The following is a 104,417-nucleotide window of genomic DNA, read 5'->3' as shown; positions in this document are numbered from 1 at the left end:
AAGACAACTATTTTTGTTAACCATCTAACAAAAAAAATGTTACTAATGTATTGAGTATACAAAAGGATTTATATAGGTATCTGGAACAACGGATGATGCTCTATAACCTATTCAAATTATCTGAAGAAGGTTCAGGATTCAAGAGTTAGGAGCCATCCCAAGTGTCATGACAAATAGTGTTTACACTATTACTATTACAGTGTGTAGTACTATTACAGAGTAGTGTTACATCTAAAATTTACAATGAGTGCCATTATAATTAGAAAAAAGTTTAAAGACACCTGTAGGGTATTTGGCATAATCCCAACACCTCTCTGGATGTGCCAACTTTGCATAGTGAGATTATGAATTTAAAAAAATGCTGCTCTGTTGAGCTTTGATGCTTCAGATAATGCTGATAAAGTTACCCATGGCCTGAGGTCAATATTTCCGTTTTAGCCAAATCTCAGGAATGGCATATATAGCTTGGTCATGCTAGCTCTTCTTGTCCTGGGAATACTTTTATTCCTGCCCATCATGTTAAAGCTTGTCTCTAACTATACCAACAGGCTAGCAGCCAAAGTACATGACTTGAAACTGATAATGGACCCCCCAGACAGAGTTATTAATTTAACAGGCTGGCAAGCCAAGGATGGTAAGATTCTGCACAGAGCCTTACCAACCTAACACAGAAGTGCATTGCTTATGATAATGCATATTCTACAACGGGTAAGGAAGGCTTTCTTGTCAGAATGGCCTAGAACAGTCTCAGTCTGGTTTATGCAATAAAAAGGGGGAGACGTGGAAAGCTTTGTGGGCTGCCTGGCAGGAATCTGTCATTGGCCAAGGACAAGGAAATGGGCTGTTTGGAAGGAATCTGACATAGGCCAAGGACAAGGAAATGGACTGCAGGCAAGAATCGGACATTGGGCTGGAACAACAAAGTAATTTCAGGCAGAAATCTAAATCTTAAGCTAGAACAAAGAAGTAGGCTTTAGGCATGAAAATGACTTTGGGCTAGGACAGGGAAGTAGGCTCAGATATTTTGATCATCCTGATAATCCCTTAGAAATAGTGATCACAGGAGTGATCACAGGACTCTGTTTATTGTCGTGCATGTTCTTTGATTATCTTCCTTGTTCCTAGACTATTTGCATCTATTGTATTGCTAGTTCCTCAACCTAGAACTGACCTTAATACTTGCATGTAATTTAAACAGTATAAAGGCAAAAAGGAGAAGGAGGGATGGGATAGGGGATCAATGGGTGGGGGAAATGGGGAAGGGGAATGGCATCTGAAATGTAAATAAATAAAATATTGAATAAAAAAAAAAGAAAAAAAGAAAATTTGAATTACCAGTCAGATTTTTTTTTTTTTGTCTCCATTGGATCTTAGTTAGCTCCTCAGATTCCTAGACTTCAGGATTTATTTCAGTTGGGATCTCATCAGGCCATACCTAACAGAGCCTTCTTTCAAAGTGAATCACCAGGAGTGGTGTAAAGGACTGATTCTCAACCTGTGGGTCATGACCCCTTTGACAAACTTCTGTGTCCAAAAATATTTACATTATGGTTCACACCATTAGCAAAATTACAGTTATGAAGTAGCAATGAAAATAACTTTATGGTTGGGGGTCACCACAAGTGAGGAACTGGATTAAAGGGTCACAGCACTAGGAAGGTTGAGAACCACTGTTCTTGAGGAACCTGCAGATGCTGCTGGTCTTCTGGGAAAAAATTAATTAGCAGTACTTTGTGGTATCTGGGAATTTGTATTATAGAGGAATTTGTGAGTCAACTAGCTTCCTGGGCAACTAGGGATTTTAGTTTTCTTCTTTTCTGGCCTTGTTTCACATCCACCCACCTCTTCATGATTGACTTTACAATAGGCTTGCTGAAGATCTTTAAGTTTTTAAAAATGATTATTTATTGTATGTGTGTAGGTATTTTATCTGCATGCCTGTCTGTGTATCAGTTGCTGCTAGGTGCTCAGGGAGGTCAGGAGAAGGTATCAGATTCCCTGAGATACAGGCAGTTGTGAGCCACCATGTAGGTGCTATGAATCCAACTTGGGAGGAACAGCCAGTGCTCTTAACCACTAAGCCATCTCTCTGGCCCTGCAATGAAGAACTTCTAAAGCCTTACTGCTGTTTCCTTAGATTCCCAAAGTCCTTTCTTCTTGGAAGACAATGGAGGTCTGACTCTTACTGAGCTCCTGGTTGTTACACACTGTCTACCAACAAAGAGGGCTCATGCCCACACTCTTCCCTACTTTGGAATTTCTTCCTAATGTCAGAGATGCTTTGTGAAACAGATCATTCTCACCATCATGACAGTTTCCAGGGCTTCAGGATCCATATTGGCAATTTCTGATACAACTCATAAAATTGTTTTAGGAATTTGCATGGGCTTCATTGGATTTTTATTGTACTGTCAGAAATATGTGTAGTCCTAGATTTGGGACCCCCATTCAAAAGCCATTGAGAATGCATCTCCAATATCTTTCCAGATGTTGCTGCCCAATTCGAATTGAATTTCAGTTGTCTTAGTGTCTGATGGCTGGAGAAACAGTGCTGGTACCCAGTTTCCTCCTCTGGCCTTACCCAGTACCAGCCTTGAGAAGAGGATAGGCAGGGCCTGAGTGCCTCCCCAGTTAGGTAAAACAGCAAAAATGGAGCTCAGAGATCAGTCTCTCTTGTGGGATCATCCAAGTCAGATGGCCCTGTGTCTTTCCACTTTATTTAATGTGTGTTTTATACAAGTGTTTGTTTATGTGTGTGTGCACATGTGAACCACAACATGCATATGGAGGTCAGAGGCCAACTGCTAGAGTCTTTTATCTCTCTACTCTGTGAAGATTCAACTTGGAGTCAGTGTGGAGATGTTGCACCTTGATACTAAGGTTGTAGTCTACCATGTCCAGACTGCTTTCCTGAGCTTGGTGAGGAATGGAGGACTCCGTTTTCTTGAAGTGGGGCAGGCTTCCTCTTCTCTGCCTGATCTGGGGAGCCCAACCCCCAATCTTCTACCTGAGGAATGCCGTATAGTCCTTGGCAAAATTACAGGTTCAACTTCTTCCTTTCTGATAAGAACCTGCTCAGCAAAGACCTGGGATTCTTGGAATGCCTCTCTGTGCAAATGAGGTATTCCCAGAACTTTTAAGCCTCACTCTAAGAACCTCTTATCACTATCCAAGGTTAATGAATATAGCCCTTGATTCACACCAAATAAGATGTATGTGCACAAGCTGTTTCACTGAATCATTGAATATCATAAAAGAGAGCTGTTTCATTGAATATAATCTTTAACACTAAAATCCTTGAGAAGGCCTCTGCCCGCCAGCGCTCTCAGCTGGTTCAGGCTCCTGCAGACCCCACCTTTTTTTTTTTTTTTTTTTTTTTTTTTTTCTTTTTCCAGCTCTGCAGTCCAACATGGTCTGAACACCCTGAGGGAGGAAGTAGAACTCAGAACCACAGAAATAATTCTCAAACAGCTAAAAATCTCCCAGGTACTACCCCACACTGCCAATCACACCACCACACTATAGTAATGTTTTCTGTTCTGTTCTCTCTCTGTGTTTCTCTCTCTGTGTTTCTCCCCCCCCCTCCCTCTGTGTGGGTGTGTGTACATACTGAGAGAAGAGGTCAGCCTCAGATGTTGTTCTTCAGGAGCCATTCACTTTGTTCTTAGAAACACATTCTGTAATTGTTTCTAAAGTCCCAAGGCTTGCCAATTAAGCCGGGCAGCCTCAGGGATGTGCCTCCTTAGTGTTGGGATTCACAAGTTCACCACCATGGCTGGCTTTATGCCACTGTTAGGGTTGCATTTAGGTCCTCATGCTCAGGCAGCAATTCGCTCAACTGAACTGGTTTCCCTGGCCCCCGTTTCTCTGAATTTTGAAAAACGATTTTAGTAAACCAGTATGCATTTCTGACCGAAAGAGGAAGTAATAAAATAAGAACTGGGGGACACTTCCTGTATATAAAAAATGAATTGTCAACCCAAGCTTCCCGTTAATGGTAAAGTATGAAACACCCCCATAAAAATCTAGCTGAGATTGTTAGACTACGCAGGGGTTTGTATTTTGTTCTTCAAAGACTAACATTTTGAAGCCTTATATCCAGCCTGCATTGTTGTTGGGTTGTGTTAAAACTTTCATGAAGAGCCTAATGGAAGAAACCCAGGTCACCAAGGGCTTGCACGCTCTTGAGGGAATATGAGGACCTCAGCTCGTTTTTCTTTCCTGACTGCTATGAAGTGAACATAATGACTGAAGTGTTTATAAAAAGATAAAGAGACAAATAGAGTATGTTTCTGTGGGTGTGTGGAGAGGTATGGGGAAGGGGATGTCTCAGTGGGCCCATGTAGAGGCATCTCTTCCCGTGAGGGATCAGTCACACACCGGTATAATATAGAATAGAGTTTATTGAGGGCATGGGGAGGGGAGCCAGGAGGGTAGTAGAGGCAGAGAGAGAGAGAGAGAGAGAGAGAGAGAGAGAGAGAGAGAGAGAGAGAGAGAGAATTAGAGGCCAGCCATGACCACGCGAAGAGAGAGGAAGGGGGGAGGGGACAGAGAGGCAAGAGAGTAAGAGAGAGAGAGAGGGTAAGAGAGTAAGAGATTAAGAGAGTGAGGAGGGGGCAAGCAGCCCCTTTTATAGTGGGTCAGGCCTACCTGGCAGTTGCCAGGTAACTGTGGAGGTGGAGTTTAGACCGAATACTAACAATGACACCTGTCCCCGGCCATGATGCCCTGCCTGTCACAGCCTAAAGTCTCTGAAAGTGAGCCTGAATGCAGCTTCCCTACTTTAAGTTGTCACAAGCATTGTGTCACAGTCATGCAAATCTAACTAGGACAGAAAATGAGGTGTAGATTGCTGTGCCTGTTCCTGAAGGAGGGGTGCAGAGCCTTTGGAACTGGTTTGTGGAAGGAAAGCAGCAGGGATAAATTTGGAAAAGCAGGCTTTCTTATAATGTCTGCCCACCACAGGCCAAAGACAAGAATTTTGCCAAATCTGGGCCAGCAAGATGGCTCAGGAGGCAAAGGCACTTGTTGCCTAGCCCGACATACCTGAACTTAATACCTGAAATCCACTTTTGGATGGAAAAACAAAATACAAACAAAATAAAACAAAAACTTATATGCACGTAGAAAATAAATGAATGTAAAAAAAAATAAAAAAGGAATTTTGCCAAATCTATTTTTTGGAGAACTTTGTGACACTTTGCTTTCTGAATGCTAGTATTGCACGTGTGTATTACCAGGTTCAATTCTTACCAAGCTGTTAATAGTTAAGGATCAGAAATATCTTTGTGTTACATATACTTAAAAAATATATCTTGTGTGTTTTCTTGCATGTATGTGTGCACTATGTTTGTGTCTGGTGTCTGCAGAGGACAGAAGATGGCACTGGATCTCCTTAACTGGGGGTATCGACAACTGTGAGCATCCATGTGGGTGTTGGGAACTGACTCCAGGTCCTCTGAAAGAACAGATGGTATCCTTAATCACAGAGCCATTTCTACAACACAGTGCTAGAGATGTAGAAAGGAGAGAGAGAGAAGAGAGAGAGAGAGAGAGAGAGAGAGAGAGAGAGAGAGAGAGAGAGAAGAGAGAGAGAGAGAGAGACGAGAGAGAGAGAGAGAGAGAGAGAGAGAGAGAGAGAGAGAGAGAGAGTCAGGTGGTGGCAGCACATGCCTTTAGTGCCAGCACTCAGGAGGCAGAGAGAGATGGATCTCTGAGTTCAGGATCAGCCTGGTCTATAGATTGAGTTCCAGGACAGCCAGGGATATACAGAGAAAGAGAAACCCCTGCCTTGAAAAATGCCCAAACCCAACCAAACAACATACACAAACAGACACACACACACACACACACACACACACACACACACACACACACAGAGCTATCACAAAAATACTTATTTTAGGACCTCTTTATGTGAGATTTTCATATTTTATGAAGTACTGTAATTTTGTGAACTTATACATAATGGTTGATGAGAAAATTATGCTTAAAAATGTACAATTATAAGTTAATCAGCAGCTGTGGCACTAATTAACTTTTTCCATACCAACTAAACTCTGTTTAATACTGGAGAATTGATAAACTTCCGGAATCAGTGGAGTTTGCTAATAACCTGATTCTAAAGTCAAGCATGTGATCCATGCCTATAACCCCAGGTGACCTCTGAGTTGGAGGGTAGCCTGGGCTACAGAGTAAGTTCAAGATTCAAGGTAAGCCTGGGCTATATAACAAAACCCTGCCTCAAAAAGGGGTGTCGGGGGTGGGGGAGTGTGTGTGTGTTAAAATGTACAATTATAAGTTAATGTGTGTGTAGGTGGGAGGCGACTCTAATGATTTCTTCAAATGTTAGAATTTGTCCTACTTTTATTCTACAACCCACAGTTCCATTATTCCATGAAAAATCACTTCAAAGAAAAAGCTGCTGTCTCTTTATATCATAGCCTCCTGAGGGAAATGGGATATACAATCAAATTACACATCTTTTTAAAGGCAGATGTACCCATCAGGTCACTCTTTGATGGCAGGTGAGCAGGCTGCACAAGAGAACCACTGTGCACACTGAGAAGCCGGATTGCTCAGATGGCCCCTTTTCTCAAGTGAGAAAGACAAAGATCAGAAAACCAAGTAAAAAGAAGAGAAATGTCTGCAAAACAGTTGATAAGAAGTTAGCTTTTTGTTACTTGAAGAGTTTTTATAACAGCATCCTCCATATAAAACAGCCAAACACCAGAGAGAACACTTCATATTAAATAACTGCAAAATCGGAAATAATGGAAAAGATGCCTTCCTCTTGAAAAAGGGAAAAAAAACCACTTTCAACCAGTAAAACAAAGATATAAAGCATGTTGGGAAATTAGAATGTTGTTGGTCTGTGACCCGATGAATCATGATAGAAAAGACCACAGCAGTACCTACTCAAACCAAAGCATGGACCTTACGTGTGACCTTTAGCTTGTCACTAGTTGTCCCAGAAAAGCCGATTTCTTAGACTTTATAGCCTTTTCCCCCATAGTGTGCTGCAACTTGTAATTATTTAACCTTTTTCAAGTTTGACCACAGTAGATCATAAGTTCTATGGTGTCAGTGGCTAAGGGCAATTACAGATTTATCCACTTATTTACAACATGCGAAACACTGCTTTCCTCTTTATCCAATAAATATTTATACAGAGAAAATCTATTTCAAGGCTGGTACTCACAGCTGATGAAAGGGAGTGACCACAACTTGCTTCCGAAAGCCTTCACAGTCCTTGCCCTTGCCCTTGCCCTTGCCTGGGCCACTAACCCGCTGTCTCTCCATCAGGGCTGCTCTTTATCCCCATGTCACGAGTCAACACATCTCTTTGGCTTGAGTTCATTTCTAATGACATTAAGTCATTATATCCAGTAATACTTAAATACAATGGAAACTATAATAACATGTCAAAATTAGGTTTACACTATACAGACAGAAACATTTCCAAGATGTACTGTTAACTGAAAAAAAAAAAGTGTCTACCATTCTATATAGTGAGGTATAGTTTCTAAAAATTGGAATATGCAGATGTACAAGCTCAGCTTCCACCAGTCTCCTTCAACCACCCTTGGGGAGACCTAAAGCAAGTTACAACAATGAAGGTGTCCTTTCATCTCAGCTCTTCCGTGCACCTCACTCTGAGGTCTTCCTTGGAAATGAGATTTCCATGCTCTGCAACCATCTCATCCCCTGTATCTCCACACGTGTTTTTATTTCTAGGTGGCTCTAATCTACCCTTCAGAAGACTTAAGCACCCTGGATCTTCTGCTTTTCTCTCTTGATTTATGGATAAACCCTATGTCCATTTCAAACAGGATTCATCCAATAAAGTCAAGGTTTTCTTTACAAACGTGTCATGAACACACACATTTTAAAATTCAAAACTGCAGCAAGTGTTTGTTGGTTGTCTATCTTCTCTGCCCAAGATATTTTCAGAGAACACACATGCTTATGTAACCTCCATACTGCCTCTACCTGCAGTGCCCCTGAGCCTACAAATAAGCCACTGTGGTGAGGAGCATGGTGTGCCCACTGGGTGCTGGCAGCTGAGGGCGGGTGCTTTTGAGAAACTGTAACTAGGAACCACTTTTCTCACTGTGGTGAAACAAATGGAAAACAGAAAATGGCATTGAAATGGTGAGAATAAGTAATTTTTCAGAGTGATCTTTGGGAGATGTTTATTATAGTCTGCTTGAAGTTGAGACAAGATTGGAAAAGATGGGCTTGGTGCTTCAGAAAATGGAAGGCTGCCAGAGAGCTATTCTCTCCTCTGTCAGGGGAGGTCACTATGGTTAATGAAGAACTTTCAGAAAATCCAGTGATTCTCAGACAATCTTGTTTTAAAAATTCTTCATTGATAAAGTGACATTTAATACTTCAATAGGACTCAGTAAAGAACCATGAAGAAATGCATAAAAATCTGGAAATGAATGACACCCTAAGTAAACTACTGTAAACCAACTTCAGTATGATTGTATTAAGTTACTGGTGGGTAAAACTTTCAGTAGCTTTCAGTAAATATAGGTGGTGAAGAAACTATTTTCAAGTACTGCTTCTGGGAGGGGATACCTCAACTTCATAATGATTGCAGATAAACACAGTACACATATATCTATTTTCAGACTAAACTAGGCTCTGATGATCAAAATGAACTAACCTCTTCAAGAAAGTGGTTATAAAAGTTCTATCAGTAATTTCAAGAATGGTACATATAACAGATTACCACGATACTGTTAGCATTGGATTTATATGATTGGTATTTGCATATATGCATCCCATTTAGGTCAAACCCATGACTGCCCCATTGGCGATAAGTAGGAACAGAGGACAGTGTGGCACAGGGTCAGATACAGAGCAATACTATCTCAATTTTACAATGTACAGCACCTGGTGCTACTTTCATCTTATGAAGAAACAGCATTGGGTCAAAGTGACAAATGCCCAATCCCTTCAAAAAGAAACAATTTTTTCAAGAGATTTGGCAGCTCTTTTGTTCAAGGGGCACTACTTTAGAGAAAATGAGCTGCAGAAAAGAATGATGGGGAAAAGGTCCAAGTTATATTAACTTGCTAGAAACAGTTTCCCAGACTTTTCAGTTATAAAATTCAATCTCTTTAACCAAGCTTGTTAACTACAGTCCAAACAACACTGCTCACTGAATCCAAATAGTTTCAACTTCTTATGTCCTTTTTGTCCTTCTGGGACAAAAGACTCCAAAAAGTAAAATCCCCCTGGAGGGTAGGTTGGGGGGGGGGTTTCCACCGTAGCAGATGGGGACTAAGCACTCTTCAGTTTAGTAGCACTGACTTTTATTTTGCAAAATACAAACTTGCATATGCACAAAAACCACGGAAGGATACAGAAGACACTTTTTTTTTTTTAAAGGGAGGTAAATCAGTAACTGAAGTGACAGTCACTTTTTTAGTTATTCTTCTGCAGTGTTTGTAAAAATTTCTAATGACATCTCAAGAAGTGCTTTCTACTAACACAGTAGGCACAATAGCACTGATAAATGGTCAAACCATTTACTGTTACTTTGGTCATATAAAGCTTTTGTTGTTAAACGTCCTGCAGTGAAAGAAACAGGTGGTCACTTGTCATCTTTCCCTTTTGTCTTTCTGTATACCATTTCTCGAAAGCTGGCTAGGATCTTATTCTCTCTCTTCCGCCTCTCTTCTTGGTTAAAGGATGCAAGAGCTCGTTTCTCATCAGCACTGTAAATCTGGTTCTCCTTACGCAGTCTTACAGCCTCCATTCGGCGATGTCTGCTACCACTCATGACATAACCTGAGCATTCAAAAGAGGCAATCTCTTCACTTGTCAACCCAATTTCGCCTCTTCGCGGGATACGCTTTCCAGCTTTTACATATTCAGCCATTGCTGCACCTTCACCTGGAAGCAGAGCGTGGCCATAATTCAAAGGTTTCTCATCTTGAGAGGTATGTATTACAGGTGCTTCCGGGCCTATTAAATCCATGCTATCTGCACTCATCGACTGTTCCATCCATGCATCTTCTGGCAATTCCTTTTCTGAAGCTTTGCAGCTTATGTCATTGTATTCTTTTTTAGTCCTCTTCTTCTTGAGTTGTTTTGCCCGATGTTTCTTTTTCTTCTCTTTCTTCTTGGTTTTAACTTTCTTTTTATCACTATCAGAGCTAGAATGAATGTCAGAGTCTGAATTGCTCTCATCATAATATTTTCTATGCTTCCTTTTAGAAGGCTTTTTCTTTCTTTTTTTCTTTGTTGAATGACTGGTCTTTGTCCTTTTTTCTTCATTGGTGAAATCTGAACTGCTGCTCTTCTGATTCTTCACCTCCTCTTCAGCTGGTGTATGTTCATCAGAATCTGGCTCCGGAATCTTGGGTGACAGTCCCCATACCTCTGGCGCTCCCAGCTCTCCAATCCTCTCTCTTTCCTTCAGCCTCCTTTGCCTATAGCTCTCCTCCTTTTCCTTCTCCTGGTCCTCAGCCCACGAACGGTCTCCCGCATAGTTGTGGTGGTAACGGTACCCACCACAGATGGGAGAGGACGAGGAGGCAAGCGTACGGATCCCCAGCGGTAGCGGTCGTTCTCCAGACCTGGGGCGGCTGATGGGATGCAGTGGCCGGATGCCCTCGGCACCCCGCGGAGCCTGGAGGCCCGCAGGCCCGCTGACCTGGGAGCCGAAACCGCCTCCCCGAGGGGATCGGCTAGTCTGCAACGCCGACGGTGGACTCTCCGAGGCACGTCGTCGTTTTTTCTGAGAACTCAGAGTGTCCTCATTAGGGCGAGATCGTGGCACAGGCGACATGGGCCGCATTCAATGAACCAACGGCGGTTAGTCCAGAAATCACAACAGAGAACACGCAGCTCCCGCCTACCCCCACCCCCACACCGCGCAGGCGCACTAGGAACTGGCCCCCGCTGCTGTTCCGTCAATTCCGGCGTGGCCCCGTGCAGCCCTAGTTCGTACCCAGGCTCTGAGCCTGTGACCTAAGCGGCCCGGAGGCTGCGTAAGAGCCCTCTTCAGCCTCTGGGTTATGGATAATATGGATACTCACTTCATTTTTCACGACTTACATTCCTTTCATTGAACCCCAGGGGAAACAAAAGGAATTATCATTATAATGAGTCCCTCTGCTGGTTGTGTGTGTGTGTGTGTGTGTGTGTGTGTGCGCGCGCGCGCGCGTGCATGCATGCATGCTTGCATGTATGTATTGTTGTGTTTTTTTATTTTTTTCGAGACAGGGTTTCTCTGTGTAGCCCTGGCAAGTCTGTCCTGGAACTCCCTCTCTCTGTAGACCTGGGCTGGCCCGGAGGAGCTCAGAGATCCAGAGGCCTCTGCCTCGGGAGTACTGGGATTAAAGCGTTGGCCACCACCTCAAGGCTATCTGCTTATTTTTAAATGGAGCATATGCAGCCCCAGCTGGCTTGGAACTTGCTAAGCAAGCAAAAGATGATTCCGAATTCCTAATCCTTTTGTCTTCACCACTCAAGTGCCAAGATTAAAGGTTTTCATAAGCAGAGCTGTGATGGCTAAGAAAACTTAACTCTGGACCAGGCGCCACTTTAAATAGCTGTTGATGTTTGCCCTAAAATTTCCATGAGTTCCTAGCAGCCTGCATCCTCCACAGAATGATGTTACTGCTATGAGATAAGAATGAAAGAATGGGGCCTCTGATATGAGATAATTTGCTTTTGTAAACCCTCTTATCTCTGTGGGAAAGCGGATGAGCAGTTTTCTCTATCCTTGTGTAAGGGAATAAGAGATAGTTAAGGGAGCAAAGCAATTTTCCCACACAGCTGTGGATTCCATAGAGGGGAAATAACTGTAATGTCCACCTTTATGCTTACCGTTATGTTCCTGGATTTGTTCATAAGACTGTGTCCATCTTGCTATTAGTTAAGAATAAATTCGTTGATTTTAATCTAAATTTGGGTTGAGTCTTTCAATCTTCCTCAGTGGCCCCGAACTCTGGAACACACCCATCTCTTCTCTTAGAGTTTTGTTAGCTCTTTTCTTAGATTCTTGGGTTTACCACCATGTGGCTCACCACTCTTTTTCATTCCTGCCTCCATCTTTTCTGCTTAGTGAAGGATTCCTATTACCTGTACTCCTCTGACTACCTGCCTCAATGGGACTTGTCAGCTGTCTGGTGCTGTGGCAGATCTACAATCCCATAACTAAGAAAACTCAAACAACCTTATGACATTCTGCATCAAAAAGTAGAAGAGTGTTGGGGATACTGGTTAGTATTGGTAGATGTCGGGAGCCGACTTTTAGCAGAAAGCGGCTAGAAAGCAGCTATCATCTTTGCAGCCATCTCGAGCCATATACCCTGACATGAGACTTCGTTTTCAACAGCCTACAACAGCTGAAGCACACTCTGATAAACATTTTGTTTACCCCACATATCTTGATTTGCTGTTTAGTGCCCACAGCTGCAAGGCGCACGTGCTATCCACGCTATCCACACCTGTAAGGCTTACGTCATATCCACACCTGCAAGGCACGTGGCAAAGTGTATAAATACCCTGGACTTCCCCACAATGAGAGAGACAATAAAAGAGAGACATGAAGTGCGACAATAAGGAGAGACAATAAGGGGTACAATAAGGAGACAATAAACGACACACCAGACCAGAGCAACAGAGCAGTCCGCGACATTTTGGCCCCAAAGCGTGGGGCAGAACGGTCTGCAACACAGTGGCCGCCAAGCTGGGCAGTATGGGCCGTGACAGGTAGAGTATTCGTACCCAAAGGCTCAGTTGCTGGCGACTTAGCAAACAATCCTGTTTCTCCCTATTGGAAGCAAAACCCAAATCACTTCTAGAACCAAAGTTTGAGTTTAAATTTCTGAGCTAAGTGAATTCCAGAGCCTTATTTTACTTAGGGTCACAGACTTCTGCTAACATAGACGCATTAGTTTACAAGGTTTCTCTTTCAGGACATTTCTTCAGAAATCAGTTGTAGTGGGAGGTATTAGAAAAGACGACTGCTTGTTCCCAGCTCTGGCGGCCTGTTCCCACACTAAGCTCTTCACATGTAGGCGGTCTCTGTGGCACTGGCCGTGGCTCCTGAGATGTTGGCATGGCTGCTGCCTCCACCACTCTTGGCCTCCATAGCTCTTGGCCTCGTCCCTATGCCGCCAACCCCGTCACCTACACGGCACTAGGCTAGCCCCATGCAATAACCGCCATCCTTGAGGTTAGATATCACAATAGCTAATAACCGGACAGATCAAAACTCTAAATGCTTGTAGTTAACCAATCAGATTTGTATATCAGCAATTTCTCAAATCTCAGGATGCCCACACAATAATTTCAAGGCCAATTGATAATGGTAAGATGCCAACACAGATTAGACAAATTAACCCAAATATCTTAACCTTTTCATATCATCTGTGTCAAAGGTTGGTTAAAGCCACACTCATTAACATCAGCTTCAATCTTCCCCTCTCCTCTCCTTCCCTGCGTTTCTCTCTCTTCCCAACTCCTAGCTCTGCTTCTCTTCTCCCTGTTCAATCACAGGCCTCCCACTGCAAATAGATTGGACAGGGAAATTTCTGCCACAGTCAGTCGCTTGCAATTACCTTCTGAAGGCACTTTACATCCATAATTTAAAACAGCAAACTTGAGTTCAAGGCCAGCCTGGTCTACAGAGTGAGTTCCAGGACAGCCAGGGCTACACAGAGAAACCCTGTCTCGAAAAACCAATAAATAAATAAATAAATAAATAAATAAATAAATAAAACAGCAAACTTTCATGTAAGATAATAGTTCCCCAATCTGAAAATGGAAGCAGGCTCTACAATGTAGCAGGCAAGGCTCATCTGAAAAACTCTAAAATAAGGTAAGTAAAACGTTAGAAATAATATTTTGCTGACACTGTGCCCGTGTCTTTAAAAGGGGGTTTATTTATTTATATGTATCTGTGTGAGTATATACCATTTGTATATACAGAAGAGGGTGTTGGAGACCCAATAACAGCAGTTACAGGGAGTTGTAACTGATATGGGTGCTGGGAGCCAAACCCAGGTTTTTCAGAAGATCAGCAAGTACTCTTAACTGCTGAGCCATTTCTTCAGCCGTCTAGTTTTGCTGTGTTGTTGTTGTTGTTGAGACAGAGTCTCAGGTAACCCAGATTGACTTCAGATTCACTAGGTAGCCAAGGCTGACCTTGAACTCCTTACCCTCCTACCTCTACCTTTCAAGTGTTTGGATTATAAGCGTGCCACCTCTGATACTAGGACTTCTAAACAATAAAATGAAATCTCAACAGGAATGGGACAGGGCATACTGTCCTAATAATGTCTTTTGTCTGAAAAAAATCTGAAATGTAAGTAAAATATTCAATAAAAAATAAAAGAAAAAAGTAAAGAGCTAACTTCAAAAAAAAAAAAAAAAAAAAGATGGGAGCAAATTGCTGGGCAAGGGTACAGATTGGACTTCTGCGTCCTAGGAAGAAAGAGACTTGAGAAAAGAGAAGGAGCTTTTTTTTGGCCAGGCTTTGAAAGGAGAAGCATGATATAACCATGTGCTGTGGAAGCTAGAACCAGAGGCCTCCACCACTAGCTGATATAGGCTAGCTGATAAGGTTAGGACAAGAGATTCTGTGTCCAACAACTGTATTATCTGGCAAGCTTTAAAAAATAAAGCTGTCTAAGTGTTTTCATCTGTAGAGCAAAAGTAGGTAGAGAAAGAGAGAAGCCAGGGTGGTAGTTGGTGGCTTGGCGAAGCTAGCCAGGAGCTACAAAAGAGAAGGCAAGAGGGAATCTATGGAGCTGAGACAGCAGCTCCTGGCTTTCCTGTGTGGGGGGATAATTGTGATCCGTCCTGGGCTAAGCTGAACTTTGCAAAGAGAACCGAGAGATGTCAGAGCCTGGACTGAGCTTCCGGGAAAGGCGGTAGTGTGATTTTTAAAATTACACGCAACCAATAAATTCTCATTGTAATAGATGATTTCCTCTAAGGGGTGGGTAAGAACACAGAATCTTCTTTAGAAATATTTTGTTTTTAAATTAATTACGTGTCTTTGTGTGTGTGTTTGTGTAGTTATGTGTAAATACTTCCATGCAGATGCCTGTGGAAGTCAGGGGCATTGGATTCCTTAAAGCTGGATTTATAGGTGGTTATGGCTGCCTGATGTGGGTACTGGTAATCTAAGTCAGGTCTCCAGGAGGAAGAGTACATCTCACTGAGCAGGCTCTCCCTAGCTCCAGAGACAGCACATTCAGAAGAGGATCTTTGATGAACAGACTCACAGACTCAAGCCTCAAGGATGCCTTTTTTCTTGGTTTCCTTGGTTTAGGAAGAGCAAGAGAGTAAAGAATAAGGAAGGACTGAGAAATATGGATCCTAATCATTCCTGGATATGTTGGCTTCTGAAAGTCTTGTCTTTGGAAGACTCCTATTTCAGTGTGCTGTGTGCATATGTATGTGTGTGTCTGTCTATCCGTGTTGTATGTTGTATGTATCTGGTATCTTAGTTTACTTCCTTGGCTGTGGTAAAAAAAAAAATCTTAAAAAATAGACACTTGGACCCAGAATCAGAAACTAAAGCAGAGACCATGGAGGGACACTGCTGACTGGCTTGTTCCTCATGGCTCACTTGGCTTGCATTTTTGTACAACCCAGGGCCACCACCTTAGGATGATACTAGCTGTAGTGGTACAGGCTTTCCCACATCGATCATTAATCAAGAATGTGCCTTCCCAAACTAGCATACAAGGAATCTGATGGAGGCACCTGCTCCACTTGCTTTCCTACTTTCATTGTTATCCTAAGCAGCATGTCTGGATGCCTATTTCTGTAGGGAACTATAGATACTGAGACCTTGGTTTACACTGATATCTCAACCCTCAATCTAGTACTACAGGATGCATTCTGAATATTTTCAATATTTACCACTGCTAATAGAGTAAAATGTTTTAATATCTTTAGTGTATTTACTTATTTGATTAATTAATCCTACTTAGAATTATTTTCCACACATCTTCACGGTATCCACAGTTGGGGTCAGTTCTTAAATGATATTACTGGTGTGGTAATTAATTTGTTTGATTAAGGTATAGGTGTGAGTCTGTGTGTGTGTGTGTTTGTAGTGTAGTGTCAGCACAGCTCACTCAGCAACATGCTTGCTGTGAAAGACGAGGACTTGAGTTTGATCTCCAGAACTGGTGTGAGCTGGGCTGTAGGAAAATCCCGGGACACCACTAAGGGGTGGAAAAATGCAGTCTGAGACATGGGTTACCTGGAGCTGGCTTGAGGGGGGGAGGGTCCCTTGGCCTGCAAAGAGGCTGGGGCCATAGATTTCCCAGACTCTTGGACACCCAGGCACCACTGGAAGTTGCAGAAGAGTTGCGAATGGAATCTGGGCCTGCAGGCTGGATCTACCCCAGAGCCAGGGGGAAAAAGGGAGAAACTCCAGCTGGTCCCATGGTGACTGTCCTTGGTGTGATGGCAGCAGACTTGGGTTTGGTGTCAGTTGTGGCTAGGAGTGCAGAGAGGCCTTTTACAGGAGATTAGACAATGGTTCAGTAGGCAAAGGCCATCTTCATGGCTCCCCACAGCATATCCCGATGAGAGACAGTTTGTGGTTCCAAATCATTTATTGCCATGGTGGAAAGTGGATGGGTAAAACCATACCCCAGTTCTCAGGGTGGGCCTGAGATTAAATACCTTTTGCAGGGAGGAATGCCTGGGAAGGAAAGCTTATTGGCTAAGCCCTCCAGGACTCTAGGCACCTCATTAGAATGGCGATCTTTGTCTTGAGTCTATGTGACCACAAGTCACATCCTTTTCCTCATCTGCATGTGGAGGGGCTTGGGGTGTTGCCCTTACGTGACTGATGACCACAAATCTATGGGGCCTTCAGCGAGTGACAGGGGCTCGGTGCCCAGGAGGGGGAAGCATCTCCTGTCCCTTCAGGGTCTCCAGAGCTGCCAGCCTTAGCTCATTCGAGGACCAGGGTATCTTTCACAGTATACTTCCCCACAGACTGGTGTAAAAATTCTTGTAGTCCCAATGTTGGAGAGGTGGAGATAGGCTAATCCTTGAGGCTCACTGGCCAGTCAGTCTAGCCTACTTTGGTGAGCTTCAGAGCAATGGGGTCTGAAATCCACAGTCAAGAACACACACTCAAGGGTGTGCATACACACCTACCTCCCAAATGAATAAATAACTCGTGGTACTAACCAGGACACCTTTGGATGTGTCTGTGCTAACATCTCCAGAGAGGACTGGCTGAGGAGAGAAGCAGCACAGTGATTGGGGGTGGTGGCCCTGTCACACAGACTAAAGAAAAAGAGAGGCAGATAGACACCACAGTTCCTCTTTCCCTGCTTTCTGATATGCTAGGATGTAGACAGGACCGAGTAACTTCATGTTGCTTCTGCTGCCATGTTCCTGCCATGATGGATGCTACCTTCAAACTGAGAGTCTAGATGTGTCTTTCTTAAGTTGCTTCTTGCCAGGTATTTATCATAGCTATGAGAAAGTAACTAATACCTCGTGTAGATTAGTGAATTGTGTGACACTGTGACAATATCCCTGATAGAAACAGCTTGGAAGGAAAGATTTATTTTGGCTCATGGTTTTAGGTGGATTTCAGTTCATTGTAGCAGGAAAGGAATGGTGGCTGGCAGAGGAGGCAGGCGCTCTATCTGAATTACTCACCAATGAAATAAGGTTTAGATTACTAGGAAGCAAAGAAAGAGAATACATGAAGGATACAGAGAAAGCCATAGACCCTAAGGGCAAAGCATCAAAGACCTACTTCCTCCAGTTAGGCTCTGCCTCTTCTTCTTCACCCTGGTTATATCATCCTATAATGAATCCATCAAGACAGTATTCAGTTTCTGGGGTTACAGCCTTTCTGACCACAGTATAGAGCGTGTATATTTTATTAATCTCTTAAGTTTTTCTGAACCCATTCAAATTGACAAGATTAAAAACTATCATAAGAGCTTAAACCAGAATGGGGCTTTACTCCGGGCTGAACTGCCATTTTCTTTCCCATCTCTTTCTAGCCCTACTTAGTAGTTTTTAGACTGAATTACTCACCAATGAAATAAGGTAGGATTTTGCTTAAGTTAAAAGGAAATTGCTATGGAAATGTTTTTTTTTTATGTAACTGCACAAAGAGCATTACAATGGATCCTCATGTGCCTCTCACCCAGCTTCAGCAATTACCATGTTTGCGTTGTTTTATTTGTTTCCTTCTTTTTTCCCTTAAGTTCGCTTTAGCAAATCTCAGACATTGTATGGGCTCATCCATCTGTACAAGAATTTCAATGTAAAGTTCTACTGAATAAGTTCAAAAACTGACAGGGAGACAGGAGAAGTGTCTCAGGAGTTAAGAGCATTTGCTGTTCTTATGGAGGACTTGTGTTTGTTAGTTTTTCTCTCTTTCTTTCTTTCTTTCTTTCTTTCTTTCTTTCTTTCTTTTTTTGACAACTTGACAAAACTAGAGTCATCTAAGAAGAGTAAAGCTCAGTTGAAAATATGCCCCCGTTAGATTGGCTTGTAGACGAGTCTGTGTGGTATTTTCTTGACTGATGATTGATGTGAAAGAACCCCCACTGTGGATGTCACCATCTCTGGACAGGCAGTTCTGGGACACATATGAAAGCCATCCAAATAAACTAGGAGAACAGCCAGTAAGCAACATTCCTCTAAGGATTCTGCTTCAGTTCCTGCCGTGACATCATAATGGTCTGTGACTGGATCTTGTAAGCCAAATAACCTCTATCCTTCCCAAGTTGCTTTTGGTCATGGTGTTTATCACAGTAATAGACACCCTAGTTATGACAGGACCCGAGTTCAAGTCACAACTGCCTGCAGCTCTGGGTCCAGGGGACCTGACATTCTTGTCTGGTTTCTGCAGCAGTAGCACACATATGGCATTTACACAAACACATTAATAAAAATAAATCTTATAGAAATGATAGTACCACTCTAACAATTAAGTTCCCAATAATTGCTTAGTATTACTGAGTTCTAGTTTTCCCCAATGTCTCAGGTGTATCTTTTTACAGTGTTATGGGAAGGTTACAAGAGTTGATCACTCAGACATAGTGTACATACAAAGTCTTTATTCCAGACAACTGGACCACACCCAAGTGTTGGGGTGCATCTAAGTGTGGCCCCCAGTATCCAGAACATGGGGTTTTTGAGTGCAGAGACTTCATCAAGGCATCTCCCTCAGTAGCTATAGTGGAGACTTCACAGAGCAAGCAGTTCAAAGCAAGCAAATTTTAAGAGAAATTAAGACAAGCAGTTAGCCAGCTGCAGAGAGATTCCACACAAACAGGCAGTTAAGATAAAGGCTTAGTTGGAGGACTTTCCTGCACAAATAAGCAATTTCAACAAAGCTTAGGTAACTTAACTAGGACATTCTGATCTTCAGTTCCTAGTATAGTTTTCCATGGGATACCACAAGATCAGATTCCAGTTAAACCTGGAAACAGCCTCAGCAAGAATATAAGATGGAGGAAGCTAGTACCACCTTACAGACCACAACAATTGTTTGGCTCTAGTCATGGTTGAAGTAAAGTTTGTCATGGTACCTGACAGATATGTCTATTGGGTTTCTTTTACTCGATGGCAATTCACCTTTCTCAGGTTTGGGAGTGCCTTCATCTAACCTCTGTCAGCCAGAGCTGTGGAGAAACAGGCAGAAATGAAGCTGGAATGAGTTGTCCCTGAGGCTGAGGACTAGAAAGTTTCTGGAGGTGCATAGAGGCAGCTTGGATGCTTGCAATGCATAAACTTTTTTGTGGAAGAGCTGGGAATCTCCAGTTATTTTGTTAGGTGCTGTAGTAGTGGCTATACTGGGTCTTTACTGCCTATAGAATCTTAAGAAGTGGTGAGAAGAAGGGTCTAGAGTCCGGGTCTGGAAGATTTTTCTTTCAAGTAGTTTGGCCTGGAGAGGGAGAAAGGGGAGCAGCAGGAAGAGAGCAGGACCAGGGACAGACAGGCTCCTGCAGACAAGTGAATGTCTTGCTTCTTTCATGGTTTCTAAGATGTATCAATTTTCTTACCTTTTCCTATCTGCATTTCCCATTCTGCAAAGTCTACTTGCCAAAAGAATTTTCGTGTCAGCATTGTGACAACTATGAAGGCAAGCTTTACATCAGAAAGAACCAAAGACCCCGGGTAACTTACTTCCTGTGCTTAAACATATACTCCTGTGTAGCTCAAGGTCTACTATCCTTTCCCCAGCAATAATGGGTTAATTTGGAAAGAACCACAGAGAAGAGCATCCTAGAGGGCACAGGAAGTGGCTTGGGTTACCACAATGCTTCCTGTGTTCCACCAGAGTCTGGACTTAGTTTATTTGCCCCGGAGCATCCCTTGAGAATATTTATTGTGGGTTTAGAGTGGAGTGCAGAAGAGAACTCCGGAAAGGCCAGGATTGTAGGTGACACCTCTCCAGCTGTGCCTTTGGGTGTCCCAGAACACGAGGGAAGGGAGGAGACAGATTCATTCTGAATTCCCGTCCTGCGAGAATCTTCTGCAGATCAAGCTTGCAGCTAAGCGTGAGCCTCCAGTTGGCACAGAATGGCTAGAGAACCCGGAGCGTGGGCAGCCCTAAACGCTCGATCTGCAGAAGAGGGGACTGGGCTTCTAGTGGTGAAAGTGGAACAGGAAGAGGCCTCCCCCTTAGCAGAGGAGGCCAGTTGGCTGGGCAGTCCTGGGCCTGACCGATCCCGCCAGCGCTTCCGTGCTTTCCGCTACCCAGAGGCAGCCGGGCCCCGCCAGGCGCTGAGCCGGCTCCGCGAGCTCTGCAGACAGTGGCTGCGGCCAGACATGCACAGCAAGGAGCAGATCCTGGAGCTGCTGGTGCTGGAGCAGTTCCTGACCATCCTGCCAGGGGAGCTGCAGGCCTGGGTGCGCGAGCAGCATCCCGACAGCGGGGAGGAAGTGGTGGCACTGCTGGAGTACTTGGACAGGCAGCTGGATGAGACACCTCCACAGGTAGAAGGAACAGGTTTAGACCCATGCCCTGTGCCTTTCAGAAACCTCAAGCAAGATCCAAGGGAGGCATTGCTCAGAACCCGCAAAGTCCCAGTCTGTGCTCGAACCCAAGGCAACCAGCAAATTGACTTGAGCCCCACAGAGTAGTTAATCGCATAAAGGAGAAGAAAAGGATTGTGGGAGAACTCAGACCCAGTGAAGCTGGGGTAGAATGTGTCGAGCAGAGTGAAGAAAGGTTATATATGTACTTCTTACTCGTGTGTTGAGTAAGACACTAGGATAGGTTTGAGCACAGTGGCAATAGGCACAAACGACTTTGTAGGTGTTTTCTTGGCTTGTCACATGTAACATCTTCAGTGGCTTGCTGGGAGTACTGTGGTGTTTATGGGGGCCCCCCCCCCCCCCCCCCCCCTTATAGTTCTCTCATTGACAGTGGAGAGGAATTCTAGGGTTTTGGTAGAGCCTAAAATCTAAGAGTTTTTTTTTTTTTTTTTTTTTTTTCTATCTAAATTCTTGTTTATGTTGTTTCAGAGTTTGGTACAAAGCAGAGTTGTTTTGACTTCCATCTTCTGACCTAAAACAAAGCAAAACAAAACCCTTTTTGAAATTTCATACATATCAACAATTCGTCTCCATCATATTCATCAACAACCCAGCTCCAATTTCTCCCGGCCACCACATGTCCCCTTCTCCCCTTCATACGCCCCGCCCCCTTTTAACCTATTAACCTATTAAGTTCCATGAGTGCCACTTGCTGAACCATTGACTAATCGTGTTGTCTCGATCTGTGCGGTAACGAGTGGCAGCGAGTTCGTGAGTCAGTAGCCATGTCTTTCCCAGAAGGCAGCTTTTTGCATTGCACATCTCTATCCCCCAGTTCTTATGGTTTCCTGCGCCGTCTTCCATGAGGCTCGCTGAGCCCTGGGAGCCAGGGGTTGGTGTAGATTTCTTATTTGAGGATGAACACCTGACAGTCACTTATTCTCAGCTCTTTGACCAGTTATGAATCTCTGAATTAACTGCCGTTTACTGCATAGAAAAACATCTCTGTCTATGGTTGAGGGCGACACGAACTGTCATCTGTAAACACATTTTGCCTGTTTTAGGGGATTTCTTTTTTGCAGTTCCCAATGTCCTTGTGTCAGAGGATACATGGCTAGAGCTTTCTAGCCAGTGACCAGGGCACCAAGGTTCCAGACTTGGAGTTTTTGTCCTGAGCTCTGTAACAGGAAACTCTGAGCATCGATTTACTATCAGTGTCTGCGAGGGAGCTAGACTTTAAGGCGGATACACTGTCATGTTCGCTGTTACTTGATTTCACATACTGCAGTTGGATTTGTTAGTTTTTAAAAATCCTGTTAGGTGGAAATTATTAAGCTTATGTTTTAGAGAATTGTTGACATTTTTATAGATTTTCCCATTAGCTTCATAATGATAGAGGGACAGAAAAAGGAAGCAAAGTCATGGTTAATCCCCAGGCTCCCCAGCTGATCTGCCCGAGCTCCCATTGTAGTATTATTTCTTATGAGCTACATGACAAGGACAAGCTGCTTAAACTGGGCCTCAGTTTCCAGTTACAAAATTCCAAACAGTTCCAAAGTTCACGGGGTTCTCTGAATTTCCATGGGTTAATATTTTCATGAAGCTCTTAGAATCAGTGCCTGATAATATAGAGTCCTCGGTCAAAGGGCGATGGGAATGTATGATTGACTAAATAAAAGTAAATGAATGGCTTTTAGGTCCCAACTGGGGAATGGAGTCAAGAACTTCTCTGCTGTAAGGTGGCATTGGTGACACCATCCCAGGACTCACAAAGTAGCCACTCCCAGGCAATGAAGTCTCTCTTCAAGCATGAATCTCAGGAATTTTTGGAGTGTTCACCCTTACAAGCCAGAGGTGAGCATATGTTTGTGAGTGAGTATGTTTCTATGTGTGTGTGAGAGAGGGGGTGAGGGGCGAGGGAGGAATGGAGAGAGGGAGGGAGGGAGGAAAGGAGGGAGGGAGGGAAGAAGAGAGAGATGCGGTTCAGGTCCTTGCACATGCTAAGAGAGCAATAGAACAGCAATAGAGCGGTGGCTAACACAGTATTTTTCTCTACAGTTCTCTACCGTCTTTCTAATTTTACACCAGACTCAGAATTTCTCTTCATTTCCTAGCAGCAGCAATCTTCATTTGGGGTTCACTTAAGAGGCCCTTTCTGTTCTCTGGCTACCTTAGAGGATTCTCTGTGTTCTCAGACCCCTTCTAACCCATCGCTTTGCTCAGGCCCTTTGTTGATTTTTTTGTTTGTTTGTTTTGGTTTTTTGTTTTATAATAATGTTAGTTTAGGTGTTTTGTTTATTTGTTTGTTTTGGGCAACGTTAGGGTCCCGCTGATGGCTTTATCCATGTTAGGCAAGCACACTGCCACCAAGCCACCACTAAACCCTTATTTTGCCGTCTTAAATTATAATAAAGTATACTCTCAGTGAAAGACATAAGGCTTCTGCCCTCAAAGACTTACAGGTGAAGAAGAACGATATAGCTTGTTAATTTGGGGTATTAATGTGACGATTATATAACCTGAATTTTCATATTGATTCAGTCTTTCATTTCTTGCTTGAAGTCATCAGTGTTTGGTATGGTAATAATTTTCTTTATTTTTTTCTCCTGATTTGTTTCTCACCCAAGACCCAGGTTTTATTTTATTAAAAAAATTAATTCAATGAGCCCTCACTTTGAGTTTGACGATGCAGAGCATATATCTTTGGAAGTTCGGAAACTTATTTTTTAACTTTTCATGTCCTGGACTGTTTATATATCATGCGAAAGTACTTACTCTCATACATGTAGTTGTTTTTACAATTTGTATATTCATATGACAGCCCTTACATTAATGCCTGCCATATTTATTACCTTTGACTGCTTTTGAGACAACGTCTCTCAGTATAGCCCAGGCTGGACATGAACTGAGATCTTCATTGTTTAGACTCTCAGGTGCTTGGATTACAGGCATGCACCACTGTGCCAGGTTAGAGGGTTAGAGGTATGTCTTAAGTCACTTTCCCCCACCCCCCCCCATTTAAAAGCTCCTTTAAACAGTTTGCATGTGCCTTTGCATGTACCTCAGTTTGAGAGTATGAGATGAGGTCCTAGTGGGATTATCTGTTTTAGGGGCTGCTGACCTTCTCACCTCGGTGGAAAGAGCAGATTCATCTCAGAAGACTCTCTGTAGAGATGAAAAGCAGGAGAGCTCTGGTATCCTAGGTTTTTTTTTTTTTTTTTTAGAAAAACCTGGCAACACTATCTGCTCCCGAAGTCTTTTCCTTTGTGTGTTAGAAGCTATTTGACTCATAGAAGCAGTTTTCTGTGTACCTGATTTCAGAATTACCATGTTGAAGTCCTGTTAGTGACCAGTTGTTTAACTCTTAAAACCCTCTGACCATCACTTTTTTTCCTACCTTGCCAGTGTTCTAGTCAGTTTAAATGAGATGAAGCAGATTCAATCTTTAGGAAGAGTCTTGTTCACATAAGTGCTCCCTTTCCCTTCTGTACCCTTGCAGGGAAGGGAGGCTGAGGGACACTTCAGGAAGCAGAATCTGGGAGTCTAGAAGTGAGCTTAGATGCTGACTATAGTCCCTGACCTTAGAGGCGAGTGACAAGTCAAAGAGGGTAGTGGGGCTTTTCAGAAGCCCCAGAATTCTTTGATGGCACCTCCAATGTAGAACCCCCTTGTCAGTGATTGCTGGGAACACCAGCTATGCCTGGAATAAGAAGAGCAGGGGCCAGTGTATAACACTGACTGGACATGAATTTCTGGGAGTCCTTACTTCCTTAGTTTCCTATAACATGTTTCAGAAATACTTTTACTTGCTGTTTGTGTTGCTTTTGTCCAACATGTCAGCCTTCCCATTCTTAGGAACCAAGCACCCATCACAGCGCCTCCTTTCTTTAGGCTTCTGCCTAAAGCCTCTCTAGAGAAAAGAGGCATACAGAAAATATTTTTATAGCCTACTATTCTAGAGAGTGAAAAGGACTTATAAAGTACAAAAAATTAAACTTCTCATGTTCTATTAAATGGTTTTAAGGAATTTTTGTGTTGACTAGTTGGCCACTGTGGATCATGGTCTTGGTCCTCACCTTTCCCCAACTTCTTGTTTTTCCATTTAATCCTGCTTCCCATCAGCTTTCTTTCCCCAGCAGCATCCCCATCCCTGTTGTTTTCCGTACTTATTCCCGCACTTAAGCCTGCATTTAAGTATTTGTCCTTGGGATACAGAGAGCTTTGTAACATTTGTCTCCTTGTAGGGTTTCTCAAAGCTTTCTCCCTTGCAAAACATAATTAACACTTGCTGACAATTGTGTTTCAGGTCTGGAAATGAAGCCTGAGACCAGGGACTTGCCTCCAACTGAGGAATACATGGAACAAAAGCCTGAGCAGACAGTGTGCTTCCTGGGTGAAGACACTGTCCAGATTCCTACAGGTGCAGAAGCCAGTGAGCAGGAAGGCAAGTTACAGACAGCACAGAAGAATGCCACGGGAAACAGGCGGTTCTATTGCCGTGAATGTGGGAAGAGCTTTGCTCAGAGTTCAGGCCTAAGTAAACACAAAAGAATCCACACTGGATTGAAACCCTATGAATGTGAAGATTGTGGGAAGACCTTTATTGGGAGCTCTGCCCTTGTCATTCATCAGAGAGTTCACACTGGTGAGAAGCCATATGAATGTGAAGATTGTGGCAAAGTCTTCAGTCACAGCTCAAACCTCATCAAGCACCAGAGAACCCACACTGGGGAAAAGCCCTACGAGTGTGATGACTGTGGAAAAACCTTCACTCAGAGCAGCAGCCTCCTTGAACATCACAAAATTCACACCAGTGAGAAGCCATTCCAGTGCAACTTGTGTGGCAAAGCCTTTAGGCGTAGCTCACATCTCCTGAGGCATCAGCGGATCCATGGTGATAGAACTGCCCCAAAGCCTCTTCATCGGAAGGCCTGGGAGGATCAGAGGAGGGTGGCAAGCCAGGGGGATGATGCTGAAGCTCCTGAGACTTATCAGTGCAGTGAGTGTGAGAGAAGTTTCACTCAGAGTAGAAGCCTTATTGAACATAAAAAAATCCACACCGGTGAGAAACCCTTCCAGTGTGATGCATGTGGGAAAGGCTTTACCCGAACTTCATACCTTGTTCAACATCAGAGAAGCCATGTGGGGAAAAGAATTGTCTCACAGTGATCTGTAGCACACCTGCTAGAGTTGGTGCATACTTTCCAGTGAGCTGAAGACACCTGGAGCCCTTACTAACTGCAGAAGAGAGGGTATTGCCAATACACACTGTCCAGTGTTAGATGTTAGAGTCTGGCTGAGGTGGATTGTCTTTTCTGTTTGAAAAGTAACTGGCGCCGGGCGGTGGTGGTGCACGCCTTTAATCACAGCACTTGGGAGGCAGAGGCAGGCGGATTTCTGAGTTCGAGGCCAGCCTGGTCTACAGAGTGAGTTCCAGGACAGCCGACAGCTAGGGCTACACAGAGAAACCCTGTCTCAAAAAGCCAAAAAAAAAAAAAAAAAAAAAAAAAAAAAAAAAAAAAAAAAAAAAAAAAAAAAAAAAAGAAAGAAAAGTAACTGGCACAAGACTTACTAACAGAGGACAGGGGCTGTTCTCTGCATGAGATAATGCTGAAGTGGTCCCACTCTTTGAATTTACAGGGACTTCAGAACAGGCACCCTCGGCTAGCAAATTTTTCTCCTGAGGGGATGATTCCAGATTTTGGAGTGTACTTTCTTGACTATTTGTTCATCAACCTGAATCTTTTATGTTTAGTCAGATTTCTGAGGTTTTAGCTCCCCTGTTGTGCCTTGTGTATAGGTGCTAATAAACATTTATTTACCACAGGGGCTGATGAAATGTCTTCAAAACTGAAAATCTGTGTCTAGATTTCTGAAGAAGTTCTAACTTGGACCATTTGTGTTTGCATCTAATTGGCTAAGGTTCTAGAGTCTGAGTCAGCCCTACAGTTTTTCATACTAAGTACACAATGTTACAGAGTTCAAGTAGGAGATTCCATATATATTTATGAGAATAGAGAGTATGGTAAAAATATCTCAAGCAACTTCTGAAGATGTAGGGAGACATTCCTGTCCCCCCCCCTCCAAAACAACCAAAACTAAAAAACAACTCCATTAGAGGTTTTTTTTTTTTTTTTTTTCTTTTTAACTGCAAAAGTTTTCAGTTAGGTAAATGAAAAGAAATAGTATTTTCACAAGACAAAATATCTAGATAGGATTTCTATTGTGAAAAACACTATGGCAAAAAGCAACCTGGGGTGGGTGGGTGTTTATTTAAATTTACAACTCATTTGTTACACTCCATCACTGAGGGAAGCCTGGGCAGGAGCACAAGGCAGGAACCTGGAGGCAAAACTGAAGGAGAGGTTATGGAGGAGTGCTGCTTACTGGCTTGCTTCTAATGGCTGGAGCAGCCTGCTTTATTTATAACACTCAGGACCACCAGCCTGGGGTGGTGCCACCCACAGTGACTTGGGCCCTCACACATCAGTCATCAATCAAGAAAATGGCCCATAGACTTTCCCTGCAGGTGAATCGGGTGGTTGCATTTTATAAGTTGAGGTTCCCTCTTCCCAGATAACTCTGTTTTGTGTTGAGTTGACATAAAACTGGCCAGCACAACAAATGATACAGATGATGTTAATTCTATAACGCTCAACGTGTTGGTTACTTTCCTCATGGCTGTGGCTACAAACCCAAGAAAAGCAGCTTAAGGAGGGAATGGTTTGTTTGGGTTCATGGTTTGAGACAACACATTATGTTGGAGTGCAAAGGACTAGCCTTGGCTTGGTCGGGGTCCTGAGGAAGGGGTGTTTGGGAGTGGTGAAAGAAACTACTCAAGTCAATTGGGGGAGGGCAGTACAAGCTGACAGCCTTGTGTTCTGCTAGAGATGGCTCCCCAGACAGCTCTGTAGATAGCTCTTGACTCTGCACTCTGTTGGAAACAGCTCTCTGCTAGAGACAGTGCTTTAGTGCTAGAAAAATTCTTGGATTTTCCCAACCAAAATCAGAAAAGCTACTAGAAAAAAAAAATTGGGGGTTTTCTGACCAAAATCAGAAATCCTATTAGAAAAAATTCTTAAAGAGCTGTGTTCTCTTTCCAAGCAGTTCTCTCTGGGTAGCTCTCTCCTGCAGACCAAAGCCCAGTCTTATTTACATATCAATTCAGTCATTTACTCCAGGATCCCTTTTGATCATCCCAAGAAATCAGAATGTTATGACCTTAGCCACTTGATTCTTTAAAAAGGGACTGCAAGTAAATTAAAAAACAAAAACAAAAACAAAAACAACAACAACAAAAAAAACCAAACCAACCAACCAACCAACCAACCAAACAAACAAAAAACCATGGCAAATGAGTTCAGAAATCTGCCTGCTTTTGTAAGCACAAACAATAAACTTAGCTGGGTGGGATCTTGACCTGCAAACACCACTCCCCAAATCTCTTTGTTTCTGACTAGTTGGCTCACAGTGAAGCTGGTCTGTGAAGCCCCTTATACAATTCATATTGCATTCTTATATTTTGTATAGTTGAGAAATTATGTATTTTTGAACTCATGGTTTCAGAGTACTTTCCCACAGCCTTAGGGATTGTTCTGGAGATATTCACCATTTTTGCTAAGGACATAGACACACTCTTGCCTCATGGAGTCATGCTGTCTCTGGTTATCATGTAGTCATTAACCTTGGCAGAGAGGACATTCCCTGATAATCTTGAAAGGGAGACTATTTCCCAAAGGAGGAACATAAAGTTAATGTATATATTATACAAGCAATACTCACGCCCAGTGAGAGACTAGATCTTTTGGGTTCAGATTCCATCTTAGAGAATGTGACCTAAGGTTGAACTCAAGTTAACTAACAGGCAGGCAACTAACACTAATTTCCAGGTTATTTTCCAACAAATCTGCACCTCCAGGTTACAAACCTGCCCCTGAAACTTCATTTTCTAACAACCAGCAATCAGGAGGAAAGCAGAAGTTAAGTTTATGGTTTGGCTCCTAGCACTAGCCAGTTATGTTAAAGGCCACAATGACTTCCCAATCAAATGTGTACCAGGCTAGAAACCCCCTTGTCTCTATAAATGCTTGCCTGAAACTAAGTTTAGGGCTGCCCCTCCCATTTTCCTGCATCAGAGATGGCCCAAGCTGGAGCTTGTAATAAAGAGACCCTAATGTAATCAGCTCCTTGGTGTTTTTTTGGGGTTCACAAATGCTTTCTGGCACAACACCAACAATTGTCAAGATTCATGGAGGACCAATGCCTCTGGCTCTACTCAAGGGTCGAGAAACTTTGTCAGGAATGTCCCTTGCCCAGGGCCATGCAGGATTTGGTAGTGGAGAAGGCATGCAGGCAGAAATGTGAGACAGCTGGTTGCACTGTGTGGTGTAGAAGCAAAGATCAATGTTGATGTTCTAGCTGGCTTCCACTTTTTCCCTTTCAATTCATTCCTGGACCTTTGACTGTGGGATATTTTTCTAGGTTCAAAGACAAGTTGAGACATGCTATAAAAGTTAAGCAGATTTAAAGTAAATTATGTGACAATAAAATAATTTTAAAAATATTTGCTTATTATAGCCCTAAAACTTCAACACTCAAATTCTTATGGACTACTTAGCTCATGTTCTTTTTGTCTTTATTTTGCGTGGCTATTATACAAATGTTTGTGAAGACCTTTGATAAATCATAAAACTTGGTGCAAGTGTAACTTAAATTAACAAAGAAGCCTGTGCTTCTTTTAGGCTTTTGAGCTTAAAGCTTCTCTGCAGAGGAGGGAAATACAGAAAAGTATTTTTAGAGCTTACTATTCTAGACACTGCAATGTGTAACTACAAAAAAAAAGGGCTCTTTTCATGTTTTACTAAATAATTTTAAGGAATTTTGTGTTGAGTAGTTGACCATTCTTTTTATTTTCTTCAACTAAAAGGAGATATAACCTATCTATTTTCTTTTCTTTTATTCCTTGTTTGGTTTTTTGTTGTTTATTTGTTATGTATTTAGTTGAGTCAGGCCCTGGCTAGCCTGAAACTCACTATATAGATCAGGCTGAACTCACATAGATCTCAGTACTTGGATCAAAGGCATGTGCCCCAATGCCTGTTGCAGTAAATATTTAAAAAATGGTCGCTGGTCAAACAGGACTATCTAAGCTGCGGCTATCTAAACTGCTGCGGCTCTGCCTAGCTCAGCCACCATGTTCCGTGGCCAGAGGCCACATGCACGCCACAGCTAGAAATGGTGTTTCAGCCAGAAACACCAGCCCTGCCACCCAGATGCCAGCATGGGAGATGGCTCTGCCAATCTTCCACGTTGTCTCTGCAAGGCTGGGCATTGCCCAGACCATCCCACCAACGACGAGGGCTCGGTAAAATGAGACTCTAATGCTTAGATTATCCAAAGGCTTATATATTTGGTAATGATCAATAACAAGATGCGCACTCAATCAGAGGTGTAACCAAATACCCAACCTAGATATACCAACTACCTTTGACTGCGGGAGACACATGAACATTTGCCTCCATGTTACCCCCCCCCCCCCTTTCTTGTCTCTCTTGTCTCTCTTGTCTTCGTTCCTCTCCTAGCTCCTCCTCTTCCTCTCCTTATTCCTCCCACCTTAGCTCCTCCTACAAATCCTGAATTAACTTACCCATTTTTCTGTCTACTATCCTGGTAAGAAATTAGTATGGTACCTGTTCTTTACTTGGGAAGAATAGTAAGACCTTTCAATAAGCCACCTAAATTTCTTTATTTATTTTCTCATTTAAAATTTTTTTTTCTGGTACTGGGCACTTAACCCAGGACCTTGACTATCTGAAGTGTTCTACCACTGAGCTATATTCTCCCAACTCTTTTTTGTTTCCTATTTTGAGAAAGAGTCTCACTAAATTGCCCAGCCAGGCCTTGAACTCACTCTACGGCCTAGGCTGGCCTTGAACTCACTTAATAGTGCAGATTGACCTTGAACTATTGAATCTCCTTCATTAACTTTCTACATAACTGGAATTGTAGATGGATACCACCAGGCCCAGCTAGAATTCTTCTTTATTTTGGCAAGGAATTTTTCTCTGTCTCTTCCTTTACTAGAAAAAAGAAATAGGAGTCATAATTTATCTTACAAGGTTGTGAACATGTGATTATACAAACAAAAAGAATTATGTGAATACTCTGAAATGCACACTGGTAGAGAAATAGAGATAAACACTGTTATCTCAAACCTCTATTACAAGTACGTTTGTCTATGGTAAAGATTGTGTTAATAGGTTTCTTCTAGCTTTGTGATGGTGTTGCAACACCAATGAAAGATGCTAGAGATTGAATTCAGCAAGTTTCTGTCTTCTTTCTCGATTAAGAATTGAACACCGAAAAGCTGAGAGCAGGGAGGCAGGAATGGGAGGATGGTGGGAGCCCACCCTCATAGTAATTGGAGAAGGAGGATAAGGTTAGGGGTTAGGCATCAGTGGAAGTGGAGGGCCTTGGTGCCTGAAAGTTTGTATTCCCCAGTGTTGGGGAATTCGAGAGCAGGGAGGCGGGAATGAGAGGATGATGGGAGCACACCCTCATAGAAACTCCCAGAATCATATGGATTAGACATGACAGAGGCAGGCCGCCAGAAGACTAGATTCCAGAATTCGAACAAACAATTATCTTGATAATAAAATTTGTTTTGAGAATTGTATATTGCAGAATACATAGCTTTGGTATATCTACTCATCAGGCAAGCTGAGCACACCTGCTCGAACCTCTGTTGTCTCGGAATTCCAGATGGATGCAGTAAAGACACATTGTCAGAGGCTTATCAATTTACTCTCCCCCCCCCCGCCCCTATTCTAATCTCTTTTTTAAAGGTTTATTTATTATATATACATTCTGGCTGCATGTACATCTGCATTACAGATGGTTGTGAGCCACCATGTGGTTGCTGGGAATTGAACTCAAGAGCTCTGGAAGAACAGCCAGTGCTCTTAACCTTTGAGCCATCTCTTCAGCCCCTCTTCTAATATCTCAAAGGTTCTGGGGATTCAACTCAGGACCTATACCATGGACCCAACTTCTGAGCGTTTTGTTTTGTTTTGTTTCATCCTGAGTCTGAGCCTCTGTGCTGGCCAGGTTGGTCAGCCTCCTCAGTTGCTCCTATGCTCACCCAGATTTCTGCTATCCATGCCCCAGGGATTTACATTTTTATTCATTTAGTTATTTTTCTTTTATTTATGTGCCAAATTTCCCTGCAAAAAGCCAAGATAAAAAACGTCTTCCATCTCTGAAGGAGTCTCCTTTGTTCTTATCATCTGTACTGAAAGGGGCAAATTTGTCAAAGCTTGCCAAGCACTGTTGTCAGAGGCTGTACATCTGATTCCTGGAGATGCTCAATGACAGAAAATGTGAAAATTCGTCTAGATTTTCCTACCAAAAAATAAATCTGCTCCTCTGACCAAAACAAAGCCTCAGAATCACAGAGCTAACGTGGCTGTGTCTAGCCTGTGGAAATCTGCTGGTATGCCAGCTGCAAGGTCAGCAGGAGGCAGAATATCTTGTCATGCTGCAGATGGAAATCCACATGGACCTCTTCTGCTGGTGACTGTGACATTGTGATCTCATCTCATAGGTGCCTGGCATTCCCAGAGCCCAACTATAGAATGACAATTGATGAAGCTAATTCCTGCTTTTAAGGTGGCTCTATTGTAGCAGACAAGAGGTTTCTCAGAATCTCTTAGAATGAACCCAACATTTACAAAAGACTTCTCTCTTTTCTCCTCTCCTCTCCCTCCTCTTTCCTCCCCTCCCCTCCTTTCCTCTTTTCCCTCCTCTTGTCTCCCCTCCTCTCTCCTCCTCTTCCCTCCCCTCCCCTCTTTCTCCCCTCATGATTATTCTGATTTACCCATCACCTGAATGACTTAGTAACTCAAATATTGTCAGGTTACTATTCTTTTCTAGTGTCTACCTTGCTCCCCCTGTTGCCTGAAGGAAATGGTTAGAGCAATTCCCCTCTTCAGAGTTGGATGTTGAAAGGTGGAAAAAACAGTTCTGAGGAAAAGAAGACTTTAGCACAGTGGGTCTCAAACTGTGGGTCACAACCCCTTCACAGTAGTTACATATCAGAGATCCTGCATATCAGATATTTACGTTATGATTCATATAAATAACAATCTTACAGTTATGAAGTAGCAATGAAAATATTTTTGTTTGGGGGTCACCACTACAGGAGCTGTATTAAATAGTAGGAAGGGTGAGAACCACTGACCTAGCAGCTGAATAGAAACCATGAATCAGGTCTTCAGAAGTGAGGAAAAGAAGACAAAACTTAAGCAATAGCATCACACCTTAGCAAAGTCAGCTGAAGCTAAAAGCCATCCTAGAATCCCTATTGCTGACCTTTCCAAGAGAGGATGGAGTGTCTGGGACAGGGCTCTGAGAACCACCAAACAGAGTGAAGATTTTGAATCTACCATCTTATTACCAGCATGTGCATTTGACTCTGGGTTTGCTTGACTTTGTTTATTTGATTGACATTACATAGCTCACAATAGCCTGCTGTGCACATGCACAGTAAGGTCTAGAATGGCACAAATTCAAGCAAAACGTCTTGCCTCGATATGGGGTTAACAAAACGAGCACGAGACTGGCTCTGATTCAGACATTTTTATTTTTCCTCACATAAGATGAGAGGTCTCCTCTCCACCCTCCGAATAGTCAACTTTACTGTGCTGCTTAGTTTTTTTTTGTCAACTTGAAATAACCTAAAGCCATCTGGGAAAAGTTAATCTCAACTGAGAAAATGCCTCCACCAGATTGCTGTAGGCAACTTTGTAGTTTGTTGTTGGTTTTTTTTTTTTTTTTTTTTTTTTGATTAATGACTGATGGGGCCCAGCCTACTGTGGGTGGTACCACGCTGGGCAGGCTGGCCTGCATTGTATAAGAAAGCAAATTTAGCAAGCCATGGGAAGTAAGCAAGAAAGCAGCACCCCTCCATGGCTTCTGTATCAGCTCTTGCCTTCAGGTTCCTGCTTTGATTTCCTTCCTGCCTTGACTTTCCTGGGTGATGGGCTACAGCTGCAAGATAAAGTAAATCCTTTCTTACCCAATTTATTTTTGGTCTTCATGTTTCATCACAGCAAACAAAGCAAACTAGAACACTTATCATTAAATCCTGACTATTTAACTAGCCCAGTTTATATAGGGATTACCCAGTATGTCTAGATATAAGTTGGACCACCACTTTAATAAGAATTCAGAATTCCTCATCACTTCCATTGTGGTGGTTGTTTTGTTTTTATTAAGGTGATCTGTAGCAATATTAGATATAAATCCCCTTATAAAGACAAGTATAGTCTTCTCTCTGTTCTGCCTTGTTAACTGAGAGTATACATATACTAAACTCCTAAGGAGAAAATGTGACAACATTTTATAAAGAAATAGACCAAAGATGCCGTGCACACCCTTGTAGATATTATGTATACACAGCATGGTATATCCAAAATTATAGGTAGAAATAATAAAATAAAAATGTGAGGAAACATATTATTGATTTTCTTTTTTGAGGATCAGCCAAGAGTAGCTCAAAGTAGAAACTGTGCAATGCTTTTATTCTTTGATTTTTCAGGAAGAAATCTTCAGTATCAGCAAAGACTGTTATATAGAATAAGTTTTTCTGTTTTCGATATTTCTAAGAGAAGCACACCTGTTTTTGTCAAAGACAAGGTTTGTGTACAATGGCAGCCTTAAAAGTTAGCAAAGAAAGCCTAGACCCAGTCCTTCTGTAACATTTTTAACTGATTTGGGACGGTTAACCTATGAGTTAAGGGACTATAGCAAATTCATGGCTTTGAGTTTATTGTTAGGAGGTTTCCCATATTTTATTTAGAAATAGCTGAGAGGAGTGAACAGACAACAGTCCAGGTGACCTTACATGGATAGTTGGTTTTCAAAACGTCAGAAGTCCATAGAATTGACGCTACAAATATTTCTATATTAATGTTCATTCTGATTAGAGACCTGTCTGCTCCTGACAGCTTCCTGTTGTGGATTCTAAGAAGAAATTGAGCATCCTTGGTGTTATGCCAGTTGTGTGGTGACAGCCACTAGGCAAGAATTGCCTCTTTCCATCTACAGACAAATTACTGTCCAGAAGAGGACACACATGCAGAATAGTCGACTGATTATATCTGCCTAGACAGAGTAATCAGCCCTTAATAATCCTGCATCACTAAGGTCTGTCAGATGACTCTGGACCAGAAGGCTGAAGATTTGATGCTCGAACGTTCAGTAGTATAGGGGCTTTTCGGGTGTTCAGTGGTCTCTATAAATTGGCTAAGTTTTAGAAGCTACGTTTAGTGTTTCCCATAACTTCAGTTAACTCAGTCATTCTGGATTTCTGACGGGGTTGAAGACCCATAGTCTCATAGCCAATCCTGGCTATTTACTTTGAGAGAAAAGATCTGAGTATATAGTTTTCAGCTGACATTCACTCTAAAGCCAAAAAAAAAAAAAAAAAAAAAAAAAAAAAAAAAAAAAAAAAAAAAAAAGCCAGGATCAAAAAGTAAGTGTTTTAGTTAGAAGAGATGACAGAGGTTCTGGTTAGTCAACAAAATGATGGACTAGGTATTAGGACTATCTTGTACCTCACTGGTACAATTAGGAATAAGTATGCTCTAACTGTATTTTGAGAGAAAAGTTTTACTTTAACAGGAAGAGTGATATGTAGGAGGAGCTAAGTGGGAAGGAGTATTGAGAGGAAGAGATGGAGTAAGGAGAGAAGATGAAGGAGAGGAGAAGCTAGGTGGTGAGAGACAGAAAGAGAGAGGGGGCATGGAGGCAGATGTTCACAGGTCTCCACCAGTCAAAGATAGTTTTTATATCTAGGTTGGGTATTGGGTTACGCTTCTGATTGAGCATTACCAAACTTATAAATCCTTTGATTAACATTTAAAAAAATTATATAAAATCAAAAAGGAAAGGGGGGGCATGGGACAGGGGTTTTCTAGGGAGGGGAAATGGGGAAAGGGGAAGGCATCTTAAATGTAAATAAAATATTAAATAAAAAAAGAATCCATCGTCAAATACTCTGTTAACATTGGAGAACATTACAGATACTGAAAATGTTGACAATTATAGATTCTAGGGGATCACAGTTACCAAAGACAGCTTAGGTTCTAAATTTAACATTGTTGGTATTGCAAAAACTGGGGGAGGATAATTCATCTAAATTCAATGGAATATTATAAACATCTTGTATAAACAGAAATGTCTATAGTTCCGTCACCTACTTCTAGACATTCTACCTTTCAGAAAGATGTCTGTGAATACCACAGCACAACATGAAGAACGCCAACATCCCTCAATGTCAACACTGAGGCTCAACAAGTAGAGACCTTCTCTATTGCGCGTAAATGTTGAGATGGTTTGAATTTGCTGAGTGACAAAAGCATAGCAAATTAAACTGGAGGTTTTAGGTTTTTGAGGAGTATTGTGCCTCCTCAGCTTGGCCTGTCCCTGTACAGGGGTACAATATGAAGGTGGACAGGGAGGAGTAGTGGATGCCTGGTCTAAATTTTGGGGAAAATAAAGTATCTGTAAATTATATTAAAAAAAAGAAAGAAAGAAAGAAAAAAAAAGTTAGCAAAGATCCAGGTATGATGACTTGTATTTCTTCCTAGATACTCAGGGTTAACAAAGATCCTCTAAGCCAGGAGTTCAAATCTAGCCTGTACAACATTGCGAGACCCTATGCAAAATATAACTGAGCACAAAATTATTGTAAAAGATAACTATCAAAAACTGTAGCAAGAATAAAATCAATCTTTTTATCTAATTGTACATGCAAACATAGTTTCTGTTCTTGTTTGTGTTTGAAACTGAGCCTCCCTGTTTCTTAGGTGGACCTGGAAATCACTACGTAGTCTCATACTGGCCTTGAACTTGTAGTAGTCTTCCTGGTCCTGGCTCCTTTGCATTAAAGATTTTTTTTTTTTTTTTGTCATCACACACATCTGTATAACTCCTTAGATGATGTTCCCAGCTCCTTCAGGTTATTATGCAATGCTTTTCTATGATCTTCAATTCATTTGAGTCTTTTCTTAGTGGGAAATGAAAATTCGGTGAAGCAGTCAGGCACAAATTAAGTAAGTCACCTGACAGAATTGAGTTCACAGCAGAGATAAAGAGAGAGTGTGGAAACTGAGAATGGAAAGTTGGAGGGAATTACTCAACTCAGTGATGAAAAATAAATTAATTGATCAAAAGAGAACACCCATTGTCTAAGATTCCCTCTACAATTGCCCCACAAACAAAAACAAAACACTCAAACACTTGACAGAATTGATAATTATAAACCAAAAGAAACATTTGATAGTCGATGAGGATGGGATTCGAACCCACGCGTGCAAAGCACAATGGATTAGCAGTCCATCGCCTTAACCACTCGGCCACCTCATCCTATGAAAAATGGCTCTTTATAATTTCTCCTCTCCCGAAGGATTCCCAGAAACACTTTAGTGTTAATATTTTAATAGCCTTTCTCAAGTTGAATCTCCAAAACTGTCTGAGTCAGATATCATAAAAGATTTCACAACCACAACAAAAAGAGAAGTGAGCTTATTTGGCACATATTTGATGGGATGGGATGAACCAGTTCTTGGCACACAGGACTGGACAGGCAAGGCAGCAGTCTTGCCAACTTGGCTTGACTCAGTCCTGAATATGTCTCAGGGCCAGGGACAACAGAGACCCTTCATGCACCTTGTTCCTCGATAGCTGCAGTTTGCATTTAAGGGAAAGAATGTCTGTTTTTCATAAAGAACATCTTCTAATTGCTGGTTTCCAGGTTCCCACCAACTTGGCTCTTTGATTCCTTTGCTTCTGTTTCTCTCCTACCCATAACGTCCACACCCCTTACATTTCCTACTTGGCATTGATCTGTGGTGGTGTAGTTGGTTTGAAAAGATGTGGTAAATTGCCAAGCTGGCCTGGCTTTGGTGAAGGCAGAGAAAGGTGATGTTGCATCTGTGGCAAGGCTGGTCTGACTGGAAATTCTCCTGTTAACTAAAGAATCCCACTGAAGTTTGACAGAGACCATTCTCTTTCTAGCTGCAGGGTAGAGAATATATTTGTCTTCATCATCTTGGTCATTGGTTACTTTGATGTCCAACTAAGCAGGAAAACAAAACAAGACACTAAAACACCCCCCCCCCCAATTGTTGAATTACTTAAACAATCTAAAGTTAATCCAGAATCTAACCGTGAGAATTAAGGTGATAATATATTTTCAACTAGTTAAATCTTCTCAGTTAATAAGGAAAGGTTTCTAAAGTTAAAAAAAAAAAAAAATTAAGCTGGGTGTGCTGGCTCATACTATAATCACAATACTTGGGTAGCTGAGGCAGGAGGATTGCCATGAGTGTGAGGCCAGCCTGAACTATGCGTGAAATCTTGTCTTAAAAAAGTTATAATTGTAATAAATGTTAAATGTGTTATTATCAGCAAAAGTGCTTAAAAATTATATAACACATAGTTACCATTGTGTAGGTCATTTGGTATTAGGGCTGTTGTTTTTTATCACCAAAACAAACAGAACAAATGCAAAATACTTATCTATTACTTACAGTTACATTTACTAAAAAAAGAAAACCTAGTAGAGAAGAAGATACTCTCCAAATACTCCATATTTATTCATGAGGAAGAACAAGTGGTAAATTAATGTATTTGAAGCTACTTGCCTAACTTAAGTGAAAGGCTATTTAAAAAGTTACTATGTCTTCTCTGGCCTTGGGCATGATGGGCTAGAGCTATTCCACTTAGCTACATTCCCGGACCTAAAAAAGCAACTGCATCTGCCTTTCTCTAGTCTCATTTAGATTTTGAAACCACTGCCCATGAAAACTTAGATAGTTATGGTTAACCGAGAATTGCATAACACCTATTAAAATTAAAAGTTTTAGGAACCAAGGATGTGGCTTAGTGGTAGAGCACTGGTCTCACATGAATAAGGGTCTGAGTTCAAATCCCATTACTGAAAAAAAGAAGAGTACAACATTTGTGTCTTTCTTTAATTTAAGACCAAGAATTCATCCCTGGGCACAGCATTATGACTTTTAAAGCCTGATCATTTAAAAACTATCTCGAAGCAGCATATGGTCATACCAGTACTCTCAGCCTTCTGGAGGCAGAGCTAGGTGGATCTGGATCAGACCAGGCCAGCCCATAATCAGGGGTACGTAGTGAGACCCTGTCTTAAAAACAACAGCAAACAAGCAAACAAATTTATTTTCCTGCACAAATATACCAGATTTTGTGGTCTGACCAGGGGAGAATAAATAATAAAGAAGACAAAAGATGAACAGATACATACATATACATTTCCTGAAAGTGGAGTTTGAAGTAGAAGATCACTATCATTATTTTTGAAAATTCCTCAACTCCAACATCAAATAACCAGAAAGAACTACAAAACTGAAACCTGATCGATGGGGTTGTGGAAGCAGGGAAAGCTGTCCTAGGAGAGCAGGATCAGCAGCCACCCTATACTTTGCCTAAACCTAGAATGTAAATATCTCTAAACCTATCGATACCAGCCTTGGTGCCAAGGTGGGTGCAGGAGCAGGGTCCTTCCGTCAGGCTGTCATAATCCCACATCTGAAGTTTAAGGCCCTATTTTCTACCTGCCCAGGATCACAGGAGCTGCAGCTTAACAAGATCAGCCTTTGGCTGCTCAGTCCTCATTCTTACTGAATCTCGAGTATCCAGCGAACACTGAAATATCGGGGACTAGAATTTGAAATGCACCCCGTTCTCAAGGGGACATAATCAAGTTAGAATGGTTTAAGGTTTGGTGAAACCCTTAAGGGTCGATGAAATCCACGGTTTTCCTAACTGTAGGAGAAACTGCTTGAAATATCTCACGCATTTTCGCCAGCGCTAGAGAGGTGGAGGCAGGAGGACTGTCTCCAAATTGGAATAGAACCTACTGACTCTAATACATAATGGGGTGGTTTTCTCAGGGTGTCACCTGGGGCTTGAGTTCTCAAACAGTGGGAAGTATGTGCAAGCTGTGTCCCTGTGTGTCTCCTGGGTCTCATCCAGGTCCATGCCCCTACAAGACAATTACCAGAGGCATTTCTTTCCAAGGTGGGTGCTTCAAGTGTGGAGGTAGATACTTGTCTGGTCTAATCTCATCAGGAAGCTAATGAACCACTGGGAATCTAGGCACGGGTGGCTGTGTGGTGCCATTCCCGGCTGCTCTAACGCATGATATATGCAGGCTTTTCTCTAGTTACTAGCTTATATGAGATCCCAGGAGAGTGCCCAGATAATCTCGGATTGTTCTTCAAGGTGAAGTTAAAGGAACTGAGAATTATGGTGAGAACCAAGTTTTTGGGTCTTCTGGAGGCCACAGATGTTTATTAAATTGCTTTTGTCTGTTTTCCATAACACAAATATGGATTAAGGTGAGGAATCTCAGCTATGGCCTGATAGAGCTCCACTGAGATTCTTATGCGTAATAAATGTTTTCCACATTTGGCTCATTAACTTTCACCTTTCACATCTGACCTCTCCTAGTTGATGCTCGGTATGGTATAACAGTTACATAAATAAATCTGTGAAAGTTATCCTAAAACCAATGCTGATCCCAATCTAACAAGCATTCCCCAAATCTGCTCCACTCTGCCTTTGCATACCTTGAGGAACACAAATTGTGAGGGGAAAGAAAGCAGACTCCTCCTGAGAAACTGTTTAGAACAAAGTTTTCAGTTTGTCTTGGCTCAGGAATCTCAGGCAAGTTAGGAGTTGGTCAGGAGGCCACAAGGAAGTACAGCTAATTACTCTGGAAAGCAGTGGTTATCAAAAGAAACAGAATCAACAGATAGGACTTCTTAGGTTTAGTGGGGATAGTCTTTCTTGAATCAACCATATTACAATTCAAACTTTAATGCATCATCAGTTAGAATGGTAACAACAAAACAAGAAGCTTGCACGTAATAACATTTAAACTATTTTTATTTTGTATATGGATATGCATATGTGCTGCTGTGTGCATGGAGGTCAAGGTAACTTGTAGGAGTCAGTTCTCTCCTCCTACCACATGGGTTCCAGAATCAGACCCAGGTCATCAGGTTTGGTAGCAAGCTCCTTTACTTGCTACTTATCTCCCTAGCCCAAAGCAATGCTTATCCTGTTTCCTCTTATTAAACTGACAATTATGGAGTAGGACTTCTGAGTATGATGTATGAGTGTGTGCATGGCAAGCCAGACTTCTGAGTATGATGTCTGAGTGTGCATGTAGATGTCTGATGATAACTTTTGGGAGGTGACTCATCTTTCACCTTGGGTGAAGAGGGGTTTCTTCTTTTTGTAGCTGTGCTCATACTATAGGTGCTGGACTGGAAGTTTCTGAATGGGACACTTTTCCTGCCTTTGCCTTCATTTTCAGGAAAACTGATTACAAATGCCTGCTACACCTGACATCTGGGTTTCTTATGTGGGCTCTGAAGACCTGAACTTAGGTGCTTGTACTGAGTTATCTCCCTAGCCCCCAGAAAACAATTTATATTAAAAAAAAAAACACCTTTGAGTTGTAAAGCTGAATTCTAAAGAGGACAGGTGACTTCAGAGGCTTGTGTGGAATGATGGAGCTGTTTCCAGTGACTTTTCTTCAGTATTTCAAGGGAGGGCATGTTGATTTGTTGTTGTTGTTGTTATATTCTTTTGATGCAAGCAAATGCATCTAGAATACCTTCCCCAGGTATATCACTGTTGACATTTTCTTTTGGCATGTCCTCTCTGATGTTGGGCAAGATTAGAACATCTTCAGAAAGCTTCCCTACACTCATCACATTCGTAGGGTTTTCCTCCAGTATGGATTCTCTGGTGATGTCTCAGTTTGAATCTGACTGAATACTTTCCCACATTCTCCACACTCATATGGCTTTTCTCTAGAGTGAACCCTCTGGTGACTAATAAGCATGCTGAGTTCACATAGAAGGCTTTGCCACATTGCTGACACTTACATGGCCTTTCTCCTGTGTGTGTACTCTGCTGTTTGATAAGGACTCAGCTCCCACGGAAGGCTTTCCTACACTCACTGCAGTCTTCTCTCCATTGTGGACTCTTTGCTGTATAATCAGGTTTCTTCTCACACTAAAGGTTTTCTTACACATGTTATAGGTATTGGGTTTCTCCCCAGTGTGGACTCTTTCATGCACAGTGAGGGTTGAGTGCACATGGACGACTGTTGCTCTCTAGGATGCTGGGAGGTTTTCTTGTCTGTGGTTAGTGGGCTCAGCCTAGCTGGGAGTGAAGGAAGGACGCTATGATTACTCAGAACGTTTAAATAACATTTTATTTCCTTAATCACGCAAAGAAGACAATAAAATACCCTTTTAAAGTATAAGAAAACTAAGTTTCTGAGGTCAGACATAATTTTGAACCCGAGTTTTGCCTCCCAGGTGGGTCATCTCCTGGGTTTAGCTCTTAGTGATCCACCTCGGAATTAATTGTAGTGGCTGTGGATGTAGACCAGTAGTTTTGCCTAGCAAATCCAGGCCTTGAATTTCATTCTTGGCATAAAACAACAATAATTTATAAATTTAAACAGTATTCCCCTAAAACTACCAACTCTTCAGAAGTAGATTTTCACATTCAAAATAGAAAATAAAACTAGGAAAACAAACCAAAAAAGAAGGGGCCTGCCTTAAGGGCTATAAAGCATATTATAAAGCCATGACACATTAATAACACAATACTGGGCAAGGCAAACAAACGGTACAGATGTCCAGAGATGGGTGTAATGAAAATAGCAAGAAAAAGAGCCATCTTCAATAAATGTACATGAAAAAATAGATAATCATCTGGAAAGACATCAAACTGGATCCCTACTCTACACAACCGGAAGTATTCCCAATAAGTCAAGGTCATAAATGTTAAAAATAAAACCATAAAATTGTCAGGATAATGTGAGAGTCATCTTTTATAACATCAGAGTAGAAAAGCTACTGAACATTGTGAACACAATCCAGAGGTCGTAAGCAAACAGATTGAAAAGATGACGTTCCTGAACATCCAAGGTTATGGATGTGCCACAATCAGGGTGGATTCTTTTCATTCTAGCTTCACTCTGAGCAGACTCGACCAAGCTGTCAGGCCACATGTTCTCACCAGAGGACGTGATTGGGATTTGTATTTTTAAGTCTCAGACTGGGGATCTCATTTAGTTTCACAATAATTGCTAGAGTTTAAGGGTTTAATCCTCAGCATGGAGAGAAACACCTTCAAAATCAAAACCCCTCTGAAAATGATTCCAGGACTTCCAGAAGACCACAGATTGTCAAAGACTAGCACTTACAACTCCCATGTAAGGGAGGGACTATTGTAACTGACATTTCAGGGATATGTTACTCAAATGAACTGGAAAGATAGTGTATTTGTAACTTTTCATTACTGTAATAAAACACCATGGCCAAGTGTCCTGGTTGGTGAGGTTTGTGGTTGCTTTTATTTTTCAACTTAGCACAAGCTAGAGTTGAGAGGAAGGAACCCCAACTGAGAATATGCCTCCATAAAACTGTCATGCAATCAAGCCTGTGGGGGTTCTTAATTAGTGATAGATGTGGGAGGGCCCATGGGTGGTGCCCATGGTGAAGTGGTCTTGGGTTATATAAGAAGGCAGGCTGAGCAAGCCGTCGAGAAAGGCAGTAAAGAGCACTGCTTTGTGATTTCTGCATCAGCTCCTGCCTCCAAGTTCCTGTCTTGAGTTCCTGCCATGTCTTCCTTCAGTGATGGAGTATGACTTAGACTTGTAAGCTGAAACAAACTCTTTCATCCACAGGATGCTTTTGGTCATGGTGTTTTATTGCAGCAATAGAAATTTAACACACCAAGGCAACTTAGAAGGGTTTATTTGGGTTTACAGTCCCCGAGGGATAAGAGTCTGTCATGGCAGGGATGCATGGCAACAAGCAGTGGCTAAAGCAGAGATAATATCGTGAACCACAATCAGCAAACAGGGCAACTAGCAATAGTTTAATCTTTACACTCAAAGTTTGCTTCTAGTGATATACTTCCTTCAGTAAGACCATACCTCTTACACTGACCTAAATGGTGCTACCAACTATTTAAATGCCCAAGACTATGGGTAATATCTCGCTCAAATAATTCTTAAAATAGTTATTCTCTCTCAGCTTCAAGAGCTGACATTTCTTGCCCAATTATCTTTTAAGAGTGTGCAGGATCAGGAACTTAGAAAAAGTAAGTACGGTTCATGAAGGGATATCTGTCAATCACAAGGAATGTATGGATATATTTCTAAATCAAGTATGTTCACATAATCCCCTAAAAGCCCTGAGAAGTTGCTTTATCACCTTCATTTATAGTTGAGGAAATAGAGACACAGAGAGATTAATTCAGTCAAAATCATAGGCAAATTGGAGTTACATTTCTAAAAATTAGGAGGTGTGTGATGAGATGTGTGTGTGGGGGGGGGAGTGAGTGGGGTTTGAAAAATTCCTTTGACACCATAGTTGCTTCACTTTTTTTTAAATAGGATCTCACTATGTAGCCCTGGCTGGAACTCAGACTTCTTCCTGCCTCTCCCTCTACAGTGCTGGTATTAACACACGTGTGCACCACAATGCCCAGAAGTGACACAAGTTTAAGATAGTAAGTACCTGTCTCTTCCTATCTACTGTCTAGTTTCATCCAACTCCTCAAAGTTCATCCAGTAAACTGGTTCCCCAAAAGTGACCAGACACACCCCCAGCCCCACCCTAGCAGTTCTGCTTCCTTTCCTGTCACTGGTACTCTTCGGGTTGTCAAAGCTAGTTCAGAGTGTTGGTCTCAAGTTATCTTATTAATAGAATCACTGGGACCACTGAAACCAGCTTTTCTGTAAATGTGCTGCCACATAGTGTCTATCATTGCAGAGCTTTCTTTTCAGGGATCATCAAGACTTCTGAAAAACAAAAAGCATTACCTTTAATTATTTTAAATTATTTTAATAAAAGGCATAATGTCAAATACAGGGCATATTTGCCAAGGGCCATTAGTAACATTCTGGGGGAGCAGGTGGGAACTGGTACCTCCCTACTATGGCTTTGCCTCCAATGCTGCTACGGGGGGGGGGGGGGGGGAGAACCACTAAGAGATATTCATTAGTTGCTGGAAAATGGATCTAGTGTGGATGGATGTAACTGTTACAGTAAATGGTGACCTATTACCTGTCCTGACCCATGAGGCAGTGAACTAGGATCCAGGGGACCTGGAAGAGAGAAGTGGAGAATAGGGAATGTAAAGAACCACGGCTTGTCGATAGTCTGATCAAACTGTAATTTTACTTTTTTCACACAGGGGTTATATACACAAAAAGGCAGGATGTGGGGAAGGGGATGACACAGGAGCATAGGTGTCCAGGGGGAGTACAGATATCTTCCAGAACAGAGTGTCAGCTGGGTGAAGGTTCAGGGGACAGAACACTATGACTCTGCCTATGATTCACTTGTCCTTATCTAAGTTGGTACTATCCACCAAGGCTACCCAAGGTCTATGACTATTCAGGCTGGCAATTTTCCACCAAAGCTGCTTGTTTACAATAGCTGTTTCAGTGTTTTTCCACAGAGACCCAAGACTTTGTGTTAGCAGGCTGACTTAGGCCTATGGCTGATTTTAGGCCTTCAGTGTATAAGCAAAGCTGCCCCTGACAATTACTGGCAAGGCAAAATAAGATAATAAAAATAAAATAAGTCTGTTCTGCATTCACAAGGAAATAGCCTGGGCATCGTCAGTATAGGTAGAAGAGGAAGGGGGCATCTCCTGAATTTAGAAGAATAATATCTCCTGATATTATTTTCCAGTTATTTGCACTCCCCTCACCTGTGCACGTATGCTTGGAAAAGCAAACCGATAACTGACGGATAGTGTGATACCAACTGTGACAGGAGCAGACGTGCAGTTATGACCCATTAATGATGGCAAGAAAAATTAGAATTGTGGTCCGAAGAGGGTAGCAACTCCAAATCAGTGAAGCAATGAATATTGAGAAAGTCCTTTTCCTAGGTGGAAGCATCTGGGTACAGTTTGGGGATCCTGCTTGCAACCTATTCATCTGATGTGGCATATAGGAAACTTCCTCCCAATTTGCACAGAAGCATCTGACAGCTCCCAGGTCTTCTGTAGAGGCCGAAATTCTTCAATTCCTACCGGGAGGGGCCAGGTAATTCCAAAGCCCTAGGCAAGGATTGACTTTGCTCTGGATTAGCTCAGACTGTGGGTTTTTTCCCCAACTTGCTCGGTGCTTATTGTCTAAATTTGATTTTGCTACAGAACCTTTTGCTCCTGGCCACCAAGACGAATTTCCTGTTTTACAGTCCATGAAAGTGGGTTTTGCTTCCTTTTACGAAGGTAGGAAACCATCAAATATTGGGATTTATACATCATTTACAGCTGTGAAACATCTTTTGTGGGACCTCATTATAGCCACCGGAACTCTGGTCTTAGTGCTATTTTAAAGACTAGAGACCAGACACAAAGTGATTTCAACACACTTGGCATACTGCAAAGTTTCTCAGGGCACTTATTTAAGAAATTAGCCATTATGCTGGTTTGGATATACAAGCTGGTTAAAAGAATAATCCTTAAAATGATATACTTAGATGGAGTTATAAATTTATCCTGTGGTAGAGTATGGATTAAAACACACAGTGGATCTTTTCCCCTAATCCATTCACAACTCCCTGTGACCCAGTGCTTTCTGAATGTCCAGGAGTTTGGGAGCCCCCGACCCTTCCTTCCCAACTCTCTGGTTTCCAGTGGTGACTGGGTATCCAGGAGTTTGGGAACCACAGCTTTGGCCTCTCACATCCTAGGCTGCATTTTCCCATTTCCTGAGCAGTGTATCAGGGTATATCAGCTCTTCTCTTGAGCTCTGCACCCAGCAGCGGTTCATCTGCCCAGAACCCCAGTGGTGGGGCGAGACACAGACCCACACTCAAGTAGCAAGGGTAGATCCTGAACTCTTGATCTTCCTATCTATATCCCAAGTTGGATCCTAGTCTTGTGGCACGACATATGGCTCATTCCCCGCCCCCCTCTAACTCATCAATAAGTTGGCCAAGAAAATAGTTTATAACTTTAAAAATTTTACATAGACCTTCCTAGATTTTTTTCTTAACTCCATGATACAGGCAAATCTTGATGTACTATAGTATTTTATGGTGACAGTTATGTAGTTTTTGAGTGCACCAAATTGGTCATATCACTGAAAGCCCTTAAAACAATCTAAATATTACAAAAAAAACCACACAATAATTTAACAAGCATTTATTAATGTGTGCTCAGCACGGTACTAGGCACTAAAGAGAGTGCAGTGATACAAATGTTACAGTTATCATCCCTGCCCTCAAGGAGCTTACAGTTCAATCTTGGAAATAATACAGATGTGAAACTACTATACAGACTGCTAGAAAATAATTGCAGAGCAAGGTATTAGTGAGTGCATGGATCACAGTACAAACTTGAAAGTTATGTGCTCAGGTAGAAGAGAGTAAGGGAAGATGCTGGTGTGAGGTGAACTCAATCAGGAGATGATGTCTCAAAAGACATGAAGGAAGCAAATTTGAACAGAAGGTACAGCCAAAGAGTAATCTAAGCAAATAACAACAACAACAACAACAATGAGAAAGGCACAGAGGCAAAGGCTTGTAAGGTAACACTAGAAAGCTGTAGTGTGAATGGGACACAGCAAGGTAAACATGCTAGACAGAGAGTAATGAAAGCTGAGGCTTGAATGGAGAACAAGGTTATGGAACACTGGTGAGAATTATCTGCTGGGGCTGAGTAAAAATGAGATACCATGAAAATGGAGACTGAAGATCATTTTCAAATTGTTATATAAGTTGGATATTCTGGAAGGAAACTTAAGAAAATCATAGTAACCTGAGCTTACATGATGTAGACCTATGTGGAGGCTATATGTTATGGTAGAAATATAAAACAAAAACTATGCGACAACAAAGACAAACCTCAAGAAGAATATGAGCAAGATCAACAAGGTTCTAGACCAGGAGAGTGGAAGACAGAAAAGGAAGACATGATAACTTCAAGGTTGAGATGAGAATACAAAAGACAATGATTCTATCTTAGGGTACAACAATTAGGCAATGATGTTTATTTCAAAAGAAAATACAAATTGAGGGAGAAGAATGGTGAGTTTTGGTTTCAAATATCAGGTTATGTAAGTACCCGAGGAAAATTCCCCAAGAAGTGAGATGACTTACAAAGTGGAAAATACAAAGTTATTCAAATACATGAAGTAACAAAACAGATAAATAGGGACACAGGAAAGTGAGTAAAAACAGGGCACAGCAATTACTTTTAGTATAGAGGACAAAACAGACTAATAAACAAGAGCCAGCTATAGAGAAAAAAATGACCTAAAACACCATAAGACAAAGAAAGGAGAATTCTTGAATTATGGTGCATTAGTCAAGGTTCTCTAGAGAACAGACCTAATAGAATGAATCTACACATATGCAGAGAAAGGGAATTTATTAGAGTAGTTTCCAGGCTGTGGTCCAGTGCAAACAATGTCTGTCTACCAATGGAAAGCCCTAGACTCAGGCAGTTGTTTTATTCCATCTGGATGGATGTCTCAGCTGCTCTTCATAACATCCCAGAATCCTGAAGTCAGCTCTAATCCTAGTGAAGGCATGAACTTACTAGCAATAGGATGGAAACAATAGCAAAAGCTTCCTTCTTCCATGGCCTTATATTGAATGCCATCAGAAGGTGTGGCCCTGACTAAATGTGGATCTTCTCACCTCAAAAGATCCAGATTAAAAGAAAATAAGTTTTTACGTTTGAAATGATTTAATTAAGAAAAAAAATCCTCACAGGTGTACCCAGCAGTTTGGCTTCAGTTAATTCCAAATGTAGTCAAGCAGTCAACCAAGAAGAGCCATCTGAAGTCCACCCCTTGTCAACTTGACACACAATCATATCTTATGCTATGCTTAGTTTCCAAATGAAAATAATAACCAGGTCATAATTACACCTAACATGATATAACTATCCCATGTACAATTGCAAATGCATTACAGAATTAATCAGATCATAATTACACCTAACATGATAAAACTGTATCTCGTACATCTCAAATGCATGATTAATTTTAGAATAAATGGCAATGTCCCTCAAGGAACATTCTTTTGGTATCTCAAAACTTAAATATGGCAACTACAGATATTCTCTTAATTGATGTTACATTATATGATAAAGAAATTGAGGAAAGAAAACACAAATATCTGTACAAACACATTCTTAACAAAATATGACAGAAATAGTAATCCTCATTTCTGTAACTGGTCACATGGCCATAGTTGTTATGTAAAACTACCTTCTTTAAATACCCATTATGCATTTCCTCAAAGGCAAAAAAGGCAATATTTGAAGGGTGAGAGTACATTTTCTGCTGAGGGTAGAGAGACTATTCTCTCAGGTGAAGTAAACCCATGAGAATCTGAGGGTTCAAAGTTCTGGGCCTCAACAGGGTCCTACCACAGGTCTCCATGCCAAGTTACAGATCTTTACTAATGAATGCACTCTTACTTTAACCACTGACACTCTCTGAGGCTGGGACTCCAATTTTCTTTGTAATTTGGCCAACCTTAAATGAGGGCTTTGGTTTGACTGTCCACAATTTGAACTGTGACTGCTGGAGGGAAGATTCTCTTGCAGGGTGCACTTAGAGACCTTTAGACTGTTTATGCATATCTGGAGCTGGCCAACTTTATCACTGAGTACACTGTTGCTTTTCTCTGTACTCTGAGATGCTAGAAGTTGGTTAATTTTATCAAGCAGTGCATTCTTTTCCTTTGTCAACTTATTCAGAAATGTTTGCAGGAACCAACCAGCATCATTACCTTCCTTATTTTTCTACAAACTTTCTAAAGTTTTATATACAGACTCACCAAATCTCTTGCCTCTCACAACTGGTTAATCAGGATAATCAAATGCATTTGTCCCTGTAAGTTTGTAAAACAGTTCACAGCATGGGCTTCCAATATTCCCCGAGTTTCTGAGAGACTTCAGTAACTGTAGGTGTTTGCAAATTGGAAAACCTAGCCCAAATATTTAAAAAAAAATCCACCTTAATACGTCTATTGTTCTAGAACCACATCTGATATGAAAATCTGTATTACTTGGCATTCTGTAGAAAAACAGAACTTATAGAACAAAAAATACATATAAAGGTGATGAATTAGAATGGCTCACAAAATTCTGGTCCAGTTAGTTCAACAATGGCTGTCTACCAATAGACCCTAATAACCCAGTAGTACTCAAGATGCCAACCAAAAATAGTCATCACATATTAGAAAAGTCAACACTATGAAGTATAAACGAGATAAGGACAACAATAAAAAGTCTTAATTTATACATTGGCAATTTCACGTACATTTTAGTGGAATGTTGACTATGAAAAACCAGTAAAAGCTAAGGCAAAGATGGGTTAAAATGAATAATACACTTGAAAAAAATCAAGAAAAACGCAAAACACACAGAATGGTTATTGGAAATAGGCAAGGAGCTTAAATGGTCCCTCACTGTGAGCTGTGGATGAGCTTACTACTGCTACCTATCCACCTGCCCAACCTGGAAGCTACTCACTTCTCTTTCCTTAAGGTAGTCTACAGAGAAATGAAGCACTATGCTGGAACTGCTTTACCCTCCTTTAAGCATGTTTTATTGAGAAAATAACTTTTTTGTAGTAAGAATCAAGAATACCAAGTCTAAAGATGGTCTCACCCCAAACAGTATTTTAAACCAATTTTCCAGTAATTGCAATGGATCTACACTATACTACTGCACATTATTTCACCTAGTATCTCTGATGGTTTCATTTGGCTGGCTGGATTTAGTCAGTTGGTAGCAAAGCACAGTGGTCATCACAGGCTCTAGCATCAGGCTGTATAGGTTAGAATCTTGTCTATTGCTGGATATGCTATGTTGGTTAGTTCCCTAAACGTCTGTTTTATCTTCTACAAATGGGGCATGTAATGGTGATATTGGCTCTTAAGTAGGATAGTTAACTTAGGGTTTGGCTCATGGCAATTACTGAAAAACAAAACAACAAAAATGTCAGCTATCATTCTGGAGGTGTACAAACAAGAGTGAAGTTATACTGGTCCATGTCAGAACCAAGCACCACATTCTTGAATACTTATCTGGCTTCATGGAGAAATTCTTTGAAACCTCAGAGGTTTCTTCTAGTGGTATGTTGACAGCAAGTAAGTTAGGGAAAAACCACTTTACTCTGCTACATCTTAAAATGAGCAGCTGAGGATGGGAGAAGATAGTACTGGTGAACACTCATTTTAGAAGGATAGAAACATTGGACACTATAGGATAAAGGCTTGATAAATGCCACTGAACTAAATTAAATATAGATTAATTAATGCTTGGTGAATTCAAGATTAACAATGACTTCTATGTATTTCTTCAAAGATTCCACAGCCTTTTCTATCATCATATGCTATAAAACTTGGCCTGTTCTATACATGTGCTAAATCATCTTTGATAACTCACTTAAATTTTTTATTATTGGCAATTATGTTTATGTGTATATATTTATGTGTATCTGTGTGCAGGCCAGAGATGTTGGATGCTCCTGGAGCTGGAGTTACAGGAAGTTTTGAGCCACTCAACGTGGGTGCTGGTCCCATCCAAGAACAGTCACACTCTTAACCTCTAGGTCATTTCTCCAGCCTCACTTGCTCACGCTTTCTTTCTTTCTTTCTTTCTTTCTTTCTTTCTTTCTTTCTTTCTTTCTTTCTTTCTTTCTTTCTTTCTTTCTTTCGAGACTGGTCTCACCACATTCAAGGCTGGCTTGCTATGCAGTCCAGGGTGGCTCATCTGCCTCTGCTTTCTGACTGCTATAATTAAAGGTGTGCCTCACTATAATGGTGCCAATAACTAGTTTTTAAATGACCACCCTTTTTTACATTCACCACAGTATAACATTAATCTTCCCAAGTATACTTGCTTTTCTCTGGACTTCCGCCAGATGCTTAGTAATTCTGAGACTGAAGTATCCGGTACATATTACTCTGAGTACAAATACAAAAAGGGCAATTTTATTAGAAATCAAGGTAGGTACTTCACAAAAGTACATGAAAGGGGTGGGCATGCATATATGTACACATGCAGACATCTAGCTGCCCTGAAAATGTACTTATCCTACGTAACATAGAACTGACCTATGCAGAAACCCTGACTTATAGAGGGTAAGGCACAACTCAAGCAGGAAGCAAGGATCTTGACATAGGCAGATTTACCTGCTTCTGGTTTCTTAAACATTTGCAACCTTGTCTTAAAAAAAGTAATTGGGGCTGGAGAGATGGCTCAGTGGTGAGGAGTGCTAGTGAGGAGTTAGGAATGGTGATCTGTATGAAACAGGAATGAAACAAACAGACTAGAGGATGAGAAAATAACAAATAACGGAGACATCTGTTCTGAGAAAGTTAACCAAAGAAACTAAGATGATCCTTTTCAAGACAGTCATGGTGTAAAATTATTTCTTTTTCAGAGATTTCATCAGAAACTCCTTTTGAGTAAGATTAATGGAATAATTTTAAGTGTGAGGATTAATGTTGCAAAGCAAAAGTTGTTCAACTCCAAGCCCACTGTCTAGTCAAATGGTCAAACATGAAATATAATTGACAGTAACAGATGGTTTTCTTGCTCCTCATTACATGAGAATTCTAAGATTGTTCCCAGTATTTGGAGGACTAGTAGCACTACTAGAATCATAGTACTTTAGACTATGCATTTTAACAAGTATTTATTAAGTAGTAAGTATAATTACTCAGTTGAAAAGACACTACATTTTAGATGCACAAGATCTGATGTGTTCCTTTAAAACCAGTCTCATTACTTTACACATACTATATTCTATGTTATGCTAAAAGCCTCAGAGGTGAAATACAATGCCTGATGACAATGAGTGTAATAGTGTATCTTTGCTGTTAGATGACTGATGGAGTGTACCAGAATGTACAAGGATGAGGAGTCAGAGTGAGGTATTTGACAGATTACCATGGTGGATACTGGAGATATGCAAATGGAAGGAAACAGATGGAAGATAATGATGGATCTGCTGTGGCCATCTGAGGAGGTCGGTCCAGGCTGACCATGTAGTCAGTGAGTTTATATAGACTGATAGGAACCTGAGAACTGTAATGGCCAAGAGGGATGATGTACATTCTTTGTAAGGATTTTTAATGTCTTTTTCAAGCACCTCTGTCTTTCATGTGGTGCCAAAGCTTTGCTAGTGCAAATATTTTTCAAACCACAGTGTAGAGTGGAGAGGCAGAAGGAGAGTCAGAAGACAACTTGAGAAACAACTGTCCATGCTCAAGAATAGCCAGGCTGAGTCTCCACTCACCTCTTTCTTTCCATCACGCCCACCATCATTACTAATGCGTCCACTTCTTTTGTTGACACAGGTACTGAGACTGGGGGTGGTGAAGGATATATACAGATGCTCAGGGACTCAATGGACTCAGTAAAGGTTCTAAATGAAGAAAAATGCTACAGTGCTGTAAAAAATATAGCATTGAGTTTGTGGAGGAATATGGATATCTATCATCTAGGAGTATTAGAATAATAATTTAAATGTCTTACAATTTCTCTCTAACTAGGATATTTAAAAGCCAAACACAAATCTTCATCTTATTGAGGTTGCCTTGAACTCAAGCATCTTCTTAGATTAGGATTTACAAGGGCACCTTCAGAGGGTTGACAAAAAAGAGACCACAGGAAATAGGAAGAAACAGAAAAGCTTGGAGGAGTAGCCTCTCTCAAACTTAGAGGTACTCATAGGAAAGACAAAACATAGTGTTTCAACTCACAATAAGCAATTTGCTGTTATTCCGAAGAATACACTGAGTTGCTAAGGCTCTGCTTCATCAGATGCCCCTAAGAGCAGTCAAGCTAATCAACTCATATCAGGGATTGGGCCCAAACTAGCCAAGTGCTATTCTTAGCTTTGTTACAGCTACAGATTCTGCCCTTTTTCATTAGCCTTTTCCACTAATACATGGTTTCTCTAATGTCAAATAATGCTCAAACTACAACCAAAGCTTCTCCTAAACTCCTGTGGTTTCAGGCTTTTCTGCACTGTGGATTCTCTGATGCCGAATGAGACTGGATCTCTGAATAAAGGCTTTCCCACATTCGTTGCACTGATAGGGCTTCTCCCCTGTATGTATTCTCAGATGCTGAATGAGACCAGTGTTCCCATTAAAAGCTTTCCCACATTCTTTACACTTATAGGGTCTTTCTCCAGTATGTATTCTCTGATGTTCAATAAGGCCGGACTTCTGACTGAAGGCCCTCCCACACTCATTGCATTTGTAGGGTTTCTCCCCAGTGTGGCTTCTTTGATGGCCAATAAGATGTGAGCTCCGTCTGAAGGTTTTCCCACACTCATCACACTCATACGGTTTCTCCCCAGTGTGAATTCTCTGATGTCCAATGAGGTGTGAACTATGACTGAACGCTTTTCCACATTCATTACATTCATATGGTCTCTCCCCACTGTGAATTCTCTGGTGCAAAATAAGGCCTGCACTCTGACTAAAGGCCTTCCCGCACTGATTACATTGATAGGGCTTCTCCCCAGTGTGGATTCTCTGGTGCAGGATCAAGCCTGTGTTCTGACTGAAGGCCTTACCACATTCCTTGCAGTGATAGCGCTTCACTTTATTGTGGATATCCTGATGGGAAAGGAGGGCTGACCTGTAACTGAAGGCTTTACTGCACACATTACACTGATAGGGTTTCTCTCCAGTGTGTATTCTCCAGTGGCGAACAAGGCCTGAGTTCTGAGCAAAGCTTTTCCCACATTCATCACATTTATGTCGTCTTTCTTGTGTGGGATTTCCCTGCTGCCTCTCTAATTTGCCCAGAAGGTCTTGGGTTTCTCCATGCGCAAGACCCACGATAACATCCCCGTTGCACTTGGTAGTTGCCTCTCCATGTGGCTGGATTCTGGGAGATATTACCTGTTTTGAAAATAATTCCTTGTTCTCACTCCTGGTCTCACCATCTGAAATAAACATGTAGTAAACAATCATTCTCAAAGTCACTTTCTATTTTTTTATATTAGAAGAAAGGGAGAAATGAAGTTCTCATTGAAGTTACAAGGAAATACAAACTTCTTTATTCAAAATAGGGAGAGATATATGTGGGTTGATCAAACAGAGGTACTACGCCAACTAGAAAAGAGGTGCCAGGACAAAGGGGTTTCCTGATAGGTGAGTAAAGCTGGAAGGGATCAACTGAGGAGTATAACTTGGGGAATAGAAAGAGATAAAGAACTTCTACAAGAGATACTGATGGGCAAGAATATATCAAACAATCCTGAAAGGGCTGAAGTGCCACTGGCTCATGTGCCAGAAACATTCCAATATCATGGTCCAATGAAAACTGGAAGAAAGGTGGAAGTGGGAACTGGAAGAACTCAGTGAGTACCTCAGAGGTATTAATTTCTTAACTGGCAAAATGAACAATACTCACTATACAGGTATAAACTGTAAGAAATTCTGGGTTGGAGAACAAAATGTTTTATTTGAGACTCCAAGAAGTCTCAACCTAATATCCATCTGTTGATTTCTAGGTTTCTTTTCCTTAAGATTTATTAGAAAAAATTTAAAGCAAATTTATGGCTATGTGTGTCACATGTGTTGGGTGTCTGCAGAGGCCAGAAGGCACTGTATCCCCTATAGTTGGAGTTACTGGTGGTTATGGGGCACTTGATGTGGATGCTGGGAATAGAACTCCAGTCCTCTGGAAGAGCAGAAAGCACTCTTAACCATCGAGCCATCTCTACATACCCAAATTCTGTGTTTAAGTTCCATTAAGTCCTCAAGAAATCTTTTAAAGCTACTAGAAACACAACAAACAGAGAAAATTCTTACATTATAATAACTACAGCTCTCCTTACCCAGGGAGAACATGTTTCTGTATTTCTCAGGCCTGTTATCTCTACTCAGATCCTTCTGTGATGGATCAAGAAGCCACTCTTCTCGAATAAGAGACACAGCCATGTCTTCGATCTTTTCCAAAGTCTGAAACAAAATGAGACCCTCATTTGGGGCCTAGAAAGGACCCTAGAAAGGGCTCAAACCCCTGTTGGAGATAACTTCAGTGTTAGGAGAGGTGAAGAAGCAGGAATGTGCTATGCAAAAGGGTGTGAGTAGCTGGGAGGAAAAGGAAAGTGCACTAGCTTTATTGGGGTGGGAGGGAGATCTAAGACTAATTTGTTACTAAGTGAAAAAGATTCAGGGAAAGTTCTTAAGCAGGCATCACTACGGATAGAGATGGGCATTTGCCACGATATTGTCAAACAGAGATATGGGCTTTTAAGTGAGAAGGAGGACAACTCACCTGGAACCCAGCAGTGAGAAGTCTAGCTGTCACCTCCTGATCTCCAGAACTTCCTTTCTGGGAAGGAGTAGGTTTCTGAGAAGAAGACATGGCTGAGAGGAGAAAGGAACTATGAATTGACTAGTTTTATTGCATGCTTGTGGGAGCCGGCATTCACTTATCCAAAATTATTTTATTTCAGCATATATATGCCAAGGATTTTGCACATAAAGTGCTGACATTTTGGACTCTGGCCCATATCTATGAATGCTCATAGAACATCAGTACTTTAATGTACTGAATTTAGACAGTCAAATAAATTAAGTATACTGATTTCCGAATGGGAGCTGCTTTCTAATTTCTTCTCTACCAAAAGTATTCTCTGTGTGTTTATGTATAACGCTCTTTTAGATCCCAGTATCCTAGAAACTGAACATGAGAACCAACCAATCTCTAGTAAGTCTGTTACCTTCTTGATCTCTGCCATGGCTGCCCACGTCTGCTTCTCGTGGATACTGAGCATTTTATTAGCAAAATCAACTTTATAGTTAAGCAACGCATGTCTTGGGCAACAAGATTTATGACTTCAGACAAGCATTATATAATTAACTAAAGTGTTTCTGTACTGTTTCCTTAGAAATATTAAAAGGTCTTAGCCTTTTGACTAAGATCCAATGTAGGGATAATACAAGGCTACTGATATGCTGGTGGGGTGGCAAATGCCTATAACTCCAGCCCTTATGGTATAGGCAGGACCACCACAAATCTGAGGCCAGGCTAATCTACAAAGTGAGTTCTTAGCCAAAGAAGACTACATAAACCTGTTCCAAAATACAAAAAACAATTTCACTTACATAAAACAAAGTATTATAAATACCATAAATGGAAAAACAAAACAAAAACCCTCAAACCAAAAACAAATAGCCTGGAATATGCTATTCTGCCAAAAATAAAGTAGTTCTAAAAAATAACAGGAAAATGCCAAAAAGACAGGGACTTAAGTCTTCAGCTGGCCAAATATGAAGTAAGCACAGTGAACACAATGTTCCTGAAACAAAGAATTTATATGCCCATAAGTAAACAACAGCAATAAAATGGAAGGGTTGAGGACATAGCTTGGTTAGAAGAGTGCTGCTCTTGGGTGAGTAACACCGTGAGTTAACATACTTAGCACTACCCAAAACAACACAGACACTCCCCCCACCCGCCCTCTACACACACTCAGGGCTGGCATGATGGCTCAGTGGTAAAGTGCTTGCTGTGCATGTACGTTACATATGAGGACGTAAGTTCAAAATCCCATCACCCACATAAAAGCCCTATGTTTGAAGCCACAACAATGGGAGTTGAAAGAGAATCCTGGGGCAGATCCTGGGGGCCTGGAGGTCAGATAATCTAGCAGAAATGGACATACATATTCAGGGAAAGACCCCAACTCAAAAAATAAGGTAGAGGGGCTAGAGAGAGCATTGGGGGTAAAGGTGCTTTCCATATAAGTCCAATAGCTCAAGTTCAATGTCTGGAATCCATAGTGGATGAAAAGACCTGACTCTTGAAGAAAGTTGTCCTCTGCCCTCCAGGCAGGTGCATTTCTGTCCACACACTAACAGTAATAAAAATAAGGTGGGAGGAAACAGAATATACCCAATATGACTTCTAGTCTCCACATATGTACCAACGGGTAAACTAGAAGGGAAAGAAGTAAATATTCTCTCTTGAGATGAACAATGCAACAATGTAGAAGGAATGACTGAGAAAGAACCACTTGTAACTGGTTTAGTAATAACCCGACTCAGTTGAGAAGCTTTAATAAAATAAAGCAAAAAGGAAACATCAATAACTATTAAAATTACTGTTTTGGCAACAAGTTTGATACAGGTTAAGATATTTACAAAGCTTCATGAGAACTTCCTTCTAAATTACTTAATTATAAAGGGAAGAACAGTAACTTTATAGTGATTAACCTAATAAGATTAATCTTAAGTTGTCAAAAATAATATTACAATAGGCCAAATTCTGTAGTGTTCTTGCTAAATATATCCAACCTGAACCTAAATATGAGAAAAGTTCAAACAAACCTAATTTGTAGCCATTCTACTAATTCTAATCTATGTTCTTTAAAACTGTTAAGGTCATAAGAAGAAAGACTAAGAAATAATGCAAAAAATGCCAAATTAAAGGATGCTGAAGAATTTATAACTGGCTGCACTATGGTCATAGGGTGGGCTCTGGACCAGAAAAAAAAAAACTGGGACAACTGGCAAAAGGTGACTATGAACTATGCATTAGGTCAGCACCACCATTTCTAATTGTCTTCTTATTGTAGTTATCAAAAATGCTCTCATTAAAAAAAGTACTAAAATATCTGTAAATATATTATAATACTAGAAAAATCTAAAAAAAAAAAAAAAGATAAAGTCTGCTGTAAATGGGGTAACAAATGTGTGAATTTATTAAAAAAATCCTTCAATTCTTTGTTCCTAAGTTTACCCCTACAACGGATGGTCTATTGTTGTCCTCTGGGAATGACACGGCCATTGCCCTTCTGAACTCTCAGCTGCTGTGGCTATATACATAAGACCTGCTACAGAGTGGGGAAGGTTCACAAGCCTCCTTCCCCATTCCCATGGAGGCATTTAACTGGTGCTAAGAGATTTCTTTAGTGGTGTAGCTGATGATAAGCTACCCATGTTCCTATTTAAAAAAAAAAAAAAAAAAATCCTTCACCTTATCCCTAATTAAACTCATTGTTTCATAAGTTAATTTTCAATAGTTTTTTCTTTGGTGTGTCCTTTGTGCCCCAGTAGGGGTCCACAGCTATTTATCTGCATAGGAAAAGTTAATGTATTACTTCTATAAACATTCAAACCCAGAAGACTGGGACTACTCAAACACTGATGCTGGTTCCTGAACGAGACAGGTACTTAAATACAAGTCTCTTTCCTCACCTTTATAAGTGAAATTTGGCCTCTCTCCTCTGTCTTGTAGCTTCTGGGGCCCTGGAGATTTAGGCATGGTGGCCAAGGGCTGGATGTGAATGCTTGGAGGTTCTGATGTAGATTTTGAAGGTCTGACTTCATCCCAGAGTACTCTGTGCCCATGTGTATGAGTTGAGACCTAGAAACAATGGGACAGCAGAGTTACACAGAGTTCCTTTGAGAAATGAAGTGAAGGTGGTAGTGGAATCAATGCCTTTCATTGGTGTTCATATTTGGGAAAGCAAGCAGTATAATATCATTTACTTCTTAGGGCAGCAAATTAGCACAGAAAGAAGGCATTTGTTTCTTTTCAGTACTAAAGAAAAAATTTCTGTTGATGTTTCTCTATTATATCAAACACCAATATTAGGATACAGAACTCCAACTTAGGATGAATAACCCAGAACACTAAAATAGGGTCACACAAGAGCAAAACAGTCTTCTGATAAGGAACTAGGAAGCTTATACAGGAAGTAGTCATCTTTAATTATCCAGGCAAGGCAAGCAAACAAACAAAATAGTTTAACAAGCTGGGCTTTACTTCACGTGTTTTGTATTAAGAATTGCCCCCATCCCTTGCTCTCTGAACAATGCACTTAGCACCTGTTAGTGATCTAGGACCTTATCTGCATTGAGCTGTACCTATACCCTACTCTGAACAAGAGAATAAATTTCTCCTCCCCCTAACAACCATGACACTTAGACAGCTTGCACACAATCATATTCCAGTTACTTCTGGGTAAGGAATGTTATGGGAGATGTTGGGTGGGGGGCAGGCCTAGACTGATTTTGGGTGCATGAGCCAACATGGCAAATTGTATCCTCCAAGAAAACATAGAACCATCCTCACCCATGCCTATTAGCAAATAAACTCCCTTTTCTCTCAAACCCCAGAAGAAGCCCCAGATAATTGGGGCCCTTGAGTACTTGAATAGTCTCACTTGAGTGCCCTAAGACTCTTGACTGTATTTCTTGCTTTGTACTACTGTTCTGCCGTTGAATAATGCTTCTTTGCTATCCGTACAATTTGTGTGGGTCTTTATTTCAATTCCTTGAACAAGAGGCCAAAGATGTAAAAACATATGGCCCAAACCCTGACCACTGGTATTAAGGGTACCCCAGAAAAAAAAGTAATATAAGCTCCTTGTGTATTATGGTTCCATTTAAGAAGCAAGGACAATAATACAACTGTGGGGATCTTATGAAGATGAAAATGGATTCTATCCTTTAAAACAATTAAAACAATTTTCATCTGCATTTACGAGAAACCAGTGAACAGAATTTATTCCTCAAAGTGAAACCAATGTCTTTCTACCAAGTTTCCAGGAATTCAGTCACAGCATGCACAGCTACTTACCGGTTGCCCTAAGACATTAATCTGCCTTTCCAGGTCCTCCAATAGGGTCACCACCTCCTCTCCATTCTCTAACTGGTGCTCCTTAACCAGAGCCTGCAGTTCCTCAGGCAGGATGGTCAGGAACTGCTCCAGCACCAGCAACTCCAGGATCTGCTCTTTACTGTTCAAGTCTGGTCGCAGCCACTGATGGCAAAATGCACGAAGCTGGATCAGAGCTTCCCGAGGTCCTAATGTCTCCTGGTAGCAGAGCTGTCTGAAGCGTAGGCGAAACAGTTCTTGGCCAGGTGTGTTATTTTCATGCACACTAGATTCCTCATCCCAACCATGATCCTCCTCTATCTTGACAATGACAAGGTCCTCTTCAGGAGCCTGGTCTGGTGGTGATGGGGCTGAAGAAGGCTTTCTTGATTCTGTAGCCATTTAGGGCCAGAAAAGCTCAGTATCTTCTTAAGTCTTCCAAGGACCTCCAGGGTACTTCTTCCAGAACAGAAAATGATAAATATGTTAAGGTCAGGCAAGAATCACAGTAACTGACCAAGATATCTTAATGAGTGCCCTAAATCACCTGCCAGCCCAAACCTATCCAGGATACAAATCCTTCCTTTTGCTTTCTGTTTAGGGTTGTGGAGGATGGAGACCATGGAGGCTCAGCCTATGGTTTTGTTTAATTATCAGGTTCTCCTCAGCAGCACTCATTGACCTCCTCGTTGCACCTTCTACATCTGTCGTTTTCTGTACTTTAGCTCTTAACTTTGTTCTAGTTTAGAGCCCTTTAACCCTTTCCTCTTCACTATCTAAGATTCACAACCCTACTTAGGTTTCCTATTTTCCCCCTGTCTCAGGGTTATCTCTTGGACTTCATCTCTTACTTCTAAAAATCTATTTGGAGCAGTGGATCTGCAAAGAACAGAATGTCTTATAATCATCTACAAATTTAAACCCATACACCAATGACCTTCCAGAATGTTACAGAAATAAAATACAGTAGCGTTTGAGTTTGACAACCTTCACTTAGCAGAACGAACCTGACGTTAACCAATACTATATCTGTTTATTCCCATACAAATGACTATTCATCTATACTTTCACCAGATGAGTTTTTTCCTGTTTGTAATTAAGAACAAAACAACTGAAATCATGTACATACATGATCTTGTGTAAGCAGTTTTTAATTCAGTGAAGTAAAACTTGGAAGAAGTAAATTGCTGAGTCTTAATGTAGTATCTAAAACATTGCTGAATTGTTTCTAAAGTGGCTATAATATTTTGCATTCCATTAGCACCTGACATTGTATTAAAAATAAACATTATAATAGGCTTATAGTAATATTTCATGATTTTGACTTGTTTCTTTACTAACATTACACATATATTGGTGAAGTACCTATCTAAAGATCATGGCCCACTTGGCTTTTGGTTTTTGGCAGAGTCTCACTCTATAACCAAAGATGGTGCCAAACTTGTGATTCTTACACCTCAGCTTCCTAAATACTGGGACCACAGGGAAGTACCAGGTTTATTTATATACTTATTTAACTTGTTTAGGCTGTTGAGACAGGGTCTTATCATGTAGCCAGGCTGATCTTTAACTGGTGATACTATTGCTTCTCAAGTACTGGAATTCCATGTGATTCCATGCTTTGTCCAGGATTATTTTGTAATTGAGGTTTTATATTGTTTGTATGTGTAAGATTTGAGAACTCCGTATATATTCTAGATACAGGTCCTTTATGAGATATATGATTTACAAATATTGAGTCTTCTATTCTTTTAACAGCAACCTTTGAAGATGATATTTTTAATTTTTGAAGCATAATTTATCAAATTTGTAAAGGATTGTACTTTTGATATCAAATCTAAGAAATGTCTGCTTAACTCCAACTCACAAAGGTTTCCTTCTAAGTTTGTAGTTTCAGGTTTTACTTTTAAGTTATGATCTATTTTTAATTAATCTTTGCAGAGGTGAGGGTGTGGTTGGAGGTCTCCCTCCTTACTTACACATGACAATCTGCTCTAGCACCGTTCACAGGAAGGATTATACAATGGATCACTTGCCTTTTCATCTGAGAGAGAGAAACAGAGAGGAGAGGGAGGGAGGGAAAGAGAGACAGAGAAAGAGACAGAGAGAGAGAGACAGAGACAGCTCAAGAATGAGCACAAGCTAGTCTGACTGACCACAAACTATTTCTGGAGTCTCTATTCTGTTACTGTGACCTATATATCTACCTTCTCTTGATACTAATTTTCCAATGTTAAAATCAAGAAGTTCTTATCCTAAAACTTTTCTGTTTTTGAAGCTGTTTTGGCTTTGCTGGTTGTTGCTTTTTGATACATATATTAGAACAAGCTTATTGGTTCCCAATAATGCTGGAATTGAACTTGTGTTGAATCTATAACTCAGTTTAGAAATACTATCTTAACAGTACTGATATCACATTAGGAATGATACCTTAACAAGGGTTTTCCAGTCCATGAATGTTGCTATCTCTTTTCATTTAAGTCTTCTTGGACTGCTTTCATTATTGACCAAACTATTTTCCTTACTCTCTGTATCTACACATACTACTTTTCTCACAACGGTACATTATTGGTTGCAAAAATGTTTTGGTCTCTTAATTTCATACTCTTCAAAATTTTATCTTATTGATAGAGTTAAAGAACATTAGAGGACTATACTTAGTCTAACACAACATAGAACGTGTCTAGATTTAAGAGTGGAGGCTACAGCTAGAACTCCAGGTCCAAAGAGCTCACTTTGAGGGCCCTGTTTCTTTGTGGGGATATGTACACTAATGGTTTCTGTTCTTGTGTGTATATATATATATATATATATATATATATATATATATATGCCTTGCTAAGGCTGTAGTGGTGACTTCTCCTTGACTTTGGTTATGCTTCTCTTCATTCATGCGTCATAATGCTACTGTCTTCAAAAAAAGATGCCTTAGGTAGTACCTATAAATGTAACTTTATTTGCAGACAGTGGATAGATATATCAAATTAACACGGAGTTATAACTGGAATAAGATGGGTCCTCAATCCAGTATGACTGATGTACTGTTAAAAAGACACAGGGGTCTCCGAGACAGTTCAGGAGGTAAAGGCACCTGCTGCCAAGCCTGACAACTTGAGTTTACTTTCCTAGGACCCACACAGTGGAAGACTGCCTCTACAATTGTCCTCTGACCTCCACTAGGGTACTGTGGCATGAGTGGACTTTACCTATCTTCCCCAAACAAAACAAAATTCTTTAAGACTGTTTTCAAACTGGTGATTTCCCAACCTTAGAACTGCATGCACCAACACACATGGCCTTTCACTCTCCCCTCTAATAACATTGTTCAGACACTCTGCAGTGTTGCAAAGTACCTACAGATAAATGCTAGTCCTTACATATCACCCTTAAAGAACATCCAGTCAGGATGACTGTCTTATCATTGAAAAAGCAACAATCTCAGGTTTCTTCAGGATGGAAAATGTTAAATCCTTGACAACTAAGAAAGGCACAATTCAACCTAAACAATACTGGCTTTTCAATAGATGTAGGAGATGTACTTTTCTTTCAGATTAAACTTGAGAAATGTCTGAGAACTGAATACAAACCAGGAATGATAATCTCCAGGTTTTAGAGATTAAGGAAAAGTAGATGAAGCAAACATGCTTTGTAATTATCTGAAATGGTATTCATTTAATTTTTTTTTCATTTTGGAGATTTTAAAAGCTAATTTAGTAAGCATGAAGGTTAGGAGAAAAGGCACTCAGGAGAGGGCCAGACACACAAGCATGGTATGGGCTTCAGGTCCTTTGATGAATGCTTTAAAGATTTACATTTTTATATTTAACTACAAGGAACTCAAAACGTGCATATCTACTAAAATAATGATTGCTGCATAACAATACTTCAGTGAATTTGTCAATTAGAAAGATGTTGTCAGGTGGTGGTCAACGTCTTAGAAATCCAACAGAGATTACTCATGAATGACCTAAATTTTGGAAATGGGAACCCATCAAGTTTTCAAGCATCTATTTTAGTTAGCTTCAATAAATTAGGTAAGCAAAGTATTCTGAATAAGGTTTAATTTTGTTATCCCGGAATTACTGGGAGTATTTCTTTTGCACACAACTGTTCAGCCATTACATCAACCATTTTCTGAATACACTTCTTTTATGGGTTAAAAAAAAAAAAAAAGAGTAACAAAAATAAAAGGTTTCCACGTGGGGCAGAAGCTTCAAAAGAAAAAAAAAATCTTTAAAAAATGAATTTTGAGACCGATCGGCAAAACTGCTGAGTAGAAACGGTACACAGGCCGGCTTTACAAGTAAGAGCGAGTGCAAAATTACACATGGTGACTGGCTGTGAAGAGAGCCATCCCGTGGGAAGCTGGGGCCGGGTGCTGGCCTGCTCAGCTGCCGCAGGCCCTGGGCCGACCCGCTCCCCGCGCTCGGGCCTCCGCTGCCCGCATGGCCCTGCTCGGCCCAGCGCACTCACCGAGAGCTCCCCACGCTGCCCGAGGGCGGGAGGCGGCACAGTGCGGACCGGGAAGCGCGCGAGGAGACGCGACGACCGAACCCGAGCGGGACCCCTCCAGCGGCTAAGTTCCAAACCCTCGGAGCCGCAGAGCCGGCCAGCACGCATCTTACCCCACAGCCACTTCCGGAAGCTCTCTAGGAAGCTCGGAGGTCTGACAGCTCTATGGTAGGCCGGCCAAGGGCCTGAACGCTGTCAGCTACACCAGGTGGAGGGCTATGCCAGACATCCTGAGGAATGACAGCTTTGAGTCACCTAAGCTTTTGCCTGGCTAGCCTCGGGCTTCAGGTGACAAAGATGAGTTGGGTGGCTGATCGCAGACCCAGAGGCCTGGGCTAGGCTCAGGAGAATACCTAACGGATTTCTCTTTATTCTTCTTAGACAACTCTGTGCTTTGTGGTTAATGCTTCATGAATTACTCCACATTTCCAACATAGACTGCATATTGGGGAATTTAAACCTTTATAGTTCCTAGGAACAGCATTATATTTATAAAGTTCCTACTGACCACTGCCATCTCTTTGACTGTGAGGTGTTCCCAGCCTCCAGATAGTTAATGTTTGGAAACAACAAAACTTCTGCAGAATAACCAGAACCCTAATTTAAAACCTAAAGAGGATAATGGAAAACGATGAACCCTGGTTTACCTTTTAATGCCAAAGACAACTTTTTATCTGTTTCAATTTGTCAAGACAGAGCTGGTGAATCTTATTCTCATCTAGAGGAAATGAGGCAGAGGACATTTGCATGTCTTACCTAATGCCAGATAAACAAATGGCCAAGCAAAGACCCAGAACAGAAGGTAGAAGTCATATTCAACCAGGAATTGTCAAGCTTGGGTCACAAGTGAACAATGGATAGGGTTATTTTTTGTTGTTGTTTGTTTGTTAGCTTGTTTAGATCAAGTCTCTCTGTAGCCCTAGCTGGCCTCAGGGCAAATCTCCTGCCTTACCTTCCCAAGTGTTGGGATTATAAGCATAAATCAAATGATTATAAACTTGGGATTATAAAGGTAAGTCAACACGACAGGTTAAAGCCTTCTGAAGTTGATTCTTCTTTCAAAACAACTAAATTAGAAACGAAAGAGTATTTGACTCATATTCTTTGATTAGAGTTATTAAATGATGACTGAAGTTTTGCTCACATTAAGGACATTTGTGGTCTGTAAGGTAGAATCTGACTACTAATCCTGAGCATTAAAGAATTTTTGGTGCATTTCTCTTTTTAGTAGAGCTTGTTTACTATATAAATTCTCTGATATCTAGTTAGCGCCTAACTTACACAGAGGTCTTCCACACTTGGTCTAGTTAGCGCCTAACTTACACAGAGGTCTTCCACACTTGATCTAGTTAGCGCCTAACTTACACAGAGGTCTTCCACACTTGGTCTAGTTAGTGCCTAACTTACACAGAGGTCTTCCACACTTGATCTAGTTAGCGCCTAACTTACACAGAGGTCTTCCACACTTGGTCTAGTTAGCGCCTAACTTACACAGATGTCTTCCACACTTGATCTAGTTAGCGCCTAACTTACACAGAGGTCTTCCACACTTGCTGTACTCATAGGGTTTTAGCTATATGGATTCTCTGATGTTGAGTAACTCCTCTGTGCCCACTGAGATCTTTCCAATACTCTCTACATTTATAGAGCTTCACTCCAGTGTGTATTCTATAATGTCCAACAAGATGTGATTGTTGAATGAAGGTTTTTCCACATTTATTATGTGTACTAGCTGGTTTTAATGTGTCAACTTGACATAAATTAGAGTCATCAGAGAAGAAGAAGCCTCAGTTGAGAAGATGCCTCCATGAGATCCAGCTGCAGGGCATTTTCTCAATTGGTGATCAATGCGGGAGGGCCCAACCCATTGTGGGTGATGCCATTCGTGGATGGTAGTCCTGGGTTCTTATAAGATCGAAGGCTGAGCAAAGCAGGGGAGCAAGACAGTAAGCAGCCTTTTCCATGGCCTCTGCATCAGCTCCTGCTTCCAGGTTCCAGGCCTGCTTGAGTTCCTGTCCTGACTTCCTCCAATGATGGACTATCGTCTGAAAGTGTAAGCCAAATAAACTCTTTCCTCTCCAACTTGCTTTTCGCTCATGGTGTTTCATTACAGCAATAAAACTCTAAGACAAATTGGTACCTGGAATGGGGTATTGCTGTGACAGACCTGACCATGTTTGGGAGAGAAATGTGGAAGGACTGGATATTTGGGCTAGAAGAACCATTGAGTGTTGAAACCTCAGTGTTCTGTAGAAGCTTGGAAGACAAGAATGTTGGGAGCAGAGCAGAAGATGAAAGGCCTGGCTTGTGAAATTTCAGAGGGAAGATTAAAAATTCTATCAAGGCCATTTGCTATTTTGATTTAAGATTCTGTGGTTCTAGTTAGTTGGTGCTGAAGAATCAGCTGTGTTTAACAAGATACCAGAACTACTAAAGTGGAACCTTTGTGTTACTGGGACAATTGATGTTGGTTAACTGGAGCTAAGAAATTAGCAGTGATTAACATGATACCAACATCACTGAGGAGAAATCTTCTGGGAAGTGTTTCCAGAGAGCACAGAGAAACTGTGTTCCAGACGAGGTCATAATTGTACCTTGTGTTGGCAGCCAGACTTGGTAATATGTAAGAGTCACCCAGGTGGTACTGATTTTGAAAGCATGAAGGGGTCATGGAGAGCAGCTGAGGCTTGGCACTGAGAGAGACTGAGAGAGGCCAAGAGAGGCCATTGGTGAAGGTACAGACTCAGTGGCAGTTGAATGCCCTGGACAGAAGGGGTCATGCAAAGAATTTGGGTACATTTATAGAGCTTCACCTCAGTGTGAGTTCTCTGAGGTACTACTGAAAGTTTTCTCACATTTATCTCACATTTATTGTCTTCTTTACCTCTGTCACCCTTTTAATCTCCAGTCATTTTCAACAGCATTTTTGGATTTAGGATGCTGAGAGAATCTTTGTTGAGTCTGTTTATAACAACAAGGAATTCTCTATCTGTGGGCATATCCTCTTTTGGGATGGCTCTTTATTCTCATTCCTGCTTTGATCACAAACAAAACATAAGCAGATCCATTTATAGGTTGGATAAAGAAAAGGACTATGGCAGAAAGAATATACAAATATAAAATAATAAAAATATATATTCTCACATATATGATATTATTTTGGTTTTGTTAATATTCTAGCATAGTGTCTCAACGTAGGAAAAAAAAATACCAAGAAGCCAGAAAGAGAGATAACAGCAGTATAATCTATTTGGGAATTTGTTGAGAAGAAGAGGCAAAAGTGTGGATCAATGGATTATCTAGTTACATTATACTGTGAGAAGTGGAGAGACTGAACATGCCACGGATACAGAGGGACATCAAGGCCAGAGGATAATGAGACAGATTGTTGGAAAGAGGATAACGAGACAGATTATAGAAGAAAGGCTAAAGACATAGATATCTTCAGTGATTTTCAGAATAGACCAATATTTTGATTTTATAATTGACAATACTAGGAATTCCACTTTGCAAAAGCATGTAGTACAAAGTAGTACATGTATGCTTAGAGTCATTTCAGATATTTTGGGAATTCTGTCTTAATCACAAACCAAAATTCATTTGATGATTTTAGTTTTGCTTTTTGTCCAAGTTGACTTCAAACTATGTTTTTGAGGATGATCTTGAACTCTTCATATTCTCCTACCCTGACCTCCCAAGTGTTAGGATGACAAGTGCCTCACCATGTCTGACCCACTTAGCAATTTTTATTTTTTTTAAAAAAATGAAACTCAAGTCAGCAACTCAAACAGAAAATAAAAATATCAAACGTTCTAATACAATACGATCAGAGATATGCTAGTATGTGTGATTTGAAACATGCTGAGGAACAATGGTAGAAACATCTAAAAATATTTTGTTTTTCATAATTAAATTATCTTTCTATAAAAGCAGAAAAGTTTGTTGTATAGTAGAAACTCTGAGATCCATAAGACTCGATAGTCTTATTTTTGAGCTGAGGTATTTTCGGTCGTGTTTGTTGTTATTACTTGGCTTAATGGCATGTATAGTGTGAAGTGCTCATGTTATGTGTTGAGAAGCATACCTGCGGTGAAGTCACAAGTTACAACACAGGCAATGCTGCCAGAAATGTCTGCAATTCATTAGGTATTAAGTCTAGAAGTTTCACTTGTTACATGTTCATAAGTCTTTTGGGTTGCAATATTGGATCTTTTTGAATACAGACTTTTGTACTTTTGTGGGGGAGAGAGTCTTGCTTTTTGAGACAGTGTCATACTCTGTTGCCTACACTGGCCCACAGCTCATGATCTCTCTGCCTTGTCTTCTGGCATGCTACAATCGCATGTTTGATTCACCATGCTCACCCACTTGGACTTTACTAGTGCCAAGTCACTCATTATGAAATCCACTGGCAACCTTCTTGATTGCCTGTACTTGTCAACTTAATGATATTATATATTTTTCTTTAACAATCAAATAGCAGAGAAAAAATTGTCTTGATTTTGTCTTCCCCTTTCTATTTTTTTCTAGAAATATTATTCAATGCCTTCTATGCCCACCACTATTCTGAAAAGTAGAACTAGTTTTGAGCAGAGGAATGTCTGCTTACTTTCATAAAATTTATAATTGTGTGTATGTGCATGTGTGGTATGTGTGTATATATTGAATTTTATTTATTACTCTGCTCCTTCCATAAGGAGATATTATTGGGCCCAATCTTGTGATATTCTTAGTGTGGATAATTATAGCTTCTCTAATTCCATGGTGGCTACAGACATGTCCAAAGGATAGCACTCCATAACCTTTTTTTTTTTTTTTTATCTGAAATGCTTTCTCCTTTTACTAATTTCATGATTAAATTCCTACTCCATTTTTAGGGTAGAACATACATGCTGCTTCCTCTAAAGGATTAAAATTATTAAAGTTATATAAAGTTATATAACGAGGACCTTCTCCTCATTATATAACTTACCAGTTATATAATACGCAACTATCTTCACAAAATCAAAAACCATATTTGCTTTGCTCACTATTCTTAGTGCCTTACACAAAATGATGTATTATTTACTGAATGATGAATGATTTAAGGTTTCCATGAAATCCAGTGTCAATACTAATGTTTTGTTGTCCCAAGAGTCACCCATAACTTGGTTCTCCCTAGGTTAAGGCTGAAGCTATCTTACATGCTTAGGTAGATGTGAAAACAATGTTGTCTTAGAAAACATGTTGAAAACATAAACCTAGGATGAAGCCCAAATTATGTAGGCTCATCTGGACATTTGAAAAGCCAACAGTGCACATGATCTGCAGAGCATGATTTTATATCTAAGGATATAAAAATGCCTGCAGTGTAAACAGAAAGATCAAAGCTTATCCACCAAGAGAAAGCTAAATTGAGAACTTCCGTTGGCTGCTCCAACGTCCTTATTCTATTTCTGCTTCATGGAAGTGGTTTGTAAGCTCTTGATTTAATGATATACAATTGTTATGCAAATTATGATACCCCCTTCAATTGTGCTGGATGTTGTGAACTAACTCCTGATTTGAAGATCATTTACTATTTGCTACTTGCTACCTTTCCTTTTGCTTGCTATATCCTCACTTAACACACTTATTTTAGATAGAAATACTGGATATCTTAGACCATTGCCCATCCTGTACAGAGCATCTGCTTCTATGAATCTTCTTCTCATGCATGAGCATTTCTCCATGGAGTAGAACTACTGGGTAGAGTTTGTGGGTGTCAAACCTTGTCAAGTATAATCAAATTCTTACAGAATGTTTGCCCAATCTGTGATCCCATCACTGATGTTTAAGCAATACTGTTTAATTAATACTCTCCTCAATGATGAATTTGAAAGATTTATTAATTTTCCAGGTAGATAGGTATTAGATATATTATAATTTCTAATGAAACTATATATTTAAAAGTATTTCTTGGTGATGGGATGTGGTTGCATGTCTTTAATCCCAGCACTCAGGGGGCAGAGGTAGACAGAACCCTGAATTTGAGGCTAGCATGGTATACATAGTGAGTTCTAGGCTAGCCAGGTCTATGTAGTAAGACCCTGTCTCAAAACATTTTTTCTTCCTATATACTTCTCTTACTATAGTATAACGGTTCACATTATTTGTCCAGTTTTCTATTGATTTCTTTAAACTTTTCACAATGAGTTGTATCAATATCTATCTCACTAATTCATTTGATATAGGGTTTCATGTAGCCCAGGTAGTCCACAGACTCACTCTATGGCCCCAGGCTTGCCTTAAACTCCTGATGTTCCTAGCTCGGCCTCTCTGGTACTGAAATTACAGACATGAGTCACCATATATGTAGACCAGGTTGGTCTTGAGCTCACAGAGATCCTTCTGCCTCTGTCTCCCGAGTGCTGGGCTACATGAAGCACTAGCCCAAGGGCTGCATTTTTACATAAGAGAATGAAACAGTTATAGAAAATACATGCAACACTATCCAAAAAATGTTAAGTATAAAGCCCCCTAAAGCTCCCTAATGACTATCTGTCCAGTACTTTTTTTTTTTTTTTAACTAGGTTCTTAAGTGACGTAACTCCATACAGGTTAATTTATTCATCATCTTTACTTTTAAATGCCATGCTCCTCCTACACATCTTCCCCATAGCCTTTGAATATTCTCATCATTTCTACGTAGCTTTGGCTACCACGAGTTTACATTATACATACTACTTTTGTTGGTTGCAAACCCTTTCTGCCGACCTATACTACTTTCTTTTTGCCTTCCTGTCAAGCTATTTTAATGAACCGAAATTAAGGGCAGATTAAGTGCTATCTGTCTCTTGCAGCTTCACTTGAACTTGCCTCACCATCTTCACCCTTTGACCTCATATTGTCTTTCTAATATGACTTTTTCACAATAGTGAGTTTATTCTTTAGGTTTTTCATGCATAGCAATATTTACATACTTCTGTCAATTATTAGAGGCATGCAGTCCTGGGAAAGTGAGACAATCTATACTTCTTGTGAGACTTACCCCTATTAATTTGTAATGTTAGTTTTTTGTTTGTTTGCTTGTTTGTTTGAGATAAGATCTCATTATATAACCCTGGCTGGCTTGGAACTCTCTTCATAGACCAGGTTGGCTTCAAACTCTTAACAATCCTTCTATTTCTGTTGAGTTCTGGGATTACAGGTATGTACCACCACATCTGGTAATTTGTTCTGTCTTAACAATACATTCAAATGTTGATTTCATATTTTATTGTTGATTTTTCATGGATTTAAATTTTAAATATTTGTCTACATCAATGCAATATTATAGTGCTTAAATGGATATGATCTGTGGTTATGTCAGTTTTAGAATTTGTAGTAAATTGAGGCCAGACAAATTTCATTAAGTATTTATGATAGCTTTTAAAATGACAATAAAAATAATGACATCAGCAGGCTTTCCTGCCTGTTGAATTCCTTTCAGAGAAGTGTAAATTACTTGGAACATATTTTGCTCTGGCCAAGGGTCTTTTTTAAAGTCCCTTTCAGCTCATTGTTCCTTAAGCTGTAAATGAAGGGATTCAATACAGGGGCTACAACCATAAAAATTACAGATGCAGCTGAATCTTTTTCAGTGGAATGGTTGGATGAAGGGCTCATATAGATTCCTGCAATGGCGCCATAGAAAAGAATAACCAAAGCAAGGTGAGATCCACAGGTTGAGAACACTTTGAGCTTTCCTTCCAAAGAAGTAATTTTCATCACAGCAGAGACAATGCGGCCATAAGATGCTAAGATGCACACTGATGGTACCACAAAGATCAGTCCCACCACAGACAGAACCATCAACTGATTGAGACTGGTGTCAGAACAGGAGAGAGGGAGGAGAGAGTTGATGTCACAGAAGAAATGGTGGATAATATTTTCAGAGCAGAAATGAAGTCGGGCCATCATGAGGGTATGCAAGAGAGGATTAAAAGTGGCAATGACCCAAGATAAAGCCACCAGAGATGTGCAGAGACATGGGGTCATAATGGTAGTGTAGTGCAAAGGATGGCAGATGGCCACATAACGGTCATATGCCATCACAGTGAGAAGGAAATTGTCCATGTTGGCAAACATCATACAGAAATACATCTGAGCCAGGCATCCAGGGTAGGAGATGGACTGAGACTTGGTTCGGATGTTCAACAACATCTTGGGGACTGTAGCTGAAGGAAGGCAGAGGTCTACCAAGGACAAATTGGCAAGGAAGAAATACATAGGTGTGTGGAGGTGATTGTTTGAGCCAATGGCTAACAAGATGAGGAGGTTTCCAAATAGTCCTGTTAAATAGAGACATAGGAAGAGTGCAAAGAGGAGCTCTTGATGCCCTGGCCAACTTGAGAAGCCCAGGAGGAGAAACTCAGAGATGCTGGTTTGGTTTTCCTTCTCCATTGGATGTACCCGTATAAAGAGCTATAGAGAAAAATAAAGATCCATTTGGTAAAATACAACTTCCCTTGGTATTTTCTTTAAATACCTACCAGTCTTAGCCTCATGTACCAAATGGTTTTCTTTTATGGCATCCTGTCTCTTCTCTGATGCTCTCTGCCAAAGTTCCCCTGCCATGAGTGTGCCTCTCTGCTCCATCTGTTGTCTTTATGACTATCTTCTTTTGCTTTAAGCTCAACATCATCAGAGAGCTCATGGGGTCTCCATCACTCTCTGCTTAGTAAGCAGAGGCTCTGTTACAGCTCATTTTTAATTAGCGTGTATTAGTTGTACACAGTAAGATGATTCATTATCATATTTCTATTCCTACATAGTTTGTTCATACTCTATTACCCTATCTTCTCTTCCCCTTGTCTCCTGCTTTTGTAAATACCACATTGTGTCCCCTTTACTTTTACAGTCATGTCTTCCTCTAGATTCCTTTCATATACACAGCACTGTGTGTGGCTGTCTATCTGCTGTGTTGAATCGTACCCATAGGTCTGACAGAATTAATGGCTCCTTGCCTAACACTGGGATTTGAGTGAGGTTCTCTTCCCCAGGAACTTGTCCATTACTATGAAAACCATCCTATGTGAAAACCACCCAGATACCTATTTAGGTTATGTAAGATGAAGTTTAAGGTAGCTCATCTCCTTAAGTTTCAAAAAAAAATTCAGTTCTCAACAAATGTATAAATGTACAAAGTACTCCAAAGACAGTTTACTTGAGCTACAAATATGAAAGAATTCAAAAAAGTTTAAAAGTTATATACCACATATGGCTGTACAATGAGTATAGACAAAGCTGATGAGAACATGAGTGTAAAGATTTACTTGAAATGTTTTTGTGATATTTTAACTGTAACTTCAAACAAGGGCTCATGGACACCAAGTATCTGATATCATAGTATTACTTCAGTTAACTGTCTTTCTAGGAGATGTAGAAAACACAGCATAGTAATACAAGTGTTCGTCACCAGAGACAATTGTATTTGAGAGGTTATTTCTCTACTGGTGCAATGAGCCAATTCAAGCCAGATTAGAATATATTAAAGGCAGGTGTATTGGGAAGCTGCTCTTTGGTGAGTTCTCTGGCCCCCAGGACTGAGGCCAGGGAAGTCACCATGGAGTGGAGAGAGGGAGAAGAGAAAGAGAGAAAGGGCTCCCACAGGGAGAGAAGGGAAGGAGAAGGGGAAGGAGGGAGAGGGGGAGAGAGAGAGGGAGGGAGAGGGAGAAGGAAGAAGAGGGAGGGAAATGGGGAGAGAGGGGGTGAGAGAGGGGGATGGAGAGAGGGAGAAGGGAAGGCAGAGAGGGAGAGGGAGAGGTTGAGAGAGAGGGCAAAATGTCTGAATTACATAGGGAAGAGCCTCTGGGATAAGGGCAATCAAGCCCCTGGGCTAGGAAGTTCAGGGTTGGGGGCAGGGTATGTCAGGTAGGGATTGAGGGATGCTGGGAGAACCCAGAAGCCAGGATTGCTTTGATATGTAAAATATGCATCCTAGTCCCTGTTCTTGGGTCAGGAAACTCCAAAGTATTAAGGAAACATTTGGACAGAGAGCTGAGATATTATCAGAACAGATGACTTGGCAAGAGTAGGAACAGACGCTAAAATGTAGGCTTGTTTAGTCAGTGTTGAAACCAGACTCTATCACCTGTAGGCCCTGTGACCTGTGGACCTCATCACCTCTGAGCCACGTAAACTCACAGTTCTGCCCTGGGTAGCTGCAACTAACTTCTGAGCAGCCTTCCTTCCTATAGTCTTCCCTCTTGGAGTACCACTTCTATCTCTCCTGTAGAATTATCCTTCAATATAAAACAAAAATTTGTTCACTTTCCTTCTTAAACTGTTCTGATTTTTTTAGTTAGCTTTTGGTTAGCATGTAAACAGTGGGTCCCACAGCAACATTTCAGATGTGTATCATTATCACACCTTGTCCTAATTCACCTCCTCACTGCCATGCTCCTTCCCTCTTCTCCCTTTCTTGATGGCCTTGAAATAATGGTACTTCTGCTTTTGTGACAATATCAGTTCTTGTTCCCCCTCTCCCTTTAAACACCCTTCCATCCACATTTAGTCCAATTTGTACAAGGGAAAAACCACACAATATTTGTCTTTCTGAGTCTGGCTTATCTCATTTAGCATGATCACCACTAACTCCATCTGCAAACATCATAATTTCTTCACTCAACAAAGCTCCACTGGTCTTGTACAGAAACAAAACAAAACAAAGCAAAACAAGAACTGACAAACAGGATCACAGGAAAACAAAAAACTTGTGATCTTTTAAATTTGACTCAATCTAAATTCCAAATTCTGTATCATGGCCCACAGTGTCTTCTGAGCTGCTCCTTACCTCTCGAGCCTTATATCTTCCTATGACCATTTTTTGCTCTTAGAATTTTCTCACACACACTGAAATTGTTTCTCTCTATAGCTTCTTGCATTTGAAAGTCTCTGACTACCTTATCTAAAACTTTCCTAAATTATGTTGTCTCCATATAACTATTATCAGGAATATTCTTTTTTTCTTTGTTTCTTTTTATTTGAATCTACTCATGTAAAATTGCAAGTTCAGATACACACACAAAAAAACCTACTACATACATAGAATAGTATCTACATGGGTCTTCAGTATTTATTTGTTGAGTAAATGATTGAATCTAACTGAAGACTCAGGAGCTATTTCTGCTATTATTAGACAAAGGTATGTTCCCTCTTTGGTGACTTTTCTCTCTGGCAATGTACTACAGAGTCATTTTGTTTTCATTATGGTGGATGTTAGAAAGCAACTAGAGACACTCTGCTTTATAAATACTTTATATTTGCTCATCAGGTCAGTCTAAGTTTTTTTTTTTTTTTTTTAAGTGGAATAAACTGCATACCAGAGAAGGTAAGAAAAAACACATATAAAACTTCTTTTCTGGATCATGGATTCCTCTCAGTCCACTGACTTGTGTCTGAGGCAGAGGATTGAAGTCTATTGGTGAAAGCTAAGGAAAATGAAGTGGCTCTCCCAGATCACTTGTCATTGAATGAATATAAGGTGGGAGTCTGAATTCGAGAGAACAATGAGGCTTTGGACTCCAGAGAACACACAGGTCAAGTGAGAATTTCCTGGGAACTTCCAGAAATGATTAGAAACTCTTTCCATAGTCTGGAGACTTACCATAGCAGATAAAATACCAACCTACTGCTTATAACTGCTTTCATGATAAAAGACAGATAAGATTTCAGGAAATACAGGTTTGATAGCATTACATCACTTGGTAGTTCCTTCCATGCAGCACTGAAACTTTTGGTTGAATAGATGTTCTCTAGCATATGTCAAGAGCATAATGGATAGATTTTCATAAGAGACTATCAGGGGCTACAGATGAAGGGAAAAAAGCAAGCTATGAGCCTTGCAGGAAGCAGAATTAATAAATCATTAATTTCTGGAACTCTTCTTCTTGTGCCTTGCTCCATGTCCACCTCACATTGTCCCAACAAAAATTGTCACTTTTACCTCTTACCATAATTTAATTTATCACCATAAAGTTAGGTAGGAAGTTCTCATATGACCATCCTCTTTTCGGTGATAGAATCTGTAATCTTTTCTGTTCTAATCCAAGTTGATCTCTGCTACTGTTCTGCTCTGTTACCTGGGTGTGGAAGGCAGGGACTGGCCAGGTGAAGTGGGGTTAGTTCTTGGATAGAGGAAGTATGAATATTTAGGGTTTGAGCTATGACACTGTATGCTATGTGAACTGTACAAGAGAGGACAACTGCTTGCTGAGAGGGATGAAAAAATATATTTATAGAAAAAGATAAGAAAGTTACAGTATGTTCATCATCTATGCCTCTAGGCCGTAACCTCTCTGTGTGCCTTTAACTGTCATGCTACATTGAGTTAGATTCTAATTCCAGTTAGTTCTGAAGACACAGGCTCCTTCATTTTGATTATGGTTTAGGCAAATATATATTTATTATTGTTTACTTAGAAATTTCAACTATGGGTAATCTTTTTCTAGTCCTTTCTCCGCTTGTTTTCATTCATGCCTATCATTAGAGGTTATCTTAAGCTCTTAGTATGATTCTGTTTACAAAGAATACATAAAGGGATTATTCTACAACAATATGCTGCAAGATGCAAAAGTGGCTTCTCAATAATTTATGGTAGAACTATGCTGTAGATACTTCTGCTGCAGAGTTATCTGTGGCCACATCAAGATATGAAAGGTAGAGACCACAGTCCATGAAAGACACCACATCCTCCACTTTTCCTAAGAAAGAGTATTTTTCCTACAAGAAGTATAAAACAATTAAGAGCATGTAAAGCCATCTGAATAAATTCTATAGCAACACAAGAAACCATACATTCTTCACCAAGATGGAGAGCACAGTAGTCACCATTACCCAGCATTCTGTGCCACACCACACATTTTTATTTGATAATAATCTCAGCAACCTTATATATCTTCACATTGTGTGCCTTCATATGAGTATTGTGTTCTTATTATGTAGGCAATGTGTTTTAGTAGAGGCAGGATCTGAAACAAGTTTCCTTCCTTCCTTCCTTCCTTCCTTCCTTCCTTCCTTCCTTCCTTACTTCCTTCCTACCTTTCTTTCCCTCCTCTGACTCTCCTCTTTCCCCTTGTTTTTGTGGTTCTGGGGACTGATCTCAGGGCCTCACATATGTTAAATAAGCTCACCAACTTTAAGCTACAATTCTCAGTCTCTGACAGATTTTCTTGATTTGAAACCTAGTCCATTTTTCATCATGACTCTACTGAATATTTGATTCCATATTTTTAGAAGTGGGCATTGACTATTTGATTAATGAATTTTACAGGTGGTTATTAAGTACCTATTATAGTTTAGGCAAGACCTAAACTACAGTCTGAACTTGTCTTCCTTGTCTAGGAAGTGACATATTTTCTTCCTGATTTTTCAAATCTGCTCACTTACCCTGTTCGGTTCCATGCTCACTTACCAGGTGATCATATGATTTCTTTGAGTGAATTAACTTCTAAGTTTCACTTGGAGGTAATGAAAAATGCAAAAATGTAAGACTGTCTTTGTTTCCTTAAAAATGCACACAGTTGAGAGAAGGGACAGTTTTTAAGCAGGTCACAAAAGGTGCAGCGTGAATGTGAGTGACTAAAGGACTTCTCCATATTAAGGCTCACAACTTCTTTGAGCCCTGTGGGAACCCAATCTTAACAAAGTCCCTGAACTCCAGCAATCATAACGTTGTCTCCTTTGTGGTTTTCAAACTGTAACTGTAGGGACATGCCCCAGTCCCATGGGGCAGTGAACTGGGATTAGAAGACCTGGAAGAGAGAGGGGGGGGGGCGGGCATGAGGGTATGCAAGAAACGACAGCAAGTCTGGAGTCTGATCAAGCTGTCAAATTTTAATTTTTCCACACGAGGGTTATATACACATAGAAGCAGGATGTGGGGAGGGGGATGACATAGGGTCTTCTTTGTTTCTGGGGAGTGCAGGTGTTCTCAGGAACAGGATATTGGCTGGGTGAAGAGTTCACAGAAAAAGCAGGGTGTACCATGTACCTGTTCATAAGATCTATTGTTCATTTGTTCTGATCTAGGCTAGTACTTTACCACCAAGGCTACCTGTCCATAAGACCTATGATTATTTGTTTTTATCTAGGCTGGTACTTTCCCACCAAGGCTACCTGTTTACAAGATCTATAGCTATCTATTCTAGGGTTAGTACTTTCCCACAGAGGCCAAGACTTTGTGTCAGTAGGTATGTATGGCTGACTTAGGCCATCAATGTATAAGCAAGGTCGCTCTCAACAGGGACAATACTATGGAAGATGATTCCCCAGGGAGACCCGGAGAAAACATCTAAAGATTGTTTGTATGCTCCCAAGAATGTTGTAGCTTGTCTCTCTTCCCTCTCACAGGATGCACTCAAACAACAAACATCACAACAACTTGAGGAATTTCTTCTTTGGTAGGGTTGACCAGTTCTCTAAATCTAGGTTCTATGTTTCATGATTGAAACATCCCATTAGCACTATCTTCCTCCAGCTTACAAATGCCTGATATTCAAGGACCCATTTTGTGACAAAGGAGATGAGATAATGAATATGTAGCCAGGAATCACTTATCTCACCTTATATTCTATTCCCCAGTACTAGCACCAATGTAATAGTGGAATGAGCAAAGCCTTATAGGCTCAATGCATAGGTTTTCCTGAGGCTGATACCAAAGGTTTTGGAAATGTTCTGTTTTAGCTTTCTGTATATACATGGGAAAGATGACCAGTTTTTGTGGTGCATTCTTGCTGCTGCTATATTCTTATAATGCATGGCTCGAAGCGTCAAAAGGTCTGTACCAGTAAGTGGTTTTCTTTTCTTTTTCTTTTTTTCTTTTTTTTTTTTTTTTTTTGTTTTTCGAGACAGGGTTTCTCTGTGTAGTCCTGGCTGTCCTGGAACTCACTCTGTAGACCAGGCTGGCCTCCAACTCGGAAATCCGCCTGCCTCTGCCTCCCAAGTGCTGGGATTAAAGGCGTGCGCCACCACCGCCCGGCGTGGTTTTCTATATAACAAATTTCTACAAAACTAAATAGCTTAACACCAATCATTTATATAGTGTGCAATTAGGTGCATCAGAAATTTGAGCTGTATGAAGTCGAATAGTTCTGTTTTTTTTTAAATTTGATTTGCATATTTGTCTGACTTAGGTACAGGATCAGCTTAGGATCACTGGTCTTGGGTGGCTCATATCTGCTTGATAATATTCCCCATCTTTGAGTAGGTTTCTTCTTATGATGAAAGGGTAGAGAGGGAGGGAGGGAAGGAGGGAGATGGGGAGAAGGGGGAAGAGAGAGAAAGAGAAAGAGAGAGAAAGAGAGAGAGAGAGACCCAATATCTTCTGCAAAAACATTCTCTACTAACCTAAATTTCTCCCTCTAGGCCTTACCTTTTGAAAGTTCTAATGCCTCCCATTAGCACCATAGCTAATGGTTAAGATCATCGGAGAATATTTACCTAAACCATGTGAATCAACAATGTCTTTTTTAAAGACAAGATTCCATGTAACCCAGGCTATCTCTGAACTCACTATGTAGCTGGAGATGACTTTGAACTCTTGATCTTCTCGCTTCCACCTTCTGAGTAATGGAATTATGGTTCTGCCTTCCCTCCCTAGCTTATGCAGTGCTTCATGCATTCTAGGAACATACATTATCATCTGAGCAGCATGCCAAGCAACAGTGCATTATTTTATATATGCATAGCATAAATGTATACATACACATAGCATATATATTATATATGCTGATATATATGTGGAATGAATAATGGCAATGAAACAAGGGATAGCACGGAGGAATTAGAAATATTTTGTCATTATAAGATACTTGTATATGAATATTGATGTAAAGATACTCAATAAAATTCTTGCAAACTGAATCCAAGAGCATATCAAAACCATCACTCACCACAATCAAGCAGGCTTCATACCAGGGATGCAAGGTTGGTTCAATATATGAAAATCTATTAATGTGATCCACTATATAAACAAACTCAAAGGAAAAATTACATGATCATTTCCTTAGATGCAAAAAAAAAAAGCATTTAACAAAATACAACACCCCTTCATGTTAAAAGTATTGGAGAGATCAGTAATTCAAGACCTATACCTAAATATAATAAAAGCAATTTACTGTAAACCAACAGCCAATATCAAATTAAATGAAAGCATACTTGAAGCAGTCCCACTAAAATTGGGAACAAGACAAGGATACCCACTCTCCCCATATGTCCTCAATATAGAATTCGAAGTGTTAGCTAGAACAATAAGACAACAAAAAGACATCAAGGGGATGCAAATTGGCAAAGAAGAAATAAAGGTATCACTATTTGCAGATGATATTATAGAGAACTTCTGCGGCTGATAACTTCAGTAAAGTAGCCAGATATAAAATTGACTCAAATAAATCCATAGCCTTCCTTTATACAAATGATAAAACAGACTGAGAAAGAAATTAGGGAAACAACACCCTTCACAATAACCTCAAATAATATATCTCTAACCAAACGAGTGAAAGACCTGTATCTCTGAAAAAAGAAATCAAGGAAGAGCTCAGAAAATGGAGAGATCTCCCATGCTCATGGATTGGCAGAATTAATATAGTAAAAATGGCCATTCTACCTAAGGCAATCTACAGATTCAATGCAATCCCCATCAGAATTCCAACACAATTCTTCAAAGACCTGGAAAAAGCAATTCTCAAATTCATCTGGAAAGGAAAAAAAAAAAAAAAAACAAGGATAGCAAAAACAATTCTTAACAATAAAAGAATGACTGGGGGAATCACCATTCCTGACTTCAAGCTTTACTACAGAGCAATAGTGATAAAAACTGCATGGTATTGGTACAGAGACACACACATTGATCAGTGGAATAGAATTGCAGACCCAGAAATAAAACCACACACTTATGGACACTTAATCTTTGACAAAGAGGCCAAAAATATACAATGGAAAAAAGAAAACATCTTCAATGAGTGATGCTGGTCTAACTGGCCGTCTGTGTGTAGAAAAACAAAAATAGACACATATTTGTCACCTTGCACAAAACTTAAGTCCAAGTGGATCAAGGATCTCAACATAAAACCAGATACACTGAATCAAATAGAAGAGAAAGTGGGAAAGATCTTTGAACCCAATGGGAGAGGGGGAAATTTCCTAACCAGAACTCCAATGGCTCATGCTCTAAGATGAAGAATTGATAAATGAGACCTCATGAAACTGGAAAGCTTCTGTAAGGCAAAGGACATAGTCAATAAGACAACTTGTCAACCTACAGACTGGGAAAAAGTTTTTACTAACTCCACATCTGATAGAGGGCTAATATCCAAAATGTAACTTTAAAAATGATATATTTATTAATTCTTGGAGAATTTTGTACAATGTATCTTAAACATGTATACCCCTCTCCTAACTACTCCTATAATAACTCTCTTCTCTCCTCTCCATTTTCACCCAACTTTGAGCACCCCCCCCCCCTCAAGCTGGTGGATTCCAGTTTGTGTTTCCATCTAGTCTTGGGAGTAAAGTCTTCCCCGATGTAGTCCACCTACAAGGGTTCAAGTCATTAGAAAAAACTGACTGTGTCATAGCAGTAGATTCTTAGCTAGTGGTGGGATTTTGTGCATGCCTTCCTCTGTTTATGCTGGGATTCTGTTGGCCTTGAGCTTGTGGAGGTCTGGTCACAATCATTTTGGGTTCATATGTACTACTGCCTTGTTGGGTCAGGAAAATATTCTTTCCATGATGTTATCTACCACTTCTGGCTATGACAATTTTTCCACCCTATTATACTCAAAATTCCCAAGAGAAAGAAGAGGTCTGATTTGTATGTTCTGTGTCATGAGAAGTCCACGGTTTCTTTTAAAAATAATTAATTTTAAAATTTATTAATTTATGTATGTAGGTGTTTTGACTGCATTTACATCTGTGTACCCCATTTGTGTGGTGCCCACAGGGACCAGGGGAAGGCATTAGATTCTCTGGAATGGGAGTTACAGATAGTTGTGGACTGCCATGTGGGTTCTGGGAATTGAATACAGGCCCTCTGCAAGAACAGTGCTCTTAGCTATTGAGCCATCTTTGCAGCCCCACTCCATAGCTCCTTATTCTTTGCATGTTGACCAATTGAGAGTCTCTGCAACAAGAAGCTTCTCTGATGATTGAGAAATGCTCTATTGGTATAGCAATAGGTTATTAGAAGTCATTTTAATACTATGTCCATTTAGCAGACTGTTGGGATCTCCCCTAGACCTCATGACCAACACTTAATCACCGATTCTTGACCCCTTTAACAATGCCAGATATGGCTTCTACCTCATGGAGCATGACTTATATCCAAGAAGAAAGTGTTTGGTTACTTCCATGACCACTGTGACACTATTGAACAAGTGAACGTACCTGGTCAGTCATTGAAGTTTTCAGGATTCACAGCTAGATAAGATTACCGATGCATTTTCGGTTCTTGTAGCATGCACAGTCCCTTTCAGCACTGTAGAAGCTAGTCAGCAGGGATGAAGCTTTTAGGTGAGTACTAGCTTGATTTCTCTCTAGTCTACGATTCAAATATATGGTGTCTTCAACAATAGGTACTGTCAGGTTCTGGAGGGTAGCCAAGAATAATGTCAATAACCTGTAATGCCTATGTGATCCCTTTGTCCAATAACTTAAAAAGGTAACCTGTTCTTGGCACTGAGATTTTTATTTGCTAGCAAGAGATTTTTAGTTGGAGTATTGTTCTTCCATTGTAGGGTAAGTCTGACCCAAACTTGCAGATATTTAAGGGTCCTAAATGGTGAGGTGTTGAGAAGGAGGACCAGGCATGAGAAAATCAAGAAGATAGAAAGTTGGGATGAGAAGGCCTGTATGTGATGATGCATGCCAGCAAACTTTTTAAGAAGTTCAGTATCTTTTATACTATTTACAGGAGGAAAGTGGGACAGTCATCAAAAAGCTGTAACACAATGGGACAAAATCAGCAGGAAGTTAATCAAGCAATAAACATGTCGTATAAACAGAGCACTGAACGTGTGCTGCTATTCTTAGATCCTCTGTTATTCCTTAGTCTTCTTGCTTATTTAGTCTTCTGATTCATACTGCTTCAAATGTTGTCAAGTGTCCTTTTGTGTATATTTGTGAGCATGTGTGGAGGTCAGAGGGTGAAGCTGGATTGTCTTCAGTTGTTTTGCCTCTTTCTTTCTCTTTCTTTCTTTCTTTCTTTCTTTCTTTCTTTCTTCCTTCCTTCCTTCCTTCCTTCCTCCCTCCCTCCCTCCCTTCCTTCCTCCCTCCTTCCCTCTTTCCTTCCTTTCTTTATTCATAGACAAGGTTTCTCCATAAACCTAGAATTTGTCATGTTGGCTGGACTAGTCAGTAAGACCTTGGGATTCTCCATTCTACAGAGCTGGAATGGTAGAAATTGCCCACTATGCTAATGTGAAGCTTTTACATGGTGCTAGGAAAACCAACTTAGTCCCCTATGCTTCTATAGCAAGCCATCTCTCTAACTTCAAATGTCCTAATAGAAGAAGCTGTAATAGAGATGAGATTTTTCCCCAGCATGTCTTCAGTACACATAATAAAATTTCAGTTTTCATTTTATCTTTGCAAAGCTTTTACTTTAGACCTGAGCTTTCTGTGTAGCTCCAGAACTCAGTAAATGTCCATATACATTGGCTATGTGTTTATGGAGTCTTATGTTTTCAATTTGTCAGTCTAACTTTACATGGTACTGTGCTTATTTCCACTTTTATGGTAAGGACAGTCTGCCTGGGAAACACCAGTATCTAACTCATGTTCAGGTTACTTTCTGTCATTTTAGAGCCTGAAGATGTTAATGGAAAAGATGTGGAAGCAAAAAAAATCAATAGGTTTTCAGTTTGGAGCTATTATCAGTGGTGACAACATCTCTGTGTCTCATGGTGTCCTGCTTGGCATGAGGACCAAACTTTAACCTTGTCTTAGTTGGGGTTTTGTTGCCGTGAAGAGACACCATGACCAAGGCAACGCTTTTTTTTATTATTATCAAATCATAATTTTTACTTTTTAACACAGGGGTTATAAACACAAAAATGCAGGATGTGTGGAAGGGGATGACACAGGAGCATAGGTGTTCAGGGGGAGTACAGATAGCTTTCAGAACAGGGTATCAGCTGGGTGAAGGTTCAGGGGAGAGGTCACTATGACTCTGCCTATGATTCACTTGTCCTTATCTAAGTTGGTACTATCCACCAAGGCTGCCTATTTACAAGGTCTATGACTACTCAGGCTGGTAAATTTCCACAAAAGCTGCCTGTTTACAATAGCTTATAGCCATCTGTTTCATTGGTTTTTCCACAGAGACCCAAGACTTTGTGTTAGCAGGCATGTATGTCAGGCCTATTGCTGACTTTAGGCTTATGGCTGCATTTAGGCCTTCAGTGTATAAGCAGGGCTGCTCCAGACATCTCCTCCCTTCTCCAAGTATAGAAGGGCCATGGCGATTCTAATCTTGCCAAGGCTGGGATAGAAGCCTGACCTCCAGTAATTAAAGGGGACCTTGTAATGGCTCTGGTCCTCCTGTCATTGTCCAGTGAGGCATGAGGGCCATACCCATCCCAATGTCTTTTTCCTGAAGAGGGGATACTTTTGACATCAACTCCTATGCAGTCAGGCTTGTCCCTCAGGGAACCCAGAAACATATTTTTAACTTTTATTTATATTTCCTTGCAGTGCTTAGCCTCGCAGCTTACGCAAGAATTCAGATCAGACCAAGGCAACTCTTATAAAGTACAATATTTAATTGGAGCTGGCTTACAGGTTCAGAAATTCAGTCTATTATCATCAAGGTGGAAAGCATGGCAGTGTGCAGACCAACTTAGTGTTGGAGAAGGAGCTGAACATTCTACATCTTGTTCCGAAGGTCTTATATATATATATACCATGAGCATATATATAAGACCTCAAAGCCTGCCCCTACAGTGGCGTGCTTCCTCCAACAAGGCCACACCTACTCCAATAAGGCCACACCTCCTAATAGTGCTATTCACTATGGGCCAAGCATTCAAACGCACGAGCCTATGGGGGAAAAACTTATTCAAACCACCACTAGCATGCATATATTCTGTGTGTTATCAACCCCTTGGTCACTTAGTAGCTCCATTGTTTACAGGATGGACTGACATATACAGTAGTACTTGTCTTGAACTTATCCCTATTTTATTTACTAATTGTTTCAAAATTCAAGAATACCTAAATTGGCAATGTGAAAAAGCAGCTTGCTAAAGATAAGTTACAAAGTCCATTCCTTAACTGAGAAGGTGACAGCTATGGTCTTAATCAAAAAAGAAAAGCTGTATGCTGGGGATACAATAAAAACCAATCTTCTGCAGGTGAAATTATGAAGACAATTTGTTCTGCTTTTACCATTACATCCTACATTGCAAAATGTACGGCTACAGTGCATGTTAAGTAATTAGCTGAGACAGACAAACGTATTTGTGGGTAGAAGACAAGAGAGAGGAAGTTCATAGCCTCATAGTGCTCCAAAGGATGGATGTAAAGACACAGCAATAGATCTTCAAACTAAGTGGCTCTTGGTTACTATGAGTAAGGGGAATACGTTTAGACTGAAAAATATAGACGGTACCAGAAAGACTATTTCAGAGGATGAAGAAATTGATTGAAAAAGGATACCACCCACAAACCTTCAACTGTCATACAACTGGGCATTTCTGGAAAAGATTTTTAATAGGTCACACAAGTGCAAAGAAGGCACAAGGACAGGAGACAGGGAGGGACAGGTTTGCCCTTGACATAGGTGTCTATGTTGATCTAAGGGTGATGTCACATGCCTCACGACACATATACAGAGCACAGGCTTTCAGAAATAAAATTTCTGGCCAGTTGTGGTGGCAAAGCCTTTAATTCTAGCACTCGGGTCAGAGGCAGGTGGAATCTCTGGGTTTGAAATTATCCTCTGCTATATATTGACATTTAGGCCAACTAGGGCTACAAAGTGATGCTCTGGCTCAAAAACAAGCAAAGACAGATAGATAACTCCTTCCTAACACCACCACCACCACCACCACCACCAACAACAAAACAAAAAAGGAAATAAAAACTCTGTTTTGTGCCAACATTATTAGACAGTGGAGATGACAGCAATCTTGCTATGGAAAACTTCATCCCAGGAATAAAAAAAAATTAGTGGAGGTAATAGGGTTAGAATTTAAAGTCCTGTTAATATCAGATAACTCATTGAAAATGTTAAAGTTATATTTTTTCATTCAAAACACAGTGCCATTGCCTCAAGCTAGGCACTATCTATGACTCGATATCCACCAAGAGTCTTTTGTTTTGTTTTGTTTTTCAAGACAGGGTTTCTTTGTGTAGCCCTGGCTGTCCTGGAACTCACTTTGTAGACCAGGCTGGCCTTGAACTCAGAAATCTACCTGCCTCTGCCTTCCAAGTGCTGGGTCCACCAAGAGTCTTACAGTGTACCTCCATGAATAAAAAGAAACTGTTGTATGAAATTTCAGTATTGTTTTTAATGATATGTTTTCAATGAAACTAGTTTTTATAGATATAAAAAAGTCCAATAAATTGACATTAAATAAGTCAGTCTTTTGTATAGTACCGTAAAAACATTTAGAAAGCATTAAAAGTTATCCAGCACAGAGACAGAATCACTACAGAACTTACTCAACAACTCACTAATTGATTTTAATTGATACAAAGAAATCTTTGTTCCATTGTTTAGTTAATATTATAATAACAAACCTTCAAACTTGCTGTTGTCAAATAAGAAATATTCAAGAAAATATTTATAAACAAGCTGAGTTTTTCAGATAATTTGATTGTGTTTTTCCATTTAAAATTTAAAAATCTATTTCTCTATAAACTACTGTATTTATATACATAAAATGATTAAATACCCTAAAAATCATTGGTTAATTAAAATTTTTAGATTTGTATTAAATTTTAATTTTGTGAAAACATACATTCACATATAGATATACAAACACTAAATATTATTTTAAGAAAACAATATTTATATAGTTCTAAAAATTTAATTTGAAAATTATAGCATTTCATTCCAATTTTTGCTTCAGAATTCACCAATTAGATTGCATATTTGTAAAGGTAGGCTCTTACTCTTACTATGTATTGATACTCACTCATTAGCCAAAGCCTGGCTTTGAACTTAATGATACTCTGACTTTTAATCCCTAGTACTAAATTTACAAGCATTTTACATAACACATGCTAGATTAAATTTGTGAAAAAAAACTCCACATGGTTATACAGAAATTTTATGTACTTATATTTGTTTATTTTACACAGAAGTCTAATATATAATACATTTAATTTATGTTACCTTACTGATAGTCTCTTGATAAGGTTTAACTCCATAGTAACAAGACTTCTCTCTGATTTGATGTCTAATTATATACCTATCATTTATCTCTAATCATTTATTCATCTATCAACCCAATTGAATGCTCAAAATAGTGCTTTTGGTACACAGATGCTTTATTACCTTACACTTAAACTAGTTTTTAGATACACAGAAGTCTCCCAGTGCTTAAGTATTTAGGACTGTAAGCCTTGCATTAACTTTTTCTCGAATCTGTCCTTCTTCCCAGTATTCTCCTTAATGCACTTTTGACTTCCCTGTTCCTCAGTGTGTAAATCAGGGGATTCAGCAGAGGAGTCACCAGAGTATAGAAAAGTGCCATGCTTTTGTTCACATCCTGTGAGTAACTGGAGGGAGGCTGGAGGTACATGGAGATGAGTGTTCCAAAAAAGATAATCACTACCAGAAGGTGAGAGCCACAGGTTCCAAAGGCCTTCCTCCTCCCCTGGGCTGACTTGATCTTTAGAATTGCATGAGTTATGTAGCCATAGGACACTAATATGAGTGAGAGGGGTACCACCAAGAAGAAGACACTGACAGCAAAGAGTTCAGCTTCATTAATGAAGGAATTAGCACAGGTTAGCTTCAGCATCACTGGAATTTCACAGAAGAAATGGTCCAGTTGATTTCTGCCACAGAGGGGAAGAGTCATGGTCAATGCTGTCTGTACCACAGAATTGCCAAACCCTGTGAGCCAGGCAGTTATAACTAGCTGTAAGCAAAGCTGTGGGTGCATGATTACCATGTAGTGGAGTGGACGGCAAACAGCAGCATAGCGATCATAAGCCATCACAGATAAGAGTATACACTCTACTCCCCCAAGTCCCAGGGCAATGAAGAGTTGGGTCACACAGCCACCATAAGTGATGGTCTTGTCCTTCCCCTTGAAGTTAAACAGTGTCTGAGGGACTGTGCAAGTAGTCAAACAAAGATCCATAAAGGAGAGATTAGAAAGGAAGAAATACATGGGGGTATGGAGGTGAAGGTCTATAACTGACAGCAATATGATGGTGCCGTTGCCTAGGAAGCTCAAGAAATAGATGAGCAACATAGCCACGAAGAGAGCTGTTTCCAGCTGAGGCCTGTTGGAGAAGCCCAGAAGAATAAATCCAGAAAAGACGCTGCCATTAGCTCTGTTCATTGCAGTCTACCGGTGGGAAGCAAGAGATCTAATTCTTAGCTGGGGAATTATTCTGTGTTCTTCTCCTGAAAATAAAAATTCACTTTATTTAGTAAATACAGTAGGGAAACTGGTCACATTTTGTTGTTTTGCTTGTGAGAAGCTAATATGTTGCTATTTCCTCTGCAGCAGCGTGTTCTATGTGTTTACTTAGAAGAGCAATGTTTATTGTTACCTTTGTTGAGAACGTGAGTGTACTAAGCTTTAACAAGGCTCAGCTCTTTCTCTGGGTTCAGTCACCTGATAAATGGCAAAGGAAGGGTTTAATCTAAATCTACAGCAGAGCCTCACAACTTCCGGGAGCCCTGCCTTTTTGTGACTGGATGAACCTTAGAGAGAGTTGAGTGTCTCAAAATTAAATCAATATTTCCTCAATAAGCTACAAGTTTGTTTTGGTCTTAAATCTTCCATTTTGGGTCTCATCAAATAATTGAAATATGTCAGAATTGTTTTTGTAGTTCTTGTCTGCTCATAGAAAAGAAAAGATAACATTTGACCACTTACAGTAGAACAATGCATATTAACACATATGCAAATGGAATATTACAGGCTCCACAATGAAGAAGAATTTTAAGGATTGGAAAACCACCTCTGCAAATGATTTAGATTTCAGGATATCAACCTTGATTCCTCACCATTGGTGCCATCCAACAAAAAGCTGGGGACTGTTTATCCAATGCTTGCTCTTGTCTCTCACTTTATAAGTAAAATAATTCTCAGTGTAATAGCATTTTCAACTTTTTACTCTGATAATTTTTTTAAAAAAATATCAGTTTAATAAAAGAATCTTTTTCCTATTTAAATTACTGGCCCTGAAGTCCCTACTGCATTCCTTTCTCTGATAGACTTCTCATGATTCATATTTAGTACTACATAATGCCAGAGTCTCCAGAATGCTGAACAGTTCTACAACTGAACTACATCTCCATCCCTAACAGCAGCATAACTATAACATACAAATGAGTCTGGTAAATACAGGAGGGAAATGAATTGGAACAAAATATAGTGACCTATATGTATAGCAATGCCATCAGATAGAAATCAGTTGCTTTGCATGATAATTTAAAATGTTAAAAATGCTTTCAATATTACATAGCAGGAAAATAAAAATGGGTCTGGGTAAATTTCTTGAGCAAATAAAAATAAAAGCTTAGAATAAAATAAAATAAAATAAAAATATAAGCTTCAAAATGGCCATAGGCTGGCTGCTCATGGTAAATTCGAACATGTAATCTCTGGGTAGAAGGAGTAAGTTTTCAAAGCCATCTCCAGTTACATGGAAAGTTCAAGGCTGTGTGGGATTAGATGAGACTGTGTCTTTAAAATGGGCACAGATTACTGAAAGTTTTAGCTGTACTGGAGGAAAACTTTGAACAATAGCTATGTAATAGTTGCATTATCTCCTGTAGAAGGGAAAGGTTAGTGACTGCAAAACTCAGTCTGTTTGGAAAGATGATGTTGCATTTCAATTTCCTTCCATGTATTAGAGATGGATGTTGATAAGCAGTCATGAGTAATCACATGTTAAGTAGTTTGTTTTTTATTGCTGTCTTGTATGGAATCTTGTAAGACTGTGTTAATCCTTTTTTAAATATAATCTTTTTATTGGCAAGGTTTCTGATGGGTCCAGGAGGTACTTTACCTTCTGTCTACTGTTCTTGTTAGATTCTTGGGTCCCTGATTTTTTATATTCTTTTCAATGATTGAAACAGGTGGAAGGATAGTTACTGTCATAAAAAAGATAATTTGGAATAAATTATAAAATCCAATAAAATAGGAGTAGAATATTTGCATTCTAAGTATAAATCTTTCATTAATAAGTCTCTAGATTTTAAAGTCTGCATCCCCACTCCTGTTTCTCAACTGTTTCTATTTCCAAATAGAAGAGTTGATCTTACTACTTTTTTGTTCTTTACTGAAACTCAGATAGGCTCAATAGCTCTAACATCCCATTTTGACTAAGAACTCATTAGGAAAAGTACATTCTCCAACAACAATGGGATTTCTAATTTCCTTTTCTTTCAGATTAGCAGAGTTGTTTTAAGACATCAACCTAAGAATTTGTTTTCTTGAATGCTGTTGGCACTTACCGTTGATTCTTCTCTTTAAAGTCACAAAGAGATAGCTTCTAATGCCTACCAGGCACAGCTGAAGCCTCTTGAAGAATTTTAGAAAAGTCTGTTATTTTTCTATTATTTTTCTAAATGGTGTATTAGCTTATTCTAGAACATGCTGTTAAAATGATTTTCATCCCAGTGATTCATAGAAGATAATCTGAACCAAGAGAAGCATATGTTCTGATGAAACATATGTAATTCATTGTAATCACAAGGCAGAATCAAATTAGTATAGGTTATTTAAGAAACATTTCTATATAGGTGTGTTATTTGTCTGTGGCTGCCCACGATGAATAGGATGAGCTGAAAATTGTTGTTTCACAGTCCTGAAGCATATACGTCCAAAATCAAGGTATGAGCTGGGCTGGGATCACTCTGAATTCTCTACAAACCTGAATCTTTTCTTGCATCATTTTGTCCTTCTGGTGGTTTGCTGGTACTCCTTGAAATTCCATGGTTTGTACCTGTAGAGTTTCAATCTCTGTCTTCAAGTTAAATGGCATTTTCTTTTTTTTTTTCTCCTTATAAGTCTAATGGTTATATTGGGCCTAACTAAATTAACTAAGTTGTGTTAGCTTAATTATATATGCAAAAGCAGGGACCAGAGGTTAGGATTTCTGTGGGATTTGATGGGTGGGGTGCAGGAGAGTGTCAACCCATGAAAGTACCTTAGTATGTCAAATTGCAATGCTTTCCTACTTTAAATTCATTCCCACGGAGCAGGAAGACTAAAGGTGAATGTATTAGTTTTAGCCTATTTCAAGTTTATAAATGAGATGTATTGACCATGATTTAGATAATATTTATAGCTTCTGGTGCACATGCTGTGGAAGTCATTTTCCAGGAATACCCAGCTACAGCTTTTTATAACACATCTTTGCTACAACTGAAAGATTGAAATCAGTACAGATTGCACATTTTAAGACCTGTGGAGTTGCCCCTTGAAGTTTAGTTGGAATGGAATAGAAAATATTTATACCCCTTTACTTCTTGCATATGCATATACATTAATAAACATATGTACAGATATTATTACTCGAGGTAGCACCCAGGATTCTATTGGGTCTAAATCAGAAGTGAAAAGACAGTCTTAGCTGGCTTGGGTGGCAGCTGGGCTGGTGTTAGATTGAAAATATGGAATCCTCTGTTGATGAGTAACAGATTGCAGACATTCAGCTGTCTTCTGGAAGAAGAGAGATGGTCTTTGAGCCCCAAAGACTGATGTTGATGGGAAAGGTAATATTAGGCAAAATACCCCCATCATGTGATGGGGATAGGTAAAATAGAATTCTTAGAATAAATATGGACTTCACATGAAAATATGCTTTAAATATGTTGTCCTTTGGATGGTCTTTGAAAATGGATAATGATCAAATGCTACTCAGGCTTTTGAATTTGATAGCAATCTCTTCAAAAGTTACTGTTGGCATAACCTGTGTCACCCCTAGGGGCTTCGCAGGAAGCCTGTCCATACATTTTAGAGTCCAACAACAAAACAGAAGTTGAAACTGAATTCTGTGAAGTCTGCCCATGAATAAAAGGGCCAATGTTATATCCAAGGAATCTTTTTATGAGCCACCAAGATCCAGGATCACTTTGGGGAGTGAGATGCATGAGGATGTGCTTAATTTCTGTAGCCCCAAGAGTGTCTTGCCCCATGTAATTCATTAACTTCTGTTCAGGTATCCAGAGTTTGATAGTCTCCAGGGAGCAGCCAAAGTGGAAGGCTCTGGAGAGGTAATATCAACAGAGAATCCATTTTTTCCTGCCAAATTGATGGTGACCCTATTGACTCTACTTCCTTTCCATCTGATGTATCTAGGAGAAATGTTTGCCTTTCAGAGCGTCAATCTTCAAATTCTTCACTTTTCAGAAATATTTTTTCTACCTAGAAGAGGTTCTTTTTTATTGGATATTTTATTTACATTTCAAATGCCATCCCCTTTTCCCATTTCCCCTCCCTAGAAAACCCCTATCCCATACCCCCTTCTCCTTTTTGCTTTTATACAATTTTTTAAATGTTAACCAATGGCTTTATAAATTTGGTAATGCTCAATATCAATCAGAAGTGTAACCTAATACCCAACCTAGATAAATCAACTATCTGACTGGTGGAGACATGTGAACATCTGCCTCCATGTCTGGCTCCCCCCACCCCCCTCTTTCTCTCTCATCACCTAGCTCCTCCTCTTCTCTTCTTCCTCCTCTTCTCCTCCTCCTCCTCTTCTTACTCCTCCTCTCCTTACTCCTCCCACCTTAGCTCCTCCTACATATCACCCTTCCTGTTAAAATAAAACTTTTCTCTCAAAATACAGTTAGAGCATAACTATACCAATTTATGTCAGTAAGGTGCAAGATAGACCTAATACCCAGTCCATCATTTTGTTGACTAAGCAGAACCTTTGTCATCGCTCCTAAATAAAAGACTTAGTTTTGAACCTGGCTTTTTTTTCTTGGCTTTAGAATGAATGTCAGCTGAAAACCATCCTCTCAAATCTTTTCTCTCAAAGTAAATAGCAAGGATTGGCTATGAGACTATAAGTTTTCAACCCCATCAGAAATACAGAATGACTGAGTTAACTGAAATTACGGGAAGCACAAAGCATAGCTTCTAAAACATAGCCAATTTATAGAGACTGCTGAAAACCTGGACAGTCCCTATACTACAGAACGTTGGAGCATCCGATCTTCAGCCTTCTGGCCCAGGATCATATGACTGACCTAGTGATGCAGAATTATTAAGGGCTGATTACTCTGTCTTGGCAGATATAATCAGTCGACTATTCTGCAAGTGTGTCCTTTTCTGGACACTGATTTGTCTGTAGATGGAAAGAGGCAATTCTTGCCTAGTGGCTGTCTCACCACATAACTCCAAAGATGCTCAATTTCTTCTTGGAATCCAAGACAGGAAGCTGTCAGGAGCAAACAGGTCTCTAATCAAAATGAACATTAATACAGAAAAGTTTGTAACATCAATTCTGTGGATTTCTGATGTTTTGAAAACCAACTATTTATGTAAGGCAATCTGGACTGTTGTCTGTTAACTCCTACCAGTTATTTCTAAAGAAAATATAGAAAACACCCTAACAATAAACTCAAAGCCATGAATTTGCTATAGGCCCTTAACTCACAGGCTAACCATCTCAAATAAGTTAAAAAAGTTAAAGAAGAACTGGGTCTAAGCCTTGTATTCCTAAATGTGTTATACAGGCGCAATGCCTATGATAGTAACAATATTGATCTCACTTTTATATTAATAAGAAGCTTGTACCAATGAAAATCTTAAATTGGAAATAAAAGTAAATTTTGTACCATTTAAGAAATTATAACTATATCTTAATAACAATTATACATATTTCTACCAGTACATTATGGCTATGCAATAAATCCTAGCTAATCCTCCCTGTTCCACCAAAACCACTACTTTTCCCTAGAATGACAGCCCAATATTAACTACCTCAGTCCCCAAGCCCAGGGAATAGGGGCACCAACTCTTCATTAACTTCTTCAAGCTGATTATGGGTGTTGAGATATTAGAAGAGGGGTTGGGGGAAGAATAAATTGATAAGCCTTTGACATTGTCTTCACTGCATCCAGATGGAATTCCAGGACATTAGAGGTTCGAGCATGTCTGCTCAGCTTGCCTGATGAGTAGATACACCAAGGCTATGTATTCTGCAATATACAATTCTCAAAACAAATTTTAGTATCAAGATAATTGTTTGTTTGAATTCTGGAATCTAGTCTTCTGGCGGCCTGCCTCTGTCATGTCTAATCCATATAATTCTGGGAGTTTCTATGAGGGTGTGCTCCCACCATCATCCCATTTTTGCCTTCCTGCTCTCAAATTTCCCAACATCAGAGAATCTAAACTTTCAGGCACCTAGGCTCTCCACTTCCACTGATGCCTAACCCCCTACCCCATTGCCCCCCTCCAATTACTATGTGGGTGTGCTCCCACCATCCTCTCATTCCCGCCTCCCTGCTCTTGCATTCCTCAACACTAGGGAATCCAAACTTTCAGGTACCAAGGCTGTCCACTTCCACTGATGCCTGGCAAGGCCACCCTCAACTTCCTATACAGGTGGAGCCATGAGTCCCCACCTTTGTGTTCTCGGGATGGAGATTTTAGAATGGCTACTTCAGCTTGTTTCTTAGGACCATTTGCTTGAAAAATTGTTTTCCAGCCTTTTACTCTAAGGTAGAGGTGGGTTTCCTGTATGCAGCAAAATGTTGGGTCCCGTTTATGTATCCAGTCCATTAGCCTATGTCTTTTAATTGGGGAACTGAGTCCATTGATGTTAAGAGATATCAAGAAACAGTGATTGTTGTCTCCTGTTATTTTTGTTATTAAAGGTGAAGTTATCTTTGTGTAGCTATCTTCTTTTGGATTTGTTGGAGAGGGTTACTTTCTTGCTCTTTCTAGGGTATAATTTCCCTCCTTGTATTGGAGCTTTCCTGCTATTATCCTTTGTAATGCTGGGTTTGTGGAAAGATATTGTGTAAATTTGGTTTTGTCATGGAATATCTTGATTTCTCCATCTATGGTAATTGAGAGTTTTGCTGGGTATAGTAGCCTGGGCTGGCATTTGTGTTCTCTTAGGGTCTGTATGACATCTGTCTAGCATCTTCTAGCTTTTTATAGTATCTGGTGAGAAGTCTGGTGTAATTCTGATAGGTCTGCCTTTATATGTTACTTGGCCTTTCTCCCTTACTGCATTTAATACTCTTTCTTTGTTTTGTGCGCTTGGTGTTTTGATTATTATGTGACGGGAGGTATTTCTTTTCTGGTCTTTTATTGTCTATTTGGTGTTCTATAGGCTTCTTGTAAGTTTATGGGCATCTCTTTCTTTAGATTAGGGAAGTTTTCTTCTATAATTTTGTTGAAAATATTTATTGGTCCTTTAAGTTGGGAATCTTCACTCTCATCTATACCTATTATCCTTAGGTTTGGTCTCCTCATTGTGTTCTGGATATCCTGGATATTTTGTGTTAACTTTTTGCATTTTGCATTTTCTTTGACCGTTGTGTTGATATTTTCTATGGTATCTTCTGCACCCGAGATTCACTCTTCTATCCCTTGTATTCTGTTGGTGATGCTTGTGTCTGTGACTCCTGATTTCTTTCCTAGGTTTTCTATTTCCAGTGTAGTCTCCCTTTGTGATTTCTTGATTGTTTCTACTTCCATTTTTATGTCCCGGATAATTTTGTTCAATTCCTTTACCTGTTTGGTTGTGTTCTTTTCTAATTCTTTTTCTTTTATTTTTGTCTTTTTAATTTTTTTTTTATATTTTATTTACATTTCAGATGCCATCCCCTTTCCCCATTTCCCCTCCCTAGAAAACCCCTATCCCATGCCCCCCCTTCTTTTTGCTTTTATTCTCTTGTAATTCTTTAAGGGAAATTTGTGTTTCCTCTTTAAGGGCTTCTACCTGTTTACCTGTGTTCTCCTCAAATTCTTTGAGAGTGTTATTTATGTCCTTCTTAAAGTCCTCTATCATCATCATTAGAAGTGATTTTAAATCTGAATCTTGTTTTCCTGGTGATATGGGGAATTCAGGACTTTCTAGTGTGGGAGACCTAGGTTCTAATGATGCGAAGTACCCTGGGTTACTGATGCTTATGTTCTTGTGCTTGCCTTTTGCCATCTGTATCTCCTTAGTGCTACCTGCCCTGTCCCTGACTGGAGCCTGTCGTTCCTATTATCTTGGTTGTAGCAGAACTTTGTGGGGTGGCTGTAACTACTGGGTAAGCGCTGGGGCCCAAAATCTGCTCATTGCTCAAGGGCAGACAGGATGCTGCCCAGGTTAGAGTTCTGGGAGCCCCGTTTCCTCTGGGTTCTTAGAGATTGGGGGCAAAGCTGCCGCCCAAGATCTGCTCAGTGCTCTGGCCCAGACCAAAGGGAGCCAGTGCTCTGGGCTGGGAGTGATTTCCTGGGTCCTTGTGGGCCCCAGTTACTCCCTGTTTGGGGTGAACGATGCTGTCTGCTTACCTAAGATACTGCCTGGGTTAGAGTTCCTGGGAACCATGCTTCCTCTGAGTTCAGAAGAGGTTCTTTAGTATATAATTCTGGGTCTTTACCCCCATAGTACTTGGTGCTTGTGCTAATGACCCAGTAAGTTTTTCGATGATGCTATCAACTGTATTATCGCTCAGTGTTTTTTAAGATCTTGTCAGTCAGTTATACTTGATCTGCCCTATGGTCATCAACCCTATATCCATAGCCTAACATATGTTCAAGTGTCTTCTATCAGAAAAAGAGGAGGAGCTGGAGGTATAGTTCTGTGATAGAGCATTTGAAGACTTAAGTTTAAGCCCTCAATCTGAAAAAAATAAACAAGAAGAAAAATAGAATCAAAGCTACCCAATCCCCATTTCCTTTTTAAAATGATAGTTTTCAGTATATTGTCCCTGGCATTTGAGCTCATGGGAATCTTCCTGTCTCACCCTTTCACTGCAATTAAAGGTGTGAGACACTATGTCCAGCTCATTTCAATCTGTCTGAGTTCTCTCATCCATTAACTTAAAATTCTCAGTAGAAACAATAATATTCACATACTTCTCCTTCCAACAAAAATTCTATGTGTCATTATTTCTATGCCTATTGCTCTGGTGACAGCATTTTCAGTAGTTTCTAACATTCTCTTCCTGTCACATGGAGCAGGTGCTTGATGTCTGATGTCAGTGCATTCCCATCCTTCAAAAAAATCATGTCATTTAATAATTTGTTTTTTCCCATTATTCCTTGTATTTGGAATTACCTTATTTTTTTCTTTGCTTAGCACAAATATCAGAATATCTGTCGGTCTGTCTATCTGTCTATTTTCTATCTATCTATCTATCTATCTATCTATCTATCTATCTATCTATCTATCTATCATCTATCTTAATTTTGGTGCCAGGGCTTTGTGCATGTTAGTGAAGTGCTTTCTTATGAAGGGACAACACAGTTCTTTAATTTTTTTCTACTTGCAAATCATCTCATTAGTTTCCCAGGCTGACCTTGAACTCTTGATTCACCTACCTCAGCATTCCAAGTAGCCATTTCTTTTTATTATTTCTCCTTTTTCTTTCTTCAGGTGCTTTGTTTTACCTGTTGCAGTGCTGGGAGGGAGCCTGTGTGTAAGGTGCTCCCAGTAGCACTGAGCCTCATGTCCTGCTCAGTTCTTAGGGCTGTTTGTTGTTTAGCTTGTGTTGTTTTTAGATGGCATCTCACGGTGTAGTCCAGGCTGCCCTGGGATGCATAGTTCTGCAGCTCAGCCCCCTTAGTGCTGGGGTTTCTAGGAATAAGTTGGGTGTTTACATGACTTATTTTAGTTCTTTCTTAGTAATTACTGTTTTGGCTCCTTTGAGGGACTTGTTGGGGTACTGTTGACACAACTAAGATGAAGAGAAGCTTCATGGAGTAGAAAGAACTTTATCTGAATTCTTAAAGTTGAGAACACCATAAGTGAGGAAGCCAGAAAACCATGTGGGCTTTTTCACAGGGCCATGTAGAGAAGAACAAAGGTCATTTGAGGCAGAAAGAGCCCTCTGCATTCATTGTGATTGCAGAGATCCAGTTAGGTGAGTAGAGTTCTCCAAGCCTCAGGATACAAATATAAGATAGTAGCTTGGGAGATCCTGCCCATTGTCTTCCAGCCTTCCTGCCCAGAGTTTCTCAAGTCAAGACATCACCATTATTAAGAGTCTCCATTCAGAAATCAATGATGATATTCCAATTTAGTTTAAGTGGGAAAGGAAATTATTATTTTTATAGAGTAAGACGATTCCTCAACCTATGGATAAATGAATAAAGAAAGTATTCAATATACACAGTTGAGTTCTTTTTGTTGTTTTTGGATTTGCTTTCTTGTTTGTGTTTGAATCCTGGTCTTGTCTAGTTCAGGCTGGCCTGGGACTTCTGATCTTCCTGCTTCCACCTCCAAAGTTACCACAAAGTTAGGATGAGAGACCTGCACCACTATGCTTGCATATGACTATTTTCTGGGCGTTAAAAAAAAGAAACTTTGCCATTTGAAATAATATGCGTAGAACTGGAGACCATGAAGCAGAATCATCCAGAATCAGAAAGCAGAGTTCTGTAAGAGCTCAAATGCAGAATCTGGAAATGCTATTTTTTATAAACAAAGGGAACAGAACAGAACAGAGTGGTTGCCAAAGACTTGCCAAAGGAAGGCAGAACAGAAAGGCAATAAGAGGATATTAGTCAGTGAATTCAAAGTTACAATTAGAGGGAATACCTATAAGGTTCTATCTTACAGCCATCAGAATGGCTAAGATCAAAAACTCAAGAGAGCACATGCAGTTGAGGATTTGAAGCAAGGGGAACACTTCTCCTTTGATGGTGGGAGTGCAAACTTGTATAATCACTTTGGAAATCAATTTGGTGTTTTCTCAGAAAAGTTGGAATATTTCTACCTCAAGACCAGCTATACCACTTCTGGGCAATACCCAAAAGATGCTCCAACATCTCACAAAGACTTGCTCCGCTATGTTCATAGTTTTATTTGTAATAGCTATTTGTAATAGAAACTAGAAACAACCTAAATTGATGTCCCTTAATTGAAGAACAGATAAAGAAAATGTGGTCAGCTGTTAAGCACCAAAGCATCATGAATTTTGCAGGCAAATGGATGGAACTGGAGAATATCATCCTGAGTGAGGTAACCTAGTCTCAAAAGGACATGCATGGTATGTACTCATTTATAAGTGGAGATTAGCCGTAAAATACAGGTACCATGTTACACTGCACAGACACAAAGAAGCTAAACAAGAAGGAAGGCCCAAGCGAGAAAGCTTGAATCTTACAAAGAAAGGGGAATAACATAGTCATGAGGCAGATGGAGGGAGGGACCTAGGAGGGAGGGAAATTGGGGATTCATGATCAGGTGTGGGGAAGAACAGGAGAGATGGCTAGATGGCCATGAAAATTATTGGAATCTGCAACTGATGGGGGTGAGGAGGTGGGGGCATCTCTAGGATGAGACAAGAGACCTGGCATAAGGGAGGTGTCCAAGAATCAATGGGGGTGACCTTAACTGTGACTCACTACATTGAGGATATGGTTCCTTCTGTAACCAGATAGGAACCCCCAGTGGAGTGATAGAGATACCAACCCACCCACAAAACGTTCAACTCCAAATTTATCCTGTCTACAAGTAATGCAGGCATGGAGGAGGGAGCAGAGCCTGAGGGGAATAGCCAACCAATAACCAGCCCAACTTGAGACCCATCCCGTGGCAAGTACCAATCCCTAACATTTTTAATGATACACTATTACTCTTGCAGACAGGACCATGCTGTCCTCTGAGAGGCTCCACCCAGCAGCTGACTCAGATACAGAAATCCACAGCCAAACAGTAGCTGGAGCTTGGGAACTCTTATGGAAGAATAGGAGGAAGGATTGCAGGCCCCAAAGGGGATAGGAACTCTACAGGAAGACCAACAGTTTACTAACCTGAACCCTTGGGGCTCTCCAAGTCTGAACCACCAACCAAGGAAAATACTTGAGCTGGACCTAGGCCTCCCTGTTCATATTTAGCAGATGTGAAGCTTGACCTTCATGTGGGCCTTGAACAACTAGAACGAGTGGAGCCTATCCCAAAAGCTGTTGCCTATATGTGGGCTATGTTCTACTAGCTGGGCTGCCTTTTTTGGCTTCAGGGGGAGAGGAAGCTCTTAGTCTTGAAGATACTTGATGTGCCAGGATGGGTGAGGGGGAGAGTATGGGGAGGTCCCCACCTTCTCAGAGAAGAAGGGCTTGGGGGTAGGGGATGGGGAAGGATTGTGGGAGAGGGTGACCAGGAAGAGGGCAGTGAGCAGGATGTAAAGTGAATAAAATTTTTTTTTTTAAAGTGAGAGAAATGGCAGGATAAATTAGTGCAAAGGAGTTTGGGGATTAACTCTTGTTCAGGGTATTATTCTGGTTTGACTTTAAACATTTAAAAATAGATATATTTATTTGTGTGTTTATGTCATGGCACATGTAGAGGCTAAAAGAAAAATTGCAGAAGTCAGTTCTCTTTCTCCATCATGTAGGTCATGGGGACCAAACTCAGGTCATCAGATTTGGAGGCAAGTGGCCTCACACACTAACTCTTCTCGCCAGTCCTCTTGTCTGGCTTTTAAAGCTCAGCTACTGACAAGGCTCTAAATGTTATCTAAAGATAAAATTTTCTATATAAATAAAATCTATTTACATATAATTTTGTTTTTATTGTCTGTGTTATATATACTATGGGGCAAGAGTAGAGGTCTGAGGACAACTTGTAGGACTGTATTCTTTCTTCCCAACTTTATGTGGGTTTCAGGGATTAAACTCAGATTGTTAGGATTTCTGGCAAGCATCTTAACCCAGTGAGCCATCACACCAACCCTATAAATAAAATTTCAAAATCTACTTTTTTTTCCTTCAACTTACTGATATTGAAAGCTACAACTTTCTACTGAATTGCTATGAAATCTCACTGTCTTGGTGAGTGTCCTATAACCATTGATTTATTACTATTCTGGCTTTATAAATATGTTCCTTTAGGTGACATTAACAAGGAGTTCTCTCAAGGAATGATAAATCAAAGTTAAGAAAACACTGCTCTCTTTTGGTTAATTTTATTTTAGCACCATGGAATCATTAGAGTTCCATTCTGTTAGTCACAGGATATTACTGAAAGATTTAATCACTTTTTGGACAGCCTGTCTTTGCTTCTCCTTTGGAGGTTGTCCGTCATTATCAACGGCTTCTGCTATTGCAACTAATTACTTTGGGTTATCTAATTAAACTTATATGGGGAAAAAGTGAATCTGTAATTTTCTTTTTAGCATTGGGAATCAAGCCCAGAATCTTAAACATCCTAGGCAAGTTCTCTACCCCTAAGCTGTTATCTCCCACCTACATGCATAAATTTTTAAAGCAAGTACTTAATGTTCCCAAACATAGAGACTTTTTCTTGATTATAAAATCAACTTAAATGTAAGTACATTGGCCTTACTAGAAACAAATCCGTAAATTTTAGAAAATTGAAAATATTGCTATTAATTAACCTTGTGGCATTAATGTTAGGCAAAAAAAATTAGACAAGAATAAGAAAGAGTACAAGTAGTGACAAAGGGGAATAAAATATACTTTCAAAATGCTTTCAAAATGTGATTATACACTTAAAACAATCCAAGTTTTTGTTTATTTCCAGGAATAAAATGTTTAGCAAGGTCATGGATTACTGAATTCAAAAATTAGTAATTTTGAAGCATTCAAAACATGATCTGTTAGAAAGCCTAGTGATTAAGAGGTTTTAGTTAAAACAGAAACGGAATACTGACGTGTACAGAAAATGACATTGGTTTTTTGCAACTTGTTGAGCTCTAATACATATTTAAAAACTGACTATAAACCTCAGCGCTCCTCTTCCTCATTAGTGATAAAATTATGTCCATCTATATTTCTCTCCCTTCTAGCTACCTATTTTTGAGACAGGGTATCACATCAGCCCACACTGACCCGGAACTCACTTTGTTTGGATTTCTCAGACCTCATAGTGTAAATCTTACCACAAATACCAACACTGGCAGTATTGGAGTTGGAGTTCTCTGGAGAAGCTTGCATGGTGCTACAGTCACACAGGACACAACATACAGTAGGTAAAATTTCTCCTTATGCTGAAAACTTCCAAATCTAAGGTGAATTATAAAAACTCATTCCAGATACCATGGAGTGCATTCCAGACATTTTCTGGTCTAAATTATATATATTATGTAAAATTTTTACTTTTGTAAATCAAACTAATGTAAGCCTGATGGTTCAAGACTGTCATTCCAGTTACTCAGGGAAATTGCAAGTTCAAGGACAGCTTAGTAAAAAAAAAAAAAAAAAAAACTCACTAAACAAACAAAAACCTGAAGATGTAATAGAGTGGTAGTGTTTGCCTATCTCAACTGAGGCTCAAGGTTCTGTCACCAGTCAAACACACACATGTGCACACACACACACACACAGAGAGAGAGAGAGAGAGAGAGAGAGAGAGAGAGAGAGAGAGAGAGAGAAATATACACATGGAAACACAGATACAAACACAAATATGCACACACATATACACAATACACACACAGATGCACAAATACACAGAATATACACACATACAAACATACACAGACTCAAACTTACAAAGAGCAACATATCTTTTCTTGATTTATCTTTTTCTTCTAGTAAAATGGATGTTGAGAGCCAGGTGCAAAGATGACAGATAAATTTATAAACTGATCCACATTTTTTTTTTTAGATAAAATGTTTAATTATTTTTTTTAAAGAGAAACTTTGGCTTCTGCCTCCTCATTCATCTGGAATCCTTCAATGGAAACGAGGCAGCCCTAGCACTGGCAGACACCTAACAGATGTCTGACAGTTTCTATTATAAACAGGATCATATGATGCAAGCAGCAGGGCGCTTCTCTCTTCCTCCAA

The 104,417-nt window shown here is 40.2% G+C and overlaps 5 protein-coding genes and 2 non-coding genes across 12 annotated transcripts; 1 reads left to right on the top strand and 6 right to left on the bottom strand.

Moving 5' to 3' along the window:
* Positions 1–9,309: 9,309 nt before the first annotated feature.
* Positions 9,310–10,900, bottom strand: LOC117713912 (NKAP-like protein). Its single transcript, XM_034510448.2, has one exon. The coding sequence runs from the start codon at positions 10,814–10,816 to the stop codon at positions 9,608–9,610; it is 1,209 nt and encodes a 402-aa protein (XP_034366339.1). The 5' UTR covers positions 10,817–10,900; the 3' UTR covers positions 9,310–9,607.
* Positions 10,901–20,299: 9,399 nt separating this feature from the next.
* Positions 20,300–26,844, top strand: LOC117713501 (zinc finger protein with KRAB and SCAN domains 3-like). Its single transcript, XM_034509702.2, has 3 exons — positions 20,300–20,976; positions 22,716–22,872; positions 25,325–26,844. The coding sequence occupies exons 1-3, from the start codon at positions 20,560–20,562 to the stop codon at positions 26,185–26,187; spliced, it is 1,437 nt and encodes a 478-aa protein (XP_034365593.1). The 5' UTR covers positions 20,300–20,559; the 3' UTR covers positions 26,188–26,844.
* Positions 26,845–28,052: 1,208 nt separating this feature from the next.
* On the bottom strand, positions 28,053–28,116 carry LOC117714507 (U7 small nuclear RNA). The gene has a single exon (XR_004607574.1). It is a non-coding gene; the product is annotated as a U7 small nuclear RNA (small nuclear RNA).
* A 9,248-nt stretch (positions 28,117–37,364) lies between these two features.
* On the bottom strand, positions 37,365–37,446 carry Trnas-gcu (transfer RNA serine (anticodon GCU)). The gene has a single exon. It is a non-coding gene; the product is annotated as a tRNA-Ser (tRNA).
* Positions 37,447–47,301: 9,855 nt separating this feature from the next.
* LOC117714349 (zinc finger protein with KRAB and SCAN domains 8) lies at positions 47,302–65,416 on the bottom strand. Of its 3 annotated transcripts, none has more exons than XM_034511064.2 (6): positions 65,248–65,416; positions 60,757–61,233; positions 59,370–59,538; positions 56,443–56,534; positions 56,000–56,123; positions 47,302–55,102 (listed from the first exon to the last, which is right to left on the bottom strand). In XM_034511064.2, exons 2-6 carry the CDS (start codon positions 61,174–61,176, stop codon positions 54,141–54,143), a joined length of 1,767 nt encoding a protein of 588 aa, XP_034366955.1. In that variant the 5' UTR covers positions 61,177–61,233; positions 65,248–65,416; the 3' UTR covers positions 47,302–54,140. The 3 variants fall into 3 exon arrangements, with proteins under 3 accessions (XP_034366955.1, XP_034366956.1, XP_034366959.1); XM_034511065.2 differs by having other exon boundaries at positions 60,757–61,230; XM_034511068.2 differs by lacking the exons at positions 56,000–56,123; positions 56,443–56,534.
* Positions 65,417–71,170: 5,754 nt separating this feature from the next.
* Positions 71,171–78,841, bottom strand: LOC117714142 (putative olfactory receptor 1F12P). 2 transcript variants are annotated; one of them, XM_076939286.1, is made up of 2 exons: positions 78,676–78,841; positions 71,171–73,710 (listed from the first exon to the last, which is right to left on the bottom strand). In XM_076939286.1, the coding sequence occupies exons 1-2, from the start codon at positions 78,688–78,690 to the stop codon at positions 72,748–72,750; spliced, it is 978 nt and encodes a 325-aa protein (XP_076795401.1). In that variant the 5' UTR covers positions 78,691–78,841; the 3' UTR covers positions 71,171–72,747. The 2 variants fall into 2 exon arrangements, with proteins under 2 accessions (XP_076795401.1, XP_076795402.1); XM_076939287.1 differs by having other exon boundaries at positions 78,701–78,841.
* Positions 78,842–87,769: 8,928 nt separating this feature from the next.
* Positions 87,770–92,559, bottom strand: LOC117713948 (olfactory receptor 2B8-like). Of its 3 annotated transcripts, XM_076939290.1 has the most exons (3): positions 91,934–92,558; positions 91,486–91,570; positions 87,770–89,869 (listed from the first exon to the last, which is right to left on the bottom strand). In XM_076939290.1, exon 3 carries the CDS (start codon positions 89,802–89,804, stop codon positions 88,860–88,862), a length of 945 nt encoding a protein of 314 aa, XP_076795405.1. In that variant the 5' UTR covers positions 89,805–89,869; positions 91,486–91,570; positions 91,934–92,558; the 3' UTR covers positions 87,770–88,859. The 3 variants fall into 3 exon arrangements, with proteins under 3 accessions (XP_076795405.1, XP_076795406.1, XP_034366391.1); XM_076939291.1 differs by lacking the exon at positions 91,486–91,570 and having other exon boundaries at positions 92,353–92,559; XM_034510500.2 differs by lacking the exon at positions 91,486–91,570 and having other exon boundaries at positions 91,934–92,554.
* Between the last annotated feature and the right edge of the window lie 11,858 nt (positions 92,560–104,417).

Source organism: Arvicanthis niloticus, chromosome 8 (genome assembly GCF_011762505.2).
Source record: "Arvicanthis niloticus isolate mArvNil1 chromosome 8, mArvNil1.pat.X, whole genome shotgun sequence".
Taxonomy (NCBI): domain Eukaryota; kingdom Metazoa; phylum Chordata; class Mammalia; order Rodentia; family Muridae; genus Arvicanthis; species Arvicanthis niloticus.
This window is presented reverse-complemented; position numbering and strand designations above follow the sequence as displayed.

Coding starts and splice junctions, on each gene's coding strand:
- LOC117713912 (XM_034510448.2), bottom strand. CDS start 10,816: ATGCGGCCCATGTCGCCTGTGCCACGATCTCGCCCTAATGAGGACACT.
- LOC117713501 (XM_034509702.2), top strand. CDS start 20,560: ATGGCTAGAGAACCCGGAGCGTGGGCAGCCCTAAACGCTCGATCTGCA. Junction 20,977..22,715: donor TGGATGAGACACCTCCACAG/GTAGAAGGAACA, acceptor AATGGCTTTTAG/GTCCCAACTGGGGAATGGAG. Junction 22,873..25,324: donor TTCACCCTTACAAGCCAGAG/GTGAGCATATGT, acceptor ATTGTGTTTCAG/GTCTGGAAATGAAGCCTGAG.
- LOC117713948 (XM_076939291.1), bottom strand. CDS start 89,804: ATGAACAGAGCTAATGGCAGCGTCTTTTCTGGATTTATTCTTCTGGGC.
- LOC117714349 (XM_034511064.2), bottom strand. CDS start 61,176: ATGGCTACAGAATCAAGAAAGCCTTCTTCAGCCCCATCACCACCAGAC. Junction 56,124..56,442: donor TTCTCACTGCTGGGTTCCAG/GTGAGTTGTCCT, acceptor ATTTTGTTTCAG/ACTTTGGAAAAGATCGAAGA. Junction 55,103..55,999: donor CAGAAACATGTTCTCCCTGG/GTAAGGAGAGCT, acceptor TGTTTATTTCAG/ATGGTGAGACCAGGAGTGAG.